At 40.4% G+C, this 144,179-nt stretch overlaps 3 protein-coding genes and 1 non-coding gene across 10 annotated transcripts; 1 reads left to right on the top strand and 3 right to left on the bottom strand.

The window, feature by feature from the left end:
- Nucleotides 1–11,595: 11,595 nt before the first annotated feature.
- On the bottom strand, nt 11,596–16,811 carry HNRNPDL (heterogeneous nuclear ribonucleoprotein D like). 3 transcript variants are annotated; one of them, XR_009519514.1, is made up of 9 exons: nt 16,238–16,811; nt 15,277–15,445; nt 15,016–15,177; nt 14,395–14,526; nt 14,134–14,248; nt 13,438–13,608; nt 13,006–13,098; nt 12,529–12,633; nt 11,596–11,851 (listed from the first exon to the last, which is right to left on the bottom strand). XR_009519514.1 is itself a non-coding variant. In XM_060012275.1 (8 exons), the coding sequence occupies exons 1-7, from the start codon at nt 16,678–16,680 to the stop codon at nt 13,028–13,030; spliced, it is 1,263 nt and encodes a 420-aa protein (XP_059868258.1). In that variant the 5' UTR covers nt 16,681–16,811; the 3' UTR covers nt 11,596–11,851; nt 13,006–13,027. The 3 variants fall into 3 exon arrangements, 2 of the variants coding, with proteins under 2 accessions (XP_059868258.1, XP_059868259.1); XM_060012275.1 differs by lacking the exon at nt 12,529–12,633; XM_060012276.1 differs by lacking the exons at nt 12,529–12,633; nt 14,395–14,526.
- Nucleotides 16,812–17,528: 717 nt separating this feature from the next.
- ENOPH1 (enolase-phosphatase 1) lies at nt 17,529–53,324 on the top strand. Of its 2 annotated transcripts, none has more exons than XM_060012278.1 (6): nt 17,529–17,876; nt 40,870–40,971; nt 42,412–42,614; nt 44,664–44,796; nt 46,742–46,865; nt 52,214–53,324. In XM_060012278.1, the coding sequence occupies exons 3-6, from the start codon at nt 42,490–42,492 to the stop codon at nt 52,351–52,353; spliced, it is 522 nt and encodes a 173-aa protein (XP_059868261.1). In that variant the 5' UTR covers nt 17,529–17,876; nt 40,870–40,971; nt 42,412–42,489; the 3' UTR covers nt 52,354–53,324. The 2 variants fall into 2 exon arrangements, with proteins under 2 accessions (XP_059868261.1, XP_059868260.1); XM_060012277.1 differs by having other exon boundaries at nt 17,529–17,905.
- Nucleotides 53,325–67,863: 14,539 nt separating this feature from the next.
- On the bottom strand, nt 67,864–143,935 carry TMEM150C (transmembrane protein 150C). 4 transcript variants are annotated; one of them, XM_060011672.1, is made up of 9 exons: nt 143,582–143,935; nt 85,501–85,590; nt 83,967–84,020; nt 83,805–83,837; nt 83,272–83,339; nt 76,521–76,648; nt 73,180–73,357; nt 69,934–70,168; nt 67,864–69,663 (listed from the first exon to the last, which is right to left on the bottom strand). In XM_060011672.1, exons 2-8 carry the CDS (start codon nt 85,578–85,580, stop codon nt 69,960–69,962), a joined length of 750 nt encoding a protein of 249 aa, XP_059867655.1. In that variant the 5' UTR covers nt 85,581–85,590; nt 143,582–143,935; the 3' UTR covers nt 67,864–69,663; nt 69,934–69,959. The 4 variants fall into 4 exon arrangements, with proteins under 4 accessions (XP_059867655.1, XP_059867656.1, XP_059867654.1 ...); XM_060011673.1 differs by having other exon boundaries at nt 69,939–70,168; XM_060011671.1 differs by having other exon boundaries at nt 67,864–70,168.
- LOC132426371 (U4 spliceosomal RNA) lies at nt 89,034–89,177 on the bottom strand. The gene has a single exon (XR_009519667.1). It is a non-coding gene; the product is annotated as a U4 spliceosomal RNA (small nuclear RNA).
- Nucleotides 143,936–144,179: the final 244 nt, after the last annotated feature.

Below are 144,179 nucleotides of genomic sequence, written 5' to 3'. Positions count from 1 at the left end.
AAAGTTTTAGTGGTCTCAATAGAAGATCAAACCAGCCACAACATTCTCTCAAGCCAAAGCCTAATCCAGAGCAAGGCCCTAACTTCCTTCAATTCTGTGAAGGCTGAGGGAGGTGAGGAAGCCACAGCAGAAAAGTTTGAAGCTAGCAGAGGCTGGTTCTTGAGGTTTAAGAAAAGAAGCCCTCTCCAAAACATAAAAGTGCAAGGTGAAGCAGCAAGTGCTGATGTAGAAGCTGCAGCAAGTTATCCAGAAGATCTAGCTAAGGTAATTAATGGAGGTGGCTACAGTAAACAACAGATTTTCAGTGTGGATGAAACAGCCTTCTATTGGAAGATGCCATCTAGGCTTTCATAACTAGAGAGAAGTTAATGCCTGGGTTCAAAGCTACAAAGGACAGGCTGACTCTCTTGTTAGGGGCTAATGCAGCTGGTGACTTGAAGTTGAAGCCAATGCTCATTTACCATTCCAAAAATTCTAGGGCCCTTAAAAATTATGCTAAATCTACTCCACTTGTGCTCTATAAGTGGCACAAAGCCTGGATGACAGCACATCTGTTTACAACGTGGTTTGCTGAATATTTTAAGCCCACTTTGAGAACTACTCCTCAGAAAAAAAGATTCCTTTCAAAATATTACTGCTCATTGAAAATGTGCCTGGCCACCCAAGAGCTCTGATGGAGATATACAATGAGTTTTATTTTATTTTCATGCCTGCTAACACAATGCCCATTCTGCAGCCCATGGATCAAGGAATAATTTTGACTGTCAAGTCTTATCAAAGAAGTACATTTCGTAAGGCTATAGCTGCCATACATTGTGATTCCTTTGATGGATCTGGGCAAAGTCAATTGAAAACATTCTGGAAAGGATCCACCATTCTAGATGCCATTAGGAACGTTTGTGATTTGTGAGAAGAGGTCAAAATATCAAATACCAGTTTGGAAGAAGTTGATTCCAACTCTCATGGATGACTTTGAGGGGTTCAAGACTTCAGTTGGGAGACGTGGTGGAAATGGCAAGAGATTTAGAATTAGAAGTGAAGTCTGTTATTTGTTTCTATGTGTCTGAATTGCTGCAATCTCATGATAAAACTTTAACGGATGAGGAATTGCTTCTTATGGATGAGCAAAGCGGTTTCTTGAGATGGAACCTACTCCTGTTGAAGATTCTGTGAAGATTGCCAAAATGACAACAAAGAATTTATTTTTAAAATTTTATTATTTTATTACTATTTTTTATTGGAGTATAGTTGTTTTACAATGTTGTGTTAGTTTCTGCTGTACAACGAAGTGAATCAGCTATATGTATACATACATCCCCTCCCTCTTGGACCTCCCTCCCACCCCCACCCCCATCCCATCCATCTAAGTCATCATAGAGCACTGAGCTGAGCTCCCTGTGCTATACAGCAGGTTCCCACTAGCTAGCTATTTTAACATGGCAGTGTATAAATGTTAATCCTAATCTCCCAGTTAGTTCCACCCTTCCCTTCCCCCACTGTATCCACATGTCTTTTCTCTAGGTCTGTGTCTCTATTCCTGCCCTGCAAATAGGTTCATCTGTACCATTTTTCTAGATTCCACATATATGCATTAATATACGGTATTTGTTTTTCTCTTTCTGACTTACTTCACTCTGTATGACAGACTCTAGGTCCATCCACATCTCTACAAATGACCCAATTTTGTTCCTTTTTATGGCTGAGCAATATTCCATTGAATATATGTACCACATCTTCTTTATCCATTCATCTGTAGATGGACATTTAGGTTGTTTCCATGTCCTGGCTATTGTAAATAGTGCTGCAGTGAACACTGGGGTACATGTGTCTTTTTGAATTATGGTTTTCTCAGGGTATATACCCAGTAGTGGGACTGCTGTGTCATATGGTAGTTCTATTTTTAGTTTTTGAAGGAACCTCCATACTGTTCTCCATAGTGGCTGTATCAATTCACATTCTCACCAACAGTGCAAGAGGGTTCCCTTTTCTCCATACCCTCTCCAGCATTTATTGTTTGTAGATTTTTTTGTTGATGGCCATTCTGACTGGTGTGAGGTGATACTTCAGTGTAGTCTTGATTTGCATTTCTCTAGTAATTAGTGATGTTGAGCATCTTTTCATATTACTTGTGATTGGTCTGTTTATATTTTCTAATTCTTCCTCATTCAGTCTTGGAAAGTTGTATCTTTCTAAGAATCTGTCCATTTCTTCCAGGTTGTCTATTTTATTGGCATATGATTGCTTGTAGTATTCTCTTATGATCCTTTATATTGCTGCAATGTCAATTGTAATTTCTCCTTTTTCATTTATAATTTTATTGATTTGAATCCTCTCCCTTTTTTCTTGATGAGTCTGGCTAAAGGTTTATCAATTTTGTTTATCTTCTCAAAGAACCAACTTTTTTTTTTTTTAACATCTTTATTGGAGTATAATTGCTTTACAATGGTATGTTAGTTTCAGCTTCACAACAAAATGAATCAGTTATATATATACATATATTCCCATATCTCTTCCCGCTAGAACCAACTTTTAGTTTTATTGATCTTTGCTATTGTTTTCTTCATTTCTATTTCATTTATTTCTGCTCTCCTCTTTATGATTTCTTTCCTTCTACTAACTTTTTTGTTTTTTGTTCTTCTTTCTCTAGTTGCTTTAGGTGTAAGGTTAAATTGTTCATTTGAGATTTTTCTTGTTTCTTGAGGGGAGATAGAATTGCTATAAACTTCCCTCTTAGAACTGCTTTTGCTACATCCCATTAGGTTTTGGGTTGTCATGTTTTCGTTGTTATTTGTTCCTATGTATTTTTAAAATTTCCTCTTTGATTTCTTCAGTGATCTCTTGGTTATTTAGTAGCATATTGTTTAGCCTCCATGTGTTTTTGTATTTTTCCTGTAATTGACTCCTAATCTCATATCATTGTGGTTGGAAAATACGCTGGATACAATTTTAATTTTCTTAAATTTTCCAAGGCTTGATTTGTGACCCAAGATGTGATTTATCCTGGAGAATGTTCTGTGTGCACTTGAGAAGAAAATGTATTCTGCTGCTTTTGGGCAGAATGTCTTATGAATATCAATTAAATCTATCTGGTTTATTGTGTCATTTAGAGCTTGTGTTTCTTTATTTTATGTCTGGATGATCTGTCCATTGGTGTAAGTGGGGTGTTAAAGTCCCCCCACTATTATTATGTTACTGTTGATTTCCCCTTTTATGGCTGTTAGCATTTGCTTAATGTTTTGAGGTGCTCCTATGTTGGGTGCATAAATATTTATAATTGTTGTATCTTCTTCTTGGATTGATCCCTTGATCATTATGTAGTGTCCTTCCTTATCTCTTATAACAGTATTTTTATTTTTTTTATTAATTTTTTTTTGCAGTATGCAGGCCTCTCACTGTTGTGGCCTCTCCCGTTGCGGAGCACAGGCTCTGAACGTGCAGGCTCAGTGGCCATGGCTCATGGGCCCAGCTGCTCCACGGCATGTGGGATCTTCCCGGACCGGGGCATGAACCCGTGTCCCCTGCATCGGCAGGCGGACTCTCAACTGCTGCTCCACCAGGGAAGCCCAACAGTCTTTATTTTAAAGTTTATTTTATCAGATATGAGTATTGCTACTCCAGCTTTCTTTTGATTTCCATTTGCGTGGTATATCTTTTCCCATCCACTCACTTTCAGTCTGTATATGTCCCTAGGTCTGAAATGGGTCTCTTGTAGACAGCACATATACGGGTCTTGCTTTTGTATCCATTTATCCAGTCTTTTGGTTGGAGCATTTAATCTATTTACATTCAAGGTAATTATCAATATGTATGTTCCTATTACCATTTTCTCAATTGTTTTGGGTTTGTTTTTGTGGGTCTTTTTCCTCTCTTGTGTTTCCCGCCTAGAGAAGTTCCTTTAGCATTTGCTGTAAAGCTGGTTTGGTGGAGCTGAATTCTTAGCTTTTGCCTGTCAGTAAAGCTTTTGATTTCTCCATTGAATCTGAATGAGATCCTTGCTGGGTAAAGTAATCTTGGTTGTAGGTTTTTCCCTTTCATCACTTTAAATATACCATGCCATTCCCTTCTGGCCTGCAGAGTTTCTGCTGAAAAATCAGCTGTTAACCTTATGGGGATTCTTTTGTATGTTATTTGTTGCTTTTCCCTTGCTGCTTTTAACATTTTTTCTTTGAATTTAATTTTTGTTAGTTTGATTAACGTGTGTCTTGGTGTGTTTCTCCTTGGGTTTATCCTGCCTGGGACTCTCTGCGCTTCCTGGACTTGGGTGGCTATTTTCTTTCCCACGTTAGGGAAGTTCTCAACTATAATCTCTTCAACTATTTTCTCAGACCTTTTCTCTTTCTCTTCTTCTTCTGGGACCCCTATATTTCTAATGTTGGTGTGTTTAATGTTGTCCCAGAAATCTCTGAGCCTGTCCTGTCAGTTCTTTTCATTCTGTCTTCTTTATTCTGCTCCTCAGCAGTTATTCCCACCATTCTGTCTTCCAGCTCACTTACCTGTTCTTCTGCCTCAGTTATTCGGCTATTGATTCCTTCTAGTGTGTTCTTCATTTCAGTTATTGTTTTGTTCATCACTGTTTGTTTGTTCTTTAGTTCTTCTGGGTCTTTGTTAAACATTCCTTGTATTTTCTCAATCCTTGCCTCCATTCTATTTCTGAGATTTTGGATCATCTTTACTATCATTACTCTGAATTCTTTTTTAGGTAGGTTTCCTATTTCCTCCTCATTTGTTTGGTCTTGCAGGTTTTTACCTTGCCCTTCTGTCTGTAATGTATTTTTTTGTCATCTCATTTGTTTTGATGGGTGGGGCTGTGTTCCTGTCTTACTGGCTGTTTGGCCTGAGGCATCCAGTACTGGAGTTTACAGGCACTTGGGTACAGCTGGGTCTTGGTGCTGAGATTAGGACCTTGGGAGACCTCACTCCATTTGATATTCCCTGGGGTCTGAGGTTCTGTTAGTCCAGTGGTTTGGACCCAGTGCTCCCACCACAGGAGCTCAGGCCTGACCCCCAGCCTGGGAACCAAGGTCCTGCAAGCCATGCGGTGTAGAAAAAAAAAAAAAAAATGAGAGCATAACAATAACAAAGAATAAAAAATAAAACTAGAAAAATAAAAAATATATTAGAAAAAAATAAAAATACGAATGAAATGACAAGGCAAAACAGAACCACTACAGAAAAAAAAAAAAAAGGCCAGAAGAAGCCTTGGGGGTGGGGCCTAGGCACAGGACCCTCATGGCCAGAAAAGGCCTTGTGGGGTTGGGGTCATGGCTTAGGCTCAGCCTAGACAGTGGGGGCCCCGGAGAGTGGAGGTAGAGGCCTGGGACCCCAGCAGGCTTGCCGGACCCAAGCAGTCAGGGGAGATGCTAGCTGCGTTCCCCTCTGATCCCCCAATCCCCCAGAGGTCTCTCTCTGTCCCCACTGATCCCTGCACCATGGGTGGGCTCCCCCTCTGGTCATGGAACCCCTCTCCTTCCCCAGCCACCCCTCACGGGTGCCAGTCCCCTGCTCCCTCCACTTTCTCTCCCCCCTCCTTCCCTGCCACGTCCTACCTGGTTGTGTGGGTACTTTTCCTGTCCCTTTAGGGGTCCGACGTCCCCCACCAGAGCCTGGGAGTTGCCCTAGTTGTGTCAAGAATTTAGAATATTACATAAACGTAGTTGGTAAAGCAGTTGCAGAGTTTGAGGGGTTGACTCCAATTCTGAAAGAAGTTCTACTGAGCAGGGTAAAGTGCCGTCAAACAGCCTTGCATGCTACAGAGAAATCCTTCATGAAAGACAGACCTCCTTGGTGTCTTATTCAAGAGACTGCCTCAGCCACCCACCTTCAGCAACCACCACCCTGATCAGTCAGCAGCATCAACATCTGGGTAAGACCCCCACTGGCAAAAAGATTATGACTCACTAAAGGCTCAGATGATGGTTAGCATTATTTAGCAATAAAGTATTTTTAAATTAAGGTGTATACATTGTTTTTTTAGACATAACACTATTGCACACTTAATAGACTACAGTTATAGTGTAAGCATAACCTATATGTACCGGGAAACAAAAACAATTTGTGTGACTCACCGTATTGCTTTATTGCGATCGTCTGGAACTTTACCTGCAATATTTTTAAAGTATATGTATGCCTGTATGGCCTGTATGCCTTTTATCTTATTAGGTATATATGTACACCTGAATACTCTTACACTATATGTAGGACTGCACTAATGCATGGAAATGTAAATATGTAATGCAAATTTAAAAAACAGGGCATGATCTTAGCAGTGATTTATCGAGTAATTCTGAAAACCTTTGACATCTTCATGTAATGCTTTTTTTACTTTCTTACGCAATAAATGCAGTTAATCAACTGTGACCGTTGTTCTTAATCAAGTTATACTAAGAGTCTGCATACCTTTCCCAGGAGAATTGTCAAGAGAGCAGTAGTTAATGCCTGTATATTTCCTGGTTAAGAGTGTCTGCTTGATTTTTTCTACTAAAGGCAGAGAGAGAAATTTGCTCCTTGGTCTTTAATGAAGAGAAGAATGATTTTATTTCACCAAGTGGCAAATATTTAACACCAGTAGAATTTTAAAAGATTCACGTTCAAGAAAATACAAAACCAAAACCCTACAATGGTAGTACCATGAATCTTGGCTATGGGTTGGTGAAAAATCCCTGTACCTGCCACCAACACAAGACCCTTCTCTCCTGGGGTCTGGGATACGTGGGAAAAACAAACATAAACAAAAAAACCAAACTCCACAATCAGTGAATTGGTAATGGAATGTTATGTCTGAATTTGTTACTGTCTTGGATGGAGAATCAAGGGAAAATAAAAACCCTTTTGCCACGTCTATATCTTGGTGTTCTAAAGCATCATGTTAATAGCAATTAAAATAACTTTAATTAAATGAAAAAGGGAAGAAAACTTCCTGGCGGTCCAGTAGTTAGGACTCCTCGCTTTCACTGCAGAGGGCCCCGGTTCAATCCCTGGTGGTCGGGGAATTAAGATCCCACAAGCTGGGCGAGTGGTGACGATAGGTCAAAGTGGAGATATTCTTAGTTATGACAGGCTCTAAGTCCTATTTTTACATGGATTGTAACTAAAGAATAAATACATGAAAAAATAGACATATTTTAAATGAGATCAAAGGTGTAATTTGGGGGTCTCTTTATTTCTGAAGTCATTCAAATGCATAATTAAAAAATTATAATTATATCCATAAAAATATTTTAAAAATCACTTTTTTCCAGATTATGAAAGTAACACACACTCAAAAATGCCTTTTGTTTGTCCTTATCTCCAAATGATGTGCTAGGTATAGTTCTAAACTCCTAGGAAGTAATAAAAATTCTTGGACTTTTTTTCTGTATTTTGTCTGATAGAAATCACACATTAAAAAAAATCTGTACAAGCTAATGAAAATATTGTTTCTTAGATTTTAACTGGCATTATTAAGTTGATGGTACAACGCTGATTATCACTGTAGACGTTCTGATTGACAGCTATATGCCTTTGATTAATAGAAATGTCACTAACTAATGAGAGCAATATATGTGACATGTACAGCCATTCAAAACATAGTTTATGGGGAGAAAATACCTAGTGTTTCTTGGTAGTGAAAAATATTGGAAGTACCCTAAAATATTTTAGTCCTCACTGTCACACCCTCCCTTCACCCTTCTGCCTGTATGGTGGTCTAAAGAACTTTCATGTCCCATACGTCTCATGGTTCAAGGGTAACCAAAGTAATCACTCAATTCCATAGGACAGGGACTTCCCTGGTGGTCCAGTGGCGGAGACTCCACGCTCCCAATGCAGGTGGCCCGGGTTCCATCCCTGGTCAGGGAACTAGATCTCACATGCCGCAACTAAAAGATCCTGCAAGCTGCAACTAAAACAAAGAAACCCGCATGCTGCAACTAAGACCCGGCACAGCCAAATAAAATAAATACCATAGAAAAGCTCTCTCATGAGAATGAATAGTTGCTTCAGATTATCTAGGCTCCAGTTTCATCAGAGGAACAAGAATGAATCAATTGTTTTAAAAAATACTTATTTGGTTGCACTGGGTCTTAGCTGTGGCAGGCGGACTCCTCAGTTGTGGCAGGCATGTGGGATCCAGTTCAGGGACTGAACCCGGGCCCCCTGCATTGGGAACTCGGTCTTAACCACTGCACCACCAGGGAAGTCCCAAGAATGAATGAATTATAATCAAATGCTACTTTCCTACAAAAGACTTCAGCACTCACAAATGAGACTGCTGACCAATCTTAATGCTTAGAGATCCCTCCCAGAAGTGGCAAACACTGAATCTAGTCCTCAAGAGATGCTTGATAGACTCCAAAATGTAATGAGTTACTTTCAATTAGCCAACTTCCTCAATTTGAAAAATCAGGGGATTAATTATGGTTTTCCATAAGTCCTTTTATGGGGTTGGCCCTTCCTGTCTCATCAATAAAACAATCACCCTGTATTTGTTCACCAGCCAGCACACAAACTTCTGAGAACATTTGAAGAAACTTCCTTTGGGTAACCACATCAATGATAGCAAATTCAATAAATTTTGGAAATTCCCTGACAGTCCAGTGGTTAAGACTTGGTGCTTCTTACTGCTGTGGGGCCCGGTTTGATTCTTGGTGGGGGAACTAAGATCCTACAAACTGCATGGTGTGTGACCTAAATGAATGAATTCTAGTCAATCTGTCACCATAAGAGCCAACTTCGAGTCTTTTAAAACTAGATAGCTTTCAAAGTAGTTTATCATTTCCTTGAGACATTTATATATAGCCATGATTTTTTTTTGTCTTAAGAAAACTCATTTTAGTCAGATTCTCAAAAGAAGATAAGCATTGGAACAGTATGAGAAAACCTGTCTGCAGTACAGTGCTTCTCACATATTTATAACACATGCTAGTCTTTGACAAAGCAAACTCTTAAGCATTGTTACTTGAAATTTTTAGATTTTAAGTAACAAATCAGAGACTGTTGAATATCCCTTCCCCCACACTGAGATCATGATATACCTCCTCAAATGGGGGTACTCCTCTTGAATGAGTAGACCAAAGAATAAGGTCAGGAATTAAACTGCCACTTAAAGCAACAATCTTTAGGATGTTCAGCATTACCCTCTAATCCATAGAATACCACTGTATTCTTTCTTACAGTTTATAAAACACAGTGGTTAAGTCAAAGTTTCCACTTTTTTCTATTCAACCCAAACTCACTGAAATCCCACATCTGACTATTTCAAGACAAATATAAAACCTCAACCAATCCTAAAGGAACAGCCTACATTTTTATGGCAATACACTTTTGAATGACTACATGAAAACAAAGTTGTATTGCTTTTGCTCAGAAAGTTGAGACCACAGTAGATGGCAATTCTATTAAGTTGGAAAGTTTGAGAGAGATTTTTACAGAATGACATTTTCTGACTTCGCTTAACACTAGGAGCAATTCAAATGGCAGAAACGCGCGCGCGCGCACGCACACACACACACACACACACACACACACCTGTAACTAAAAATTGCAGTTTATATAAAATTACATTTAAAAGTGCAATTATAATTGCAGTGTCCTTGAATCACCTTTTTCATCAGTGAAACATAGTATCCTGTGGTGGATATTCTATCAAATACTTGCAACCTATAGCAATTAATTTCTCAGGTTTTTTTGTATTGAAATTTGTAAGATTAGCAAAGGGTCCAGTTACTGTCACCATTATGAAAAAGATGCATGGAAGAGAATGAAATAAATGCTCTGCTCATCCATGTTAGTATCCCAATGACAGTTTAACTCTTAAATCCCTAATCTTGTAAATGTAGCCATCAGACTACAGAATACTAACATGTTAATCAACAAAACTGCTAATTAGGTTTCTTTCAGGGTAAGTAGCAACACATAGAACTTGCTCAAAACAACTCAGGAAGCATATTTAAGAATATACAGGTTAATTATGTTTGTCATAGGTACTTCAGTTTTTCTAAAAGACCTCAGTAATCTCTAGATGTATTTCTTCAAAGTCATATATATCAAGACTTGACTGAAGAGTTTGGATTTTGTTTAAAAAGCCTTTATTCATTTTTGATCAGGGAAAGGACAATCTCAATGTCAACTTGTCACCTAATCATAAATTTGAACTTACAGGATTCACTGCCCTAAAGACACTGCACCTACTGACTTTGACAAGATAACTTAAAATGAAAATCTCCTTTCTGTTCCCTAAGGTTGCATGTTGAACAAATCAAACAATCCCTTGCAACAGCCAACATTGGTACTTGGCCTAGGTGTACGGTCAAATAGCGAAACAGGAGCAAAAGGCCAAAAGCATTGTAACTTGATAGCCCAGCAAGTACAAACATCATCAGAACAAAGAAAGTTGCAGGCACCAAATAAAACAAGGCAGGTTCATTAGCATAAAAAAATTTACACTTGGTTGAAGGTGAGGTCAACTATTCCACATATGAACTTGTATGCCAATCCTAATGGCTAACATGGAACCACAGAAACAAAAACAAAAACCTTAAATTCAATAACTACACTGAATGTAAAATTCAAAACTTGAGTTTACCCAGGACATCCTCCAAAATCTACAGCTAAAACTTTTAATGCACCAGAAGATCTGTTGTAATGACATGACTTGGTCACACTTAGATTTGCATTTACATAAGATTTAAGGGATACCTTTCCCCACTATTCCTTTTACGTTTGAATATGGATATGCTTAACTATTCAGCTCATGCACTAACTGCGCTAAAAATGATGAAACTTACTACCATGATTTTTTCTAAGAACTCACACCACGTAACAGTTAACACCCAATACAGCTTCCTAAAAATGCCCCAACAGAAAACATTTTGTTCAGTTTGGTGCTTGCTGTGACATAATACCAACAGAATAGTATACAATTAATTTAGTTACTCATCCACTACGTCATATATTTTAATCTAACTTTTGTTCAAATTTTAGTAACTTCATACCTATTTGCCAAAATCCTTGTGTTAAATGTAACTACATCTGATATTCTTAAACTGTGGCTCCTATAACACAGTTCAAGTGTTTTTTTCCCCTGGGTATATTCAGACAGTTTAATCAAGAAAACAAAGTTATGGTATTATGATTAGCCAAAGCTCTTCCTAGCAGACCACTGAATACAGCAAGTCGTAACAAATGCCTTTCCAGAGACAAGAGCAAAGCAAAATATTTTCTATTCATAAAAGGAGCTACCAGCATGCTTTGTGCCATTAAAAAGTTACTTTTCAAAATATAACCAGAAGATTTATGGTCTACTAGAAAGCTTCCACTCATCACAACACTATAACTACGCCACAGAAACTTTCATGACAAAGTCTCCAGATACACAAAGAGAAAACAACATTACTTAAAGGTATGTGGAAGCCTCAGTTAACAGGGAAATGAAGCCTTAGAACACAGAATACATCTAACAAAAAGAGAACAGAGTAGACACTGTAGCTGGCTATTTGTAAAGGACCACAGTTTCTCCCTATGGATCAACACTCCCTACAAAATAAACTGTGCCTTAATTATTGCTTATTTAAAATTACACTTTTACAGGGCTATTTAGTACCTGACGCAGAAAAACAATCACATAAGGAAGCATTTATTTGAGGTTTAACATGAAATCATACAAATAAAATTTGTATAAACACAAATCCACGTCGAGTCATAACACAGATAGCAAAAGACAAAGTAAAAACAAAAACTAATTGGCGGCTATATACAGTTGGACACAGTTGTGTCTTGTACACTAGAAAGTCTTTTACAAAATAATCATCTTAGATCAACAGAAGACCAATCTTCAATGTCGTCCTGCAAGATGGGTTACTTTAGCAATCTCTTCCTAAAAACAAAAACAAAATGGCAATTAGATTTGTGCAACTCTGACAAGCTTTCAAAGGTCCACTTTCATGAATTGTTTTAAGTTCTCACTTTATTCTTTTCTTCAATAATTAAAGATCACATGCAAATTCATTGGCAAAACGCAGTTCGGGTAATTAATAAATTCACCCTGAAGTTCCCAAATGATATTAAAATAAATTTACTTAGAAAATCTGGGAATGCAGTCTTCCCACATTCACAGGTTGAACTGTGCTAGGTTCAAGGTCTACTAGAAACATCTCTAGTAAGCCACGCACAATGCTATTACAAACATGAATTTCTAATAGGCTTGTATTACAAGAAAACAAATTTCTGTGTGCATATGATCTTTAATTTATATCCCAGATTTTAAAGTTCTTGTTTTGGTTTGTAGATTTCACTATTAGCTATAAAAAGAAAAAGCAAGCATTAAATCTTAAATGAACACTTAAAATGAGGCTCCACAATTGAAATACAACACTAAACAGAAGACCAAAATGATTAAGCTGTAAAAAGGCATTTATGTACTTTAACTCCTGTAAAAAACCATTTAAGTTAAGTTTAGACACTTAATCTTCAAAAAGATTAAAAAAGAAGCCAAAGTCTGAAGTTTTCCACTTTAATCTTTACGCTGGTACATGAAGTTGGAAGAGACCATACCACAGGACAGCGTTTTCTGGTGTATGCCTTGCGCTCTGCCCGCAACGTGCGACCCCCAGAGATAGACGTGGTCAGGGTGACACACGGCCTGCAATGAAGTTCCCGCTGGCGGGTACAAACAAGGTATAATGTCAGAGTTAGAAGACAACATTCCTGTTTTCCTTAAGTTGTACCCATTTCAGTACTTTACCTGTTAATAGTTCTAAAAAAGTTTAATTATTCCTCTAGACCACCTGGTACACAAAGCAAACAGAAAAACTCTTAAGTTTTTCTGTAATACTAAAGAAAGTGAGATAAAACTTTAAAGTTAAAGATCTATAGACACTTTAGGCAAAACAGGTTCATAAAGCAAGTAAAAAATTAACAATTTAGTAAAAACAGGCTACATGATATTTTGTTTTCACTTATTTTTCATTTGTCTATTGATCTTTAAATTAAATTAGAATTTCCACTGGTGTCTTGAACTCTTATACACACCTGTTTTCTCCAACGTCCCCTTTTAGTATGGCTGGTAATTATTTTGGTGATTGCCACCCCCTCGAGATGCCTTGCCATAAGTGCTCTGTTGGCCTATTTTGAAAAAACAGAAGATTATGCTTAGCTTTTAATGAAATGGTTTCACTGTATATTTAAAAAACTATTAAATATGCAAAATCCTCCATGGCAATTAAAATAACCAGATATTTTAAAAGTCATTATAAACTAGTCACATATCACATTCTAGAATGTTTGTAATGACTGAAGTCTATCAGTATAAGCTCCCATGACTATTAAATGTCTCAAAAATTTAACTCCAAACACTTCAAGAAATAGAAAACACCCACACACACAGAGTCTCAGAATGGGATTGTACTTTAAACACCGAATTTTAGTACCATTGGTTTATGAAATTAAGTTAAATATTCTTACCACTGTAGTCTGTATATCCCTGTCCATATCCATAGTTCCCATAGTTATACCCAGTATAATCATAGCCGCCATAGCCACTATAGTTTTGATCACCACCATAGGCACTATTGTAATTTCCATATCCTTGATCATAATAGTTATTAAATCCTTGGTTCCAGTTTTGGCCCTGACCTGAAACAATGCACAATGATTGTTAGGAAACAACTTCTGACCCCCAATCCTAACATAAAATGATGCGTTCCTGTCCCTCACTCTGCAAATCTTAAAAAGGCAGAATGGATACCTATATTGCTAACTGACCAAGAAAGTATTATTACAGTTGGCATAAAAAAGGGGGCAGAAAGTCCAATTGTGCCAGTATCAGGCTTCCGAAATTCAATGAAAAATCAGGACAAAGGAGAAGACAGAGTGTTTATCTTTAAAACAAGGACTCCTGCCCTAGAAAACCTATCAGGCCAAAGTGTTCCATGTAATCTTAATTACGTTTAATGGTGTTATTTTCCCATCAGTAATGACACTGTCAGAGTGGCCATTGTTTGAAGAGGTGAAACCAGTAAATACAAAAGCCCACCCACTAAGCTGAGCAGTTTCCATGTTGTAACAGTTTAAATTTGGCTTCACTTTCCTATGGGCTTATTCATATTCCGCAGTTTATAGCTTACAGCATTGAGTCATTGCCCAGGAATTAAGTCTCACCTCGGCCACGACCCCTAGTACCACCTCGTCCACCAGCTGCAGCACCTCTTCCTCCTTTTTGTTGTTGCTGTTGCTGCCTATATACCTCTTTGGGTTGTGCAACTTTGATTTCACACTAAAAACAAAATTTAAAAAGCAAACAGAATTATTACCAATATTCTAATGTCAAGCCATTGTTTTTCTTCTCAAAACAGGTTGAGAAATTTCACTTTAAGAAAAGAAAAGGATATTGTTTATTTACTATAATCAAAATGGCTTTACCTTCCCAGAACCAATTTGATGATATCTGCTTTCTAACAATTTCTTTACTGGCTCTTCGTCTGTATATGTAATAAAACAAAATCCTCTTCTTTCATTTGTTTTTGTATCCATGGGAAGTTCAATATTTTCAATCTGAAATCAGGATACACACTCAAGGTCACCCACTAATGGTAAAAAGCTACCAAGATGTTTTAGAATGCCACAAGTCCTTTTCAAGCTTCAACATAACATGTCATTCTAACGAAATAACTTCTGTATAAACCACTGCTTTATTATCCACATGAAACTAGAGTGATCTGTTTCATCTATGGAGCATTGAAAAGGGAGAGTAAAACCTTATTTAATACCATTTCTTACTCCACAGATGCCACTAGTTAATAAATCCAAACCCTAACCACACCAAAGCATCCTTCTTTTTGCTGAATTAGTTTCCATTAGACACTAGTTTCCATTATAACACGGAAAGCACTGATTAAGGTACGGTGACTGGAAGGGACTTGAGCAATAATTTAATCCCACCCTCATCCAACACTGAGTTTGCTCTGTAAGAACTGGATCAGGGATAAACATTATATAAACATATCAAATGAAAATACACGTAAACGTAAAAGCAGAGCGCACCTCTCCAAAGGCTCCAAAATATTCTTTAATTTGTTCTTCTGAAGTATCTGGGCTCAATCCACCCACAAAAACCTTTTTAGGGGGTTCCTTCCCTTTTAAAGCTTTGGCTCTTTTAGGGTCTATCAATTTGCCATCCAGCTTGTGTTCTTTCATTTCCAAAACCTAAAAGACAGATTTATTTAATCTGACAACATACAAGCAACCCTCTGAACAATTTGCAAGAAACACACAAAAGCACCACAATGCGAAACATGTTCCTACCTTATCAACACTAGCAGCATCTTTGAAAAGCACAAATCCAAATCCTCTTGATCTTCCAGTGACTGGATCTGTTTTAATTGTGCAGTCTACAACTTCCCCAAATCGAGACAAATATTCAGTCAGATCTTTCTTGCTTGTATCCCAGCTCAAGCCTCCAATAAACATTTTACTAGAAATAAAAGTTGTTTTTTAAGGTTAGCAGCAACTACAACGATTACTTACATTCTGAAATTACGTTTACGAAATAAAAGTATAAAATAAGCATGGGGAAATACATCCTGATGTACAAATAATTTAACCCGTTTACAGACACACACGAAGACCACAAAGATCCCCAAGTTCCTCACTTATTCAAAACGGTGGACACCTTGCTCTCCTCACTGCACAATGCCAAGTTTAAACGAGGCCAACAATACATGGTAAAGATTGTTCCCGACTAGAAAATCCAACTTTCTATACTGATCCCACACAACTTAGGCTCACCGTCTTCCTCAACTATCAAGCCAACGTTCCACCTAAAAGAACTCATCATCAGACGTACTGGGAATCTGGGTACCAGTCGCCTACAGGTTCCCAAACCAGAAGTTCCCTAAATCCTCCCCCTGAAAACTGCGCGGAACCGTAACACAGACACAATGAAGAGGCGGCTGCAGCTGCAGCATGGGGCACAGCGCGGCCGGCCCCTCCCCCTCGGGCCCCACGCGCGCCTGCGCACTCGGGACACAAACGCCGCCGCCCTCCGCCTCCAACCCCTCTGCCCTTCCCCCACCTCCCGCGGGCCTCTCGAGTCACCGCCCCACCTCCGTTTCCTACTTTCCTGTTCCCTCCAACCTAGTGAGGCCCAATGGGCACGCGGGGAATCGACTTGGGGAAAGAACAGGGGCAGCACGCGGCCCCCGAGGGACGAAGGGGTGCATGCGGAGCGCTGGGGGAGGGGGGAAAGAGGAGAAGCGTGCGGTACCCGTCATCCTGCTGATTCTTGCTCGCGTTGATCTTAGATCCCTCTGCAAATTCCTCTATGTTGCTGTACTCGTTCATGTCTTCCATAGCGGCTGAGTTATCGGCCGGGAAGCGCTGGCGTGCAATCCGTGTCGCGGCAGCAGCGGCGGCAGAACGTTGTATGGAGCTGGATTTAAAATGGCGGCGGAAGAGATCCGGGCGCCGCCTGCGCCCTCCCTTTATAGCCGCCCCACCCGCCAATCGGGAGGGCTGCTGGGCGGTGACGTGGCGCTGGGCCCGGCGCGCCCCCTGCCGGGCGGAGCTGGGAGCGAGCGAAGGGAGGAGTGGGGCGAGCTGCCGCGGCGCCCTCGGCCGCCAATGGGAGAGGCTGCGGGAGGCTAAAGTAGCGGGAGCGGAGGGGAACAATGGCGGCGGCACATGGGAAAGCCGGGGCGGGACCTCCATCGCGGCCCTTCCGCTGAGGAACGAGGTCGCAGGTGAAGGGACGCGGGCTTGGGAAAAGAGCGTCAGAAGAGAAAAACGAAGGGGCGAAAAGTCCTGGGTCAAAAATCCCGAGCAGCGTCACAGCCCCTCTTGCCTTGAGAGCCTTTGTCTCTGGCGTCCGGTCCAGCCCACTCCCAGCAAAGAGCCGTCAACCCCGCCTTTTTCCGCCCTCGGTCCCCCAGTGCGGAGCTGCTGCTATCGATTGGCACCGGGGCCGCGCTGCTCCGGAAAAAGGCGGACTGCGCCCAGCGCCGGTGGCTGAGGCGGCGAGCGCGCCCTGCCGTCCGCCGCGCGCACGCGTGTTTTGTCCTCGAGCTGGCTGGAAGCAGCCGAACAGGAAGCGGGCGCGCGTTGGCCCCTCCGGACAGCGGCGCGGCGCGGGGGCCTCTTCCGCTGCCGCTACAGGCGCGCGGGCCGAGGGGGAGCGGCGGGCCTCCCTAGCCGCTCGGCCGGAACCGAGGCCAACGCAGTCAGGCTGACCGGGATGCAAACGGCCTCTTTCGCTGGCTGACGGGAGGAGGGGCGCGGGCCCAGTCGGATTACTGTAAAAATGCAAAAGCGGAGGCCGTGGGCAGGGAGGGGGCTAGGTGCCGTAGAGGGCAAGGGGCACTCACATCCCCGGCGCGCCACTCGCGGGGCTCCCGTCTGCACGTGCCCCGGGCCTCTCCCGCTCGCTCAACCAGTCTGCGGAGAGCGCGCGCCCGCGCACCGGGCTCCCGCGTTCGCTTCTTTGTTCCCGCCCACGCGAGGCCCATTTTGACTGATCGGGTTAGAGGCCCTCTAGCGGCCAATCGACGTCGGTGCCATTACCTCTCCCCGCCCCATCGGAACCTCGCGAGGACCGCCCCATTTCCCTGCCCACGTGGTCTAGGCCTCCAGGCCCGGGCAGCTTGCGAGTTCAAGGTCCCTGTGCTGCGGGTTTTTCTATTTTCAGGGGCGCCGACGTGTCCTCTCCGCCTCGTGCGTCAGGCCGCGCGCGGTTGTGCGCTCCGGGACTCTTTTCGGGGCTGTCGGAAGCCCAGCAGTTTGCTGGGCGCAGCCGGCACGGCCCTCCGCCCTCCCTACCAGTAGGCCGATTCTCGTAGTAGCAGCCGGTGGGGAAATGGTTGTGCTTTCGGTGCCTGCCGAAGTCACTGTGATCCTGTTAGATATCGAAGGTACCACAACCCCGATTGCTTTCGTGAAGGTGAGGGGCGGAAGGGAGCGGGGAAGTTACTTGTGCTTTAAAACAAAAATTTTAAACTATTGCAGACCTTGCACTAGAGACACGAGGCGTGGGAGAAACGATGTGGCTTTGCAGCGGCTCTGGGATGGGAGGAGGTAGTCTGCGGCGGATTGCGGGGATGCTTTTCCTCACCGTCTTCACCTTCCCGCGTCCCTGCCCTCGGTTATTTGCAGGTGGGAAGGGATGGAGGTGGTGGTGAAGAAGGGCCGAGGAGGGCAGGTACGCCGCAGCAAGGTGAAGCGTTGTGGGCGCCGCCCGCCGGGCAGGTGTGCGCCGCGTCGACTCGCTGGTGAGCTTCCGCCTTGTGGCGGGTTGGACCTGGCGTGGCGGCGGCCGCGATCTAGTGGTCCTTGAGGCTTCTAGTCTAGTAAAATGGGAAGGCTGAAGGATGAAGATGACTTTTCAGGTACCCCTGGTGATAGGCGGTAATGGTTGCTCTTGGCCCTTTCCCACTCCTGCTCTTAGTGGCCGAAATGCACACTGTATGTTACTGGACTAGGCTAGCAAACGTCTAGATTCCGTTCATTTTCTTCGAAAAACCATGGAAGCTTAAAGTTCTTACCAAAAGCCTTCCTCCTAGGATGTCAGTGCTAACCAACACTTGTCTATACCTAGTTCACAAACTTACAACTTTGCATTAGAGCAGGTTCTTTTTATATATATATTGTATTTGCCAGGATAAGTAAATATCAAATATTAATATAATTTTTTAAAGAATTCCTCGGGCCTGGTCTTCTCTTATTTGACTTCTAGAGGTTTAAGATAAAAGTATTCACTAGAAGTGCTTGCGTGCAGTAATAACCGAGAAAGGAGGGAAAGTACAAAGTAGGAAAAATAATAACTGCTTTCTTGTAGTTTTCAAAGATAAAAAGGATTCCTCATCTTTGTGGTTTATAGTCTACAAGTCACTATCTCCATTCTGGCTTTCTCTTGCTTGCCACTGTTATCAGGAGACCAGGGATAATGACAGGACAGGTAGTTGTTATATGGTATATGTAGCGTTCTTCGAAAGTTGATTTAGGGAGTAAGATACCTCATGCAAATCAATTTTGTAACAAAACATTATGTGTCTCTTTCACCTTTTTTACCCACTATGTCTTCTGTAAGATGACACGAGCCACTTCTTGGAATCTTTGTTTATGAAAGACTTATCCTGAGATTTTTCTGAGAATAAAAATGCCTTGATGATCTAAATAGATTTTTTTTGTTTTTGATTTGTTTCTTTGGTTTTGTTTGGCTTGCGGAATCTTAGTTCCCCGACCAGGGATCGAACCCAGGCCCCTGCAGTGGAAGTGTGGAGCCCTAACCACTGGACCGCCAGGGAATTCCCAAATAGATTTTTTTTTTGGATTTGACACCAGACTGCCAAAAAATGATTCGGGGTCTTGTTTAAAGGGTAGTTTCTTGTGCCTTGTTCTATAATCTGTTATTATTTTTATTAATATTAATCTATTACAATATAATTGTCTGTTAGTTTGTTATACATTAATTTACCAAAACCAGTGTTTCTAAAAGTATGTTCAGAAGAACATTATGTTTGTGTGGCTGTTTTTAGTAATTATGCAGAAAAGGTTTCCATTATTAAATCCACTTTGGGGGAATGTTCTATATGTATTCAACCAGGTTTCTTTATTGCACGCCTTCTCAGAGCCTTTATATCATGTACACACTTGCACACACACACACACACACACACACACACACTGTGAGCCTTAAAGAGACTAGCATGTCACAAATTTACTTGAACCAGAAAAACTTTTACCAGAGTATCTCTATCTTTTTGAACACTTTTTAAAGAGATGCTAAGTTATATGCTTCTTGGACCTCTGAGCATGGAGCTGGGAATTGGGCGATGTTTGTTCTACTTGGGCTTTATTAGTCACATTAGGTGTGTGAACTTGTAGCCCTCCTTCCTGTGGAATGGTGTAAGGAAACATTGAGTAATGTATACCTACAGCTTGTATACTTGACTCATCCTCAAAAACTTGGTGAGGTGTGTGTACTCTTTGCATTTTACTGATAGGAAACTAAGGCTCTGAAAAATTGAACAGTATGCCTGGGATTTGAAACCAAATTGTCTGACTCAACTCTTACTCTTTCCATTATTGCACTCGATCTCTGAAATGGGAACCACAGTGCTCGTTCCATTTTCTTTGCCTGGCCTTGTGGGTGTTAAATGACACAGCTGGTATGAGAACACTTTAATCAGTAAGAAGTACCATAAAAGTATATGGCAGCAAATTTCAATATACACCACCTCTAGGTGGTAGGTATAAGAGTGAGCCCTTGGAACAGAATAACTATAGTTGAGTCTCACTTTATCTGGGGGGTTGCTTCTACAGTCAGCGTACACTGTGAAAGTTGAGTATTTTCAAAAATTGCCCTTGAACTACCCTTAGGAAATCAGTTCTCTTTGGAGATTGATTCCGTCTTTCAGTAAGTCATATGCAGCCATTTTTCCTTCAGGGTTGAAACGTATCCCTGCTTCTTCCTTTGAGTATCAGAGGAAGTTGGTTTGGGATTAGGTGATGTAGATGAAAAATATATTGTGTCAAACTTTAGCCTCACAATGAACCATTCATGCTGTAAGAGACACTGAGGAACTGAGAGACTGTCCAAGGGAACAGAACACCTTCATTGAGTAGAATGGCAGACAGATTGCCAGCTCTGGTTATGTGTTTTTTTTTCCCTTTCTCTCTCTCTCTCTCTCTCTTTTTGCTGAGCACTTAGAGTTGAATGTGTATATGATGCAACTTAACTATATAAGATGACACTAACAGTGCTGGATATCTTATGGGATACCATAGAATCCTCCCAGTTTGGGTGCTCTGAGGACAGGCTGTTGCTCTATCAGGGCATGCCTTCAGCCTTTGGGCTCCGGGCAACAATAAACAATGTTTTTACTTCCTGCTATTATGTCTTATTTTCTTTGGTCAAATTTCTAGAAAGCGAAGGGTTCCCAGCTTGGATCATCTAATCAGTGTCACAACCAGCTAATTAATTTCTCATATGAATCAACTGATGCCTGGAGGGATATCTTTGTGAGGATCCTCACAATGTGTTGGGGACAGAGCAGCAATAGTTGGTTCCCAGTGCATGCGAGTCCTCAAAGCCACCAGCCCACTGCAGGACGTGTGCCTCTGGAGTTTTTCTTTTCTTTTCAAGCGCTAACTTTGATTCTCTACAGTGGTGATCTCCCAACATTTTTTGGTCATGTACATCATCAGCAGAATTGGAGCAGGCAGGCACTACCAATAGAATTTATTGTGTACACATATTACTGTACTATTAAGTTGTAAAGTAAATTGGAATTTAAAGATGAGATTTAAATAAGTGTAAATGAATGTTATTGTATTCACTTCCCTTCTCCCCTTGAATCATCTTGCATGCACCTCACAGAGCCACTGCTTGATCTTTGTCTGTGTGATGTAATATTCATTTTCTGACTTTGTGCATTGTATTATTCCGGTGTTTTTAGTCTGTAAGCTATGAAATAACACCATTACCAGTCCTTGGGGTTATCCTGTCAAGAACCTTCAACTATTGTTTTTGAGTTGGAGAAAATGGTGTCTTGTTTCTGAAAACGCTCTATAATTTGGTGCCTTTCCTGCCATTACATGTCAAGTTAGTACATGTAACAACAGTTGCGGCAGTTATGTTCTGTGAAGTTACCGTGAACGCCATCTTAGCAAACACTGAATCATTGCCCCTAGAGAAAATGCAGGGTTTGGTTCCTGTGAGCCTCTGGTCACAGCATATTTGTCAGCTGATCAGTACATAACCTTGTTTTATGTGTGTTTCTGTTTGCCTTATCTAATATATATCGTTGATCCATTAACATTGAACTCACTGCCAGTAGCGCTATAGCTTATGCTTTAGCGAAGCTTATGTAACACATGTGTTTTCTCTGTAAGGCAGCTTTCTTGCCTTTAGGAACACTAGACAGCACTTTGCTTGGGGACCATTTTAAACTGCACACTCACCAACAAAAAGCACAAAATGCGAAAAATGTGGTGCTAAGTAGACCTTGAAAAGGGTACTTGTTTAAAATATGAGAGGTGAAATAAGAAGGCAAAGCATCACATACTGGGAACATGTGCATCTGGTTTTTCACAATTTTAGCTGTTCTGCTCATGTATGTACCTGTCCTCAAAAAATTGGGAAAGTGCAGTGAGTAATGATTTTGGGGTTATAAATAAGTTTTAGTGAGTAGGAGAATTTGCAAATACAGAATCTTTAAATAATGAGGATTGGCTTCGTAGAGTAGTAGTTATAAGGATGGGCTTGGAGACTGCAAGTCTTGATTAGCATTCCGGCTCTTCCCTAAATGATCTATGGCAAGTTAGTTAATGTCTCTGAGTCTAGGTACATATTCCCTCAACTGTACTTTGGGGATATCCACCTCATAAGGCTACTGTGAATATTTAATGAATGTTTAGCCCTTGAAAAAACTTTATAAAAATAAATATATTTCCATCACTAAATGATCTATGGCAAGTTAGTTAATGTCTCTGAGTCTAGGTACATATTCCCTCAACTGTACTTTGGGGATATCCACCTCATAAGGCTACTGTGAATATTTAATGAATGTTTAGCCCTTGAAAAAACTTTATAAAAATAAATATATTTCCATCACTGTAAGGTCGGATCTTAACAAACGGCACCGCGAAACAGAGGAAAGCTTCAAGTGAACTTTATTAGGGAGCGCTCCCGGGCGAGGTTCGCTGGTCCGAGAGAAAGGGGCCAGAGAAGTCGCACCCGGGCGAGGGTTGGGCAAGATTTTATAGGGGAAGAAGGGAAAGGGGTGTGGTGAATCTGGGAGGGCGCAGGGTATTCCTTATTTGGTGGTCTTTTCGGGTATCCTGGGGGACCGTTAGTCCCGCCCCTCAAAAGGCGGGAAGGCTGGGCTGGTTTCAAAGTCCCCAGAACTGGGTGGTCCGGAATGTCTCCAGGGCAGTTTCTGGAACTGGGTGGTCCAGAGAATTTCGGTCTGATGCAACCTGTGAATCTGATTGTGTTCCCCTGCCTCGGGCCAGTTGGCCTTACAATCACTATTTCATCCACCATCTCAACAAATCTTGTCAGGAGTAGTGGGCAGGGGTACTAGCAGGGGCGGGGGCATGTTTTTCACTTATGCCTTAGGAAAACTTTTTGTGCTTGGAAATAAAATCTTTGTAATAATTAAGAACCTCTCATTAACTGAAAGTATGAATCTGATTAGAATATTTGTCCCTAAAATATAGTAAGTGGGTCATGGTGAGTACCCTTGCCAATGGCTCTTTGTGCTTCTCAGACTTGAATGTGTTTACAAATCATCTAGAGATCTGTCTAAAATGTAATTTCTGATTCAGAAGATCTGGAAAGGAACTTTTTTTTCATTTTTAATGACATTTATTGTTTTCTTTCTAATTTTACAAGCAATATGTGTTCATTGCAGACAATTAGAAATACATAAAAGCATAAAGTAAAAATTAACAATCACCCATAATCTCCACCCCCCAGAGATAACCATTGTTTGCATTTTGATGCATTTCCTCCCAGTGTCTACATATTTTTTTAATGGAAGTATAATTGACCTACAATATTATGTTCCAGGTGCACAACATAGTGATTAGATATTTCTATACATTACAAAATGATCACCGTGATATGTCTAGTTACCATCTGTCACCATACAAAGATATTACAATATAATTGACTATATTCCTCATGCTAAACATTTCATCCTCATTTATTTTGTAACTGGAAGTTTGTACCTCTTAATCTCCCTCACCTATTTCACTAATCCCCCAACCCCCTCCCCTCTGGCAACCACCTATTTCTTCTCTGTATCTATGACTCTGTTGTTTTGTTATGTTTGTTCATTTGTTTTTTAGATATGTGAAATCAGATGGGATTTGTCTTTCTCTGCCTGACTTACTTCATTTAGCAAAATACCCTCTAGGTCCATCCACTTCACAAATGGCAAGATTTCATTCTTTTTTATTGCTGAATAATGTGGAACTTAACTTGATGCTGAATTTCGTACAGGTTCCCAGGTGATACTATGGTCCATGGACTGAACTCTGTAGTTAGGCTTTTTTTTTTGCTCTTAATAAATCTATTTTATTTATTTATGTATTGGCTGTGTTGGGTCTTCGTTGCTGCACATGGACTTTCTCTAGTTGTGGCGAGCGGGGGCTACTCTTTGTTGCAGTGCACAGGCAGTGCAGTGCACATTGTGGTGGCTTCTCGTGGCAGAACATGGGCTCTAGGCACATGGTCTTCAGTAGTTGTGGCACATGGGCTCAGTAGTTGTGGCTCTCGGGCTCTGGAGTGCAGGCTCAGTAGTTGTGGCACACGGGCTTAGTTGCTCCGCGGCATGTGGGATCTTCCCAGACGAGGGATTGAGCCTGTGTCCACTGCATTGGCAGGCGGATTCTTAACCACTGTGCCACCAGGGAAGTCCCTGTAGTTAGGCTTTATACAAATTCGTAAGTTCTACCTGTGCCGAGGTCTGTTAGCACTCCTCTTTTCCAGTGGCTCAGAGGAGGTGATAGAGCAGCCCAAGGGTGTAGGTGAATTAGGGGAGGTCTATCATTAACAGAACCAAAACCTCTCAAAAGTCAAGTAAATTGATAAAGGAGAGCAAGATGATGAAATAAACTGGTAGACAACAAACCATTAAGCAAGTGGCCACTTCCCCAGCTTTTGCAAGTTGTCTTCCAGAAATTGAACTGTAAAAACAACTTTCTTAATAATAGAAATAGAAAGGAGTTATGTGTACTTATAGGGAAGTAAGATAATAGGCCTGAAAATTCCTGACAGATCTCCAAAATTCCTCTGCGGCTCCCTCTTCTCCCTCACTACCACCATCTTATGTCATTTTCTAGATAATTTGTTAGTAGAAACATTTCACTGAATGTCTGTACAACAGGGACCTGAAGAATAAGGCTCTAAGTGTCCTGGCAGATGGGCAGGTGAGTAGTGCCTTGCTTTAACCTGCTGTATTAGTTCCTGTGGCTGCTGTAACTAATTGCCATAAGTTTAGTGGTTTAAAACAGTACAGATTTATCATCTTACAGTTCTGGAGGGTCACAACTCTGAAATAGGTCTCAGTGAGCTAAAAGGAAGGTGTTGGCGTGGTGTGTCCCTTCTGGAGACTAGGGGAAAACTCTTCCTTGCTTTTCCAGCTTCTAGAGGCTACCCACATTCCCTGGTTCTTGGGCCCTTCCTCTGTCTTTAAAGCCAGCAGAGTAGTATCTTCAGATTGGTCCTTCACTCTCTGACTTTGACACTCCTACTTCCCTCTTTCACTTGCAAGGACTTTGATTATATCAGGCCCAACCAGATAATCCAGGGTAATCTCCCCATCCTGAGATCCTTAATTTAAATCATGTCTTTAAAAACAGCCCCCTTTGCTGAGTAAAGTAACATAGTTATAGGTTTTGGGGATTAGGAACATGTACATTTGAGGGTAGGGGGCAGTTTCCTCTCTGCCACACTTGGCTAGCACCAACATTTCTGACTAATAGATCCCTTTACAGGTTTTTGGCTACATCAGAGTTCGGCTTTATAGTAGCTCCAGTTTTGTCTTGAAATTTATTATTTATGGTACTGGATAGGATCTATAAATTTTTTTAAAAATTGACAGCTTTTTTTTTTTTTTAATGATTGTGTTTCTCTTAAGGATTGTGGTGGTGTGGAGGTTGGTAAAGACAGTGTTTAAGGGACTGGAGTTTTACCTTAAAGAAAAAGATATTTGGCAAGGTTCGAACAAGACTAAGGGAAAAGAAGAGATCACAAACTGAACGTTCTGTGTTAGAAAATATGAATTAAGCAGACAAATCCTTGATCCTACAAATAATATTTATTTGAAGTAATTGAAAATCAAAATGATAAAGATATTGATTCAATTAACAGCAGAATCATGTTTGTATGCTTTTCTGACATTTGTTTAATGAATTTCTTTGGAATATCTTGATATTTTATGTTAAAGCACTTTTAGAAATAGCTAATACATTCTTGATTGTTGAACAATACTTGTAATTTACTCTTTTATGTCCTTTTATATTCTAACGATATATTTTGGAAGATAATAATCAAGAAATGTTGAAATTGACATTTTTTTTCTCATGAAAACGGTTATGTTAATTTTATGGTCTTTCTAAGAAGAGAGCTTGTGTTGTCTGATAGTATCTCCCAACTTTAGTTAAATATCCATTTGGTAAGTTTTATCATTCTGCTTTCAATATGAAACTGCTAGAAGACTACCCACAAGGGACAGCAACCACAAGCTTGCTTCCACTTGTGCTGTTTATTATTGATGCTAGTAACTGTAATTGTGTCATCTTCCCTGGCTTCATTCAGTCTAGGGATTTAGGCTTTTTCATCTTCAAGAATGGGGTAGTAGGATCTGTCATGCTTATAAGGTAGTGATGAAGATTGAGATAGAGTGCAAAAACCTTTGAAAAATATAAAGCCCTGTAGAAACACTGATTATAATGCAGGAAATATCAGACTGTTTGGTGGAGACAGAAAGTGCTTGTGAAGGGTCATTGTGGAAAAGGGGGAACTAACATTTACTGAAACCCGCTGTGATTACCTCCGCCTCTGTTCCTTATGGCCCTGGCCAGATATAAGTTAAGAACGAGATGCAGAACTTGGCTAACCTCAGAGAACTTGAGGAGGCACTGGAATGGCAGGACTGCCTTGATAAGTAGCTGTTGATGGGTTGATCAACATTCCCCAAACCTTCCCAGTTGCTCAGGATTCCTAAAGGGAGATATACCCATGGTGGTATGTGAGAGGAATTTTGTTGATTCAACTTGAGACAAGGGGAGGAGCCTTTGGAGAATCACTGTATTGGGTCTGAGTATATCATGAGGTAGATTAGAAAACACCTCCGGCCTTAATTTCTGGTCTCTTATTCGTCTACCGCCTTCCGTATCATGGCACTTGCATAATCTTTCCAGCCTAATCAATCTTCCCTTCTTTTCCCTCACATTTATTTGAATACCTATCATGTGCCAGGCTCTGCTAGGCAACCAAAATCCTTAAAGATGCTGCTGCCATCCTTAAGGAACCTAGTAAGGAAGACGGGAACATTAACAGGTTGTCTTTGCACCATCAGAATCCTTTGTGGTTTCCTGTTGGCTCAAAGATAGTTTCAACTCCTCAACTTCAGTGAATTGGGTTTTCCAACTTTCTATTCCTCTCTTTCTTTACACTTTTTTTTTTAATAGCTGAACATGCCCATTTGGGTCATGCCACACTTTCGTGCCACCACCATTCCTCCAGCTTGGGATGTCATACTTTTTCCTCTCCAAGTGCAAGTTGGTTCCATGTACTTATTAATTTAAAACATATTTATTGCGTTAGGTTATGGGAATACACAGGTAAGACCTGCTTCTGCTTTCACAGGACTTCTGTTTAAGCAGGAATTTCAAAATCCTCTCTCTCCCTCCTTTGCAGGGCCATGTATTTGCCACTGTAGCAGATGCTGCCTTGTGGTGGTGTCTGTGTGTGCTGTCTTCCAGCGATGCTGAGAGAGCTCCTTAAGGGCAGAAAGCAGAGCCTGGCATAGTACTTGCACATAAGGCATTCAGCAAATGCTTGTTGATGGTGATATGATGCATTCCAGAATGGGTCTGGGAATGGCTGGTATTGCTTCTCCCACTTCTGCTATCCCTGCTATTTCAGATTTCCTCAAGGTGATACTTTTATCTTATTTGCACAGTATGCAATTTAACTGATGTATTTCTAGAGTCTCATTAGAATATTCATTGACCCAAGATTTCTAAAACCTCTTAGTTTTAGAGAAAGAAGTCAGTTAACAATGGAAATTAAAAACCATAAAAAAATTTTGATTAACAATTAAATTTAAGTATTTAAAGAGCTAAATATGTTATTCTGTGGAAACTTGTATCTGTTAATGTGAGCATAGAGGGAAGTGTTTTTTCCCCAAAATTTTTCCTCAAAAATTAATTCACACTTGTTATGAATTGCAAACATTACAGAAGATTTTAGTGTAGAGAATGAATGCCCTTTCTGCTCCTACCACCCAGCAATAGTCATTAAGAGTTTGGTGAACATTCCTCCTGATTTTTTTCCCTATGCATACAGTAAAGTCACTTAGATCCTTGAAAGAAATGTAGTCACATTGACCCCCAAAAAGGTACCAATTCTAATAAATAACCCCTGTTTTGAAAATACATAGATAAGCCTTTATCTTGCTCAGATAAACTTTTAAAGGATATCCTGTGTTTAGCTCTGAAAAGTCCTACCTTGTCTGATGGTTCTTAAAATTTTCCATCCTTACAGCTCACCCCATGTCACCCCTTCACTAAAAAAAAAAAAAAAAGTATTCTTTTTACAGTAAAAGCTTATTTTTGTATAAAACTTTAGATTTTCACATTTATTAACTCACTTAATTTTCAAAATTGGTTTTGGTTCAGGTAGGGGTCATAAGAGGGGTGGAAGCCAAGCCACCCTGACCCTCTTGCACCTGGTTCTCCATCACCTTTCTGCATTGTGTGGAAAGTTGGTAGCTCTGTCCTTAGAGGCCCTACTGGAAACTCATTGGACCCTTCCCAGGGGACTCCATTTCAGAAGCATGGATTTCTTTTCAAACACAGTATTCTTTAATACAGAAAAGGGTTCTTTGTCTTCTGGGTATGTACGTGAGCGGTTCATTTCTTAACTTGATTTTCTTTTCAATGATTCATTATGTGACCTTCTAACAAGTTCCTTTTCTTAAGTCTAAAAAGTGTGGAGCTGATACCCTTTACTGAGTAGAGAGAGACTAGCACATGTGGTTTGGAAACTAGTGGTAATCCTGGCAGTGGGGCCTGGGTGGGACTTGAGAGAGGAGCTCATGGTTAGATCGGTGCTTGGCAGCTAACGTGGTGTGCTCCGAGAGGCTGGCTGACTCCTGCCCCGGACCTTGTGTGGGTCCAGTAAGCTAATTAGATCCCTTTTCCTGGGATGATCGGGTTCTGGGGATCTGACTCTTCAAACTAAAAAAAAAGACCTGTTTGATAAACTATAACCATAGTTTCTTAATTTATGCTTAACTTTTATGTGCCTTTGTGAAATGGAGGAAATAAGGGCACTTGTTTCATAGAGCTATTATGAGGATTGAAATGACATAATTCAGGCCATTCATTAATCAATTCATTGAGTAAATTTGGAGTGCCTTGGGAACAGTGGCAGATGGTGAGAAGTGATAAGATTCTGGATGTATTTTGTAGGTGGGGCTAACTCATTTGCTGATGAATTGGTTGGATGTGGCATGTGAGAGAAAAAGGAGTCAAGCACGACTCTAAGGCTTTTGGCCTGAGCATCTTGGCAGGATGGAGCTGCCACTTACTGAGATGGGGGAGATGTGGGAGGAGTAGGGTTAAGGGCTAGAAGCAAAAGTTGAGTTTCAGACATCCAAGTGGAGATCTGGGGTAGGCAGCTGGAAAAAATCAGTCTGGAGTTCAGGGAAGAGGTCCAGGCTAAAGCTATGGATTTGAGGGTCATCAGCAACAGATGGTATTTAAAATCATGGATTAGATGAGATCACTAAGGATTGACTGTAGAACGAGTGCCTGGAATAGTGAGGGCTTAGTCAATGTTGGCAGTTATTCCCACTATTACTACGATTACTCATATTATTCCTACTTATTAGAACTGTTACAGAACTGCCAGGTGAACCAAAATCTCTCATTCTTTTTAGTACAAATCTCTTCGAGAAAAATGGTATTAGAAGTTTCTGTAGAGAATATATTATCAGTATCCAGGGATTTGGATGATCCTAATGAGTTGTGCTCCCCGAAGTCATTCACCCCCAGAGCTGGATAGGCTCAGGCATTAGAATTCAGTAGACCTGGGGTTGAGTCTAGGCTTTACTTTGTACCAGCAGTGAAACCTTTTTTTTTTTTTTTTGGACAATAAAATGATTTTCTTTTATCAAGCAATATTCTGTTAAAATAAAACAGCATTCAAGGAATTTAATGTAACCCAGTAACATACTTCATATTAGCATTCACCCTCAATATTAAAACATGTGGCATTATTATACAGTCTTCAAATGTACATCATAGTCATTTAGTCTGTCATGTCTTATTAGAATCTGCTTTCAAAAACGGTGATGTTCCTAATTGGAAATACAATATTGATTATACGATGATAAAATAAGCCAGCTGTAGTGGGCTGAATGATAGCCCCCCAAAAGATATCCATTTCCTAATCCCTGGAACCTATGAATGTTAACTTACTGGAAAAAAGGAGTATTGACAGAGATGGAGAAATCACCCTTGATTATCTGGTGAGCCCTAAGTTCAATGCCAAGTGTCCTATAAGAGACACAGGGAAGATAGATGCGCAGAGAAGGAGGAGGCAGTGTGAGCACAAAGTCAGAGATTGGAGCGATGCAGCTACAAGACCAGAAAACGGAAGCGGCGAGGAATGGAACCTCTCCTGGAGTCTTTGAAGGGAATCAGGCCCTGTCAACATTATGATTTCAGATTTTTGGCCCCCAGAACTGCAAGAGAATGTTTATCTGTTTATGTTTATCTGTTTATCTGTGATGTTTATCTTGTTTTCAGCCTCACAGTTTGAAGTCATTTGTTACAGCAGCCATAAGAAACTAATACAACACTATTTAAGAGGTGCTTTTGGGCTTCCCTGGTGGCGCAGTGGTTGAGAGTCCGCCTGCCGATGTAGGGGACACGGGTTCGTGCCCCGGTCCGGGAAGATCCCACGTGCCGCGGAGCGGCTGGGCCCGTGAGCCATGGCCGCTAAGCCTGCAGGTCCGGAGCCTGTGCTCCGCAACGGGAGAGGCCACAACAGTGAGAGGCCACAACAGTGAGAGGCCCGCGTGCCAAAAAAGAGGTGCTTTTTTCAAGTTTAATTATTTTTAAACAATATGAATGATAAATAAGAACTTTAAAGAGATCTCCTTTTTTTTTCCATGGGCAAACCACATACATTTATTTGATTGGATTTTAGATTTTTGATTTTTCAGATCAGCCTCTTCTATTAAATAGCATCATGATTAAAAAAGTACAATAGACTAAGATGCAGTCTGGAAGACGAACATATAAAAAGGAAAATAGAGATCACCATATCTTAACCATTCGGTAATTGCTCAGCAGTTTAGTGTATTTTGTCCCAGTATATGAGTTCTACATATATATTTTCTGAAGTTGACCCTATTCAGTATAGAGTGAAACCTTTTTGAGCCTCAACTTCTTCATCTATTCAAAGGGGTCACCTTGCAGAGATGACAGGTGGATTCAAGGAAGTAAATGTCAGTTTCTTCCCTGTCTTCTCTGCTCATAGGGACTTGGACTCCATCCTAGAGCCAGTCAGGGTTCCCTCTCTGCAGCTCATGAGATACTGATATTCTTTCTGTCTCTGTGCTTCTTTTTAAAACCTTATGCCAACTACTAGCCCCTTGTAATGATAACCTTCCTTTGTGAGATGTGATTCATTGCAATTAATTAGATTATAGTTTATCTTTCTTGAATTACAGTTTAATCTTTTTTTTTTTTTTATTGTGGTACGCGGGCCTCTCACTGTTGTGGCCTCTCCCGTTGCGGAGCACAGGCTCCGGACGCGCAGGCTCAGCGGCCATGGCTCACGGTCCCAGCCTCTCCGCGGCATGTGGGATCTTACCAGACCGGGGCACGAACCCGTGTTCCCTGCATCGGCAGGCGGACTCTCAACCACTGCGCCACCAGGGAAGCCCGAATTACAGTTTAATCTTCTTAATGTGATTTAGAAGACACTTGTCTTATGAGCAACACATTTTATTCTTTTTGAATGCAGATGATGAAATCTAATGTTCATTCCTTAAACGCTTCAGCTTTCAAAGGGGAACGGCTATGTCTCTGCTTACTCCTTGAAAATAGGGACAGCAAAGTTATAATTTCTGAGCCCCTGTGGCCCTTTGTAGCAGCCAGAGCACCGAAACTTCTTTTTGGTAGCTCCTAGTATGGTCTTCAGGAAGGATATTTAAGGAGTAATTCTAATACCACAACTGCTGAAGCACTCTGATGGATGGCATGAGCCACTCCAAGAAGTAGTAAATTTTCCATTGTTAGAAGTGTTCAAGCAGGTACAGATTTCCGGTTATGAAACAAATAAGTCACGGAGATGTAATATATGACGCAGTGACTAGAGTTAATGATACTGTATTGTATATCTGAAGGTTGCGAAGAGAGTTAATCTTAAAAGTTCTCATCACAAGAGAAAAACTTTGTTTTAACTGTGTCGTGATTGATGTCAACTAGACTTATTGTGATCATTTCACAATACATACAAATATTGAACCAATATGTTGTACACCTGAGACTAATATAGTGTTATATGTCAGTTATATCTCAATTTAAGAAAAGACTATACTGATTAAACGTAAAAGCTTCTGCACAGCAAAGGAAACCATAAACAAAATGAAAAAACAACCCACAGAATGGGAGAAAATATTTGCAAATGAAGCTACCAACAGGGGATTAATCTCCAAAATATACAAACAGCTCATGCAGCTCTATGTCAAAAAAAGAAGAAACAAAAAACAACCCAATCAAAAAATGGGCAGAAGATCTAAATGGACATTTCTCCAAAGAAGACATATAGATGGCCAAAAAAAGCACATGAAAAGATGCTCAGCATCACTAATTATCAGAGAAATGCAAATCAGAGCTACAATGAGGTATCACCTCACACCAGTCAGAATGGCCATCATCAAAAAGTCTACAGGGCATTCCCTGGCAGTCCAGTGGTTAGGACCCTGCGCTTCCACTGCAGGGGGGATGGGTTCGATCCCTGGTTGGGGAACTAAGACCCCACGTGCTGTGTGGCACAGCCAAGAAAAAGAAAAAAAAAGAAGTCTACAAACAATAAATGTTAGAGAGGGTGTGGAGAAAAGGGAACCCTCCTTACACTGATGGTGGGAATGTAAATTGGTATAACCATTATAGAGAACAGTATGGAGGTTCCTTAAAAAACTAAAAATAGAACTACCATATGATCCAGTAATCCCACTCCTGGGCATATATCCGGAGGAAGCTCTATTTCGAAAAGATACATGCACCCCAGTGTTCATAGCAGCACTGTTTACAATAGCCAAGACATGGAAGCAACCTAAATGTCCAGCAACAGGTGAATGGATGAAGAAGATGTGGTATATATATGCAATAGAATATTACCCAGCCATAAAAAAGAAGAAATAATGCCATTTGCAGCAACATGGATGGACCTGGAGATGATTATACTAAGTGAAGTAAGTCAGAAAGAGAAAGACATCATATAATTATCACTTATATGTGGAATCTAAAAAATGATACAAATGAACTTATTTACAAAACAGAAATAGAGTTACAGATGTAGAAAACAAACTTATGGTTACCAGCGGGGGAAGGTGGGGAAGGGATAAATTACGAGATTGAGATTGACATATACACACTACTATACATAAAGTAGATAACTAATAAGGACCTATTGTATAACACAGGGGACTCTACTCAATACTCTGTAATGACCTATATGGGAAAAGAATCTAAAAAAAAGTGGTTATATGTATACGTATAACTGATTCACTTTGCTGTACAGGAGAAACTAACACAACACTGTAAATCAACTACACTCCAATAAAAATTTTTTAAAAATCTTAAAAAAAAAAGACTATACACTTTCATTGTAGAAATAAATATGTCAAAAAAAAAAGGGGGGAGGGGGTTTTCCCCTAGGTATCTCATGACCCAGAGAAAACCTTTGTAAACTTTTATGTCCATATTCTCTTAGATTTTATCTGTTAGACATTTCCGAAAATACGATTATGCTCTATTTTTTATTTAGAGAATGTGATTTGTTTTTTTTTTAAATTAATTAATTAATTAATTTTGGCTGCGCTGGGTCTTCGTTGCGGCGTGTGGGCTTAGTTGTGGTACGTGGGATCTTAGTTCCCCAACCTGGGATCGAACCTGGATGCCCTGAATCAGGAGCATGGAGTCTTAACCACTGCACCACCAGGGAAGTCCCAAGAATTGTGATTTGTTCTTAAGATCCATCAAGCTACTTGATTTTCCTTTGCTTTTTAAAAAAAATAATTTTTGGCTGTGTTGGGTCTTCGCTCCTGCGTGCGGGCTTTCTCTAGTTGCGGCGAGCACGGGCCATTGCGGTGGCTTCTCTTGTTGTGGAGCACAGGCTCTAGGCACACGGGCTTCAGTAGTTGTGGTGCGTGGGCTCAGTAGTTGGCGGCTCACCGGCTTTGTTGCTCCATGGCATGTGGAATCTTTCCGGACCAGGGATTGAACCCATGTCCCCTGCATTGGCAGGCGGATTCTTAACTACTGTGCCACCAGGGAAGTCTGTTCCTTTGCTTTTTATCCTCTGAGATTAATACAGAAATAATAGCCCACCAATATTGCCTTTGTGTTGTTTAATTTTCTGGCTGGAAAAATATTAAGTTCTCAAATACTATAAATCATTTGCACTGTGTGGTTCCTTTGGAAGCCTTTTAAAATAGTTTCTTTAAATAGCAGTAGTATTACCCATTACTTTTTTATTACCCATTTTCTTCAAAGGAGACTTGAGTAAATATTATAGCAACAATTTTATTTTTATTGATTCTATGACATTTTCATTAAAACAGCCACTTGACCATAAAGCAACTCCATATTTGGACTTCTGAACATTTATGAGGCAACTTCTTTAATTAGATCGTCAGAAATATTGTAGCCCTAATGGAGCTTTTTCAGAATGCTGTCGTTGAGCTGTGTAGAATAATAAATTTCTGCTTGCAGAGTATCCCATCTAACATTTAGTGGAATTTAATCATAGTCCCCTGAAAGACAAGTACTCTCATTTAGTTCTGTAGCCTTTTGTTATATGTACAACTGTAACAACCCCATAGGTGACTGGTGAACTAAAAATATTTACATGCTTATAGAATCCTGGGTTTATTGTAGCATTTTTACATACTATAGAATTCTGAAATTATCTATAAATGGATTATAACTATAACTGAAGTTAAAGTATTTATCATCACAGTTATTTCTGGAATTAATTTTAAAGCCTGAAAATTTTCAATGGGCAGGTTTGGGCAATAAGTACTAACTTTAAAAAGTCTATTTTTAGAGCATTCTTACCTGGTATCGTAGTACATATCAGGCTATGATATAATTATTGGCTTTTAAAAATAAGCAACTTGAAGGCATTTTTTTTTTGCATGATAGATCCTCAATAAGTATGTTTAAAGGATGGATAAAATCTTCAGAATTTAGTTATTTGCCCCATGTACTTTTATGTTATGCAGTAACACTTTTGCACTAAAATAGACTGTTCGATCTGCTAGCATGCCAATTCCAGTTATACTAAGTTCAAGCTTCATTGCCTGCCTTTGTGTATTAGTGCAGAGGGGAGTTTTATGGATAGAGGAAAGAGGCAAATTGGATGACCAGGAGTTCTAAAGTAATTTCTAATTTCTAAAGCTTTTCCTAAAAGTTTGAATTGTTTGAAATCTTGACCTTTTATTTTGTGTGAGTTCTCTGAGGAGAGGGTCTCTGGTTTATAACTCTGTTATCAGAAATGTCTGGCACTCAATAGGTCCTCAGTAAATGCTGAATGAATGAGTTGGTTGTCTTTGTGATTTATCTCTGGGGACTTCTCTGCAATTATTTATCATCAAATTGGGGTAAAGGTGATCCTTGCCCAGTTTAAATGTTTGTGCTGGAGTATATAATTAGTGGTAAGGTACTGGGTGCTTTCATCTGATTATCTCTAATGACTGCAGTGACTTTGCTTGGTATTGTCATTGCTGTTTAGCAGATGAGAAAACAGGCTCAAAGAGGATAAGTTACTTGAACACAGCTAGTAAAAGCCAGAGGTAGGACCCCAGCCTGGCATGCTGCCTGTAGTCTGTACTCTTTATCTGCTCTCCCACAGAGATTAAGGACCTGGGCTCTCAGGATTAACAGGTTCTTCATGAATTGTTCTTGGTACCAGTAAAGCTGGATATAGGAAATTCAACTTTGTGAAGCACAAAGTAAATAATACAGCACTGCATGCGTTTAGAAATTTTTTGAGTACTTCAGCTCTTCAGTTACTGGGTGGCCCTGAATCTGACCAAAAGTTTTCCCTGGGGAATATTCCAGTTGCTTAGGAGTTGGGGAGTAATGGAGGCTGGGCGCTGGAGAAGGACCAAATGAGAAAGGTGTAGGACGAGGGATCAAAGGTGGCTTGTTTGTTTTTTAATTGTAACCCATTTAAAACAAGCAAGGATAAAGATTAATGTAATGACTATGCACTGACCACAAAGCTAATTAAACCTTCATATTATGTTTGTTTCAGATCTTAAAGAAATAGAACATTACAGCTATAACCGAGTCCCTTAGCACATCCCATTTTGTATTAGACTTTTATTCATATGTTAGAGTTTATATTCATGTTGATAAATACAATTTTAGTACATTCATTTTTAACTGCTATGTAATGTTTTAGAGTATGAATATACCCGTTTATTCTCTAGCTGATGACGATTTAGGTTGTTTCCGGTTATTTTGCAGCATACCCAGTGGGACAGTAAACTTTTTTTTTACTTTCTTCTCTGCACATGTGTGTCTGCCTAGGAGAAGAAGTGCTGTGTATGTGCGCCTTCGGTTCTGCTGCATCTTCTCAGATAGCACTCTCAAGTGGGGGTGGGTTTGCCACAGTGCATGAGTGCAGGAGAGATGCTAAGTGGGAGAAAGCAAGGAATGAGGAGGGGCATGCTGAGAAAACCGAGTATTTCAAGAAAATCAGAAGTATATCAGCCCAGTAAAAGGAATCTCTTGCAGAAAAGGAAAGCTGTCAATCTTGGCTCTTCATTTTCCTTCTTTAAGATCAAAAATGAGATTTTATGGAGCTTAAACAAAGCTTTTGTGTCAAGTATGCTGAAAATTTTGTCTGATCACACTGTTCTGAATCTGCTGAGTGATCCATTACTTACTGGAATGCACCATGAGAACAAGCAAAATTGAATGGCTTCTTTTTTTTTTTTTTTTTTGCGGTACGTGGGCCTCTCACTGTTGTGGCCTCTCCCGTTGCGGAGCACAGGCTCCGGACACGCAGGCTCAGCGGCCATGGCCCACGGGCCCAGCCTCCCCGCGGCATGTGGGATCTTCCCAGACCGGGGCACGAATCGGTGTCCCCTGCATTAGCAGGCGGGCTCTCAACCACTGCGACACCAGGGAATCCCGAATGGCTTCTTTATTTTTACTGGGGCAGGTGAAATTTGAAAAACGTATTGTGAAGAGAGGTAAACACTTCAGTCCTACCATTTAAAAAAAATCCCAAATAACTTTCTTGTGTTGTATATTTTCCTTTGGGAGTGCAATTTAAGTTGAACTTAGAATTGGGTCTTCTGAAGTGTTAAAAAAATTCTAATTATGGAGCCAAGCCTTTGTTCCAGTCAGGGAAATTCTATGCACACTAAAAAACATGGTTTTATTCATAATGATCTATTAACTATGTCCTAACCATGTCATCCCCCAGGCCTGTTAGCAGGAAATAAAATAAAAAGTTTTCTGCCAGCTTCCTCTTTTTTTTTTTTAATTGAAGAATCGCTGACTTACAATATTAAATTAGTTTCAGGTATACAACATAGTGATTTGATATTTTTATACACTACAAAATAAGGATAAGTCTAGATTCCATCTGTCACCATACAAAGTTATTACAGTATTATTGACTATATTCCCTATGCTGTACATTGCATCCCTATGCCTTATTTATTTTATAACTGGAAGTTTGTACCTCTTCACCTACTTTGCCCTTCCCCCCACCCCCTCTCCTCTGCCAGCTTCTTTCTTTTTTTGCCCTTGTTCACTCTATTGTAGCAGTAGTTAAGAAAATCTCATGGTGCAGAAGCTTGTAATAAGGAGGAAGTGGAAAGGGAAGAGAGTGAGAAGACACAGATCAGTGGTTTTCAGCACAAAGCTGGGTGGTGGGCTGCTACTGGTTAGTACTAATCAGAAGAAACTGGGTGTGCCGTTTGGCACAAATGACCCTGCAGTAGCACATGCTGGCGCTTAGTGAATTGGAGCCCATTCTTATTTTTACATTTAGTGAGCCCTCTCTGCAGGGAAGAGGATTGCTTGTCTCCAGGGCCTTTTGCACACTACGGGAGTCTTTCCCTACCCACACTGTTCTCTGTGTGTAACATTCTCTCCTCTAGTCTTCTCCAGGTTAGTCCTATCCACCTTTGGTGGTTCTCAGACTTCTTATTCTCAGGATTCCTTTACATGCTTAAAAATTTCTGAGGACCCAAAGAACTTTTGTTTATGTGGGTTTTATATATATATATATATATATATATATATATATATATACACACACACACACACGCACACATATACATATATGTGTATATATATATTTTTTAAAATAAATTTATTTATTTATTTATGGCTGTGTTGGGTCTTCGTCGCTGCACACAGGCTTTCTCTAATTGCGGTGAGCGGGGGCTACTCTTCGTTGCAGTGTGCAGGCTTCTCATTTCAGTGGCTTCTCTTGTTGCGGAGCTCAGGCTCTAGGCATGAGGGCTTCAGTAATTGTGGCACGTGAGCTCAGTAGTTGTGGCTCGTGGGCCCTAGAGTGCAGGCTCAGTAGTCGTGGCGCGCAGGCTTAGTTGCTCCACCGCATGTGGTATCTTCCTGGACCAGGGCTCGAACCCGTGTCCCCTGCATTGGCAGGCAGGTTGTTAACCACTGTGCTACCAGGAAAGCCCTGTGTGGGTTATATTGATCAACATTTACCATGTTAGCAATTAAAACTGAGAAATTTAAAAATATTTATTCATTTTAAACAATAAACCCTATTAATTTGTTAACTTTAATAAATAATATATTTTTATGAAGAATATTTTGTTTGTTTTGGAAAACATGGTTAGAAGACTGTTTTAGACATTGTTTTACATTTTATAAACGGGCTAGGAAGATGGCTGCATTCTCATATCTGCATTGGGTCTGTTGTGATATCACACCTGTGTAGCCTCTGGAAAACTATTGTACACTCCTGAAAGAATGAAAGTGAAAAAGGCAAATAACATCTTAGTATTTTTTTGAAAATAGTTTGACCTCGTGGAGCCTTCTAAAAGGGTCTCAGGACCTCAGGGGTCCTGAATCTCACTTTCAGAATCATTGCTTTAGATCTCAGTTCTGTTGTCACTTCTCCAGCGAAGGCTTCCCTGACCTCCCTCACTAGGTCAAACTTTCCTATTATGCCCTAGTAGTACTGTGTACCTCTCGTCTGTACCATTTATTAAAGTACCACCTTAACTTTAATGTCTGTTTCTGCTACTTGGCTCCTTGAGATTAGGGATCACGTATGGGTTTTGCGCACAATTATATCCTCAGCCCTTGCCACAAAGGCCTGCCTTGTACTGGGCGCTTGGTGCATATTTAAATAAATAAATGAGTGAATCAATTTAAATAAACAGACTTCTTGGATTCCACTTGATTATAGACTTTCCCTTAAAATGTAAGTCCTTCTCTGAATTGTGTACCTGTTGTCTCTATTCAGAGCATATATTTATTTTCTGTTTTTTCAGACTGACTATTGCTAAGACTGTTGCAGGGCCATTACACCCTGGATCTGTGCAGCATTCTGCTCATACTTTGTCTCACCCATTGCACCATGTTACAATTCTCTGTTTACCTTCCATCCCCCCACTAGATTCTTCAGAAGCTTATTGAGAAAAGGGATTGTGACTTGTTTATCTTTTCAATCCCCTTCTCCATGCTGCAGTAGCATATCTTAGTATATAGTAGACACTAATATTTTCCTGAATGTGTCAAATTGGATTTGAAAAGATACATACACTACAATTGCAAGTAGATGTAAAAATTTTGACCTAAGAAAAATCATGTTCCCAATGCATGGATTACTGACAGGTTATTTATTTCTGAATTGTTTTGCACATCAGAATACATAGGGTAATTCTGTAGGTATTCTGATTTCCAAGAAAGAATCATCATGATCAGGTGTTTTTTTAAAACATTTGTGGACTTCCCTGGTGGCTCAGTGGTTAAGAATCCACCTGCCAATGCAGGGGACACGGGTTTGAGCCCTGGTCCAGGAAGATCCCACATGCCGCTAAGCAACGAAGCCCATGTGCTACAACTACTGAGCCTGTGCTCTAGATCCTGTGAGCCACAACTACTGAGCCCGCATGCCACAACTACTGAAGCCTGTGTACCTAGAGCCCGTGCTCCGCAGCAAGAGAAACCACCAGAATGAGAAGCCTGCACACTGCAACGAAGAGTAGCCCCCGGTCACCTCAACTAGAGAAAGCCCACACGCAGCAGCGAAGACCCAACACAGCCAAAAATAAAGAAATTAATTAATTAAAACAACAACAACAACAAAAACATTTGTCATACGTGGACATCATTCTGTCACAAGATATTTGAGTTATGTGCATGTCCCAAGTACTGTGGTGTGCAATGGGGATGTAGCTGTGAGCAGGGTATACTTGATCCCTACCCTCAAGGATGTATAGTCTAGCCATCTGGTTTGAGTCAGCAAACTTTTTCTGTAAAGGACTGAAAACTACATGTTGAGACTTTGAGGGCTATATGGTCTTGGTTACAAGTACTCAGCTCTGCATTGTGGCCCCAAAGTGGCCATAGACACCCTGTAAACAAATGAGTGTGGACACATTCCAATAAAACTTCATTTACAAAAATGGGAGAAGATTGGATTTAGCCCACAGGCTGTAGGTGCTGACTCTCGATCTAGTTCATTTGTTTCTCAGTCTCCGTCTGACTCCTATATCCGGAGCACCAATTTTCATATTTTCAATGAAATTTTCATTGTCTTATTTGCTAGAATTAGCTAAGGTGAGATTGTTGAAGAACTTGATCTCATGCAAACCACTAAAGCTAATTCTTGTTGTTTTCTTTTGCACTTTTATCCAGGACATTTTATTTCCTTACATCAAAGAAAATGTTAAAGAGTATCTGCAGACACATTGGGAAGAAGAGGAGTGCCAGCAGGATATCAATCTTTTGAGGAAACAGGTTGGGATATTTCTATTCCATTGCTTCTACATTCCCAAGGGTGTTAGAACTGAGGATGCCTAAAGACTTAGAATATTCTCTGAGCATATTTTAAAATAAGTGCTCTGGATTCACAGGGCACGGACGTTGTAGTGACTTGCCTGCTTAGGAATTCACAGTACCTAATTAAAACGCCAGATATAATGACATCAGTGGCAGTTTGTTGTCTCTACAATTGCCTCTTTCTGGAGCTATTTCAGTTGCATAAAATATCATGTATTTATAAAACTAAGTCATTTCTGGGTGGAATGCAAAAGGGTCTTGTGCCATCTGATCACATTTTTCATTAATGTCTCCAAGTGATAACACCTCATCACCTCATTCTCCACTCTTTTCTCCTCATGGCATGAGCCCCTGCTGCCCCTCCACAGAGTTCCTGGGCCCTCACATACCTCTCTCCCCAGCTCACATTCAGCCCAGCCTTCATACCTGCCTTTGCCTTCGTTACATGTACTTTGTTCTACTTTGATCCCTCCCCAGTTTTCAGTCTTTCTCCTTCCACATCGTGTGCTGTGGAACTCCCGATCTGTTGTTTTTCTTATTAAAATTGCTTCATTGGCAAAGGTCTTACATGCTATGCAGAGCTAACTCTCTGGCTTTTCTGAGTTAATTTTCTACATTGGACAATGTGGAAGGCTTTCTGTAAATTCTATAATGTTAGAAGTTAGGATTGGAAAGAGAGTCACATCCTTTGAGGCATGGGGCATTTGGGTTTGTTGAATTTTCTAGATAACTCAGGGTTAGTCTGAAACACTCCCTTCTTTACCTTTTTTTGTTGTCTCAACTCTTGTTGTTGAAACATACATAATCCCTCATTGTAGCATATAAATAAATCATTGAGTCTTTAGGGATTGTACATATGCATTGTCATAGGCTAAACAGCTTCTAAATAGCTATTAAGGTTTTGCAAGATGTGGGAGATGGCAAGAGACTGAATGTAAACCAACCCCAGACATTGTTTCACTAGTTTCTTTTCATTGAATTCCAGGCATAAACTAATTTCACTGAGATTTTCTTTATTTCTTCCTCAGTTAGTTATAGTGCAGAGAAAATGATCTGATTTAATTAAAGTTCTGGTTTGTTGATCCTAGTAAGTGAGTCAACAAACCAGGTCTTATTATAACATTTTATCATTTTGTGCTATCTCTTTTCTCACACACAACATACCTCTTGGTTTAAGTTTCAGCTTTAGTGATACAGGAAAGGTAAGTTTATTAATTATAATCCAGTTTTTTTTAGGAATCATTTATATCAGTCCCAAAGCGTAGGATACTTTAATTTTAACATGGCTCGGTGCTAATGGTGGTTGGAGAAAGTTGGTCTGCTAGTTTTCAGGTATCATTTAAGGCATCTTTTTAAAAATGAGTAAGAAACAAATTTTGTGTTGTTTATGATTTAAAGGCTGAAGAGGACTCCCACCTGGATGGGGCGGTTCCGATCCCAGCAGCATCCGGGAATGGGGCGGATGACCTGCAGCGGATGATCCAGGCCGTGGTAGATAACGTGTGCTGGCAGATGTCTCTGGACCGGAAGACCACGGCGCTGAAACAGCTGCAGGGCCACATGTGGAGGGCGGCATTCAAAGCTGGGAGCATGAAAGCAGAGTATGTAACTCCTCAAGTGACTCTAAACACTTCACTAGCCACCAAAGCAAATACATTTTCCACTAGTCCTTTCTCCAGTGTAAGTTGCATGATTTGCCAAGTAGATAAAATCAACATTCTTTTTATTCCAACAAGTGAGTGAGTTATTTTGTTTTGTTTTTTCAAAGCTGGGATAAAGCATTTCACCCAGATAAATCCCCCAGGCCCATGCCTGGCTTTGTGTGATGGTTGGAGACTTTTAACTCAAGTCTAAAACAGCTTCCTAGATGTAAATCAACTATACTCCAATTAAAAAAGGAAAAAAAAAACCCACACACAAAAAAAACAGCTTTTTAGAAAATGGCAACTTCCTTGAACTAAGTCATATCTGATCCTTAGTGTATGAGTGACAGCACTGTTGGGCTGCTTCCCAGGATTGAAAGTTAGATTACCTGCTTTCTGCTCTGTTAGAGAAGTAAGAATGCTATAAAATTATGCACCCCGTCACTGTGGGATTACTCAGTGTCAGCAGTGCCACTCTGTTCTGTGCTCTTACAGCAACTTCCAGACCTCGGAGTCTTGATTGTGGGGTTCCTAAGAGCACTCCTGCCGAAGGAGACCCGTGAGTCCTATGTTGCTATATTAAGAAATCTTAATAAGTTGCTGCCACTAAGGATTTCAGGGCATTGCCTGATGTAAACCCTAAGATCCAAGACTGTTACTAGCTGCCTATATTTCTTTTGTTTTTCTGTCAACTGAGATGCCATTCCTTACGTACTTTACAAGGGGCTTCCACCTTTTAAGGATGCTTTAGAATTTCAGGATAAGCCAGTGATGTGGAAATAAATATCAGTTAGTTCACTTGGTAAAACACTCAAAGTATTGGAGTCAGGAGATGATGCTCACAGGAGTTAGCCCGTCCTTCTCCTGGTTTTAGTTCCTTAATTATAAAACCAAGGACTTGAAATAAATCATCTTTGACTTCTAAGCCCTGCTTTGGAGCAATAACAATCTGCAAATTCAACATGGACTAATCCTGTCTCTGAGTGCAAAGTAACATACAAAGTAACAGTTACTGCTTGTTTTGAACTAGTAGCTAATCCCTTTTCTTCATTTTGTTCAATGTTGTTTCATCCAGTAGAAGACTTCTCTGACATTTTCCAGTTAATCTTTTATAGATGACTGGTTCCACATCCCAAGTTGCTTGTACTTCTCTTTTCACCCATCTCCTGTGATGTTGTCCACTGTAGAGTTGGTGAACAAGACTGTCAGGAATCTTGCTGATTAGCTAATGTGAAATGGTACATGTCTGTTAACTGCTTTGTTACATAATTTTTTTCCTGTATAGTAAAACCTAAGGTTTTCTTAGTTCTCAAGAAACGTAGTTCTGTTTTCTAGCTAATCAAAGATTAATAGCTTTGAGCCTCCAAACATTTTTTTAATTGTTTGGGTGTAGATCTTTCTAAAAGCATTTCCATGCTCTCTTAAGGCACGCTGGACATAATTGAACCTTTTCTCGTCATGAATTATATCAAAGGCACACAATAGTACACTACTATTGTTGTTTGCTTTTTTGAATTTCTTGGCAATTCAAAAAATCCCTTTCTCAGGGAACTGTATTCAGTATCTTGTGATAAACTATAATGGAAAAGAATCTGAAAAAGTATATATATATATATATATATATATATATATATATATATATATATGACTGAATCACTTTCCTGTATACCAGAAACTAACACAACATTGTAAATTAACTATACTTCAATTAAAAAAAATTCCTTTCTTATTTTATCTCTTTTTCTGTAATCACTTTTTACTGTCCTTAGTGTGGCTGTCTGTCAAAAACTCTTCTCCCCTCGACCTAAATTACTGCTTCTAATCTACTGTGACCCTGGAACTCTGGGGAAACGCTTATTAGATCTGCAGGAGTTCACAGTCTCATGGAGGTGCTTTTCCTGGCCACCATTTGGACACAAATAGAGAAACTTGTGGCAGCTATTTGACTGGTTTCCATTTGGCTGGAAAACATGTTCCTTCATTTCAACTTGGTGGTCTTCCCTCTAGGTTCTTTGAAGATGTGGTTCCAGCAGTCAGGAAATGGAGAGAGGCTGGAATGAAGGTGTATATCTATTCTTCAGGGAGTGTAGAGGCACAGAAACTGTTATTTGGGCATTCTACAGAGGGAGATATTCTTGAGGTAGGTTACCCGATTACTTTGTTTTTTTGACACCATCAAAGCATAAAACAGTGAATGTGAGTGCTAAAGTTATAAGCTAAGCAGCATTCAGATAATTGCATTTACATATGCTATGCAGGTTGTAAAAAAGAAGTGGAAAAACTGGGGAATACATTGTGGAAGGGTGAAGTGTAGCTGTGGTACCAATCTTTGCATCAGGGGTTCTTAAACTTTGCTGTGCATAAGGATCACCTGGGGAGTTTGTTAAAAATGTAGATCCCTGGGCCCTGTTTCCTGGCAAATCTATATCAGAAGGTCTGGGCTACGGTTGGGAATCTGCATTTTCAAATATCTACCCTAAGTGATTCTGATGACAGTAGTATTAGAACTATATATATATATATATATATATATATATATATATATCTCACAGATAAATAAGACCTAAGCTAGCTTGTAAATCAGCTATCTTGTCAGTATTAGAAAATCATCAACCCAAAGCAAAGGAAACTAATGGCTTCTTTTGGTTGTTTAAAGTATTAGGTAAGATGTAAAAGAGTGGCACATGCCACTATCCCTCACAAAAGGGCACACAGACTTCTTGAATGCAGGAGACTACATGGTGGATTCATTTGTTTCTGGTACTTTGGAGAGAGACAGATTTTATTTTAGCAGATTCAGCATTCTTCTGTAAGAGAACTGGGCATGTTATTACACAGTGATTACTTAAGGCCTCCTATTAACATTCCTTGTACCTGAGAAAAGTCTTGCTAGCTTTTCTGTCCCACAGTCCCTACGTCCCCTGGAAGACAGGGTAGTCATTGGAAAAAGGGACTACATTTAGGACTTTAAAAAGAAATGCTGACTAACTGAATACAGGCTGAAATTAGTGATTCACAGTAGTTTACTCAGCCAACTATTTTTTTTAAATAAATATTTATTGACCCTCTACCATGTGCAGAGAACACTTTGACTTTGGAGATTGTCATAGTCTCATCTTACTTTCCTGCTTTTCATCTTAGTTCTAAGTCAAATATTAAATCAGTAGTAAAACCCTTTAATTGCTTGTTAACTATTCTCCTCTGAATACAGATATAAGCTTCTTTTCTGCTCTCTCTGATGAAATAGACAATAAGGTGATAGTAGACAGGACACAGTAATTACCCTCCGAGTTCAGTAATAAAACTTTATTCTACACTTGCTTAGTGTGAGGCAGACTTCAGAGAGAAAGAAAATATGCAAAACAATTATTAACTTTAAAAATCACAATATTAATATTACCTTAATTTATCTTTGTTAGGCTTATTTTTAGTTTGTGAAAAGTTCTGAAAATATTCGAAAGATCACATCATAATAGCTGATCCTAAATGTGAACTTATTTTAATGACTGTTGGTTAAATTAGTAAGTTATATATTTGACCCCAATTATTTCTAAGATGTCAAGGGTATATATGAGCTCTTGGGTAGAATTTAAAAATGTTTTAATTAGAAAATGAAGGTTTCTTGAAAGTAAAGTAATAGCTTACTAATTAGGCAGGTTAGAGAAATCTGGTCATTCTGGGATCAAAAGGACAATGTTGAGAACCTTTCATCGGGTGAAACCCAGTCTAACAAGTAGTTTGAGTGAATATAGTGTTTTAAGGATAGGAAGTAGGGCATATATATTTTAAAAGATTTTGGATACAAAATTAATGCTAATGGAAGAAGGCCAAGATTATAAAATGATCTTATATACATTGAATTGGTAGTTTTCTTTTTCCAAATGTTTATTTCTATAAAACCTTAGTTTATATTTACTTTTTGTAGCTTCCATAAAATTCTCTATGAAGTAGACTTACAGGGAATATTTGTTGAGTGGATGAAGTCACTATGATTGTCGAGTAGTTCAGAGAAAAGGGATGAGAGACAGAGGGGCTGGGTTGCATGTGTGTTAGTAGCATCGTTCTTTCCCCTTCTCTGTGTCCAGCTTGTGGATGGTCACTTTGATACCAAGATTGGACACAAAGTGGAGAGTGAGAGTTATCGAAAGATTGCCAGCAGCATTGGGTGCTCAACCAACAACATCTTGTTTCTGACGGACGTTACCCGAGGTGAGTAATCTGACTTCTTGCACTGTACACTCCAGGGTGGGAGCCGAGCCTGGCACTGCACACGCTTTGCCTTCGTAAAGAAAGTTTATGTGGGTAGCCCTGGAAAATGAAGCAGGTTTATAAAAGAAAACAGTGAAACAGCCAACCCACCTCCCTCTCCATCTACCCATCCTTGGGGGAAGTGGCATTGGAAAGATGAATTTTTCTCCTTTTAACATGAAATGGGGAGATAACAGGCACCCAGCGGTAAGGGTGGGAAGGAGCATGCAGCCAGGAGTATGAGGGTGGGTGTGTGGCCAGTCCAGCACAGTCAAGTCACAGGGGACCTGCATCAAATGTACTTAACAGCAGTGAGATCAGCTATACACCCTCAGCAAAAAAAAGTGAGAGAGAGAGAGAGAGAAGTCTGTAGTTGGAGCGATTTTGCCTCATTTTCCTGCTGGCTGATGAGCACTGCCCCTCAGCGAGGAGGAACCTCATTTCTCCCTTCCCTCAGATGGGCTCAGGCCCTGGGCGCCCCTCATGTTGTAACCTCAGCCTCACTGCACACGGATCTCATGTTTAAAAATTGGCATCTTTTTTACCCAGCATGGCCCTCTTTATATGATATACAGTGCATTAGCACATGCATTATCACTGTAAGGAGTGAATGTATGAAACAGCACATACTGTACAGTATCGGCAATTTAAGTGATTTCAAGAGCAGGTTTTTTTGCGGTACGCGGGCCTCTCACTGTTGTGGCCTCTCCCGTTGCGGAGCACAGGCTCCGGATGCGCAGGCTCAGCGGCCATGGCTCACGGGCCCAGCCGCTCCGCGGCATGTGGGATCTTCCCGGACCGGGGCACGAACTGGTGTCCCCTGCATCGGCAGGCAGGCTCTCAACCACTGCGCCACCAGGGAAGCCCTCAAGAGCAGTTTTGACCAAACGTAAAGCATACGCTCAAGCATCTATCTGTATGAGAATATGAGTCCTCCAGAGAGTTACAGAAGGAACCGGTAGTGAAGACGGAAGCAAGCAGCAGCAGGCGAAGAGGTCGGGGGGTGCTGGGGGAGGTGGGGGGTCCCTGCCCCTGGCTGGCGAGGCTTTCCCAGACTCCCCCTGCTGGCTGCAGCCTTTGATCTTGTGGTCATTTTCCTTAGAGTCTGTGCATCTCTCGGAGTCCTACTTTGGTGTATTTGTAATTGCACTTGTGTTGGAGGATAATTTTACATTTTTGTGTTTCTTCCATTCATCTTGGATCATAAGTTTTACCCTTCGTTTACCCATAGTACAGGGCTTTATGTACAGTGCAGCTGCTCTGATACACTACATCTATTTCACCAGGCTCAAGAAGGGAAGTAGGGAAAAGGAGCGGAGGGCAGGGGCGCTCTCCTATCTGGTGGCTCCGAGGGACTCCTGGGCCCCGTGGAAGCAGCTTCGGCAGTCTGTAGTTGACATTCCTCCCTCCAGCCCTTCTGTTAGTTGTCGCAGAACTAGAGTCACTCCCACTCACTGGGACTTTTCAGAGATATCGCCCAAAGGCAAACCCAGGCTGCTGGCAAAGGCATCTTATCTCTGCTAGCGTGGGTGAATATATTCTTTGTCTGCTGCTTTGGTTTATCATGTTAGGTACAATCTGTAGGCATATAAACAAATATATACTAATTTGTGAAGCAGTTTAAAAAAAATATCTTAACCAGCATAGGTCATCTAATGTCTTCAAGAAGTCATAATGTGTGTTCCAGAGAAAGAGTGGTAGACAGGCTTAATTTTACCTGACGTACAGTTGACATTCAGTAACTGCTAACATCTTTGTTAAATTTCAATCCTTGGTGAATCTAGACTGGAATTTTTGATCTAGGGAGATGGTAGCAAATCACAGCCATTTGTTGTTTGGAATTTTGAAAGCTCAGTAGATTTAGCGGAGACCTGCCCCTGCTACACGTCCTGGTTTGGGTCAGCCTCAAAGTGCAAGGTTCTACAAACTGTCATCTTATTTTTCTGCATCCTGGAAGGCTTTGCATTTGCGTGTCTTAACTGCACTGAAGGTGAGAGACAGACGCGTGGACACACAGCTTCAAGGTTCACTGTGTAACCAGCTGGCCAGGCTACACCTATGTACCAATAGCCATTTCACCTGGCCTCTGCTTTGAACTGTCAGCGTACTGTAAATGTTTGCCTGTCATATTTCTGTGTATAAACCATTTACTGATTCAAAGCTACATTTTACCCTCTTCCTTGAATGGCTTTTTGGGGCTTTGAGTGGTGGGCTGGGGAGGTCACTTTACTATCTGTGTAGATAAAGGTGTGAGGAATGATAATTTAAAGACCTCTTGCTTTGTTTTGCTCCTTATGCAAAGGAAATAGGTCTCTTTCTGGTGAGTTTAGCTGGTTTAACCTGTGAATTGCTTTTCTTTAGTCATTCACGTAAACAGGGCTGTTGGAGATGAAAATCCATGGTTTGCCCTATATTTAATTCCGCTAGGATTTTGATCGGTGAGTGTCTGCAGGCTTAGAATTAGAGATCTGCTTTGTGGCTGGAGCTCCCCACAAAGTCAGCCTGTCCCAAGCATTCTGGGATTGAATGCATGATTCAACCTGTGATCCCCAGACTCTCGCCTTATTCCCTGCTTTTTGGTTACCGCTAATAATTGTAACCCCTGCCCGAAGACCACTTATAGTTTCTTCATATTCTTGTCTTTAGCCACATTTTTTTTCTAGTTGCCATCAAAGTACATCATAATTTCAAGTCTTTCTCTTTTCACTTAAGCCATATCCTTAGGTTGCAGTCCCAGAAATTATTCCTATTCTCTTTAGAGACTAGAGATAATCTCCAAGTTGTCTCTCCCTTGAGTCCTCTGCAAGGAGGTTTTATTCCTGCCGTTCATCTCCTGCCAGCCCCGCTCCTGCTTAGGCAGTAGGGCCAGACCTGGGCTCACCTGTAGCTGGGACAGGGCCAGGCACCTGGCTACCTGCCTTGCTCTTTTCTATTGTCTCTGATCCTGTGTTTTAGTAGCACGTGTCCAGACTTCCACTGCCAAGGCAGAGTGGAAGACTAAGTTGATATCCCAAATAATACTCAAATATAGAAGAGAGAACTGAAAGACTTTTCCCTTTGGAGGGAAAGAAAAAAGAGGTCCAGGGTTTGAAGTCAACAAGTATTATTAGATAAGTGTCTCAATAATATATGAAAAGAGCAAATAGATGCTTAAGGACGAAAACTTGCCCCACGGTGATCTTGGTAAGAGGCTGAATGTGGAACGGCCACTAGTAAGTCCCACATGGATCGTGATGACTCAACGTGGTTGAGATCCTGGGTTGCTGGTCCAGAGGACTGTGCTTGAGGCAGCCAGGCTGGGAACTTGGGGTGCATGGAAGGCAATGCCTTTGCTGCTGGAGTGAATGGCATCTGCAGAATTTGCCAGAGGTGGGGATTTTGGAGCACTATTTTTGCTCTGGGAGGTGACAGTCCTTTCATAGGAGGTGGGTAGGTGGAAGAGACAGCTCTGCCCCATTTACTCTTTCTTGGTACTGCTGCCCTTTAATTAATGCATTCCGTTGCTCTGGCTGTTTTCCACAGATTGAGAAACTACTGGGGTTTCTTATTACACCAGATCTGAATTGCAAAGAATGTGTTTCAGATTCTTCCCCAGTTTTGCTCTATCTGCCCAAGTATGCCCCATCTCTGTGACCACAGACCTGTGTCCTGTGCCCATTCTCCTACTGTTTGCACATGTACTTTATGTCTGCCTACAATTCCTCCTCTCTTGCCAGTTTTCCTTCCTTGAAATTTCTGATCAAAACTTACTATCTGTGCAGAGGAGTCATTTGTTAAATTGCAGGTCCTAATTCAGTAGTTGCACATTGGGGAACCTGACATTCTGTATTTGTAACAAGCTTCCACGTGATTTCCACACTGCTGGTCCAGGGACTACACTCAGAGCAGCAATGCTCTAGAGCAGGAGTTGGCAAAATTGTTCGGTAAAGCAGGGGATCCCCAATCCCCTGTTAGGATGCGGGCCGCACAGCAGGAGGTGAGTGGCGGGCAAGCGAGGGAAGCTTCATCTGCCGCTCCCCGTCGCTCGCATTACCGCCTGAACCGTCCCCCACCACTACCCCGGTCCGTGGAAAAATTGTCGTCCATGAAATCAGTCCCTGGTGCCAAAAAGGTTGGGGACCACTGCTGTAAAGGGCCAGGTAGTAGCTGTTCAACTCTGGTCCTTGTAATGCAGAAGAAGCCACAGATAGTACATAAGTGAGTGGGTGTGACTGTGTTCCAATAAGACCATGTTTACAAAAACAGGCGGTGGGCCATAATTTGCTGACCCTTGTTCTAGAGCACAGACCACAGAGTCTGACACATGATTTCAAATTTCACCTCTACCACTTGCTAGCTCTCAGTTTCTGCATCTGTAGAATGGAGACCTCAGGGTTGTTGTGAAGATGTAGATGGGAATGGAAGTTCCAGGAAAGCAGGAACTTTGTTTTGTTCGCATATCTCTGGTCCTAGAATAGTACCTGGCACATAGTAGGTGCTAAATTAATACAAGGTATTAGCTATTATCTTTCAGATGGACACAAAATGAGGAGGGGTACATAACCCAAGACATATTAGAGATATCCCCTCAAATACATAGCTTACTTAGTTTCATTTGACTAGTCCTGTTTTTACTTCCACGCAGTCACTGATCTTAAAACACGCTTAGTCCAATGAGGAGAGAGACAACAGGTAATAACATGTCAAATCATATTGTCTTGATAGGACTAAATACAGGGTGTTAATGGAGCACATAGGATGTTCTAATACAGATGGTAGTAGCTCTAGAAGATAGAATATTTGAGCTGAATTTTGAAGAGTAGGAATTTGCCAGACAAAAAAGATGGGCAGTCTAGCCAAGGGTTGTGACATGTTTGGGCTCCAGGTGTGAGAGTAGGTATTTCAGCCTGATTAGATCCTGGGATTCCATTTGCCCCATATCTGTTTAATTGGTATTATTCCTGACAGCCTGTCCTTTGGGAAACAGCTCAGTTCTCTGTAGGACTGATGGGAGGGAATGGAAGAAAGCTGTGGACATGGCTCTGTCTTTGTGCATTCATAAGTACTTAATAAAGCTTAGAAGTCTAGGACACACTGCCCTCCTTGTCTGTCAGTACAGTTAGTTATGCATTTGAAAAAAAATTTTATGGAAAAATTAAAAATTATATAAAAGTATAATAAGTCCACCCCCTGTGCTTGTCTTTTAGCTTCAACAGTTACCAAATCTGGACCAGACTTATTTGTTACATTCCCACATCCCTCTGATTATTTTGAAGCAAATCCCAAACATCATATTCTGCCATTTCTGACACATATTTGGATTTTCGCAGAGGCCAGCGCTGCTGAGGAAGCTGACGTGCACGTAGCTGTGGTGGTGAGACCTGGCAATGCGGGGTTAACAGATGATGAGAAGACTTACTTCAGCCTCATCACGTCCTTCAGTGAACTGTACCTGCCTTCCTCAACCTAGAGGAGGAGTTCTAAGGAAGACCAAACTGTCTTCACAGAGTTGTCCCTGTAGTCTAGTTTTATTCTAATGGTAAAAGTAACTTACTTAAAAAATACATACATACACATACATAAGGTATGTGTGTGTATGTTCAAATTACCTTTCACAAGCACGTAAGTGGGAAAAAGAATCTCAGTTCATTGAAAAGGAAACTTATTTAAAGATGATGCTTTATATGTAGAAATTGTTTGAAACCACAGCTCTAACCATTATTGAGGGCGAAATATAGTTGATAGAAGAAATTACTACTATACAGGTCAAATGTGTTATGTTTATCAAGTCATGTACCAAAATAGAAAGGTAGGTTTGAGAAGTTACTCAGAAGCCTGGTTATTTTAAAAACTAGAAGTATTTTGAAGACATTCCTAGTAATAATCTACTCCTCTTTTAAATTGTGAGTTAGAAGATTACAGCAACTGAATTTCAAGCTATTAACCTTCCCTATTGACAAATGAGAAAGCTATTTGTTTCTGCTCCAAAAGAGAGCAAAGTTGGGAAAGGAAACTCATTTGAGTCTTGATTAATCATATATCTGTTACTTAAGAAACTTGCTAATCGTTGTGGTACCCACAGCAAGCAGTTGCCTTACCAGTGAAAAAGATGCACTAATGTAACAGCTAAAATAGAAATGTGCTTCCTAATGTTTAACAAAACAGTCCTAACCCTGCCACTTATCACAGATTTCAGAGTTAACCTTGCTAACTACTTCTTAGCACAGTTTGAGAACATATGTTAACTGCTGTTTACTATTAAAAAACAAAAGGTTTGCTGAAATTTGTCCATAAGACCTAGAAGAGCCCTAATATCTAATGTTTTCTCTGAAATGGATATGAGAAATGTAAATTTTATAACAGCATTATTTATCCTAGTTCAGCCTAATAGGATGTCATGTCAATTTCATGTGGTAATTAATAAAAACATTTTCTTCTTTGCTCAGTTGTTGTTTTTTTTAAATAAATTTATTTATTGTATTTATTTATTTTTGGCTGCGTTGGGTCTTCGTTGCTGCGCGCGGGCTTTCTCTAGTTGTGGTGAGTGGGGTCTACTCTTTGTTGCGGTGTGCAGGCTTCACATTGCTGTGGCCTCTCTTGTTGCAGCACGTGGGCTTCAGTAGTTGTGGCTTGCGGGCTCAGTAGTTGTGGCTCGAGGGCTCTAGAACGCAGGCTCAGTAGTTGTGGCTCATGGGCTTAGTTGCTCTGCGGCATGTGGGATCTTCCTGGGCCAGGGATTGAACCCGTGTCCCCTGTGTTGGCAGGTGGATTCTTAACCACTGCGCCACCAGGGAAGTTCCTTCACTCAGTTTTATGTAGGTTTGCTTACTGCCATAAGCAGAAGAGAAACTGAAGAGAGATTGGACAAATAAGAATTTTAGTTTAGTTTTTTGCCTTAATCTTGTGTGTGTTTGTGATATGTGTGAATATGCATGTGTGTGTTTTAATGGAATGCCAGTAGAAAATCACTGACTATCATTTGAGTTATATATATATATATATATGGCTAACCTTAGTGGTTATTATTTCATTTGGATAGTAAACATTCAAGATATGAGTAGATTTCTTAGATTTTTGAGAATCTTATATTTGAGGTATATAAGATAATGCTTGAAGGAGGCAATTATTCTCCTAATTAATCAAGAAAAACTAATGAATCCTGGAGGAATAATTTTGGGGATGCTTTGAATAAGGAAAAGGAAGTAGCCTTGCAAATATGAGAGGACAGGGAATGTAAAAGATTTTATGTTGACAGTTATTATCTTCTAGTAGCTAATGAAGAAATCTAAGGACTATGAAGATACAGAAGAGTAGTGAAAGGGGAATGAATATACGTAAATCTTAGAAATGGGAGTAATTTGTAAGTGATGGTAAAGCCCAAATGGTAATTAAAGGATGAACTTCATATAGTTTCTGAAAAAGTTTATGAGAAGGCGAAAGAAAAGGGGTCTCTTAATGATAGTAAATGAACAATTGGAAAATTAAGGAAGGAAAGAAAGAAAATTATGCACCAGGGACTAGATTAGAAAGGAATTAAAGGAAAAGGAGGATGCTCAGTATCTAGCCAGCAGAGAATTGAGCTGGAGAAGTATCTTAGTCCATCTAGGTTGCTGTAACAGGATTCCAGACACTGGGTGGCTTATAAACAACAAAACTTTATTTTTCACAGTTCTGGAGGCTGGGAAGTCCAAGATCAAGGTGCTGGCAAGTTCAGTGTCTGGTGAGAGCCTGTCTCCTCACACGTGGCTGTCTTTTTCACAGTAAGCTCACGTAGCAGAAGGGGTAAAGCAGCTTTCTTGGGCCTCTTTTATATGGACACTAATCCCATTCATGGCCCCAAAGGCCTCCCAAAGGCCCCACCATCAATACATCACCTTGGGGGGACACTAACATTGTCTACAGCAGGAGACATTTACTATCCATGATAAAAAAGGTACCAGAAAAACTGTAGTTTATACTGAGTAGCTGAAGATGGAAATAGATTAAAAAATTAAGAGAAAGTTGCAATATCAGATTCAGTTCCTCAGAGTGGGCTGTGAAGGAAGGGAAAAAGAAGGTGAGTGGAATATTTCTGAGGTCTTAGGAAACGCATTCATAATTAACGTGATGGAAAAGGATCTTAGGAAGAACTTGAGTCATAAAGTAGGCTGGTCATGAGGAAGGGAAAAATGCCTAGAGAGTGGGTAGTGAGCTAGGAGGTGAGTCCAGTTCAAATCATGATCCTTAGTAAGGGAAAGGGGAAAAAATTCTCACCTCTGCAATTTCCGGAAACAGACAAAGTTACTAAATTTTCTCAGCATCTTGTCTGCAGAGAATGCAGGGGACAAAGGTCTCTTAAAGTTGTGGCTCTTGTTATTTCTATTTGTTAATCCAGATCTGCCTTAGTTGTGCTCTTTCCCTCGGGGGCACTGATTTCCAATCTTGGGTCAAAACCCAAGTTGGTTTCTTAGAAGAGAAGCCTCAGGCGTCTCTAATCTTATCAGCACTTCTGTGGTAGCAGGGCTTTCTGTTTGGCCTTCTGCAAGGCAGGCTTTAGTTGCTAAGCCCAACTGGTGTCCAGTTCATGGTGGCGCAAGAAGTTGAGAGCCCAACGTTTTTCACCAAGACAGGTGCACAGCAGGCTTTGCCCAGCAGATGGTGCTGTTTCTCTAGAGACTAGCAAGTGTGAGGCCTCCCCAGACACAGCAGATGGGAGTTAGGAGGTAGCATTAAGAGAGGAAAATGAGTATATTTATTCTTAAAAACCATAACATGGGGCTTCCCTGGTGGCGTGATGGTTAAGAATCTTCCTGCCAATGCAGGGGACACGGGTTCGAGCCCTGGTCCAGGAAGATCCCACATGCTGCGGAGCAACTAAGCCCGTGCGCCACAACTACTGAGCCCCCATGCCACAACTACCGAAGCCTGCATGCCTAGAGCCCGTGCTCCACAACAAGAGAAGCCACCGCAATGAGAAGCCCACGCACTGCAACGAAGAGTAGCTCCACTCGCTGCAACTAGAGAAAGCCCACACGCAGCAACAAAGACCCAATGCAGCCAAAAAAAAAACACCAAAAAATCATAACATGATATTGCAAAAGTCAGAGTAGTTTTGAAAAAATGGCAGTAATCCTGAATGAAATCTACCCACTAATATTTCTCTTCCCCCCTTGTTCCCTAAGTCACATTTTAAAAAAATCAGTGATTTTTGGATAGCTGGTTTTTCCAGCTGCAGTGTTAAAATGGACTTGTTTTGGGGTTTAAAAAAAAACCCATTGGAGTACAAAGTTGAATGTAATGTATGCCAAAAGAATTTGTAATTCCCAGCACCCAAGCCTAGATGGTAAACTGCTGTTATCCTCAACTTAATACTTAAGAATAATTTGTAGTTTTTGTTGAAACATTGGAGTAACTCTAACAGAAGTAAAATTCACTCTGCTTGCAGATTTTACCTAAGTTATTCATGCAAATATTTATTGAGCATCTACAGTATGCTATAAGGGTACAAAGTCCCTCCCTACTCTCATGGTACATCCATTTTTGGAGGGAGCAGTCAATAATAAACAGCAACAGAAAATTAGACACCAGTAAGTGCTCTGCAGAGAAACTAGGGTAGAGTGGCTTTTTACAAAGGGGATGTAAAGAACGTGACATCTAATCTAAACATAAAAGAATAGATATTTGAGAAACTAGAAGGAAGAGCATTCCATGAAGATGGAACAGCATGTAGTAAAGATCTAGGGCAAAGCTTGGCCTATTCTAGGAATTGAGAGAAGGCCAGTGGCTGGATGCCATCAGAGAAGTGGGCAGAGCCAGATCATTAGGGCTTGGTACCACGGTAAGGAGTTTGGGTTGTTTTCTAGGTGTGGTGGGAAGCCACTGGAGAATTTTAAATGGAAGATGGCATGATGTGATTTACATTTTTCAGGGAATTCTCTGTTGGATGGAGAATGGATTATAGGTGGGCAAGAGTGGATGCAGGAAAACCAGTTAGATATATCAGAGTTGAATGCCAAGGCAGAAACTGCTTTAGGTATTTTATTCAGAGAGGGGTTTTAAAGAAAGAGCGAGACATTTACAAAATTGATGGGAAGGACTAGAGTAGTAGTAGTGGGGGGCTACTGCTGGGCTACGGAGCTGAAGGATTCCCACAGTAGTTGAATCCAGAGCTCAGGAATCCTGCCATCACTGACACTGTGCCTCATATCCACAAAGCTGGCCAGATACTGGAATACCAAATTAACCCTTACAACTTCCTCCAAGCACTGGTACTCTGTGACCTCGCTTACCAACAGCAATACCAATAGGAAGATTGCCTCTGTCTTCCTTCTCTTTACAAGTATTGTGCTAGTGCTTTTAACTGGCAGTAGCTGATTCTAACCCAGAACTCTACATGTTAGGGTGTCTGGGACATGTTTTTAGGTTTATAACCTCCAGTCCATGAATAAAATGGTGCTTCAGAGAGACAGTTTGCTACATCTAAGATAGAAGGCTATTGCAGTAATAAAGGTAAAGGATGGTGGTGGCTTGGCTTAGGGTGGCAGAAGTGGAAATATATGGAAGTGGACACATTCAGAGTATGTTTTAGAGGTGACAATGATAGCACTTGTTTATTGATTGGATTTGGTAGGATAACTTCTAGACTTTTAGCTTGAGCAGTTGGATAGGTGGTGCCACTGACATAGCACGTAAAGTGTGAAATGCCAGGGTAAACGTGACCAACAAGCAGTTGAATTTAAGTCTAGAGCTGAGGGTCTTGCCCTGGCTGGAGATCAGATTTGTGAGCTCATTGGCCTGGAGATGCTATTAGAAGCTATGGGATGTGGGCACATAAGAAGAGACTGTTGATAGAAGGCCTAGACAGAGCCCTTAGTCTCCAACGTTAGAGATCAAGCTAAGGAGAGAAACCAGCAAAGGAGATGGAAAAGGATTGGGCCTGGAGGAAGGAAAATCAGGAGAGAAGCATGAGGGCCAAATGAAGAAGGGGGTGCTCAAATGTGTCAGTGCTGGTAAGAATTCAAGTCATTTGAGAATAGCAGTGGCCCTTGGATTGGACAAATGCAGTCTCGGTGGAGTGGTGGGAACAAAAGTATGATTAGTTTAAGTTGAGATAATATGAGGTCTAGCTAAAGATTTATCAATTTTGTGGATCTTTTCAAAGAAGCAACATTTGGGTTTTTTGCTTCTCTATTTTATTTGTCTCTAATCTTCATTATTTCCTTCCTTCAGCTTGTGTTGGGTTTAGTTTGCTCTTCTTTTTCTAGTTCCTTAAGGTTCTCTATTTTATTTGTCTCTAATCTTCATTATTTCCTTCCTTCTGCTTGTGTTGGGTTTAGTTTGCTCTTCTTTTTCCAGTTCCTTAAGGTGGGTGGTTAGGTTATTGCTTTGAGATCTTTCTTATTTTTTTAAATATGGTCATTTATAGCTGTGAATTTCCCTCTGAGTACTGCTTTCACTGCATCCTGTAGATTTTGGTATCTTGTGTTTTCATTTTTGTTCATCTTGAAGTATTTTCTAGTTTCTTTGTGATTTCTTCTTTGAACAATTGGTTGTTTAAGAGTGTGTTGTTGAGTTTCCACATATTTGTGAATTTTCTAAATTTCCTTCTGTTATTGGTTTCTAATTTCATTCCATTGTACTTGGAGAACATACTTTGTATGATTTTGATCTTTAAAAATTTTTTTGAGACCTGTTTTGTGGCCTAACATATGGTCTGTCCTGGAGAATGTCCTCTATGCCATGGAGAAGAGCATTGTATTCTGTTGTTAGGTGGAGTGCTCTGTAGATGTTCACTAGGTGTAGTTGGTTTATAGTATTGAGTCTTCTGTCTAGTTGTTTTTTCCATTGTTAAATGTAAATGTGGAGTATTGAATTCTCAATCTATTATTGTTGGACTATTTCTCCCTTTAATTCTTGTCTGTTTTTGCTTCATTTACTTTGGTGCTTTGTTTTAGGTGTATATATGTCTATAATTGTCATATCTTCTTGATGGATTGGCCCTTTAACATTATCATGAATAAACTTTTTTGTGTCTTGTAACAGTTTTTTGTCTTAAAAGTCTATTTTGCCTAATGTTACTCTGACCACTCCAGCCCTGTTTTGGTTACTGTTTACATGGCATATCTTTTTTCATTTTTTAATTTTCAACCTATTTTTACCTTTATTTTTATTTTATTTTTTTTTGCGGTACGCGGGCCTCTCACTGTTGTGGCCTCTCCCGTTGCGGAGCACAGGCTCCGGACACACAGGCTCAGCGGCCATGGCTCACGGGTCCAGCCGCTCCACGGCATGTGGGATCTTCCCGGACCGGGGCACGAACCCACGTCCCCTGAATCGGCAGGTGGCCTCTCAACCACTGCACCACCAGGGAAGCCCTATTTTTACCTTTAAATTGAAAATGTGTTTCATGGAGACAGAGTATAGCGGATTATGTTTTAAAAATCCATTCTGTCAGTCTCTGCCTTTTAATTGAAGATTAATCCACCACATTTCATGTAATTACTGATAAGGACCTACTTCTGTCATTTTGCTATTGGGTACAAACTTGTAACTAGAAGATGAATAAGTTCTGGAGATCTAACATGCAACATTGTGATGATAGTCAACAATACTGCATTATATACTTCAAAATTGATTTCTATATTTCTTATATCTTTTTTGGTCCTCAGTCTTCCATTACTGACTTCTTTTGTGTTAAAGAGGTATTTTTTAGTACACCATTTTAGTTTGCTTGTCGTTTCTTTTACACTATATTCTTGAGTTATTTTCCTAGTGGTTTCTCTGGGGGTTATAATTAACATCTTAGTTTATACCAATCCAGTTCTAATTACTACTACCTTAATGTTAATAGGATATAAAACTTGGTTCATATGTAACTCCATCCCCCCCACACTTATGTTGTTGTCACAAATTACATCTTTATTGTGTGCCTATCAACATAGATTTATAATTATTTCTTTATGCAGTTGTCTTCTAAACCAGATAGGAGAAAAAAAAGGAGTTACAAACAACAAACATATTTATATTTTCTTTTAATATTTACCTGTTGTATTAGTTTTCTAGGGCTGCAAAATACCACAAATTGGGTGGCTTAAAGCAATAGAAATTTATTCTCTCACAGTTCTGGATGCCAAAAATCTGAAGTGAAGGTGTCAGCAGAGTTGGTTCCTTCTGGAAGCACCGAAGCACTGAAGGAGAATCTGTCCCTTGCCTCCTAGCTTCTCATGACAGCTGACAACCCTTAGCAGTGCTTGGCATGCAGATGTATTACTCTAATCTCCATCTCCATCTCACATGGCATTCTCCCTGTGTGTCTGTGTCTTCACATGCTGTCTTACAAGTAGTATTGGATTAGGGGCCTACCCTACTCCAGCATGACCTCATCTTAACCAACTGCATCTACAACAATTCTATTTCCAGATAAGGTCACATTCTGAGCTATTGGGGATTAGGACTTCAACAAATCTTTTTGGGGAGACACAATTCAACCCACAACACCAGGAATATGTCAGAGCTTTTCAAAGCCCTTATTTGCCGAAGCACCTCATTCTCCACTCTTTCCTCTCAAGCTTTTTGGTTAGTCTGTCTTTTGTCCCATTTGTTATCCAGTGCTCCCGGTAACTGTGACTAATACATTGCCTTTAAACGTTTTTTGACAAATGCCCCTGGGCAGCTGCCTCAACACTGGCAGAATTCTTAGCTCGGCAAGATAAAGGTAAACTCTTTGAGCCAGTCCTCCAAGGAGCCACCAGGCAGATGGTTATGCACTGAATTGTGATTCTAGGGCTCGCCCCCTCCCCCCACCGGCCGCTCTCAGATTCATATGTTGAAGTCCTGACCTCCAGTGTGACTCTACTTGGAGATAGGACCTTCAAGAGATAGTTAGGGTTAAAGCAAGTCATCAGGGTGGGGCCCTAGTCTGACGGGATTGATGTCTTCACAGCAGGAGGAAGAGACGCCAGACAGCCCTCACCAAAAACTGAATCGGCCAGAGCCTTGATCTTGGACTTGCCAGCCTCCAGAACTGTGAGAAAGTAAACTTCTGCTGTTTCAAACAACCAGCCTGTGGTATTTTGTGATTGCAGCTTGAGCTAATACACAGCTCAAAACAAACAACCACAGTTCTTGGCAAATGAGGTCCATTTTTCTGCTCCCTTTGGTTCTCTTACCCGTTCCAGAAATACAGGCTGTTATTGTCTAGGCTACCCCTGAGCTGGGGAGCAGGGATGGGACCAAGGTGAGTTAAAACACCACCAAGCTCTCTGTCTTTACTGAGATTCAGCTGTTTTTGCCTTGATTAAGCATTCCCCCGGGCTGCTGTAAGCTTTTACTAACTTTCCAGAATTTTGAAAAAGTTGATTGTGACAGTTTTTGCCAGTCTATTTGTTGCTTTTTTGGAGGGAAGCACTTTTGATGTTCCTTATTCCTCCATTTTCACTGATGTCACCCGACGTGCTCTTTTAACAGTGTGACACTGACACTCCTCCCACTAGGAGGTGGGGGCCTTTTTTCCCTTCCCTTGAATCTAGGTGGGAGCTTATGACTGCTCCAACCAAAAGAGGCCCACGGAAGTAATGCTCTGTGACTTTCCAGGGTAGGTTATGAAAAGGATACAGCTTCTATATCCTTTTTTTCAGGAGCTAGGCCTCGGACACTTGCCCTGAGGAAGCCAGCTACCATGCTGTGAGGGCCTAAATTAGCCCATAGGGAGAGACCAGGTGGAGAGGCCCCTGGGGAGAGGAAAGGAGGCCCCAAGCTGACGCTGGCCTCCATCTACAGACATAGGAATAAACTAGCCTTCAGATGCTTCCAGCCTCCAGCCCTCAAGTCTTCCAGCTGAGACCTCAGACATCGTAGAGCAGGAATAAGTTGTCCCTGCTGTGCCCTGTCTGAATTCCTGACTCACAGAATCTGTGAGCATAATGCATAGTTATTTTTATGCCGCTATATTTTGTGGTAATTTGCTAGGCAGCCACAGTAACTGGAAAGTCACCAAGTGTGTCATATGGTACCAAGCAGTGGACAGACTTCTCATCCCTTTCAGCACAGATGGATTTAAAGGGCCTGTGCTGCAAAGTGCAAGTGAGGAGCATCAAGATTGCCTCATGTGCTCCCTTTTCCTCCCTCCAAACAGTGGCATCTCTTATCTTCCTAGATTTTGTGAGTGTCCCACCTTCCCAATCATCCAGGCTTGAAACCTCAGAATGTCTCTGATTTTTCCTTCCCCTTCACCCTCCTCACGTGGGTAGCAAGTGACACCCACTGTCTTTTTCACAGCCTCACAAATTTGTTCTTTACTTCCCATTCCTAACAGCCTGTGCTTGAAATTCCAGGAGTTCATTATTACTTACAGAATACAGAGCAATGGGGTAGAAAAAGACTGCCAGTAATAATAGGCATCATGCTCTCAGGTTTCATACTAGCGAAAGGTAGCATTTAAAGCTTTCCAAGGGCAAGAAATGATAATGCTTATAGATATATGACATGGAAGTCGGCTGTATTTTGAGAAGGTGCCTCCAGGGCCATTCAAGAAGCAAATCACTGGGTAGTCTCTGGAGTACTTCTTTATTTTTTTGTTGTTTTTTTAAAAATTTTATTATTATTATTTTTTTGGCCGCACTGCACAGCTTGTGGGATTTTAGCTTCCCGACCAGGGATCAAACCCAGACCCCCTGCAGTGGAAGTGCGGTGTCCTAACCACTGGACCGCCAGGGAAGTCCCTGGAGTACTTCTAGTCCCTGGATCCACTTTGTTCCTGTGTTTAGTCAAAGCTCTTTTGCTCCAGCCCCTCTGAACAATCCCGGGCTACAAATCTAAACTTGGTTTAACAAAAATCTAGAGGTGTTAGATATTATTCCAATATTGACTGTTAAATCCCTTAGTTCTACTTTCTACAAAAATATTCATTCAATAACTTACACCATTTTCTTTATCCTAATCCAAACAGTATTTGTAAGGAGAGTTTTTGACGATTTAAATTTAAAAAATCTGAGTATGACCTGCAGAGTCATCTCAGCTTCCTGTCTTAAAACCATGAAATAGATGCAATTTTCCTCAGGTAAGGACCCAGTTATCCAAAAATAACTATTTTATTTTTGAAGCTCCATGAGAGAAAATCAGGTACTGACACAGAGTTTGCATAAGGATTATTTTAGGTCCTATTTAGAACTTGGGTATTTAACGTGTACTAGTTGCTGCAGACATCATAAGAAAAACCCTTTTTTTAATCTAGAATTTCCTCCTTAAGACCCATAAAGCTGTTTGCTATGAGAAGCATGGGGACAGTTGCATCCTCTGAAATCTGACCCTATTACTATTGTTTCCTAAGTGCCTTGAACACTGAGCAGCTCATATTTAAGAGACTAAATTAAAAAAAAAAAAAAAAAAGAAAAGAAAAAGAAGGGGATAGTAGCTACCAGTCATTCATTTATTTTAAAAAATATTTACCAAAGTCAGAAAGAGAAAAACAAATACTGTATGCTAACACATATATATGGAATCTAAAAAAAAAAAAAAAAAAAAGGTTCTGAAGAACCCAGGGGCAGGGGCAGGACAGGAATAAAGACGCAGATGTAGAGAATGGACTTGAGGACACGGGGAGGGGGGAGGGTAAGCTGTGACAAAGTGAGAGAGTGGCATGGACATATATACACTACCAAATGTAAGGTAGATAGCTAGTGGGAAGCAGCCACATAGCACAGGGAGATCAGCTCGGTGCTTTGTGACCACCTAGAGGGGTGGGATAGGGAGAGTGGGAGGGAGACGCAAGAGGGAGGAGATATGGGGATATATGTATATGTATAGCTGATTCAATTTGTTATAAAGCAGAAACTAACACACCATTGTAAAGCAATTATATTCCAATAAAGGTGTTAAAAAAATTTACTAAGCACTTAACTATGTGCTGGGCACTGTTCTAGGTGCCAGGTATATGGCAGACAAAAATCCCCGCCCTCGTGGAGCTTGCACTTTAGGGGTAGAGAAGATGAGATAATAAAATAAGTAAAAGGTATTAGAGAGTGTTACGTATGTCAGACTTTTAAGTAATCACAGGACCATGTTTTTTTTTTTTAATTAATTTATTTTTGGCTGTGTTGGGTCTTTGTTGCTGTGCGCAGACTCTCTAGTTGTGGCGAGTGGGGGCTACTCTTTGTTGCGGTGCTCGGGCTTCTCACTGCAGTGGTTTCTCTTGTTGTGGAGCACGGGCTCTAGGCGCATGGGCTTCAGTAGTTGTGGCAGGAGGGCTCAGTAGTTGTGGCTCGTGGGCTCTACAGCGCAGGCTCAGTAGTTGTGGCGCATGGGCTTAGTTGCTCTGCGTGGGATCTTCCCAGACCAGGGCTCGAACCCGTGTCCCCTGCATTGGCAGGTGGATTCTTAACCATTGCGCCACCAGGGAAGCCCAGGACCATGTTTTTAAAAATGCTATGGGGCAAAATAAAGCTGGAAAGAGTGACAGTGTTGGGATGGGCTTGAGGGGGGTGAATTTTAGAGGCCAAGGAGGCCTTAGTGAGAAGGTAACACTTAAGTAGGTGAAGAAGGTGAGAGACGGGGGAAGATTGTCCAAGCCAGAGGTTTTAGCAAGTGCAAAAGTCCTGAGGTCAGAGCATGGCTGGCTGTTGGAGGAACACAAGGAGGCAGAGGGAGTGGACCAGGCGAAATGAAAGATGGAGAGGCAGGTCCTGTTGGGGCTTGTAGGGCATTTTAGTGAACGGGGTTTTTTAGTAGGAATACAAGAGAAGCCACTGGAGGATTTTAAGCAGAGGAGTGATGATCTGAGATCATTGTGACTGCTGTGTTGAGGACAGTCTGAAGGGAGCAAATGAAAAAGCAGAGAAAGTAGTTTTTGTAGGCTATTCTAAAAGTCCAGGAGAGATGGAAGTGGCTTGGATTAGATGGTAGCAGTGGACGAATTCTATTATAATTTGAAGATAGAGCAAACCAAATTTGCTGACAGATGTGGGTGGGGTGTGAGAGAAAGAAGAGATAAGGATTACTTCAAGGTTTCTGTCTGGTAACTGAAAGATGAGTTGTCCCTAACTTAGATGGGAAGACTCCTGGAGGAGTGAGTTTAAAGAGATCAGATCAGGACTGTTAAACTTTAGGTGCCCTTCAAGGGGAGATGTCACAATGGTAGTTGTATATACACGTCTGGCATTTAGGATAGAGGTCTGGGCTGGAGAAGTTGGGAGAGGTCAGCATATGGCAATTGTTCAAACTAGAAGACTGTATGAGGTCACCAAGAGAGTGAGTGTAGATGGGAAGGAAGAGTTCCAAGGCCTGAGCCATGGGGGACTTCAACATTCAAAGATGTCAGGGAGGAGAAGGCCCAGCAAAGGAGACTGAGGAGGGGACAGAAGCAGGAGGAAAACTAAAAGAGCATGGTGTTCTGGAAGCCATGTGAAGAAAATGTTTATGCAGGTAGGTGATCCAGTTGTGAAGTGTTGCTAGGTAAGGTATGAAAAGAATGAACTGTGTATATAACATGACAAGGTCTTTGGAGAACTTGAGCAGAGCAGGTCCAGTGAAGTGGTAACAAGCAAGACTGGAGTGTGTTCAGGAAAGAATTGGTCCTACTGTATAGCACAAGGAACATATTCAATATCCTGTGATAAACCATAATGGAAAAGAATATGAAAAATATATATATGTATAACTGAGTCACTTTGCTGTACAGCAGAAATTAACACAACATTGTAAATCAACTATACTTCAACAAAATTTTAAAAAATTTTTTGAAAGAATTGGGGGCTTCCCTGATGACGCAGTGGTTGAGAATCCACCTGCCAATGCAGGGGATACAGGTTTGAGCCCTGGTCTGGGAAGATCCCACATGCCGCGGACCAATTAAGCCCATGCACCATGACTGCTGAGCCTGCTCTCTGGAGCCTGCGAGCCACAACTACTGAGCCCGCGCGCCTAGAGCCCATGCTCCAGAACAAGAGAAGCCACTGCAATGAGAAGCCCGCGCACCACAACGAAGAGTAGCCCCCCGCTCGCCGCAACTAGAGAAAGTCTGTGCGCAGCAACAAAGACCCAATGCTACCAAAAAAATAAATAATAAATAAATAAATAAATTTTAAAAAAGAAGAAGAAAGAATTGGGAGAGAGGGGCTGGAGAGAGCAAATATGGACTTTTTTTTTTTTTTTAAGATAGGAGAAATAAAACAATAGTTATGCTAATGGAAAGATCTTTGCTTTTCCAGTGAGGCACCTAGCTTTCTCACCCACCCTCCCTTCCTTGGACTTCAGATTTGGATATTTGCTGTTTCTTGGAACCCTCACTTTGAGGAATGTTAATAGGGAATCTGAGCTGATATGGAACTGAGGATTGTGAAAATCAACTTATTTCATATGTGGAATTCTCTTTCCCCAACTTCCCACTACTTTGAGGGACAAAACACATGTGGCCAGGAGTCCACTTACTGTGGCCAGTAAGCTACTAGGCTGTTCATAAATGTTTCTCCCATTCTGAGCCCATGGCAGGACAGCCACTCTAGGGTATGGCCATGTGGTTTTGTTTGTCACTTCATAGCAGCTTTAAGACCAGTGAGCAGTCTCCCACATTGCCTTGGCTGACAGCCACTGTGGAAGCAGTGTTAAGACGAAGCATCTACCAGCCAGGGTCTGAGTCATAGTGATGAGCAGAGCCCCTTTGATAACCCGGGTTAGACACCTAGCATGAGTAATAAACTTTAGTTGCGTTAGTTTTATTTTGGGCTAGCAAAACCCGATCCATCCTGACACAATGCCTAAGGACCAAAATAAACAGTGATGTACCAGTCTCCACAATAACCAGCAGAATGCAAATTTCAGGGTACGCAAGTTTTACTTTCCCATACCAGGGGCAAAGAAAACCCAATAAATAACACAGGTAATAAAACTTGACCTCACTGTCAGTTCTCCATTAAATCAAAAACTATTGAACCTTGAAAATGTTAACATTGTTCGTAAAATATTTCTCTCCTAACCAGGAAGGCAACTTTTCTTCAAGAGACTTAGCTGGACTACCAGAAACATAGTGTAGTATATTTACTATTTTGTTCTCTGGGTCATCTGCGTTAGCTCCTCCAGGAATGCTCACTCCAAATGCAGATTCCCTGGCCTTGTCCTTCTGGATGAATGCTGTGGTCCTTAACTCCTAGGAGGTTCTGTAAATTTGATCTTTATGTGTCTGTGTGGTCTAATACAAAAATTTATTTGGTCTTTGTCTTCCGGTTCCTGCCAAGAGCTGCTAAAGCTCTTGGCATTTTCTGAGTGATAGGAATGGCTTTTGTTTTTTGTAATGATCCCCTTTGATCATTGAGTTTAAACACTTGAGTTTATGCTAATGAGATCACTAAGGGTGAGGCCACTAGATGGCCTCAGGTTGGAGCTGGTCACCAGAAAGACCGAGTGGCTAGACCTACTGACTGACCTCCAGGCAGGGGTGGCAGAGGGGGCTGGAGAGGAAGCTCTATAAACTCAGCAATAGTGAGATTCAGAGAGCTTCTGGGTTGGTGAGCACACTGAACCCTGGGAGGATGCTGTGCCCCTGCATCCCTCCCCTTCCTTGCCCCATGCATCTCTTCCATTTGGCTGCTCTCAAGTTATATCTTTTATAATAAACCAGAAAATGGAAGTAAAGTGTTTTCCCAAGTTCTGCGAGCTGTTCCAGGAAATTATTGAATCCAGAAGGGAAGGGAATTGTGGGAACCCTCCAATTTTATGACCAGGTTGGACCGAAGTGTGGGTTATCTGGGGACATGATACTTGCAACCGGCATTTGAAGCGAGGGAGGTCTTGCGGAACCAAGCCTTTAAACCCGTGGGGTCTGAGGATAACTTTGGGTAGTGTCAGAATTGAACTGAATTGTAGGACACCCAGTTGGTGTCCAGAGAATCAGAGAATTGGTTGTTAGTGTTGGAAAACACCCTAGAAATATGCTGCCAATGTCACACTGAAGTTTTCAACATAATGTCTGAGTCAGTTTACACATGCTTTAATATTAGAGAAGAAATGTTCTTGTAAGAGACAAAAGAAAAATCACAATTCTGCACAAAAGAATTTTATTTAGTGGTCAGATCCCGATGAATAATGCCAGTCATTGCTTGATTCTGTTAAAATGCGCTATTAGATCTACTCTTAAGAAAGTGTACGGTGCATCACCAAAAGCTATTTAATTTGGATTGTGTAGAGTAAAAGAAAACTTCATAAATCTTTGTTCTCTGATAAAATTTTTAAAATATAAAAATGAAAAAAACCCCCAAAAGCAGTATTCAAAAATAATAAATGTCACCTTGGACTATTTACAATAAGATGACTTTCTAATAGGAGAACACTCTCTGCTTGTCTCTTTTTCTCACATTTTACTTGTCCCTTAGAGGTATGCCTTAGAGATGCCTCCTCCATCTAACCCTCGTGATTTCTTCCATTCCTGTCTTGCATGAAACAGTCATCTTCCATTCTCTCACACATCTTTGAGTCTTTCTCTGATACTCCTTTTTCGTGCTGTAAATTACCAGTAATTCTATTCAACAGATGTTTGTTGAGCACCTCATATGTGCCAGGCACTGTGCTAAGAGGTGGGGATAAATACAGAGATGAAAAGTCATTGAACCCCCTCCTCAAGAAGCTCAGCGTTTGGGTTGGATTAAAAAAACATTTTTTCACATTATATTCCATGAAATCCCAAGCCCCTATGGAGTAAGTTTGGGGATTTCTTGAAACAAAGTGCACTCACGGAGGGTCCATCAGCTTGGCCCACTCCACGGCATTTTGATTTAGAATTCTGCCCTTTTTTATGAACCACATCCTCTAAAGCCCAGGAACAGAGTTTGAGTTCTAAACTCTTCGCAGGTGGGAACTACATGATGTGTTGTAGGGGACGAACTGAACCAATTTGTTTTTCGGGGAGGGTAACCTTTTAATTGGCTTCTACAAATTCTGAGTATGAAAAGCCCTTAACCCCCCGCCCCCCAAAATACTAAATTTGAGCAACAGATACATATTAAGAAACTCCTCCTTGATTTGGATTTACAACACGATCCTCTGAAACTCCTCCCTTTTACAAATGTCCAGCAGGAGCTCTTTTTATTACCTCCACACGTATTTCTTTGTGCTTTTCTGTGAACATTTTCTTAGCTTCAAACATAAAAGCAGCAAATTAAGCCTGCAGGTGACCTTTTTTCTTTTTCTTTTATCATGTTGAACCCCAAACAAGCTCAGTTCTTGCGTTTGGCCTACATCTTCTCTGTCCGTGAGGCCCCAAGAGAACCATGGTAGTTACTTCAAAAAAAAAAAAAAGAAAACAAAGCAAACTATGAAATAGAAAATAAAAACTGAACATAGCATACTATGGAAGCAAAACTGAAACCACACCCTCGCTACCCCCATCTCTCCATGGCAGACCATGGCCTACAAATATTCACATTTGGAAATATTTTCTCAGTCACAGTAAAGTCCAAATCGTGGCGGTGGGCTTCCCCCTCACAGCTCGTAGCGTATTCCTTTTGTCGAATCTGCTCAGACAGCCACTGAACGATGATGAAGGGAGTTTTTGTGGGAAAGTTCTATCCTTGATCCAACATCATCCACAGGTTACACGGGGTCACATCTCTGTACAGTTTCCATCCAACCAAATGACACTCTGTCCATTCAAGAGCCCTAGTGCCAGATTCAGAATGTCCTCGTGAGCTGGTTCCAAGCCCTCTGGATCTGAAGGCAGTTGGGAGTTGGCATTATTCCCATGTTACATTTGGCCTGCCCAAGGTAGGGTGATCAGGATGTCTGGAATACGTGAAGAGGACAAGAAGAGCAGGGGGTGCTGGGAGAGAGGGGAAAAGAGAGGTGATCATGCACAAGCTTCTTGCTCTGTCGTGCATTATATTTTCAGTGCTAACAGCGTGTATTTCGACACATAGGGCTTGTGCTTTTTTGTTAAATAACTCGCCCCGAAACGCTCGTTTGGCAAACGTGGCCATGAATGTGTGTGTGAGTGTGTGCGTGTGCACGTGCCTGTGTTTACGATGTGTCATGAGGTTGTGTGTCAAGTCCTGTGGGTGTGCCTTGGCCCCTCCCCTGATGCTACACCCACCTCACCAGCAAGGAAAAACTGATGGGTTACACCTGGTCGGTTTGATATTCAGAAGCTTCAGACAGGCTTTCTGAGAAGCTTAGGAAAGTCTCCTGGTATTCAGAACATACAATCTCATAACGATAATGCCGGAACTCCACAGCAAAGGTGCCAAAGTAAGACAGGAAGCACATGACCAGGCCCCACTGGACCCTGGCTGCGTACAGGTGGATGCCTTGGGCCATGAGGATGAAGTCTGGGGAGAAGTAGTCAAGGCAAGTTCCTCCATCGGCCACATTAAGACAGGGCTCTTTTCTGGGCAGAGACAGGTTACGGGAAAAGCCTGGCTCTCCCCCTGACTAGCAGAAGAGCTTCACAGAGCCAGCTGAACACCATCTACATAAATAATACAAGGTAACATTATTGAGCCCTTACTTTGTGCCAGACATGCTTCTAGGTGCTTTCATGGAAAACCTAACTTATTCATCACAACATCCTGTTATCAGCAGTTCGCTTAAAATAGGGAAACGGAGGCCAAATGGGTAACACGGGTATTAACTGGTGGAACTGGGATTCAAACACAAGCACTCTGACTCCCTGGCCATGCATTCGACCACTATACTCTACGGCTGCCTAATAAACTGTGAGACTAGCTAAAGAATTACAATTCCAAAGTAACTAGTTGGCCAGAAAAATAACGCTGTATTTTTAAAAGACACTGCAGGGCTTCCCTGGTGGTGCAGTGGTTGAGAGTCCACCTGCCGATGGAGGGGACACGGGTTCGTGCCTCGGTCCGGGAGGATCCCACATGCCGCGGAGCGGCTGGGCCCGTGAGCCATGGCCGCTGAGCCTGCGCGTCCGGAGCCTGTGCTCCACAACGGGAGAAGCCACAACAGTGAGAGGCTCGCGTACCACAAAAAAAAAAAAAAAAAAAAGACACTGCAAATGACGATGGAACAATGTGAACGTATCAAACAGCTAACTACCTCCATATAGGCTGTGTTTGTCTCTGCAGTGATACTAATAAGGTCTAAGTGGCCCCTCTTCTTCTCTCTAGTTTTCACTATTGCCTTTCAGACAATATTCTATAGGCTGGTTTCATTCCTGGTGTTGCATTTAAACTTAAATGAAAGCAGGCAATTAAAAAACCAAAGAACAGATGATTCATCTATGCCTGACTATACACAGAGTGTATGTATATGTACACACACACACACATCAGTATATATGAAGGTAGGAGCTGGGGAGGAGAGAGGTTCATAACGTTCTATAGTGAAAAGCTAAGAGGCCAAGGACTAAATAAAGTTATTTAGAAAAATCAGAATTGTTCCCTTAGAATTAGTTCTACCTTCAGAACTTAGCCTTAAAATCTTGGGAAATTTTCAGAGAGTGAAAAATTCTGTGACAACTACCTCAGCCAAACTTCGCTCTCCTGACTAGGCCTGGATTCATTCACCTGGGAACCACGAAATGGTTCCAAGTCTTCGGAAATATCATGGATCAGAATTGTTTGGTATAAGCTCAAAACTCAGAATGATTTAAAATCTGTACATACTCTTCTGACTGAGGGTTCAAAATGTTGCCAAAGCAATATTAACTTACAGGGGAGGAATATATCTTCAAATCTCGCACTGGCAGAATTCTGACCCGTTTACTCATAAAATATTTTATCAGGTTGCTAGTAATAAGCAAGTTTTTTGGCTTGAATTTCAAGTCCTTAAGTGTTCTCAATCTAATGAGACTTAAGAAAACCGCTAAAATGACTGAATGGCAGTTTGTGAGGGAAGAATAAAGAAATGGCTCCAAATACTCCACTAATGAACATCTCCAAACGCTAAACATTTTCGGTTTTTTTTTTGTTTTGTTTTGTTTTGTTTTTTGCGGTACGCGGGCCTCTCACTGTTGTGGCCTCTCCCGTTGCTGAGCACAGGCTCCGGACGCGCAGGCTTAGCGGCCATGGCTCACGGGCCCAACCGCTCCGCGGCATGTGGGATCTTCCCGGACCGGGGCACGAACCCGCATCCCCTGTATCGGCAGGTGGACTCTCAACCACTGCACCACCAGGGAAGCCCAACATTTTCGTATTTTAAAGCCACTCTAAGGAGGGATGGCATAGTGGTTAAGAGTATAAGAACTGAGCCTGAGTTTAGAACAAATCGACACATACCATGTGTGATCTTGGGTAATTAACCTTCGTTTTTCACTATTCCTACTTGTTAAGTGAGGATTAAAAGGGTTGACACATTTAAAGTGCTTAGAATACTGCCTAGCACATTATAAGTACCCAATAAATATTGGCTATTATATTGATGATTGTAACTGTGTTAGCTATACAGTTTGCCGTCTAGGAACTCCCTTCTTCTCCAGTTTCCAGAGGACCTAATGGAGTAAACACTTAGGATTGAGTGACTGATCTGATTGGTGGGGTGGTTACTGGCCGACTTCCACTGGGCCCTGCTATAGTAGGTGGGGTCACTGTGCTCCACCCTAGACCAGTCCCTCTGCGATCTGTTTGGGCTCCAGCTGAGTGTAGTGCTCTCCTCTGCCTTTCCCTGATTTCTCTGCTTCTTACTGGGTGGATAGATTGAATTCCAGGGTGTAAGATAAGAGGCCTGCACAATTTTCCTTTCCAAGTTTACTAGGAATAAAGGCTGATTTCTTCATCCCCATCTGGCTCCGTGTGACTGTTCTCCATTGGTTCAAACTCCGAGGGATGAAGGGAAATAAATAGCACCTCAAAATTATTTGTTTAGGACAACAGTACATGCAGTGGTAATCTAGTTCTTGAATTTTTCCAGAAAAGCTTACTTGTTTTCCTGAAAGGTATAAATGTATTTTTGTCCCTAGAAATTCATTTTAGAGTTAATAGATTAAATGAAATAACAGAGCCACTAATAAAGTCGAAAATGAAAAGAATTTTTCAAGATGGAAGGAAAAAAACCCTACAATTCTCTTTTGGTTAAGCATTCTATGTTTTTCACAAAAGGAAACTTTACATCAAAAGGAGAATGCATGGCACCATTCCTACAGATTGAAACCGTTTTGAGAAGGCAGAGCTTGGTTCTCCATTTCCTCTTTGGCATGAAAAATAGGTCTGAAAGTTTTCGTTTTTATACCTATTTATTTTTCTTTTTTGTCTAATATTCTGAGTTGATACGACAGTATATCCTAACCAACTGAGAATGGCACTCTTCTCATCTTCTACATGCACAACTTATCTGTGTTTTAATCTCACTGGCAAAGAACGTTTTCACATTCAAAGGATACAGAGGACCACGCAGAGAGTGACAGATGCTGAGAGAATAACTCGTGGAATTCCAACTTTCCGTCCTTCATTCTTGATGTTTACTTTGAGTGTCAATGCAGCCTGGATCCAGCAGGTCAGTGTGCCAAATCCAAAAGTCAAGGAAGTTCCGACATTATGGATTTCTTCATCATTTGTGAGCTAAGGGATGAACAGATAATGACCTGTGGAGGCCCATTTAGAAAATACATACAAGCCAATGGAATACGTGAAGGAGAAAAAAATAGGTAAAGAGATGTCCCAATAATGGGATGATAGGTTGTAGAAAGAGTAAAACCCTTCATCTCCACTGGCTCTTTGTGTCTATTCTCCATTGGTTCCAACTCTGAGGGGAAGAAGAGAAATGAATAGTATGCCCACACCTCAAAACGTTTGTTTGGAAGAATCATACAGGCAGTGGTAATTTATTCTTTGAATTTATTTTCCAGAAAAGCTTTGTAGAAAAGTAAAAGAAAAAAGCAGGAGAGTTACACAAAAAAAGAGAAATGTCAAAGTTTCTACAGACATAAACCCCAAACTCTGTTTTCTACACTAAGAAATGAGACCAGAATCCGGCTGTGTATTTACTGATTGAGGATGGCCAATTCTAAGCAGGTCAAGATTTCACTGGCTGGGACAACTAATAACACTTGAGCTGTTCTTTACTCTTACAAAACTGGCCAGTCTATGTAATGTGGCCAATTCATTGTTAATGGGCTTTTGTTTTGTTTCCTATTATAATAAGAAAACTGCACTTATGAGCTTTTGCCATATCTGGAGACCCATTAGGGCAACAGTGTTCGAAGATTCCTGGTCAAGGCTTTTATACAGTTAATAGGTTAAAGGAGACCCATCTGGGTTATTTCAATTGGGGGTTAGAGATGTAAACTGCCCAAATCATTACCCACTGATTTAAAAAATATATCTGTCACTTAAAACACCTTTATTAATTGCATATATTTTTAACTACACATGTACCCCACATATATAGGAAACACAGGTAATAAAATCTACTGTTGAAAGATGGCTTTAAAAACATGGTGAAAATATCTTTTTGAATCGCCATTGCCTTCAGGTGTTTTATTGTTTAGCGTTGCTATGAATAATGGTTGTATCAAATCAATATTACTTTCCCTTTACAATTTTTTTCTATTGTTTTGGCTGTAGGATTTTTTCTTCTTTGAAGAAGCCATTCCCCCCCCCCCCACAGTTCAAAACACATATTTTTGAAACATTTTATTTTATTTTATTGTTATTTATTTATTTTTTGGCTGCGCAGCATGTGGGATCTTAGTTCCCTGACCAGGGATCGAACCCACACCCCCTGCATTGGAAGCGTGGAGTCCAAACAACTGGACCGCCAGGAAAGTCCTGAAACACTTCAAGTAATGATTCCCCAAGTCAAATTTTACTATTAGGAAATTGGTTTTCCATGGTCTACATAGTCTGTTCATTTATTTTTTAATTCTAATTTTAAAAATAGATGATACAGTTACATGGGCCAAACTTTAAAAAATTGTAAAAAGAGTATAGATTGAAAAGTCTGTCTCTTATCTCATATACTAGCCACCTGGTTTCTCCACAGGCAACTAATGTGTTATTTGTTTCCTGTGTAATCTCTGTAGATATTCCAGAAAATGTTCTTCATATATAGCATCATCATTTACAGTTTTGAATATCTGTGGTTCACCCAAACAACCCAATCACTGGGATTCTTCGGGGAACTTTAGTGAAAAACAAAATGTCTATTCAGTAACTTCCATCTAAGACCTGGTTGAGAGAAATGATAGTTACTGAGCATTTTACAACATGCCAGTCCCTGTAGCACAGATGGATAAGTGGAGGAAAGACTACCACCAAAATCTCAATAAAAAATGCTCTGTGTCCTAACATTTTGGAGCTTAACAGATAAACTCTCAAATATTCTCCTGATAATTCATCCTCCTAGCCAATATGTTCTAAGAATGCAGCTTTCTCATTATCTAGGTTGATACGGAATGAGACCTAGAATAGTTAGAGGAATGGGTGGGATTGCCTGCCTATCTGTCAGACAGCCCATTAAGTAAAAAATACTTATTAAGGGCTTCCCTGGTGGCACAGTGGTTAAGAATCCATCTGCCAATGCAGGGGTCACAGGTTCAAGCCCTGGTCTGGGAAGATCCCACATGCCGTGGGGCAACTAAGCCCACGTGCCACAACTACTGAAGCCCGTGCACCTAGAGCCCATGCTCCGCAACAAGAGACGACACCGCAATGAGAAGTCCGCGCACTGCAACAAAGAACAGCCCCTACTCGCCGCAACTAGAGAAAGCCCGCGTGCAGCAACGAAGACCCAGTGCAGCCACAAAAATAAAAATAAATAAATAAATTTATTTATTAAAAAGAATACTTATTGAGTTGCTACTGTGTGCCAGGGGACATCTTGGGGAATGAGTTATCCTAATTTAATGAATTATCAGCACTGAGGGTCAAGGACGAGAGACAGTCTTAGAAAATCCACTACCATATTTTCAGTAAGAACATTCCTAAACACTCACTAGAATGCTGAGTGTCTGGAATGCCTGCACCATTTGGATTTCACTCAACAGACAGCGGAGAAGTGTCAGGATTGGTGTTTGACAGTAAGGAGGAAGTTTCTAGCAGTAGTATATCACAGAGGCCGGAGGATGCTGGGGAGGGAATGGAGGCAGGGAAAACAGAAAACTACTGTAACTGGGCAGGGTCTCCATGTCTATTTTACAAATGAAGTCATTTAGGTCAAGAGTTGTGTGAGGGTATTGGCAAGGGAAATTATACTTAAGTGACCTTGGGTTTCTACATCTCTGGGAAGAAGAGTGAGGGTTAGTACCTCCTTATTCAAGTCACAGGCGTTCTAGAGAAATTCTGGGTTTTCAAACTGACTCCCATGTGAGCTTGCTAATCTAAAATGCAAGGTTTCATCCAATAAGAATGTTCAATGTTTAATTACAGAAAGGCAATGATCCTATTAATTTTCTAGAAACGTACATTAGAATACAATTTGTTATGAAAAAAAGTATATAGCGGTTTGAAAGCCCTATTTTAGTAGATACGTTTCCCAATAGCTGTGCTGTATTTCCAATGCATAGGGAGGAATTTCTCATGTTTAATTCAGACTTACGTAGGCGAGGCTCAAAGAACAGATGGGCTGACTGCTGGAGAAACTGTGCATATCAGGAACCACTGTTAGCATTTTTTTAAAGATTCATGGAGAATTCTATGGGCCACATAGTGACTATAACTCAGTGGCTGTGATCATGATATAGGTGAAGTGTGAGATGGAGGTGAAAAAGGCCAAATGAAGTACCTGAAAATTACCAAGTAAGGTCATTCCAAAGGAAGCCAGACAGAGCGCCACCAATCCACTAATATTCAGCCATGGATTTAAAACTTTTGGTTTCAGTTGTATGAAGCGCAGAACAGCTACCACCAGAGCTGGGAATAAAACAAAATGTTATAATTGAAAAAGTTAAATCACACAGTCAGACTAGGAAGCAGCGTTCTAAAGCCACAATGTGCAGAAGTAAACTTTTTGCCACAGTACACCTTTAAATCTCTAAAATGACCAATGCATTTTTAAAAGAAATTTTCCATGTGATGTTTCTGATTACTGAGATGTTTTATTCTAGCTAACCTGGGGAAAGCAGAGAGGAACTGAAGCAGCGTGCTATATGTTATTTGGGTGACGCAAAATGATAGACTGGTAACAACTAGCGTTGTTCTCAGAGTTTTCAAAAACAAGGTCAGCACAAGACAGACTGGCTTAGGAGAACATCACAGAGGCTTGGCACACAACAGATCAGACACAGAGAGACAGCCCGTGGCACGGGAATTCACTGATTCAATCAGCCTTTAGTTTAGAACCGTGTTAGAACAGATAGGGCAAGAAAACACGGGGAAGAAGACAAGGTTACCAATCTAGACAAACCTGCTGGCCCCTGTGCCAGAAATCATTCCCGGGGATAGGAAGGAAGATAAAGGCACATGTACAAATCCCTTTATTACTGGTTTATTCCCTCTCCCTTCTGATTCTACCTGCAGGTGTTCATTGTCAAAGGACAAAGACAGCTCACCCAAATTAGAGCAGTTACAGCAATAAAATCATGGAATCTGTATTTTAACATAGCAGATTTGGGGGTTTGGTATGTACTGAAAATCATATTGATTATATTAAGAAAGCTCAATTCTTCACATGATGTTAATTACTTATTTTAAAATCCCACTCTTTTGAATCAAATTGTCATTGGAGAATCTGCAGAGAGAAAAAGGAAGTTACTTAGATTTCAAATCTGACTTCTAATAGTAACCTTGAGGCCAGTCCATACTCAAGTCACTAATCTAAGAATCTCCTTTTATTAATTGCTTGGTGCAGGGATATTTTCATATTTATACAAAAAGCTGGGAGAGGTCAGTCTACAAATGATTTTTAAAAAGCACTTGCAATTAATATGTTATATCTAATATGAAGAAATGCACTTACTACTTCCTAAGGCAATTTATTTTGACATTAAGGTTTAGCAGGGAAGACAATTAGGAATTCAAGAATCATTCTATTTATACAACAATTAGTAGGTAATTATTTGCTGTAAGTCTGCCTTGATTTCAGGCCATTATTAGTAGCCATTAACAAAGAAACCCATTCACAAGTTTGCATTTCCCAAGTATGACGAATTTCATAGTTTCAAGCTACAAAGTTGGTTCAGTGAGTTGACTTTCAGTTCCAAGTACCTCTGGTCAAAGAGTGGTATACAACTTGGTTAATAGTTGGATTCTGGAAACAAAATAGAAATAAACTGCAATCTATGAAATCTTAAATTGTTTGGATCTGATTTAGCTTTTAGTATATTTATGTTAAAGCTAATGCCCATGATTCATCCTCAAATTAATAGATTATACTTGAGTTGATAATAGCTTTTTAACATCTTTATTGGAGTATAATTGCTTTACAGTGGTGTGTTAGTTTCTGCTTTATAACAAAGTGAATCAGTTATACATATACATATGTTCCCATATCTCTTCCCTCTTGCGTCTCCCTCCCTCCCACTCTCCCTATCCCACCCCTCCAGGCGGTCACAAAGCACTGAGCTGATCTCCCTGTGCTATGCGGCTGCTTCCCACTAGCTATCTATCTTACATTTGGTAGTGTATATATGTCCATGCCACTCTCTCACTTCAACCCAGCTTACCCTTCCCCCTCCCCGTATCCTCAAGTCCCTTCTCTATGTCTGTGTCTTTATTCCTGTCCTGCCCCTAGGTTCTTCAGAACCATTTTTTTGATAATAGTTTTTCAACCTAATGGTTTGAGGGATCAAGTTAGGAGTTATCATATTATCAGAAGTCTATTAATGTTGACAATACCTATCCTAGAGGATGAAAAAATAAGCACAATTTCTAATACTTTTGGGGATACGAATAGGAGGAAGAAGTGGGGAGACGAGAAATTCAACATAAGCGCCCTGACACAAAGTGATCTTCAGATAAAGAAGTCATTAGATTTAGACCAGAAATCTCCACACAAGGCACCAGGGGAGACATTTGCTAATTAATTGTGTGTGGATATTAGTCAGCACATAATGACAGAATACTGAGGCGGCACATTTAATTTCTTTTAAAAACGACTAGTGGAGAGTATGGCTCTGGGAACTTTCTGGTTGTCATCTAGTTTGGAGGGCTAGGATGGTGTCGGAACTCTCGCCGAAGCCCTAACCCACTGCCAAAGCAGACACCGAAATGGCTCTTCACGTTGACCATCCAGGTAGTTTGTGCCACTCTACCCAAAGGGACACAGTCAGTGCCACTGTCTGTGTTACTCATTTCTCTCCAGTGAACTCTGGATGTGTACTATTCTCCTGGCTCCAGCATTGCTAGCCTTCTCATTTGTAATACGGATGGTAAGTCATTTCATCAAGAACAGATGATGACATTAACCAGGAAACAGAAACTTTCCTGAAGACAGGAATCATCCCAACATTCCCAACTTCCAGAACAGCATTCCAAACACCACACTTGGCCCTTTTAACCTATTAACTCCATTATTAATCAGCTGAGGCTAGGCCTAATTTCTTTCCATAATAGGGTCTAGTTGAAATTTTATGGTTGTGGAAATAATAAAGCTTCTGATCCATTAACAGTTTTATTAACAGGTTTAAATGCAGACAGATTCAGACTATCTGTTATGAAGTCTATTTACAACCAAGTAATGATTTAATTATACCTTATTGAAAAAGCTTTCTTGGGCAGTAGGGCAATTTCAAAACCATCTTTATATATGTCAACCAATTTTTACCACATTAACATTCTGCTCAATAGATATATTTTTTGTTTCATTTAAAAATTTAAAATTTTACTTACAGTTTTAGAAAAGATTTTTAAAACCCACCCTTTTGTTGTTTTTGATATTCCCAACAGTCCTTTGCTATACAAGTGTCCCTTATTTAATTTATCTGCCTGTTAAAAAATATAAATATTAGAGTAATTCCTTATTTTCTTTGTTAAATTCTTTTATTTTGAAGCTGATCGGGTTTTTAAAGTTCAAACTCAAAACAGCAGCTCTTCACTGCAGTTCTAGACTGGTGTCTGGCCAAATTCTTTTTCATTTTGTTTAGTTTTACTGTTTATGCATCAATAATTCTTATTTATGACAGCAGTAGAACATGACAATCAATATGTTTTGGCTGAAGGAGGGAAAGACGCCGCTATTAGGTGACCAAAATCATTCAGCTATTAGTTTATCCTCACAACCTCTCCAGAGCAGAAAATAATATTCCTTTTAAGAAATTTTTCTTGGTCTCCAAAGAAGACATACAGATGGCCGTGGCACGTGAAAAGCTGCTCAACATCATTAATTATTAGAGAAATGCAAATCAAAACTACAATGAGGTATCACCTCACACCAGTTAGAATGGGCATCATCAGAAAATCTACAAACAATAAATGCTGGAGAGGGTGTGCAGAAAAGGGAACCCTCTTGCACTGTTGGTGGGAATGTAAATTGATACAGCCTCTATGGAGAACAGTATGGAGGTTCCTTAAAAAACTAAAGACAGAATTACCATATGACCCAGCAATTCCACTACTGGGCATATACCCTGAGAAAACCATAATTCAAAAAGACACACGCACCCCAATGTGCATTGCAGCACTATTTACAATGGCCAGGTCACGTAAGCAACCTAAATGCCCATCGACAGATGAATGGATAAAGAAGATGTGGTACATGTATACAATGGAATAGTACTCAACCATAAAAAGCAACAAAATTGGGTCATTTGTAGAGACGTGGATAGATCTGGAGACTGTCATACAGAGTGAAGTAAGTCAGAAAGGGAAAAACAAATATTGTATATTAACGCATATATGTGGAATCTGGAAAAATGGTACAGATGAACCAGTTTGCAAGGCAGAAATAGAGACACAGATGTAGAGAACAAACGTATGGACACCAAGGGGGGAAAGTGGGGTGGTGGTGGTGGTGGGATGAATTGGGAGATTGGGATTGACATGTATACATTAATATGTATCAAATGGATAGCTAATAACAACCTGCTGTATAAAAAGAAATAAACAAACAAACAAATAAATAAAATTTAGGAAGTTAAAAAAAAAAAAGAAATTACCCAGCCCATAAAAACTAACCACCCTGTAACCTGGGGCCTTTTGACTTCTGAGATGGCCCACACTCTGTCTGTGGAGTGTGTTTCTCTCTAAATAAATCCACTTCTTACCTAAAAAAAAAAACAAATTTGTCTTAGGTCTTTACACCCCACCCCCCAGGAGAAATGGAAGTGTGGATTCAGGACAAAAAGCATAACTAATTCTATAAGGAAATCACTGAGCATTTGATCTTTGATTAGTCCATCAAAAAGATATAAGATCTTTGCTACACCAACTCATTTGTAGGTTATAAATTATCATCTATACAGCTGCCAACAAGCAGTGATTTACAGGTGGTCTATGTTGTTTCTTATAGTCAGTGATGTCGTCTAAAGTAACAGCCTGAGGTCTAAGAGGGATAGGCCTGGGGAGACAAAAGCAACCACAGTTTAGAGCAAGAATCATTAGTAAACTGATTCTTTTTCATTCCCAGATAAATAATTGTTGGTTCACTCCCACTGAACACTAATCTTAATCAGTTCTGTGTCTACCAGATGGCACTAAAAATGATGAAAGATAATAAAGTATAAATATTGGATGCTGTAATACCTTAGAGCAAAAGCTAGTAAAAACTTAATTGCTTCTTGGTGGAGCAGGGGAGGACTGGAGAGTCAGATGATGACGAATGTCATCTGCAAGAGGGGAACTTGTTTTCATGACTGTGTTTTTGGAAATGCTTTTATAATGAGTTAATCATCAGCTTTATAACTGGATAAATTTGTGAGCTGTGCAAACTGGCATATTTTAGATTTTACACTAAAGACTATTGGGACATATCAATTTGTCTTAAGAATATAAAGGATAATATATTGTTTCCAACATGTTCATTGGTTTCTTTAAAGCCCAGTGGAGGACAGACAGCCTGTGATAGCTTCCTCATAAAGGCAGCCTCCTTCCTCATAAAGGCAGTCTCCTGTGTATCATGATTAGAAGAGGTAGTATTTGCAAAGCACTCAGCATTGTGCCTGGAATATTAAGTGACTGCCATTAATTATTGTTATTATTGTGCTCCGTGGGGATGATCATATGAATCTGTAACAACCTGCAGGCCTATGTGGTGTGATTGCAGAGGGGCTGGGAAGGGTCCCTGACCCTGCAAGTCCAGATTCACCCTTGGGACTTTGTGTTCTATTAAATGCAAATATCTCCTTAGAGGTCATTTATGCCTTAGCATGAATATGTTTATTAGAGCTCTTCAGAAGAGTAGTGTCAAGGCTAGGAAAAAAGAGTGAGTCTACAGCTCCTGGCAACTTCGAGGCTAAAGGCAGTGACACAAAACCGGACCCACTAGCACTTCCCCTGGTGCCTCACAGGGAACATTCTCCATGTTTCTCACATTATCAGCCTTCTGAACCAACTAAGATTCTGCCTGTGTTGCATGTTGGACCAACAGTCTCCCTGGATTTTCCAGGGAATTCTACAGGTCTTCCCTTTTCCTACAGCAAACATTAAAAAGGAACATGTAAGAGTGAATAGAAATTTCTTTGTGGGGTGTTTATAAATAGATGAAATAACAGGGCACCTCTCTGGGGGACAGGTGCCAATACTCCCTTGGTAATAACATCATCATTCTCTCTTACTTGGAGTGAAAGTCTTACTATGCAAAATAAACACTTCCAGAAAACCACTGTTGAAAAATTTAGCTGTCACTGGCTGACCCAACAATATGCCAGTGGTGGTAGCTGGTTGACCCTTTGAAAGACACCGAGAGTCCTGGCCTGGAGGAAATGGGCTATAAGGTCAATTTGGAGGAAGACAGAGAGCATGGCTGGTTCCCACGATCCCCAGGGAACAGTACAAAGGGGACAGGATATTAAATGAGGGCCTTGGTCCCTAAAGGAAAAGTGGGGAATTGGGGCCAGACATGAGTACAAAAGGTTTCTTTCTTTTTTTTTTTAACCTACATTTCCATTTGCCAGCTTGATATGTGTATAGGCACAGGGGAGAGCATCACCCTAATGTTAAGGCTGACCTTTAGATTTAAAGACAATATCTACACCCATCAATATTTATCACAGAGCCTAAGCATTTTTTCATCCTTGCCAGTGAAAGAAAAAATAAGGCATTCTTTTTAAAGCAAACATATTGCACAATATTACATTCTCATGCAGGATTTTATGGCCCATGAAATATATTATCTCATGCAGCAAAAGAAATAAAGTCAAGAATTGGCTGAAATGATTAAAGATGGTAAAGGGAAAAGAAAACGTAAGGTAAGCAGGTGAATGTAAAAGGATTCATGAGAAAAAAAACCCTCAAAACAAAAAGCCCTCTTCAGCATATTGACATGATATGATACCGAATTATCAACTAAGTCCACCATGATTTTGATATGGGTTTGGGAGAATTTAAAATAAAAAAGAAACATACCAAAGCACATAAAGCATTCTTTATGCTCTTCTTACCTAGGAATGCTGCCATGTTCATAACTTGACTAAACACACAGCTTGCAGGAGGTTCATCACCTGCAATACTTGAAAAACAGGAAGTGTTTTATTATTACTGTAGTAAAATTGATAACTCTCTGCCATCGACTGAATGTCTGTGTCCCCTAAAAATTCATATGCTGAAATCCTAACCCCCAATGTGATGGCATTAGGAGGTGGGGCCTTTGGGAGGTGATTAGATCATGAGGGTGGAGCCCTGGTGAATGGGATTAGTGCCCTTATAAAGGGGACCCTAAAGAGTTCTCTTGCCCTCTTTCTGCCATGTGAGGACACAATGAGAGGATGGCAGTCTGCAACCTGGAAGAAGGCTCTCATCAGAACCTGACCATGCTAGCACCCTGATCTTGGACTTCCTGCCTCTAGAGATGTGAGAAATAAGTTTCTCATGTTTATAAGCCATCCAGTCTATGCTACTTTGCCTTAGTAGCCAGAACTAATACACCCTAAACTTTCCTAAGATCCAACAGATCAGAAGAGAATTATCAAGTTACCTTATATACGGTGCATGCTTCACACCAGGTTTCCTGGATAACAAAAGAAAACCCAGAAGCTCAGGTTAAAGCATGGTCACTTGCGCATAGCTTAACTTCATCAGTGGCAAAGTTTTTGTTAAATCTACTGATGAACAAAGAATTACCCAGAGATAAATTTACCTTTCAGCTGAGTTTAATGGGAAAATTTTGTCATCCTCCACAGCTATAAAGTATCTATGAAGAAAAAACAAAAAAATTTATAAAACAAAGAAATGTAAAAAAACCCAAGAATCGGGCTTCCCTGGTGGCGCAGTGGTTGAGAGTCCGCCTGCCGATGCAGGGGACGCAGGATCGTGCCCCGGTGCGGGAAGATCCCACATGCCGCGGAGCGGCTGGGCCCGTGAGCCATGGCCGCTGAGCCTGCGCGTCCGGAGCCTGTGCTCCGCAACGGGAGAGGCCACAGCAGTGAGAGGCCTGCGTACCGCAACAAAAAAAAACAAAACAAAAAACCCAAGAATCATTTGTTTCCCAGTTTTATTGGACTAACCACATTAAATCATATTCATTTTTTTCTAACTGGGATAATGTTGTTTTACTACAATGCTTTACCTATAGCTCACCTAGCCCTCTGAACCATAAATGTCATTAATAGTATTTCTGTAATTTTCAAAAGAAAATTAATGGCAATTAATTAATGGCAATCATTATAATCTGGAAACCGGGAAGCAAAGAAGTAAGACCATACAACTTTGGGCAAACTAAAATTAGGATTCAAAGTTTCTAATTTCTCAGGAATACGTGTCCACCTTTCTTAATGAACTGCAAGGAACTAAAATAATTTTCTAGAAGTAAACAGTACTTGAAATAAGCAAGTGTGGGAATGTTTTGTGATAAGCAAGACTTCTAATGTAATGATACCCATTTTATAAACATACCAGACCCAGTCACACACACCAAAAAACTGGACTATCAACGGGACTGTGAATGGAATCTTTATAGCATGTTAATGTCAAATTAGCAAATCTTGCAAATAATGAGTCCACATCACCAGTATTCTTCACCACCTGCTTTGCATAATTTGTTACTTGCTCTTATTATCTACTTTGGGTGAAACAAGAAGGGAAGAGAAATGGGGAATTTAGCATGATTGAATTAGTAAACATTATTTTAAAGTATTTACAAATACATTCATATGAATATGAACAGTTGTCCCTCGGTATATGTGGGGGATTGGTCCCAGGACCAGCAGTGGACACCAGATGCTGTGGATAATCAAGTCCCATAGTCAGCTCCACATCCAAGGGTCCATATCCTCGAACTCAACCAACCATGGACCATACAGTACTGTAGTATTTATTGAAAAAAATCCACATATAAGTGGGCCCTCGCAGTTCAAACTCCTGTTGTTCAAGGGTCAACTGTAACCTACGCACATCCTCCTGTATACTTTCATCTCTAAGTTATTTATGATACCTAATAAAATATAAATAGTTGTAAATACAATGTAAATGCTATGTAAATAGTTGCCAGTGAGCAGCAAATTCAAGTTTTGCCTTTTGGAACTTTCTGGAATTTTTTTTCCTGAATAATTTTGATCTGCAGTTGGTTGACTCCAAGGATGTGCAGTCTGCAGATACGAAGGGGCAACCATACTATCAACACTTGACATTTTTATCTACATTGCACCTGAGTCCTTAAATAAGAGAATACTCACACTATCCACAATCCAGCTGAAGTAAATAAGGTAAATACAAGGGGTAAAAACATCCATATGCTGCATTTCTTCCCATCCATGCCTGTACCCCTGAAATAAAATGAACAGGTATTAATAACTAAGGCAAAAATTGATCTCACTCTTTCAAGATGGAAAAAAACCTGTTTCAAGAAAATAAAGTGCCCTAGTGACTTCCGCAGGTGACCTAACAAAGAGAAGGGTAAAGTGATTAAGTGGCACCTCTAAGGAAATATCACTGCTCATTATTTGGGGTTTTACAATTAACTTCAAAAAGTCACTTACTGGGTTTGAACCAGCGCTGCCACATTTCTGAGCACCTCTGCAATATCTGCTATCATGTGTTGAGACTCCCTGGCCCTTCCCAGTGCTGAGAACAGAGAGAGAACACAGCCTTCCCTTCCAGGCTGGTAATCTGCGAGGTCTCAGGAAGGTCTTAGTTCCCAGAACTGACCTACCTGATTAGGTAGATCTTTCAGATCAGAGGACAGACAACTTGACCTAATAATGTGTCTTTGAACAGACATGCTGTAGTGTAAACACCTACTTGGGTAGGGGTGTTAAATAAATTACAGAATCTAGGAGTCGAAACACATTAGAGCCACTTTCAATCAATTTGATTCAGTCTAATCCAATCTGATCCAGTTCACAGGTACTGACAACCTACTTGTGCCAGGTACTATACCAGGCAGTGGAAATACTGAGGTCTAATGAGTATAACTCTATATGTAATAGTCTATGCAATATATAAAAGCTATTATCTGAGCCAGTGGTGCATGGCTGCCCAGTTTATACGATGTCGAAACGATGAACATTTTAAACAAATACAATATGACTTTTCAGTGTCTATTCATTTATTTATGTCCAGAAAATTGAGCTCATAATAAAGCTATCAATAATGCTAACAAAAATAATTCCACCAGTAGCCAAGATGCAGAGGGAGTACAGAAAATAGGGATGTTAACTGAGCATGTAAACCAATTTTTCTGGATCTGCCCCTTGAAATAGGGTGCTCTGAAAAGATGAGTACAGCCAAAAGGGTTACACTGGAGTAAGAGTTAGGGGACCTAGTTCTCAACTTCTTCTTTGCCTGTAACTGACTCCGTAAGCCTGAGCCATTTACTTAAATCAGCAACACCATTTCCCCATCTTGCCGCACGAAGACTGAATTCTAAGAGAGGGAGAAGGGCATCAAAGACTGAAGCCTCACAGGGTGGTGGTACCTTGGAAATTAACCCAAGTTCAGTATCTTATATTTTTACAGTAACAGAATGCTCCCGTATACCCAGAATAATCAGCTGCAGAAGAACTCATGCCTATGAACCATTTTCACACTAGGCTGGTGAGTAAATCACAGTGTCAACTTAACTGATATACAGTGAAAACAGAACTGCCAAAAGGTTAAATATTCACATGGGCTTTCCTTTTAGGAATGTCTATATGGAAAATCAAAATTTTGAAGCAGGAAGTTAGAGTGAAGAGAGTTAATGAGATAATTCTAAGACCAAGGCATCAAGCACAATAGCCACTCACTAGTTGTGTGATCTAGTAAGTTATTTCACTAGCAAGTTATTTCATCTCTTAAGCCTTAGTTTAATGATGGAGATAACTTCTATTTTGTAGAGTTGTGCTGAGGATTAATGACAAGGCAGGTAAAGTACCTCACACATAAATACATGTTCTGTAAGTGGCATCCCTGCCAACTCTTAACTGCCAAGCAGATCAATACACCTGTTAGGACAAGGGCAGGGCCTCACGACAGCTTAACACTTTCTTCTCTGGGCTCCCGCTTTTCTAGAACAGGGCAGACTCCCTTCCTGATAGTATTAATAATAGTTTCTTTCTTCAGATGACGCTCCAAAAAATTAATTAATACCTTTTTCTTACACATATATTGAAGGCCCACCTTCTTAATTTTCTACCCTCTGGTTATCATTAAGTATGCATTGCTTTTCTTACTTTGTTTTGGAAGCAGCTAAGGTGGCTAATGGCTACTCTCCTAAATTGTTTTATTTTATTTCATTTTTTATTTTTTATTTTTTTTGCGGTACACGGGCCTCTCACTGTTGTGGCCTCTCCCGTTGCAGAGCACAGGCTCCGGACGCACAGGCTCAGCGGCCATGGCTCACGGGCCTAGCTGTTCCGCGGCATGTGGGATCTTCCCGGACCGGGGCACGAACCCGTGTCCCCTGCATCGGCAGGCGGACTCTCAACCACTGCGCCACCAGGGAAGCCCTAAATTGTTTTATTTTTACTAGTTTAATTCTCATAGGGAAACCTTGTATACAAATTATGAGAAAACCATACTGTATCCCTTGCCTAATGATAGATGAAATTTCCCTTTTTTAACCTAAAAGGATGCCTTGGAAGTTTACATTGGTTATGCTTTTTTTTTTTTTTCCACTTAGAGAAAACTGCAAATTCATGGGCAGTTGTAAGAAAGAAAACAGAGAGATCCTGTACATCCTTCACTCTGTCTTCCCATCTTGTATAACCACAGTACAATATCAACACCAAGATACTGACATTGATATAATCCTTTCACTTTATTCAGATTCCACCAGCTTTACACGCTCTCCTTTCTGTGTGTGTGTGTGTGTGTGTGTGTGTGTGTGTGTGTGTGTGTGCACGTGTATTTAGTTTATGCAATTTTACTACCTTTGTAGATTCATGTGGCCACCACTACAGTCAAGGTACAGGACAGTTCCAACACCTCAAAGATCCCTAATGTTGCCCTTTTATAACCACACCCACTTCCCTCCCCTGCACCCTCCTTAATGATCTCTAGCACCCATTAATCTGTTCTCCATTCCTATAATTTTACCATTTCAAGAATGATATACAAATGGAATCATATAGTATGCAACCTTTAGGATTGACTTTTTTTCACTCATCATAATTCCCTGGAGACCATCTAAGGTTTGTGTTGATCAACAGTTTGGTAGCTTTCATTGTTGTGTAGTATTCCATGGTATGGATGGACCAATTGTGTTGATTTACCTCTTACAAGGTATCTGGTTTGTTTCAAGATTTTGGCCATTGCAAATCAAGAAGCTATGAACATTAGTGTACAGGTTTTTCTGGGAACATAAGTTTTTTTAAATTGATTATTACTATTTTAAAAATATTTATTTATTTATTTAGGCTGCATTGGGTCTCCGCTGCTGCGTGCAGGCTTTCTCTAGTTGTGCCGAGCAGAGGCTTCTCTTGTTGTGGAGCACAGGCTCTAGGCGCGTGGGCTTCAATAGTTGCTGCGCATGGGCTCAGTAGTTGTGGCTTGCAGGCTCTAGAGCGCAGGCTCAGTAGTTGTGGCGCACGGGCCTCATTTCTCCATGGCATGTGGGATCTTCCTGGACCAGGGATCGAACCTGTGTCCCCTGCACTGGCAGGCGGATTCTTAACCACTGCGCCACCAGGGAAGTCTCAGAACATAAGTTTTTATTTCTCTGGAATAAACACCCAAGATTGCAATTGCTGGGTCATTTGCTAATACATGTTTAGTTTTTTTCTTTCAATCTCCATAGAGACTGTCAAAAATTGCCATTGCGGACTATATTTCAAGTCGTTATGGTGGTGGGGTACTGGGAAAAGTTTTCAGTTAGCAATAAGCACGCCTTGGATAAACCTCATTGGCTACAATACTGCCACTGCGCAAAGCTAATACATGTTTAGTTTTTAAAGACTTGGTCAAACTGTTTCCAGAGCAGCTGTACCATTTTATTTTCCTACCAGCAATGTATGATTGATGCGGTTTCTTCACATCATTATCACTATCGATGATATCACTATTTGGTGTTATCATTAAATAATCAGTGTTAATTGGTGCTATCACAATTTTTTATGTTAGCCATTCTGAGAGTCATATAGTGATATCTCATTGTGGTTTTAATTTGCATTTCCCTGGTGGCTAGTGATATTAAACATCTTTTCCTGTGCTTATTTGCCATCTGTATGCTCTCTTCAGTGAAATGTCTATTATTGTCTTTTACCCATTTTCAACTTGGATTTCTTTCTTTTTTTTTTTTACAGTTGAGAATAAAAAAACAGTTTGAGATTTCTTCATATATTCTAGATACTAGTCTGTTTTTGGACATGTAGTTTGCAATTTATTTTCTTCAAGTCTGTAGCATCTCTATCCTCTTATACAGGGTCTTTTTAAAAATTATTTTTGTGTATGTGTGATAAAATATACATAATGTAAAAATTTTACCATTTTAACCATCGTAAGTGTCCAATTCAGTGGCATTAAGTACCTTCATATTGTTGTGCAACCATCACCACTATTCATCTCCAGAACCTTTTCATCTTCTCAAACTGAAACTCTATAACCGTTAAACAATAACTCTATTCCCTCCTCCCCCAGCCCCTGGTATCCACCATTCTACTCTCTATTTCTATGATTTTGACTACTCTAGCTACCTCATGTAAGTGGAATCCTACAGTATTTGTCTTTCTGTGTCTGGCTTATTTCATTTATTATAAAGTTCTTGAGGTTCAACCATGATGTAGCATGTATCAGAACTTCATTTCTTTTCCTTTATTAAAATTTTATTTATTTATTTAATTTATTTTTGGCTGTGTTGGGTCTTAGCTGCGGCACGTGGGATATTTGTTGAGGCATGCGGGATCTTTCTTTGCAGCACGTGGGCTTCTCTCTAGTTGTGGCCTGCAGGTTTTCTCTTCTGTAGTTGAGGTGCGCAAGCTCAGTAGTTGTGGTGTGCAGGCTTAGTTGCCCCGCAGCATGTGGGATCTTAGTTCCCTAACCAGGGATCAAACCCGTGTCCCCTGCATTGGAAGGCAGATTCTTTATCACTGGACCACAAGGGAAGTCCCAGAACTTCATTTCTTTTTGTTTTTAAATTAATTAATTTTACTTATTTATTTTTGGCTGCTTTGGTTCTTTGTTGCTGTGCACGGCTTTCTCTAGTTGCAGCGAGCGTGGGCTACTCTTCGTTGTGGTGCGCGGGCTTCTCATTGCGGTAGCTTCTCTTGTTGCGGAGCCCGGGCTCTAGGCACATGGGCTTCAGTAGTTGTGGCACACAGGCTCAGTAGTTGTGGCTCGTGGGCTCTAGAGCACAGGCTCAGTAATTGTGACGCATGGGCTTAGTTGCTCCACGGCATGTGGGATCTTCCCGGGCCAGGGCTCAAACCTGTGTCCCCTGCATTGGCAGGCAGATTCTTAACCACTGTGCCACCAGGGAAGCCCTTCATTTCTTTTTAAGGCTGAATAATATACCACTGTATGTCTACGCCATATTTTGTTTACCCATTCATCTGTAAATGGACACTTGGCTTGTTTCCACCTTTTGGTTATTGTGAATAATGCTGCTATAAACATATGTATGACATACACAAATATCTATTCATGTCCCTGCTTTCAGTTCTTTTGAGTATATACCTAGGAATTAAATTGCTGGTACTTGGTGGTCATGTGGTAATTTTATGTTTAAGTTTTTGAGGAACCCCCATGGTAGCTGCGCCATTTTACATTCCCACCAGTGATGTACAAGGGTTCCAGTTTCTCCACATCCTCACCAACACGTGTTATTTTCTGGTTTCTTTTTCTTCTTTTTTATTTAAACAGGGATTGTGTCAGATTTTATTTATTTATTTATTTGGCCACACTGTGCAGCTTGTGGAATGTTAGTTCCCTGACCAGGGATTGAACCCGGGCCTTTGGCAGTGAAAGCGTGGGGTCCTAACCACTGGCCCACCAGGGAATTCCCTATTTTCTGGTTTCTTGATAGTATCCAGAACTATTTATTTAAAAGACTGTCTTTTTAAATTTTGATGAGTTCTAACTTACCAAGTTTTCCTTTTGTGGATCATGATTTTGATGTCAAGCCTAAGAACTCTTTGCCTAGCCCTTAATATCAAAGATTTCCTCCTGTATTTTTTTCCTAAAGGATGTATAATTTTACATTTAAATCTGTGATCTGGTTATGTCTTTTTAAACAATAGATTTCTATTGTCTTATTCAATTGTATTAGACCCTAGACCATTTATAAATCACTTTAACAAGGATCAGGAAATAGGTGATGAGTTAAGTCAGTCTTCTGACTTAGTAATAAGTAGTAAAGAAGATTCTTATAGTGAAGAACATATATTTAAGCCATAATACACCCTACCATGCCAGGTTCTTTTGTCAACTGACGAGTATGAGGTTAAGAACAGAACAGTGAGGTGTATGTGTGTAGATGGGGGAAGTTCCCTTACTTACTTCACCTCCTTACCCACCTTTGAGTTATCATGGAGACCAGAAAATCAAAGTAAAATGCTCTTTCAGGACCAGCTTCTGGTTTTGTTAACCTACCAATACCCCATCTGACATATCTTGATGCTTTTATTTCCTTCTCCCTCCCTGGTGGGACTGTGTTAACCAAAGAAGGGGACTCTGTTACACATACTTTTCTTGTCCAAAATAATCTATTTGTCTTTCCTTAGCGCATACCCAGCTGATAATGTAACCAAAGAACCTGCAATAGAAAAAACACTGATATACTCTCTACTTTCTGTGCTGGAGGAGGATTTCTGGAGATGCCAGGAGATGAATGTTTGATTTGGTTTGGTTCATAAGGTGTTCTGGCTTGACAAGTTCAGATGTTTGACTGGAAGTACTTCTAAAAGAAAAAAATGAATAGATCTATTCAATCAACTCTCTTCATTGCCTCAATGTTATCTAAGAATTAAAAGTTAAAACTGAGAGGTGGTTCTCTTTCTCCCATCCTTCCAGACACCATTAAAATAAACTGGCCCAATGCTTCCTATCACAGTAGAAAGTGTCACACAAACTTTACTTATATTTCCAAGCAAGGACAAGTTCCACTCTTCCCCTGAGCTGCATCAACATGGTACCTACCAGCTATGAGGATACATTTTTCCTTGCCTTTTTAAAGAAAGAGGGGAAGAAGGAAGGACTACTCCATACTCTTAAGATAGTTTTATCTGTGCATTCTGAATTATACTTTTTAAAATTTTTGTGTAATATTTACTCCATTGATATTAATCTTCCAATAATACCTCATAGGAAAAAACTTAGGATAATTGCTTCCATGTCCCAAATGGTAAACTATATCTGGAACAAGGTCACCTAATGCGTTTCTGACAAAAGGAGGAAAAGAGCCAGAATTGCATAAACCTTCTCGAAAGGGTTCTGGCATTTAGACTCAGTTTGGAAGACTCCCCTCCAAATGGTGTCATTTACCCAAATGATTTGCAAAGCTGTTATCCAGATGGTCAAATCCTCCTCGAATGCCAGTACTGCTAATCCCCTGTTCATTTCTCTTGCATGTTCTTTTCTTCCAATAAATAGCATTCTCAAAGTTTGAGAGATCTTCAGTCTCTTTCATGGAATCTGTGGTAGGAGTGGGACTGCACAGTGCGGACTGCTGAGCACTCAGAGTCAAAGGCTGAAAATGTCAATCTGCTCCCTGCTTCCCTGAGCGCTCCTTCTTCCTCAGAAAGAAAAATGAACTGTCAAACGTTTGCAGTGGCTCTGCTGTCGACACTTTTGTTCCTCTGTAAGTCTTCTAGCTTTAATGCTCAAGAGAACACTTGATAATTTGAAAATTTACCATCTCATGGAAAGAAACAAAGTGTTACTTAAGCCCACATTTGCTCAGCACCCAAGACTCCAACTACATGAACGTGATTTGAAAAACGTGATTTGACTCCAACTACATGAACGGGTCTTGATAAAATTGATGTCATATATTCATAATTTTATCACCAAATTCCAAACAGATGATTCTTATAGTATAATCTAATGAAGCTACTCAAGTCAAAGAATATAGCATACTGTTACCAATAATAATCCTTGAAGACAAACTTTCCGTTCTTTCAGGTGGTGGTAAAACTCCTCCAAGCAACAAATGGAAAAAGAAAGCCCATTGGATCATCTTGATTTACAGATTTTAAAACTTTATTAATAAGAAACTACTTATGACAGTGAAATGTCTCAAAAGTTAAGATAATATCTTTTGGGGCTGGAAACGATTTGCTTGTTATGAATTGGAAGGATTTTGTATAACCTAGGGTAGTGGTGAGAGGCAGCTAGAGTTCATGGACTCAGAAGCCAGCTTACCAGGGCTTGGAATCCCAGCTCTGCCACTTATTATAGTGGTTGTGTGATCTCGGTTTTTCAGTCCTCTCTGTGCCTCAGTTTCTTCATCAGTAAAGTGGGAACAATAATAGTACCTACTCATCGGGTTTTTATGAGGGTTGAAAATACATTTAAGGCTCTGATAACAGTGCCTAACATTTGATGGCTTTTCAATAAGTCTTAACTATATGCCACTGCAAGTGATCTTCGGGGTCTTCAGTTATCTTTCTTAAAATTTTGTAATTTATCAGGAAATAAGCTCTCTACCAAAGCAATTTTTCATTCTGCTCCCAGGGCCAGCTGGCATGGAGCAGGAAAGATTAACGAGTTACCCACTAATGACCAGGATTGTTGCAGTGTCTATGGACCAAGAGCACCCTTGATTTTTTTTTAACCTTCTGGGAATCTCGAGTTATTTTCCACGTGTATCATAGACAAGTGTGGAGAGCGTGAGTTATTTTGTAATTCATTTACAATTACAGATGGTAAAGACAAGGACTATTTGTTTTGTTTTGTTTCAGCCCTAAAATGTTTACAGGGTCTCAGATGTAAGTCAGCATAGAGATCTTCAATACAGCAAACTCAATATGCTGATGGTTAAAATTTTGCTTTCAAAATCCTAAGTTTGGGAAAGCATGATAGCTTGAGTGACTTGGTGTCATATAAAAATATATGACTTCCTTTAATCATACAGATATAAACAATACTATTCAAGCTATGAGGTCAATTTTGAGCCAAAATAATTTCCACAAGCACTGGAAAGAAACAATATACTAATTAATAACGGAATTCTTTAAAATATTACCATCTCCAAAGGAATATGATAGTTTCTATGTAGAACGAATGGTGACTGGTTTTTCTTCAATGGGCACTTGATTTCTAAAATCAATCGCTTTCATTCAGTCGACAAATGACTTATAGGGATCCATTCACGCTAGTGGCCCAAATGATTCTTTTTCTCAGAAATAGATGGAACATACTGTCCTCACACCATTCACGGAATAATCCCAGAAGGAAGTCCCTTCTTCCAGTATTTCAATTCAATATTAACCTCTTAGAATTTCTATGCCAAGATCCTCCTCAGAGTCCATTTATACCTTCAATAATAAAAATATTTCCCACATATGACAAATATAATTGCCAACTCAAAAATCATTTCTCCTCTTTTTCTTAGCTAACAGAATCTAGTTTTACCCAGCACAGCAATGTGTTCGGCCCAAGAGTATAAGTCATGGCCAGTATAAGTCAATTATAGCTATCTCATTTTCCTTAGACAAATATCTTTCCAGACTCCCTTGCACCTGGCCAATGAGATGAAACGGAAAGCCTCTTTTCTGCCCACTCTTCTCCTTTCCCCCTTGGGATGCTGTTGTGAAAATATGATACCTAGTGCTATGGCAGCCATCATGTAACCATGAGACAACAAACACAAGGACCCAAAGCCAAAATACTAAGGATGGCAGAGTAGCAGATGGAAAGAACTGACTCCTTGATAATATCATTCATTAGACACTGTACTAAATTCCCGATATCACCAGCTCCCAAACTTCTTGTAATGTGAACCAATTAAGTCTTCATTGCTTTATTACTGTAGGTTGGTATAGCATCAAAATCTGCTCTCCCTTCTTCCATTATAACTGGGCAAGTGGCTGCTCAACTACACTATAATTAGCAGCCTCCCTTTCAAGTGAGTGTGGCCCTGTGTGTAAGTTCTGTCCAATGGAATGTAAGTGAAGGCTCTTACAATAAAAATATTGTATTATATAGGAAAAGGTATCTATTTTCTAGAGATGCACACTGAAGTATTTGGGGATTAACTGTCATAGTGTCTAAAATTCACTTTTAAAAACTTCATCCATGGGGCGATGAAAGAATTTTAGAAATAGAGTGGTGATGGTTATAAAACATTGTCAATGTAATCACTGCCTCTGAATTATATACTTAAAAATGGTTAAAATGGTACATTTTACGTTATATATATTTTACCATAATAGAAAAATAATTTTAGAAACTTACATCATCAAAAAAAGATGTACCACATGACACTGATTAGGATGTCTATTATCAAAATCAAAACCAAAACCAAAAAAACCCCAGAAAATAACAAATGTTGGTGAGGATGGAGAGAAACTGGAACCTTTGTGTAGTATTGGCAGGAATGTAAAATAGGGCAGCTGCTATGGAAAACAGTGTGGTAGTTCCTCAAAAAATTAAACATAGAATTACCATACGGGCCAGTAACACATTTCTGGATACACATCCATAAGGACTGAAAGCAGAGACTCAGAGATATTTGCACACCCATGTTCACAGCAGCATTTTTCAAGGTAGCTAAAAGGTGGAAGCAATCAGTGTCCATCAATGGATGGCTAAACAAAATGTGGTGTAAACATACAATGGAGTATTATTCAGCCTAAAGAGGAAGGAAATTCTGACATACTATACAACATGGACATTTTGAGGACATAATGCTAGGTGAAATAAGCCAGTCACAGAAGGACAAATACTGTGTGATTCCACTTATATGAGGTACCTAGAGTAATCAACTTTATTGAGTTGGAAAGTAGAATGGTGGTTGTTAGGGGCTGGGGGAAAAAGGGGATAGGGAGTTAGTGTTTAATGGCTACAGAGTTTGCAAGATGAGAAGAGTTCTGGAGATGGATGAAGGTGATGGTTGCAAAACAATGTGAATGTACTTAATGCCACTAAATTATACACTTAAAATGGTAACTTTTATATGATATTTTACCACAATTTTAAAAAAAGCAGACACAAGAAAAATGTCACAGAAGATCTAAACAGACATTTCTCCAAAGAAGACATACAGGCCAAAAGACACATGAAAACATACTTAAAAATCTAGAAGAACTAAAGAACAAACAAACAGAGATGAACAACACAATAACTGAAATGAAAAATCACTAGAAGGGATCAATAACAGAATAACTGAAGCAGAAGAATGAATAAGTGAGCTCGAAGACAAAATGATGGAAATAACTGCCAAGGAACAGGATAAAGAAAAAAGAATGAAAAGAATTGAAGAAAATCTCAGAGACCTCTGGATAACACTAAACACACCAACATTCAAACTATAGGTGTCCCAGAAGAAGAAGAGAGAAAGAAAGGGTCTGAGAAAACATTTGAAGAGATTACAGTTGAAAACTTTCCTAACATGGGAAAGGAAATAGTCACCCAAGTCCAGGAAGCACAGAGAGTCCCATACAGGATAAACCCTAGGAAAAAAACACCAAGACACATATTAATCAAACTAACAAAAATTAAATTCAAAGAAAAAATATTAAAAGCAGCAAGGGAAAAACCAAAAAGAACATACAAAGGAATCCCCATAAGGTTATCAGCTGATTTTTCAGCAGAAACTCTGCAGGCCAGGAGGGAGTGGCAGGATATACTTAAAGTGATGAAAGAGAAAAATCTACAGCCAAGCTTACTCTACCCAACAAGGATCTCATTCAGATCTGATGGAGAAGTCAAAAGCTTTTCAGACAAACAAAAGCTAAGAGAAATTCAGCACAACCAAACCAGCTTTACAAGAAAGCTAAAGAAGTTCTCTAGGTGGGAAACAAAAGAGAAGAAAAAGACCCCAAAAAACAAACACAAAATAATTAAGAAAATGGTAATAGGAACATATATACGATAATAACCTTGAATGTAAATGGATTAAATGCCCCAACCAAAAGACACAGACTGGCTGAATGGATACAAAAACAAGACCCACATATATGCTACCTACAAGAGACCCACTTCAGACCTAGGGACACGTACAGACTGAAAGTGAAGGGATGGAAAAAGATATTCCATGCAAATGGAAATCAAAAGAAAGCTGGAGTAGCAAGACTTGTATCAGATAAAACAGACTTTAAAATAAAGAATATTACAAGAGACAAAGAAGGACACTACATAATGATCAAAGGATCAATCCAAGAAGAAGATACAACAATTATAAATGTTTATGCATCCAACATAGGAGCACCTTAATACATAAGGCAACTGCTAACAACCATGAAAGGAGAAATCGACAGTAACACAATAATAGTAGGGGACTTTAACACCCCACTTACACCAATGGACAGATCATCCAAACAGAAAATAAATAAGGAAACACAAGCTTTAAATGACACAACAGACCAGATAGATCTAATTGATATTTATAGAACATTCCACCCAAAAGTGGCAGAATACACTTTCTTCTCAAGTGCACATGGAACATTCTCCAGGATAGATCACATCTTGGGTCACAAATCAAGCCTCAGAAAAATTAAGAAAATTGAAATTGTATCAAGCATCTTTTCTGACCACAATGCTATGAGACTAGAAATCAATTACAGGAAAAAATACTGTAGAAAACACAAATACATGGAGGCTAAACAGTGCGCTACTAAATAACCAAGAGATCACTGAAGAAATCAAAGAAGGAATTAAAAAATACATAGAAACAAATGACAATGAAAACATGACGACCCAAAACCTATGGGATGCAGCAAAAGCAGTTCTAAGAGGGAAGTATATAGCAATACAATCTCACCTCAAGAAACAAGAAAAATCTCAAATAAACAATCTAACCCTACACTTAAAACAACTAGAGAAAGAAGAACAAAGAAAACCCGAAGTAGAAGGAAAGAAATCATAAAGATCAGAGCAGAAGTAAATGAAATAGAAATGAAGAAAACAGTAGCAAAGATCAATAAAACTAAAAGCTGGTTCTTTGAGAGGATAAACAAAATTGATAAACCTTTAGCCAGACTCATCAAGAAAAAAAGGGAGAGGACGCAAAGCAATAAAACTAGAAATGAAAAAGGAGAAGTAACAACTGACACAGCAGAAATACAAAGGATTGTAAGCGACTACTACAAATAACTATACGCCAATAAAATGGGCAACCATGAAGAAATGGATAAATTCTTGGAAAGGTACAATTTTCTAAGACTGAACCAGGAAGAATTAGAAAATATAAACAGACTTATCACAAGTAATGAAATTGAAACCATGATTAAAAAGCTCCCAACAAAGAAAAGCCCAGGACAAGATGGCTTCACAGGCAAACTCTATCAAACATTTAGAGAAGAGCTAACACCAATCCTTCTCAAACTCTTGTAAAAAACTGCAGAGGGAGAAACACTCTCAAATTCATTCTGTGAAGCCATCATCACCCTGATACCAAAACGAGAAAAAGATATCACAAAATAGAAAATCATAGACCAATATCACTGATGAACATAGATGCAAAAATCCTGAACAAAATACTAGCAAACAGAACCCAACAGCACATTAAAAGGATCGTACACCATGATCAAGTGGGATTTATCCTAGGGATGCAAGGATTCTTCAATATATGCAAATCAACCAATGTGATACACCACATTAACAAATTAAGTAATAAAAACCATATGATCATCTCAACAGATGCAGAAAAAGCTTTTGACAAAATGCAACACCCATTTATGATAAAAACTCTCCAGAAAATGGGCATAGAGGGAACCTACGTCAACATAATAAAGGCCATATATGACAAACTCACAGCACGCATCATACACAATGGTGAAAAACTGAAAGCATTTCCACTAAGATCAGGAACAAGACAAGGATGTCCATCCTCACCACTCTTATTCAACATAGTTTCGGAAGTCCTAGCCACAGCAATCAGAGAAGAAAAAGAAATAAAAGGAATACAAATTGGAAAAGAAGTAAAACTGTCACTGTTTGCTGATGATATGATACTATACATAGTATAGAAAATACTAAAGATGTCACCAGAAAACTACTAGAACTAATCAATGAATTTGGTAAGGTTTCAGGATACAAAATTAATGCACAGAAATCTCTGGCATTCCTATACACCAACAACAAAAAATCAGAAAGAGAAATTAAGGAAACACTCCCATTTACCACTGCAACAAAAAGAATAAAATACCTTGGAATAAACCTGCTTAAGGAGGCAAAAGACTTGTACTCAGAAAACTATAAAACACTGATGAAAGAAATCAAAGATGACACATACAGATGGAGAAATATACCATGTTCTTGGATTGGAAGAATCAATATTGTGAAAATGACTATACTACCCAAAGCAATCTACAGATTCAGTGCAATCCCTATCAAACTACCAATGGCATTCTTCACAGAATTAGAACAAAAATTTTTACAATTCGTATGGAAACACAAAAGACCCCGAATAGTAAAAGCAATCTTGAGAAAGAAAAATGGAGTTGGAGAAATCAGGCTCCCCAACTCCAAACTATACCACAAAGCTACAGTAATCAAGACAGTATGGTACTGGCACAAAAACAGAAATATAGTCAATGGTATAAGATAGAATGCCCAGAGATAAACCCACACACATATGGGAACCTAATTTATAACAAAGGAGGCAAGAACATACAATGGAGAAAAGACAGCCTCTTCAATAAGTGGTGTTGGAAAAACTGGACAGCTACATGTAAAAGAATGAAATTAGAACACTACCTAACACTATACACAAAAATAAACTCCAAATGGAGTAAAGACTTAAATGTAAGACAAGACACTATAAAACTCTTAGAGGAAAACATAGGAAAAACCACTCTTTGACATAAACCACAGCAAGATCTTTTTTGACCCACCTCCTAGAGTAATGGAAATAAAAACAAAAATAAACAAATGGGACTTAATTAAACTTAAAAGCTTTTGCACAGCAAAGGAAACCATAAATAAGACAAAAAGACAACCCTCAGAATAGGAGAAAATATTTGCAAATGAAACAACAGACAAAGGATTAATCTCCAAAATATACAAACAGCTCATGGAGCTCAATATCAAAAAAACAAACAATCCAGTTAAAAAATGGGCAGATGACCTAAATAGACATTTCTCCAAGGAAGACATACAGATGGCCAAGAGGCACATGAAAAGATGCTCAACATCACTAATCATTAGAGAAATGCAAATCAAAACTACAATGAGGTATCACCTCACGCCAGTCAGAATGGCCATTATCAAAATGTCTAGAAACAATAAATGCTGGAAAGGGTGTGGTGAAAAAGGAACCCTCCTGCATTGTTGGTGGGAATGTAAATTGATACAACCACTATGGAAAACAGTATGGAGGTTCCTTAAAAAACTAAAAATAGAACTACCATATGACCCAGCAATCCCACTACTGGGCACATACCCTGAGAAAACCATAATTGAAAAAGAGACATGTACCACAATGTTCATTGCAGCACTATTTACAATAGCCAGGACACAGAAGCAACCTAAATGTCCATCAACAGATGAATGGATAAAAAAGATGTGGCACATATATACAATGGAATATTACTCAGCCATAAAAAGAAATGAAATTGAGTTATTTGTAGTGAGGTGGATCGACCTAGAGACTGTGATACAGAATGAAGTAAGTCAGAAAGAGAAAAACAAATACCGTATGCTAATACATAAATATGGAACCTAAAAAAAAAAAAAAAAACGGTTCTGAAGAACGTAGGGTCAGGACAGGAATAAAGACGCAGACGTAGAGAATGGACTTGAGGACACGGGGAGGGGGAAGGGTAAGCTGGGACGAAGTGAGAGAGTGGCATGGACATATATACACTACCAAATGTAAAACAGATAGCTAGTGGGAAGCAGCCGCATAGCACAGGGAGATCAGCTCGGTGCTTTGTGTCCATCTAGAGGGGTAGGATAGGGAGGGTGGGAGGGAGACGCAAGAGGGAGGGGATATGGGGATATATGTATACATATAGCTGACTCACTTTGTTATAAAGCAGAAACAAACACACCATTGTAAAGTAATTATACTCCAATAAAGCTGTTATAAAATATAAAAACAAATACCATATGCTAATGCATATATATGGAATCTTAAAAAAAAAAGGTACTGATGAACTAGTTGCAGGGCAGGAATAAATCTGCCCTGAATGGACTTGAGGACATGGGGTGGGAGGGGGAAGCTGGGGTGAAGTGAGAGTAGCATCGACACGTATACACTACCGAATATAAAATAGTTGGCTGGTGGGAAGCAGCAGCATAGCACAGTGAGATCGGCTCAGTGCTTTGCAGTGCCCTAGAGGGGTGGGGTAGGAAGGATGTGACGGAGGCTCAAGAGGAAGAGGATATGGGGACTCACGTGTGCATATGGCTGATTCGCTTTGTTGTGCAACAGAAACTAACACAGTATTGTGAAGCAATTATACTCTAATAAAGATCTATTAAAAATAAAATAAATTTTTAAAAAGCACACACAAAAAAAGATACTTAACATTGCTAATTATTAGAGAAATTGAAATCAAAACTACAGTGAGGTATCACCTCACTCTGGTCAAAATGGCCATCATTAATAAGTCTACAAATAATAACTGCTGGAGAGGGTATGGAGAAAAGTGAATGCTCTTACACTGTTGGTGGGAGTGTAAACTGGTGCAGCCACTATGGAAAACAGTATGGAGGTTCCTTAAAAAAGTAAAAATAGAGTTACCACATGATCTTGCAATCCCACTCCTGGGCATATATTCAGAGGAAACCATAATTCAAAAAGATACATGCACCCCAATGTTCACTGCAGTAATATTTACAATAGTCAAGACATGAAGCAACCTAAATGTCCATCAACAGAGGAATGGATAAAGAAGATGTGGTATGTATATATATATAATGAAATATTACTCAGCCATAAAAAAGAATGAAATAATGCCATTGCAGCAACATGGAGGGACCTAGAGATTATCATACTAAGTGAAGTATGCCAGACAGAGACAAAATCATATGACTGTTAGCTGTCAACCTAAGTGTCCATCAACAGATGAATGGATAAAGAAGATGTGGTATATATATATACAATGGAAAATTAATTCATCCATAAAAAAGAATGAAACAGTGCCATTTGCAGCAACATGAATGAACCTAGAGATTATTATACTAAGTGAAGTATAAGACAGAGAAAGACAAATACCATATGATATCACTTATATGTGGAATCTAAATAAATGATACAAATGAACTTATTTACAAAACAGAGACTCACAGACATAGAAAACAAACTTATGGTTACCAAAGGGGAAGGGGGGGAGGCAAAAATTAGGAGTTTGGGATTAACATGTACACACTACTGTATATAAAATAAATAACCTATTGTATAGCTCAGGGAACTATATTCAATATCTTATAATAACCTATAGTGGAAAAGAATCTATATATATATCTGAGTCACTTTGCTGTACACCTGAAACTAACACAACATTATAAATCAACTATATTTCAATAAAAATTTAAAAAGATTGTTAGCTAGCTGTCTATGAAAATCCACTTTCCCCTTTTTCCCCTGTGTTAAAAGAATAGCTAGGCATCATTTGGCTGCCCAGCCTCCTCTGCATGTGAAGTAGCACTGGGACTGAATTCCTGCCAATGGAATGTGAGTAGAAGAGATGGGTGCCACTTCCTGTCCCGGCACACACGTCTCTCAAACACTCATTTCCTACGGGCTGAGACAGTGGTGACCAGAAGAAAGAAGTTACGTTGAGCACGGCCTGTCATGAATCTCTCCTCTCCCGCTGATATGGGACACCCGCCTGGGACTGATACTTAAGAAAACAAACTTCATTTTTAAGCCACACTGTTGTTGGGTTTCTTTTTACAGCAGCTGAACATTTTACCACAGCGAATACATTCAGATACTCTGTTCACCGCAGCCCAAATATCTTATCTGATACCTGCCATCATTTCCCATAAAAATGATGAAGTCACTCTGTCCACGAGCTATTGGAGAAGTACATGGATTCTTAGGTGACAACAATTTAAGAGAATCCTGCCCTGATGATCAGATGATACCCAAGCATTCCAAGTGATTAGGTGTTTTCTCTAAGTACATGAAATAATTAAGGCCAGGGGACATCTTCCTCACTTAGCAGTGACCAATATTTTACACATAATTTTCAAAAAGCCTTTACAAATACACAAACATATGTTTTTCCTAAAGAGCTAGTTGTATTTTATAGATCTGGAATCAAATGAATCCTCAGGGCATCCTGGGAGGTATAAAAAAGTTGAGTAATATTATTAATTTTATTTTATAGATGACAATGACATCATTGCTTTTAACATGCTCGATTCACCAGTTCTAAAGAATCTTGTCTAGACTCTTTGCCACATGCAATTATTTCATGTGCCTTCCTATCCCTAAGGCAAAAAACAAACACAAAAAAGACTATAAAGCCATCTGACCACAGGCTAACTGGAAGTGAAATCCTTGTGCCCGGGAGTCCCTGATCCAGAGCTTTGAAACAGCATCACAACAACCCCTTCTGACCCACAGTCACAGCTCCAAGTGCCAAAACAAACGACGACTCCTCGTGATGCTGGCGCTCTCTTGCTGGGCTCTGACACCAACTCCACAGGCCTGAAACAAACATGAAGCAAACAAAAGCAAAAAAGAAATCCCCAAAGGATAGGTAAGTTCAGTAAGTTCAAGACATGGGGATCTGAGATCAGGTAGAATCTTATGTGGCTGAAAAATGCTAGGCTACTACTGCACATGACCATCAAGCCCCAAGCACTGAACTTGTATCTCCTCATCCAACAAACTGGCAGCTGCTCAGTGGATGTGATATATCAAAAGTGAGAGTCAAAATGATAATTCTTCCACTCTCCATTACAGTGGGAACACAGAATAGAGCTGGATCCCTAAGCATGTGTCCTGGATCCAGAGTCTGCCACAGAGTTGCTGGGTGATGCTGTGCAAATCGCTTAACCTCTCTAAGCCTCAATTTTCTCATCTATAGAATGGGATCATAATAATACCTACTTCTTAGGGCTGCCATGAGGATTAAGGAAGTTAAAACACATAAGGCTCTTTGATAAGTATATGGCAAGAGCTCAATAATTGGAAGCCTATTATTATAAATTGCTGTCTTAATATCACTAGTGCCCACCCATTTGTGGTCCAGAAAAAGAAAGTAGAAATGTGCAAATTTATTCTAGCTTAACAGTGACTGCTCAGGAATTCAGTGAGGAACGTGAAAGAGAAAGTAAGGTAAGCTTTTAATGTTCTCTTGGTGGAGCAGGGTATGACCTTGTACAAAAATCCTTCAAACTGTCTCCTAGAAATTACGCTGATGACGTCTTTGGAAGGACCAAAAAACCACATGAAATATATGAGACCAGAGGTTGCTTTGTGGAGCTCAGATGTGCACTGAAGAAGGTTGTACATCATCCTGCATCTTTCTCAAGGCCAGAGGAACTAATCAGCAACTCAGAACCTGAACTCCCCCGAACACTCAGAACCACTACATCACCAGAATAAAAATCAGTGAAACCAGGGATTTATAAAATGTAGTTTACTGCCTGATGCCTAGTCTTCCACACCCAGCTGGCGTTCCACACACCTTGTGAAAGGTGACCTAATGCAGTTTCTCATTTCATACAGTTCCCTTGCACAAAAAACAACCTGGAATAGACCTCATAAATCATCAACCTCTTCTGTCTTCCTCAAATCCTCATTCCCACAGATGATGTCACTGCATGTTAATTTTAAGCACTTAGAAGGCTACAGGGTATACATAAGGGTGTGCCTGCAGAATTAAGAGCAAAATTAGCAAAATCACCAACAAAAGTGGCTCCATAGTGAACCAATGAAATTAAGCACTTTGAGCAGTAACACATCTGAACAACGACTTACAAGCATCCTGCTAAGAGACTGGCATGCTTCCCAACTCTCAGAAAGTAGTGACTGGCGTGAAACTGGAACTCTGAACCACTCAGTGTGCTGGGCCCAGCCGTTGTGCCCCTTGGTGGTTCTCCAAAGGCTCGAGCGTCCTTCACCAGACCCAGGATGCTTTGGCCTTGGTCCTGGGTTACTTCTTTAGGTCAATGCTCTCCCAATTGCCCCTTTCACAGCTTAGATGCCAGCTCCCTTCTGCGGCCCATCTCTGTTTCCCTGTGAAGATGGATCATATGTGATCATACATGATACCCAGTTCCTGAGAGTGGAAGGGAGGGGCAGGGTGGAGGCAGAGGAATCATCCCCTAGGACACACATGCCGTCTCTCCCAAGTGTCTCTTTTTTGTTTCATTAAAATCAAACACAAATGGAGACCAGACTTGAAAACTCCCTGAGCAAAATCAGTTTAGTTATACAAGCAAAACTTAATTCGGCTTATTTTGCAAGACAAGCAAGGCCAATCTGGGTCACTTCTTGCTTCTGCCTCTGGGAAAGTCAAAAGTGAAACTTAATCATTCCCCCAAATTGATAATGAGGCATCGCTAACCAATTCCCTTTCATTTAAGAAAATTCTAATATTGTAACCAATCGCTGTGAAGAATAAACAACCAATGCCTCCATACTATATAAGCTGTTTTAGAGCAATACAGCAATACACATCTGAGCCTCATTCCATGTTTTGGTTTGAATGCTCCTGTCTTGCGAACTGTCTTTTTTGGTGTGTGCACAATAAACTTAAACTAGTACGATGACTTCGGTGATTCATTGGTTTTACTTTTGCTTTTTTCTGAACTTTTGACAGTTCATAGCATCAGAAGTGGGATCCAAAGAAGACTCCCCCAATGACTCCAAGGCTGGTGAGCAATCAGGAGTCAGGACCCACAGCCCACTGCGCTCACTGCTTTCTCGCGGACCCTGGAGTTTGGGGGTTAAGTCTCTCTTGGGTCTGAGCTTTCCTCTCTTTGCATTCTGAGTTCTCCAACCTTATTGTGCACACTTGCTCTCTGTTTCTGTTTGTTGAAGCTTCTTGCTAAGTCACGCTTCTGTCTGTGAGGGGAGAAACCCATGATTCCCTGGGGTTTAGGCAGCCGTTGGATAACTGGGCTCCCCATAGATTGTTTCGGGGAATCTAAAGGCAGAGAGGGGGTCTACCTGATCTAAAGTTCCTCCTTCTCCCTTAAAAGACTCCTGCTTCTTATATGTATACCCACTAGGGACCAGGATCTTGTGCCTTTCTGGAAAAATGGGTGAACTTTTGAATAATTTGTAATTGCAGTGGCCACTTTGGGGAAATTTTAACTGAGGTAAGTCCACCTAAAGGGAGACCCTGGAAAAGAGAGGATCCCAAACCTCTCAGAGATAATGGAATGCATTCTTTGATTGGCATGCAGAAGCTTCTAAAAGACAAAATGACTCCAAAAATATTTTCTCTAAAAGAATCCTTACAGAATGCAAAAAAAAATCTTTTGTAAATAACTTTGTCTAACTGAGCAGGTTATCTTAACTGAGTCCACCGGCCCAAAACACAATTTGGATCCAGTTATTTTTTTGTCTTGTACCTAAGACATGGCTAAAATTTTTATTTATTTATTTTTGGCCGCGCCGTGTGGCTTGCGGAATCTTAGTTCCCCAACCAGGGATTGCACCTGGGCCCTCAGCAGTGAAAACTTGGAGTCCTAAACACTGGACTGCCAGGGAATTCCCAACGTGGCTAAAATTTTTAAATGAAGGCCACAAGATCTCTCTTTGTGTCTGTCTATATGTTTACGTGTATGTATGTATGTATATTATGTACATGTGATATTTTTAAGAGTTCTATTCAATTGACTTAAAGAAAAATAAATGCTCATATAAATTGATTCCTAAAACTCTCAGAAATGTAAAATCTAATCCAAATGTTTTTCAAGTTCACATGATCTGGGATAATCTTTGATAAATAAAAACTAATTTAACTCCTAGAGGTAAACATTGGCAGAAGACTCTTTGATATAAATCACAGCAATATGTTTTTGGATCCATCTCTTAAAGGAAATAAAAGAAAAAATAAATAAATGGGACTTAATAAAACTTAAAAGCTTTTGCATAGCAAAGGAAGCATTGACGAAACGAAAAAAGCAATCTACTGAATGGGAAAAAATATTCGCAAATGATACGACTGTTAAGGGATTAATATCCAACATGTATAAACAGCTCACACAACTCTACAACAAAAAAAGAAACAACCAGATTAAAAAATGGGCATAAGAACTGAATAGACATTTTTCCAAAGAGGAAAGGCAGACACATGAAAAGATGCTCAACATCACTAATTATTAGGAAAATGCAAATCAAAACCACAATGAGATATCACCTCACACCTGTCAGAATGACTATCATCAAAAAGAACACAAATAACAAATGCTGGCAAGGATGTGGAAAAAAGGGAACCCTCATACATTTGTGGGTGGGAATGTAAATTATTGCAGCAACTGTAGAAAACAGTATGGAGGTTTCTCAAAACACTAAAAATAGAACTACCATATGACCCAGCATTTCCACTCCTGGGTATATATCCAAAAAAATCCATAAACACTAACTTGAAAAGATACATGCACCCCAATGTTCATAGCAGCATGATTTACAATTGCCAAGATATGGAAGCAACCTAAGTGTCTGTCAACAGATGAATGGATAAAAAAGATGTGGTATACATATACAATGCAATACTACTCACCTATAAAAAATGAAATACTACCATCTGCAGCAACATGGATGGACTTGGAGGGCATTATGCTAAGTGAAATAAGTCAGACAGAATAAGACAAATGCTGTATGATATCACTTATATGTGGAATCTAAAAAACACAACAAATTAGTGAATATAATAAAAAAAAGGAGATGCAGTTAGAGAGAACAAACTAGTGGTTACCAGTGGGCAGGGGAGGGGCAACACAGGGGTGGGGAAATGGGAGGTACAAACTATTAGGTGTAAGATGGATTCAAGGATGTATTGTACAACTTGGGGACTATAGTCAATATTTTGTAATAACTGTAAACGGAAAGTAACTTTGAAAAATTGTATAAAAACTTAAAAGAATTTTTAAATAAAAGAACAACTAATTTGGAAAAAAAAAACTAGTTTAAGTTTGTTGGTTTAATAAAAACAGACATGTCTTCAGGATTGTCAACATTAAATGTAATACAAACATACAACTTTTCCTACCTGGATTTGCTTGTCACATAAGCTCATACTATCTCTATGTTACAAAATTTGTCAACAAGAAAAATAACTTAAGATAATGTTTAGCTGTTTGACGTATAATCTAAGCATGATTGTTAAAAGTAAATTTAAAAAGTAATTTAAATAAACAAATGAGATAAAAGTTTATACTAAGTTAAACTAAATAATGGATATTCACTGATATCTAGATATTCAAATATTTAGATATCCAAATAAGATAATATACTGAGACTGATTGCTAAACATAAGTTTATCTACTTTTGGTTTTTTAATTTTTACAGAGAGACAAAATATGTTTAGGTTTATTAATAAATATCTTTTACATTAAAAATTATACTATGAAAAACATGTCTCTAAAAAGAATGTTTTCATAATTATATATTATTATATATTATATAATATAATAATATATATTATATATAATAATATATATATTATTAAATTATATAAATTTGCTAATCTACTACTGGATGCTAATATGTGATAGACAGTTCACAATTGCCTGCTTCCCAGTTTTCACTGGAAGGTAAAATTTACTAATGGTTAAAATTTATAATCAATACATAAAAACAAAACTATAAGAAACAATAAGAGTGAAGGGAAACAACTTTGCATACAAAATATGGAAAGAAAATGGGATGTAATTTTATATGCAGAGTATGCAAGGAATATAGAATGAGTTTGTCAGGGAAAAAGAGAGAAATGCTGTCTAAAATAAAATAACTAGTTGTTCCAGATTAAGAAAGGAAAAGAATAAGACAAAACCTAAATGGATATAGAAAGTTACACGTTTGTGGAAAAGAAATTTTATGTTGTGAAGTCAAAGCGGGCTAAAATTGAATGGTTTTGTTATAAGGATTTTAAAAAATAAGCTTTAATAAGTAGTGTCCTTATGTAAAACTAAAACTTATTGGACCATTGGCCTGCTCTTGATAAGCTTCTGCAAGCTTTTTCTTTACCCTTAAAGTAAGCTGCCTAGAAAACAAAGACTCTGTGTTTTATCAAAATAATTTCTGGGGCTTCACGTTGTCTTTATCATGTCTTTGATTAAGAAAACTGAGTTTTCCATATTAAAAGAGCTAAGGTTTTTTACAACTATATAACTTTCTCTATTAGCCTTTGAAATCTTCTAATTGTCACTTTGGTTGAATGTATAACTAGGTATTGTTTCACAGTGACCTGTGATCCTATTTGATCAAGTGTTTTAAACTGTTTGACATTTTGGACAAACTTCCCCAAATAAAATTCTGAATGAAGTCTTTTTGACCTCAAACTAAATTTGGGATTTTCCAGAGGGCCCAGGGAAGATCTCAAAAGATTTGTTCTCTCTCCTTATAAAAGAAAAATGTTAATTTATTTAGGCTTATTTGATATGTTAAATTACATGGGAAACAAGGTCAAATAAAAAGTAATGTTTAACCTTTTTAGATTATATTTACATGGTTTACATGGTTATATTTACATGGTTATATTATATATTTACATGGTTATATAATCTATATAAATATAGATTATATTTACATGGTTATATATATTTACATGGTTATATTTACATGGTTATATACAAAATTCCTAAAAATCTGATGTGTCCTGGTATAATACTATCAGTCATGATTCCAGTTATTATTTTACAATCTTGTGTATCACAAAAATAACAATTTGCTTCTCAGTTGCATCATTTTAGGTGAACTTTCTCTCACCAGATCTTTAACGATGGCTATTTAAGTCTTTGTCACTCACAGATAGTTATTGTTTTACTCTCCATTCTTCTCTGAAAGCATTTACAATCAACTACAGGCAAAAATCTCTTTATCTTCAAAGAGATTCAAGGCCAAGACGCTGGCAACTTTAACATCATACTACTGAACTGAGTAAGAATTTCTAAATGCTAATGGAAAACTGATAGATTCATAAAGTTTCAAACCCAAGATGAAGCAAAACAAAAATTAATTACAGGAGACTGAATGAACTGATGAAGATGACTACAATTTTTATGACTTCATTGAAAACATTGCTGCTTCTTTAATGATTTGTTTTACAGATTTAAAGAGCCTCTTTCCTCCTCTCTTTTAAAAAAACGATTTATACCTTACAGCAATTTGATAAAGTATACTTTTGTAAACAAAAGTTGAAACATTTCTCTTTTTCTCACTATTCGATTCCCCCAGAATTCAGAAACCCTTATTAAATATTTTTATTTTTCATGACAATATATGTATTTGTATAAGCTCAATAAGAATCTGTTCTCCTTTTAACAGGACACAACTAGACAAGTCCTTAGCTTGGCTTCTTATCCTAAATAGACTTTAAAGATCTAATCTGAGATTCCTTATTACCAGACAACGTTAAAGACCTAAGGTTGACTTTATCAGTAAAGCCCCTTGAATATTACCAAAACTTCGGCTGAAATGTCATATTTGAGAATTGCATAGAATTATTATTGTTACTACATTTATGTAAATAATAAGACTAGACTTATTATTTTGTTTTACAAACAAATTAGTTTCAATGTAAATTTTTTTTTTTTTTTTTTTTTTTTGTGGTACGCAGGCCTCTCACTGTTGTAGCCTCTCCCGTTGCAGAGCACAGGCTCCGGATGCGCAGGCTCAGTGGCCATGGCTCACGGGCCCAGCCGCTCCACGGCATGTGGGATCCTCCCGGGCCGGGGCACGAACGCACGTGCCCTGCATCGGCAGGCGGACTCCCAGCCACTGTGCCACCAGGGAAGCCCCACTGTAAATTTTTTTTTTTTTTTTTTTTTTTTTTGCGGTACGCGGGCCTCTCACTGCTGTGGCCTCACCCCTTGCAGAGCACAGGTTCCGGACGCTCAGGCTCAGCGGCCATGGCTCACGGGCCCAGCCGCTCCGTGGCATGTGGGATCCTCCCAGACCGGGGCACGAACCCGTGTCCCCTGCATCGGCAGGCGGACTCTCAACCACTGCGCCACCAGGGAAGCCCTGTAAATATTTTTGATAAAAATGGGTTACTATAAAAATTGTATCTCAATAGAAAACTGTAGCATACCTATTCTCAGATTCTGGTCCAGTTCATTGTCTTTGAGGTTTTGTTATCTACTTTAAACTTCAGAGAAATTACTACAGTAAATCACATATGGAACCTTCATGCCTGTTGCTATATGGGCCACTCAAGAAAGTTCAATAGAATACCTGATGACTTCATCAAAGACAGTCAAACTGCAAACCAGGGAAATCCATCAGACTGAGACTGCCATCCTCATTCCATCTGCATCTCTATGCTCCAAACTCAAAACTAGAAATTTTCTCAACTAGCTGTTCTCCAAATTCAGAAACTGAATGTATAATCTGCTGAAACTATTACCCTTTGTTTTCCTTTTCTTTCCATAGAAATGTCTCTTATTAAATTACCCGATTGCCCACAGCATGTAGAGGCCTAACTTAGGTGAAAACTCACCTGCAGCACCACCTCCTGAAATAAAACATCCTCACATTCATCCTGTCCTAAGTAATCATGAGAATATGTGATTGTCAATACATCATGTTGTGCTACATAAATCATTCAAAATAGAAATGTAGATTGACTTAGAAAGGTAAAGTCTGAATCTGATTATAATCCATTTGAGTTGTTTGGTTGGTTAAATCTTGGCCTCTGGAAATCTCTGCTGGGGGAATTTTTCAGTCCTTGACTAACTTTTTCAGCGTGCTGTTTCCTCTTAAGTGTTTTAAATACCTTTGGGCAGCCACACACACATCAGTGATAACACCATCAGGATTAGACAACTTGAGGAACTCAATGATCTGACCTCCCAGGTCTATGATGACGATGCAACTGTTGGTAACAGCAATTGCATGACCCTCTGTCCTGACAAATATTGGATACAGCGAATATGTGATTCTTCAGCCTGGCTACAGCAACAACGGTAACCAAGAGTAATGCTATACAAGTTGTTCACACTCTGAGCTTGCTGAGAGAATGACCAAAGCAGGGGACTGCTAAAATCAAACACAAATGGAGACTAGACTTGAAAATTCCTTGAGCAGACAAAACCAGTTTAGTTATAAAAGCAAAGCTTAATTTAGCTTATTTTGCAAGCCAAACGATGCTAATGTGACCTGGGTCACTTCTTGCTTATGCCTCTGAAAATCATAAGTGAAACTAAAATTGTTCTCTTGAATTGATATGAGGTCATCACGAACCAATTCCTTTCATTTAAGAAAATTCTAATATCGTAACCAATCACTGTGAAGAATAAACAACCAATGCCTCCGTACTATATCAGCTGCTTTACAGCAATACACCTCTGAGCCTCATTCCATGTTTTGGTTTGAGTGTTCCTGTCTTGCAAACTATCTTTTTCGTGTGTTCACAATAAACGTAAACTAGTATAATTACTTCAGTGACTCAATGGTTTTACTTCTGTTGTTTTTTCCTAAACTTTTGGCAGTTCCCTCTACCATACCTAGACCAAGTCTCTTTCTGACTGTGATTTGGCTGCCCAGTTTCTGGACTAGTACTGTTCTACTTTTCAAGACTTGCCACCCGCCCGTGTTACTTTTCCTTCCAGCTATGGTATCTGCAAAATTCTCCTTTAATGGCTCTGCAGTAATTGGTCCCCTTACAAAAAACAGATTGAGACAATAGTTTTCTTTTAGAAATAGCTCATCAGCAAATAGATAACCTGTTCTCTCTCTGTAGATAACTAATTTCTAGCATATTATTCAGATTCTCAAATTAGTTACACTCCCCTTAATATCTTGAATTGTACCTTGCCTGGTGTGAATTAAGGGCAGATTCGTGAACTGAGCAAGTTGATCCATTAGAATTTTTAGTGTGTCTGAATAGTGTTGGACCGGGGAAAAGTTTCTTTGATTCTGAGGATGATTAGTTTTCTGGAAAGAAACAACTCGACAGAAAAGAATAGCAATTTGCCAAAGTAGCCTTGCTTGGTAGAAATATCCTCACTTCTATTGTTCTAAATCTATATTTACCAAGTCACATTTTGGCTTATAATATGGTTTTCTGAATGGAGTTACTCACAAGAAAGGATTTTCCTAAGCAAACAATTAATATTACTTTAAACCTATTGTGAATACATTTCTATTCTGGTTTAGAAATGTCTTATGAATTTGTTGGTGTGAGTTGGCCTTCAGAGTTTGAGCACCTTCTGGAGAATGATGAAGGAAACCTGCAAAGCTGAGAGCTTAGACCTTGGACCTGGGTAGACTCACCGGGTCTGATCGCCCTACCTTATCCAGTTCTGCTCTTTGCCTTCTCACATGCACTGCAGTCAGGGCCATGTCTTATGCATTTTTGTACCCCTCATATCACCTGGACTTGTGCATTGTATACACATGAAAAATAGAAGGTGAAGTCTCCAGTAATGCCACACCCTAAACAGTTAACTGCTAGCACTTAAACATGCTTCTTCCCAGGCTTTCCCCACCATATGTATAAGTGTGAAATTTTTTTTTTTTTTTGCAGTACGCGGACCTCTCACTGTTGTGGCCTCTCCCGTTGCGGAGCACAGGCTCTGGACGCACAGGCTCAGCGGCCATGGCTCACGGGCCCAGCCGCTCCGTGGCACATGGGATCTTCCCAGACCAGGGCACGAACCCGCGTCCCCTGCATTGGCAGGCGGACTCCCAACCACTGCGCCACCAGGGAAGCCCTGAAATTTTTTACTTAACACACCACGGGCAGCTTTATACATCACTAGACACAGATGTCCTCTTGACCTTGTTGCCCCAAACCTGGAGTCTCCACTCCTCATTAATGGTGGCTCCACCCTTCCTGTTTCTCAAGCTGAAATCTCAGGGTCGCCTTAAATGGCTCAATTTCTCACACACCCTACCTTCAGTGTGCCAGGAAATCCTGTTCCAAAAGAGATCCTAAGCCTAGCCACTTCTCACCACAGTGGTCTGATCATTTTAAAACACAGGTCAGATCAGACCACTCTTTAGCCCAACTCCTGCTAAGGGTAAACACCAACCCCTACCTCCGAAGGCTAACTCCTCTCTGACTTTGTCCATGTCTTTCCCCTAGCTCCGGCCACTCTGGCCTCCAGGCGGACCTTGGATACCCCCAGCACCTCCCTGCGCTGCCCCCCAGAAATGCACATGACTGCCCCCTCACCCCTGCAAATCTTCACCCAAATGGGACCTCCTTGAGGAGGCCCTCCCTGAAAACCCAATTTAAATCACCATCACTTTTCACCTCCAGAATTCCCTGAACCTCCTTGCTCTATTTTCCTCCACAGTACCCAGCACTATATTTTATCCATTTTATTAGCAGTCTTTCTTCTTTGGCTACATGTAAGCTCCATGAGGGTATGGATTTTTTTTTTTTCGCCTGCCATTTCCATGTTCTAATCACACGTCTCTGCCTTGGGAGTTCTCTGGTTAAGAATGGTGAGCTAGCCTGGGCATCCCCTGTCCTTGTTACCAAAATCCACAACTGAACAAATGAAACAATGTGGAGAAACCAAAACGTTGACTATTCTTGAAATGGTTTTGACATGATGGAAGTAAGCTGTAACAAAACATCACAGAACATAATCTGAAAATCAGTTAGGGGTCAGTAGCATGCAAAATTTTATTTCCAGTTCAGTTAAATGGTGGATTTACAAAGATAAAGAAACGCTTCTAGGTTTATTTGGGGTGCAAAGAAAATTTGGCACCTTAATGCATGAAATCAAAAAGTGTACTGCTCTGAGAGGCATCAGATAGCCAACTGTAGGGTCCTGAAGCACTCTATATGATAATAAAGTGAGAAGAAAGACGAGGTAGGGTCAAAATAATCTACTTCATTAAAACACAACAACTAAAAACATTACCATACTTCAAAATTGGGGGACTTCCCTGGTGGCGCAGTGGTTAAGAATCCGCCTGCCAATGCAGGGGACACGGGTTTGAGCCCTGGTCCTGGAATATCCCACATGCCGCGGAGCAACGAAGCCAGTGCGCCACAACTACTGAACCTGTGCTCTAGAGCCCGTGAGCCGCAACTACTGAAGTCTGTGAGCCACAACTACTGAGCCCGCATGCCACAACTACTGAAGCCTGTGAGCCTAGAGCCCCTGCTCTGCAACAAGAGAAGCTACCGCAATGAGAAGCCCATGCACCGCAACAAAGAGCAGTCCCCGCTCGCTGCAACTAGAGAAAGCTTGCATGCAGCAGCGAAGACCCAACGCAGCCAAAAATAAAAATAAATTAATTAAAATAACAAAAACAAAATTGGGCTGCAGAGACTAAGATTATCTCAGATGTACCATTTTATTCTTTGATCTTTTTTGAACAAAAAAAATTGTTTTTTCCTTTCTACAAAGACATTCATTGTACATTTAGGTAGATATTATACATTTCTAAAAAGAGAGAAGAGTATCTTGGGAACCCTGCCTTTTATCCTCTGGCTGTGAAGGAATAGCCCATTTCTTTTAAACTACAAACAAATTACTTGTGGCTTTCTCTAGTTTCTTCAGAAAAATATCTAAGTAATTGTCTTCTTTATTATGTTTTTTCTTCTTCTTTATATACCAACCTTAAAAAAGGAGATTGCATTTTCATTCTCTCAACAAGTATTTACCAAGTGCCTTCCCTGGATCAGGTATTGTATTAGGTAGTGGGGAAGTTACAATTATGAAGAAGGCAAGGATTCTGCCCTCAAGGTGTCTAGAGGAGGAGATGGAAACAAATAATTACAAACGCAAATGTAATGACTTTCATAATACAAAGAAGCTCTACCAAGCCCAAAGTAAGGCATGCATGATCCCACTGAGGAAGCTGGGGAGAGATGAATAGAGAGGTGACATTTCAGATGGTCTTGAAGGAATTCACCAGGCAGACAAAGCTAAAAGGCATCCTGGGCAGGGGGACAGCTTGAACAAAGCCATGGAAACACGATTCGATTATGAACCTGTTTTACCAATGAACAGGATTTCAGTATGGCTGAGGTACTGGGGGAGTTCTTGCACTGTCCTGCAGAGACACTGATATCCTGAACCAAAGCAGTAGCAGTTGAGACCTCATGAAAGAGAAGAATTCAAGAAATACTTTGAAGGTGGGACGTGAAAGCAGAAAGAATGCTTGAGGCATTTCATTCTTGGAAATATAGCTGAGACAGGGCCTGCAAAATACACATCTCAATGACTAGGAACCCTTTAATTTATTCTGCTGTAGGAATTTTTGTGATTGGAGTAAAGTCAGTTTGGGCTTAGTAAAGAAGAAAAGAAGTATTGCTTTGATAGGATCCATAGATTTTGTTTTAAAAGAGAAGTATGTAAATGAAAGTACATTCTGGGGATCCAACCAATACTGAAAATGAGTAATAAAACCAGAAGGGACTGTATTATTTTCAAATTGTACTTCAGTGATTTTTCTCCAGTTAAAGTGGCCAAAACCCAGAAAATCTAATTAAAGATGAGGAGGGGTGGGGGGAGAGGATGAGACTGAAGATTTACAGATAGAGAAAGAGATTTATGAAAACTCAAAAATGATCAAGATTTAAAAAAAGAGGTTAGGATAGCTCTTTAATTAAAGGATAACATTCCATTCATTGTTTTTTATTGTTTAACAAAGATAAAGAGATATGCAGGACTTTCCCTTAGGCAGAAAAAGGCTTAACAGCTTCTGATTATGGTTATAAATTGATACCCATGGCTGTGGGCGGACTCAGTCTGTTTCTCCCTGTCCCTACAAAACAAGTCTCTGTACTCTGCTACAGGGAGACCATAAAATTGCTTTAACCACATCCCATTCTTTCCTGTTAGCACCTGAGGGTGGGTCAGGTGACCAACCATGGGTGGTGTGCACACAGCCACACCCCTCGTGAACAGGCAGGCAGGCTGGGGCTCCAGCCATTGTACCCCGGGCTCTCAAACCATCCTTGCCCAAGGCCTGGTAGCACAGGTAGTGGAGAAAAGCTGCAAAGCCCATTACTTAGGCAAAGGAAAGAGAACTTTTACAGGAAAGTGGAGGGATACATTTTGGAGTTGAGGCTGAGGAGATAAGGGCAACTATATTTGAATCCAAAGAAAAGATAAATAGAAGGAGAGCAAATTTCTTCCGATAACAATGCTGGGTCCTGTCTGCTAAATGGGCTTCATAGTTAGAGTGGTAAAGGTATGACTGAACCTTTGGAACCAACCTGCCTGCGAAGTATTTCCTAGAGAAATAATAGCATTATCAGTAACAACATCAACAGCACCGATGATGAGACATTGGCAGCAGTTAACATACTATGTCCCTAGTATTCTGCCAAGTACTTTACATGGATTCTCTCATTAAGTCCTCACAATAATTTATGAGGTAGAGACTATTATTAGTGCTCATTTACAAACGAGAATACAAAGGCTTGCAGAAGTATTGTATAATATATTGCTCTGGGTCACAGAGCTAGTAAGTGGGGAGTCCAGGCTCTCGCCCACTACATTCTACTAAACTCTATTATCCTTTATTACACTCACTAATACAAAAGACCTCAATAAACTATAATGCATGAAGGATATTCTAATTAATTAAATTTAGAGGGCTTTGCTTTTAATTCTTACTGATAATCTTTCTAAAATCTATCTTACCTCAGTAAAGATAATGTCCTCAGCATAATTATGCCTTTCACTGGTGACTGAGGGTCTTTTGTTGAGAATCATGATTTGTCTCCCCTGGGATGTCCTAGTCTTCCCCCATGTAATTCTTATCTATCTTTCTGGAACCAATTCCACTGCCAGCCAATCTAAGAAGAGTTTTCCTCCACCACCCAGCCCATAGTGGGGTTTTCTTGCAAAATATTGCCCGTATCTCAGATTTTTCAGTTCAGAGAGTAAATCTCAGGTATTTCAGAATCAGACTCATGGATATTGTGGTGGCTATGTAAGGTGTCAACTTGATAGCCTGAACTAAGTTTTCCAGAATTTCCTTCCCGATATGTTCCTGGTGAGAATGGGGCACAGGGAATTTTTTTTTTTTTGGCGGTACGCGGGCCTCTCACTGTTGTGGCCTCTCCCGTTGCGGAGCACAGGCTCTGGACGCACAGGCTCAGCAGCCATGGCTCACGGGCCCAGCCGCTCTGCAGCATGTGGGATCCTCCCGGATCGGGGTACGAACCCGTGTCCCCTGCATCGGCAGGCGGACTCTCAACCACTGCGCCACCAGGGAAGCCCAACACAGGGATATTTTCACATGAGATTTGGAGGTAAAAGTGAAGCAGCAGCCATTTTTTAAAAAAAGTTTATTTTGGAGTACTTTTAGGTGCACAGAAGCATGTGTTTTCACACTCAGAAGGTTGGGGCAGGCGCTTTTGTGGCTCCCACACGCAGTTGTTTATCTGCTGGCTCCCTCTTCAGTGAGGGGCAGCCGCTGGGCCTGAAGCTGCTCCCCTTTCCCGGATTCTCCGTCAGTGCCTCTAACTGCTGGGTGGGGAGTGTGTTTAGCTCTGTGACACAGGCACTCGCTACACTGATGGGACATCCATGTCACCAAGATTGGTTCCAGTCTGTCCTTGGGTACTAGTTCATGCTCATGAACTCCACTAGGTGCTGTGGGACCCAGTTTTCCTTTGCTCTCCCCACACACCACTTTTTCATCTATCTTTCCCTTCCCAAATGTGTGACCAAGTGGACTCAAGCTCCAACTTAGAAGCACAGACATTTTAACTAGTTTATAATCGTGTAAGTTCAAATCCCTGTAACCAATCATCCAATCACATACACACACACACACACACCCCTAAATATCTCTACTTGTGGTTCTGTTTCTCTCTTTGAACCCTGATTGATAGATATGAAAGGGTTGAGTGCTTGAACCCAATGAAAACATTGCCTTTAAATGGTAAGATCTCACTGTGATGATTTATTCATACCCAAAAGGCAGGTTCAAGGAAAGGAAGAAAAAGAACAGGTAAGAAGGGAGTGACAAGGGGTCATGGGAGCAGAAAAAATAAAAGTAATTTGTGATAATGTAACGTGTCTACTTCATACCAGGCACCATGTCTGGTGCTAGAAATATAAAGATCAATAATAACCCCAGACCTTATAATCTGTGGGGGAGGAAGGATTCTTAAAGAGCTAACTACAATAGAATAAGTGCTATATAGTTGGCATGGATAAAGTACAATGGAAAACAGAGGAGGAAGTCATTAATTTTGTATGAGAGGATTGGGGAGGGCTCTGCACATGAGGTAACACTGACGCTGGGCCATGAAGAATGAATAGGGAATTCACTAGTGCAGGCATAAGAATCACCTGGAGAGCTCATTAAAACACAGATTTCTGGGCCTCACCTCTGAGTGTCTGATTCAGTAGGCCTGGGGAGGGGCCTGAGAATCTGTATTTCTAACAAGTTTCCAAGTGATGCTGCCACTACTGGCCTGGGGACCACACTCTGAAAACTACGGCTCTAGTGTGGAAAAGTGGGGATAGGGTGGCGAGCATCCTTGACACAGCAGAAGCATAGTGGGAGAAACATAAAAATTCACTGACAATTTATTTCCCCTTCCCATGACCCTCCCTCTTGTTCTCCCTCCTCTCTTACTATTTCTATAATACTTGCTTTGCCCTCTTGGCCCACTATTCTGGATGAGTCAAGTTTTACGGTGTCTTTGAGGCATGACGGCAAGAGATGATCCAGGGCTGGAGTTCAGGAAAGCAGTCAGGTTGTACATATTGATTTGGGAGTTAAACGTCCTGTGATAGGGGAAGCCATGAAGTGCAGGGGAGATACCACTTAAGGAGGGTGCGCAAAGGGCAGGAGATGAGCGAGTGAAGAGGGAAGGGGAAGAGAGCAGAGCAGAGCTCAGCAGGGCCAAGGACAGAGGGCCCAGGCACACCACGAGTGGGAGGACAAAGGAAAGTGAGTGGGAATAATCAACCAGACAGAAGAACAAGAGTGAGTTTTGTTATGGAAGCCAGGGAAAGGTTTTGAGAAGAAGAGAATGGTCACCTCTCTCAAAGGCAAGGAGGTCAAGTCGCTGGATGAAGAAAGGCCAAGGGATTTGCCAATTAGTAGATCAGTGATGGTCTTTATCTGAGCAGTTTCAGCAGAATTGTGGCAGGAGAAGTCGCATTGCAACAATGTAGAATGAAAGGAAAGTGAAGAAGTAGATAAAGTGATGTGGACTACCTTCCAGAGAAGCTTGGCTAGGAAAGCAAAGGTATGCGACCATAAGTAAAGGAGATCGAGATAAAGGTCAAGAGAGAAGCTTGTTTTTCAAAAAACAGAGATTCAAGCATATTTTACGGCCAATGGGGAATAAAAGCAGAAGGTTGAAAACGTTAGTAGGTAGAGACGCAGTATACAGTCGCTCCAGATCCTGCAGGGCGGGACTGGCTCAACAGTGCGGTGAGGATTATCCGCCACAGGAGGGAGGCGGTAAAAGACAGGAGGGTGAAAATCTCCGTTAGTTCATGCCTGATAATTTCCACTATTTTTCCTGTGAAAGTAGAAAGCCAAAGCAAAGTACATCTGTTGAGAGAGACAGAAAGAGAAGGCAGTGGGCAGGACTTCCCTGGTGGTCCAGTGGTTAAGACTTCGCCTTCCAGTTCGATCCCTAGTTGGGGAACTAAGATCCCACAGGCCTCGCGGCCAAAAACAAAAACAAAAAAAAAACCAACACATAAAACAGAAGCAATACTGTAACAAATTCAATAAAGACTTAAAAAAAATTAAAGGCAGTGGGATATAAGGGGCCTGGAGAGGGTAATCACTTTGAGGTTTTGGGAGAGTGAGCAGACTTATAAAAACCATCCAGCTCCACACCTGAAGGCCTACATTAGGCTGGAGATCCTGAATTTGTCTTGCTGCACAGCAGGAGGTAAGCGGCGGGTGAGCTAGTGAAGCTTCACCTGCTGCTCCCCGTCGCTCGCGGGCATTTCCGCCTGCGCAATCGCTCACATTACTGCCTGAACCACCCTCCACCCCTGTACATGAAAAAACTGTCTTCCATGAAAGCAGTTCCTGGTGCCAAAAAGGTTGGAGACCTCTGCCTAGAGTTTTCTTCATCAGTGATCAACAGCCAATATATAAAAGCATAAAAGCCGGATAGCTGATGGATCCAAGGCAGGGCAGCTGCAGCAGAACCCAAGGGAGCACAGGCAAAGACTGAGTGACAAGTAAGGTTTTATTAACTAAGATAGGAGTAGCAAAAGGAGAATCAAGATGCCCAAGGAAGCAAACAAATTTGATAGTCTGGACAAGCTGCATCTGAGATGCCTTCGGGACATTCAGAAAAGAAGTACATCTCTCAGAAGTGAGGGTGAAGTTAAAGACAGAGGTTTGGGAGTCAGATGCATAGAGGTTCAAGCCAAGATTCAAAATTCAAGCCAAGGTAGCCACTGCAATAACTCAGACATACTGTGTAGGGTGAGAAGAGTTGACGGAAAATTAAGAAAGAAATCTAAGAAAGAAATGAAAATTTTTATTTGAGGATTATAACCTGGGGACAGCATCCCAGAAAGCTCCAAGAACTGCTCTGCCCCTTGGAAGTCAAAACACAGTTATATAAGTTTTCTGAGACCAAGGGCTCTACATTAGATGACATATTATTGACATTTTACACAATCCAGACCTAACCGTCATTGTGGTCTCTTACAAGATCAAGGAGGAATGTTATCTTTTAAGAAGTTGTCTTGTTGATGCTGGGAGAATGTTGCTGTTTATGGTTGAGCAGGTATTTCTGCTGATGTGGGAGGTTTGGTCCATACATAATGCAGATACACAATGCATGGTAGAGGGAAGAGAGGAGGCCAAACGGCAGAGAAAATTTCTTGTCTTGGGGGATTTCCCTGGTGGTGCAGTGGTTAAGAATACGCCTGCCAATGCAGGGAACATGGGTTCGAGCCCTGATCTGGGAAGATCCCACATGCTGCGGAGCAACTAAGCCCATGTGCAACAACTACTGAGCCTGCGTTCCAGAGCCCACAAGCCACAACTACTGAAGCCCACGCACCTAAAGCCCATGCTCTGCAACAAGAGAAGCCACCCAATGAGAAGCCTGTGCACCGCAACGAAGAGCAGCCCCCACTGGCTGCAACTAGAGAAAGCCTGTGTGCAGCAATAAAGACCCAATGCAGCCAAAAATAAATAAATAAATTTATTAAAAAAATTTTTTTCTTCTCTTGCCATAAAATATGAAATTTATTTTACAGAAGAAAGGGTGCAGAACACTCATGTTTAGAGGGCAATGAAGAGAGGCTGAAAAAGTGGTCATGGAGGTTGAGCAAAAGGAGAGAATATATTGTTAGAAAAGAGATGGTCAACAACACCAAATATTTTGAGAGCTCAGCAAAGACCAGAAACAACATGGAATCATTGGATCTGACAACTCAGAAACCGTTGGTGACACTGGCATGAATGGTATTCATAAAGTATGGCTCAGAAGCTAGAGTACAACTGGGTTGAGAAAGCAGTGAGGCAGTGGGTACTCTTTCAAGGGCTTTGGCTATAAACAGACAGATGGAGCAATAGTTCAAAGAAGAGCCAGGATCAAAGATCTTTGGGGATGGGAACTATGGCAAGACTGAGCACAATGGTTTATATAGGCTGAGAATAAGAAGCCAGTGGAGAACCTATGAAAGAGTATGAGTAAGACAATGAGATAACATGTTTGCTTATGAAGTCAGCAAAATTTTAATAAAAATGACAAGAATTAGTGCTGGTGATAATGCATACCAGCAAAATCTTTCTGAATTTGTCAAATATTATATGTAGGAAGATGCAGCCCAGGTTATACTCAGGAATAAATGGGTGACCTTAAATATTTTCATTATAATAAAAAAAGGAAGGAAGAATAAAAGAAGAATTCTCTTCATGAATTTAGGGGAAAAAAGGACAAATGTAAGGAAACTAAGAGGGAGAACATAATAAAGTTAAGAGCAACAATCAATGAATTATAAAAAAGAGCAAATTAACATAAAGAAAAATCCAAGAGCTGGTTCTTAAACCTCCACCACAGAAAATTTTATAAATCAAATATCTTAAAAATAAAAATATGCAAAAATACTGTTAGAAAATATCTACAATGTGTATTTATTTGTTGGTTTTTTTGGTTTTTTTTTTGCGGTACGCGGGCCTCTCACTGTTGTGGCCTCTCCCATTGTGGAGCACAGGCTCCGGACACACACGCTCAGTGGCCATGGCTCACGGGCCCAGCCGCTCCGCGGCATGTGGGATCTTCCCAGATCAGGGCACGAACCCATGTCCCCTGCATTGGCAGGCGGACTCTCAACCACTGCACCACCAGGGAAGCCCTACAATGTGTATTTACATTCATTGGTGCTGCCAGCTAAAGAGCGATGCTTCCCATCTGGCTCTACAAGGATTAGGTCATTAACCACTGCAGGCTCTGACCTCCAACACACCCTGAAAGGAATTCAGGGCGGAGATGAGGAATGAGGCACTCTGTGTTCTGGCAAAAAGTGGCAGAACGGGCCTTCTGATAGTTAGATATTTTCAGGAGGAAATTTTATGAACACAAATTCTTTCACCTTCTCACACGTAGAAAAGCACTAAAATCATTAACGGAGGCGTCTGCTCCTTGTGACCAGCAGCAAGCCTCTGCCAAAACGTGTGCTTGACGCACGTGCCCCCTTCACCAAAATCGCGTGCATACTGATCTCCCCCCACCTGCACCTCTTCAGAGCAGTTGCTTGGAGCTATCAAAGGGGCTGTCTCCCAGGCACAGTCCTCAGCCAGCCCCCAGTAAAACTGAACTCACAGCTCTCATGTTGTGTGGGGTTTTTTTTTCAGTCTACTACATATATATACACATATATATGTATATATATGCACATATGTGTACGGCTTTATATACACACACACCTGTAAAACAAATAGTAGTTACTTGTTGGGAGGAGTGGGAATTAGACAGATAGGGGGAAAGATAGGAAAGATATACTTCACCATATAACAATAATTTTTGATATTTGAATCATAGGAATTCAAAAATAATTTAAAAGAAAGTTCTAGAAAATACAGATATTTTTAATCATAAGAGAATATTATAAGCAATTGAATGCTAATACATTTGAAAATCGCAATGAAATAGACTATATTCTGGAAATATTCGAATTTCCAAAACTGAATCTAAACGTAGGCAATCCAAACAGATCAAATTCAGAAAGAAATTGACACTGGATAGAAATTCAAACTTTTGTTGAATAAATGTATTATTTCTTTAGCTTTACTAATGTGTCATTTTTTGTAGGAAAAAAGTTGTGTGTAGTGGAAAACCGTATCATCTAGAGGACAACTTTCCAGGTTATCTGATTCTATGGAAGCTATTTTACAATTGTAAATTATAGGTAACTGAGAGCAGTGCAAAATAATTCTTATCAATTGACATGCAAATTCTGTTCTGTCTGGTAGAAGTTCAACTGATTCTCCTCTTCCCTGTGAAAGCTTTTGTTTTCATTTGCACATTTATTAATTCATTTCAATACTGCTTATCTATAATTCAGTATTGTGGATCTGTAAGTGCGTCCATTTAAAAAAATTCTCTTTGAACTAGTTATAACATGTGCCTGGTTTCCTCACTGACTACTGAGTACAATAAAGTCTGTAACGCATGTTTATTTTTATATCTGTGTGAGAGTCATGAATTTTCCTTTTTCTGAATATTATTTTTTTAACAGTTTCAAAATTTTAAGGAAAAGCTAATTTTAAAGCTAAATATATTAGAACATGAAATAGATGGGAAACTACCCAAAGTTTTTTGAAAACAGGATATTTCTGATACCAAAAACTGAAAAGCATTATCTCCAAAAAAAAACCCTATAGACCAATTTCATTTGTGATTAAAAACAAAAGACATCAACTCTCAGTTTTGATTTGATGAAATTTTATAATTCTTTATCAAAAATTATAAATTCTTGGGTTTCCCTGGTGGCGCGGTGGTTGAGAGTCCACCTGCCTATGCAGGGAACACGGGTTCATGCCCCGGTCCGGGAGGATCCCACATGCCGCGGAGCGGCTGGGCCTGTGAGCCATGGCTGCTGAGCCTGCGCGTCCGGAGCCTGTGCTCTGCAACGGGAGAGGCCACAACAGTGAGAGGCCCTCATACTGAAAAAAAAAAAAAAAAATATATATATATATATATATATAAATTCTTGATTTTTTCCACATATCCACAGTTTATGCCCTTATACAAAAAAAAAAAAAAAAAAAGGACAGCAATCATTTCTGTCCCTGGATCTTGTGGGTGAGTCTCCTGAGTGGATCAGAAAGATCTCTTTGACTCCCTGATGGATTGACAATTAGGGAACCTCCCCGAACATTCCAGTAAGTACTCTAATAATCCCCTCAAATGACCATAGTTTAAAGAGAATTTAGCCAAATTTGTAAAGACAAAAAGGGAGACTTCAAGTCCAAAGCATATTCAGTCTCTCAATGAATTAGAAAACCACAGAAATGTTTTCTGATCAACTAAAGAATGTGAATCAGGAAAAAAGTTACCTATCAACACAGGTTTTAGTATCAACAAATTTGGTTTGTATTGGAAGAGGTTACCACGTAAAACTTTCCCTTTACTGAATTCAGTTCCATATTCAAAACTGAAGTTGGTTCCTTACCTCAGTCTCCTTTAAAACCTTGGTTTTGACAACTGTAGTTTTGCCAGGCAAGCTACTTTTTAGAACTAAAATTCTCACAGTTGGAGAGATTGCTTTTGTAAGGAATAAAATTCAGAGTGTACGAAAAGAATAAGCTACAACTAGGTATATGAATTATTTCAGAAGTGTGAGGATGGGTTGGGAATTTTATTAACATACATTTAAAAAAAAAAGGAGGAAAAAAATTATCACTTAAATAGACACTGAAAAGGCACTGTGTGAGATTTGAGGGGATCAGGACATGCTACCCCAAAACATGCCCCTTTGATACGGAACTATTTTGAAGTAAAGGTGTTGTAGTTCCTGAAATCCCTCATCTGCCTAAAAGAAGAGCTTCCCCAAAGGAACTCAGTTGTTCTAAATCCCTTCAGGAGCAACTCTAATCTCTTTGCACAGAAGAAAAGTCAGATATTGTCACACCGTCTGTTCTCCCAAGGAAGGGCCCATTCCCTAAGGATTTTTCCTTAGGAAAAATCATTTGCTTTTCCCTAAGTTCCCCTTCTCCCCTTCCCCTAGGAAGTCATGTATATATCCCAAATTCTTTTTATTATTTGAGGTATAATTGACATACAACAACATATTAGGCCCCAAATTCTAACCACCTTTTTTTTTTTAATTTATTTTATTTTATTTATTTATTTTTGGCTGTGTTGGGTCTTCGTTGCTGCATGCAGGCTTTCTCTAGTTATGGCGAGCGGGGGCTACTCTTCGTTGCAGTGTGCAGGCTTCTTATTGTGGCTGCTTCTCTTGTTGCGGAGCACGGTCTCTAGGCATGCGGGCTTCAGTAGTTGTGGCTTGTGGGCTCTAGAGCGCAGGCTCAGTAGTTGTGGCTCAGGAGCTTAGTTGCTCTGAGGCATGTGGGATCATCCCGGACCAGGGCTCAAACCCATGTCCCCTGCATTGGCACGCGGATTCTTAACCACTGCGCCACCAGGGAAGTCCATTATATCTTAAGTTTAATAAATTCTAATATTTTAGAGGATCTACTAAATTAGTACAGAAAAGTGAATTGACACGTACAAATCAGACTAAATCGCTGAGGAGCCAAAAATAAACCACAAACTAATCTGTCCACAACAGTTACTGAATTCTTACTATGTCCTTAAATGATATCAGGGTTCTGGCTCTTCATTCTATTGCCTATCCATGGTTTAATAGTGAAGAAATGTTGATATACGGAAACAGCCAAAGTCTCATGTATTATAAAAGTCAAGAAATAGAGACTTATGAGTCCCATACTAGCAATAGTAGCCCTGCCTTGCTCAACTATATTATTTTGTTTTACTGCATATGGTCTGGACTCCAGGGCTTTATTTATAGGCAGTGTGGTGTAATTACAGCTGCCAAGAGGAAAAAGTTAAATTTTTTAAAACTTACACCAGTAAGAAACCAGTACAATTTTCCTGAATGTGTAACTGGTAAGCTTATAATAATTTTAATATTATCAAGTTAACATCTGAGTCATTAATGAGAAGATACTAATTTTCAAAATGGTACCTAAGAAAGCTCTATATTAAATATAACCAAATGTAAAAATACAGGAGAAGCCAATTGTTATTCAGGGAAGATAGGGTTTATGAAAAGGGGGGGCCTTAAATCCATGGGCAAATGTAAATAAATAGAATGGACAGGGAGGTCATTTCAGTGTTGGGAATCATGAAAATGAAAGAAAGACAAGACTGCATCCCAGTGAGTGGGCAGTAAAAGTCTACATTAGAGAGGAATTGGAAGTAAAACATGGACAGATAAAATGGGCTCAGAGGGGACCTCCCTGGTGGTGCAGTGGTTAAGAATCCGCCTGCCAATGCAGGGGACACGGGTTTGAGCCCTGAGCCGGGAAGATCCCACATGCCACGGAGCAACTAAGCCTGTGCGCCACAACTACTGAGCCTGCGCTCTAGAGCCCGCGAGCCACAACTACTGAGCCCGTGTGCCTAGAGCCCGTGCTCTGCAACAAGAGAAGCCACAGCAATAAGCCCGCGCACCACAGCGAAGAATAGCCCCTGCTCGCCTCAACTAGAGAAAGCCCGTGCACAGCAACCAAGACCCAACACAACCAAAAATAAATAAATAAATAATTCTTTTTTAAAAAAAGGCTCAGATTATGCATAGCCTTGAAAGGCAACACCGGTAGCTTGGATTTGGTCCTATAATAAGATACTATCTCAAGAGGGTTCCTGGGCTGGGGAGACCTTACGAGAGTGAAATAACAGCAAGATGAGGCAGACAGCACACTGCGCACATGAGGCTCTAGTGGCCAGGAGGCAGGAGGCAGGGAAACCAGAGTGGAAACTACTACAGTGTCTGCACATATGAAATCAGAATTATTTAGCATAATCTTAACAATCTTTACTGCCTGGGAATTGACCAGAGTTATTTCTACATAGCAAACAGTGTAAAAAGAGAGCAGGCAGCAGTGCCAGGCCAGGGCAGCCAAGGTCAGGCCTTCTCTGAACTTATACTTTGCATTCAGGTGGTCATGGGTGTCACTAAAAGGGTCCAGGTGAAAGACACTGTAAGAGGGCTTTAGAAAATGTGAAACGGAACTGAATTACCTCTAGTTAAGATAAGAAAAGACCCAGTACTGGAAGTATTTCAGTGTGTCCAACACTTGGTAAGACATCATTGAAAAGTACTACCTTTATGTGAATAGCACTTTTTAAAACCCATTCACATGTTACATCAATAGCTGGTATGTATATAGCAATTACTATGCACAGGCACATCTAATACAACCCTAGGAGGTAGGTACCACCATCCACTTTCACAGATGCCCAGAGCATTGTTACTCACCCACCGTCACTTGCTGGAGCCAGGATTGGGACCCAGGGGCAGAGCTCTGAGCACTATACTCTACTGCTGCTCATCTTACCTGCTCTTTCAAACAACCTATAAAGTAAGTAAGATGAATCTCCTTTACCTGACAAATATTTATAGAGTTCTTACCTGCCAGGCCTCATCCCATGTATCGAGTTTCCAATGATGGATGAGCCACACCACCCCTACTCTGAAGAAGCTTACAGTCTAGTGAGCAAGACAGACCAACCCACATTTTACTGATGAACAACAGAAACTCTAGGCTTCCATAAATTAAATAATTTATTCAAGCACACAGCCAGCTAGAGGGTGGTCAGGCCAGGGCTTAAATGCTGACATTTACATCTCCAAGTCTAATTCTTATTCTGAGTAACGTTGCTACTTCCTTTTCTGGCCTACTGGGAAAAACAAAAGAAAACAAAACAGGGACCTGCACGCTGCCACTAAGAGTTCGCATGCCACAACTAAGGAGTCTGCAAGCTGCAACTAAGGAGCCCGCCTGCTGCAACTAAGACCCAGGGCAACCAAATAAATAAATGAATATTAAAAAAAAAAAAGAAAGAAAACAAAACAACAATATCATAACAAGGACTATCTAGTCTAACCAAACTTCTACAAAAAGAGTCTGATCTCGTTAAGTGGGAAACATTAAACTAAGCTATTGTGATTCTGATGCAAACAGCACAGACCACCTATGCCAATAAACTACATATCATTTCAACAGCTGAAAAACCTATCATTTCAAACATTAAATGTCCTGTCATCAATAATTTTTGCTAAAAATATTTCAGATGCTTTGGGTAAATCACTTACATTGGGCTACTGTTCTCAAGGAAAACCAAGATACATCCTTGTGGTCTGAGATGCTGAAGATGACCCCAAATGATTCAGTTCCACAGTAATTAAAACTATTTTTCATTTTTCCTTCTGCTCTTTTTAATGCTCCCTAAAGGAGGCCTAGAATCCTTTTTCTATATGTAAGAGAATTGTCCCAAACTACCTAACTGTACTGGCCTGCAAAACTTGTTTTACCACACTTGGCGCATTCCAGCTTTCAGAGTGAACTACTATTACTCCCCATACGCCTTTAAGCCCCTCTTGGCCCAGGCTTAACTGGCAACATCAAGTGCAGCAAGGATTCATTAGTTGCTTTTACCCACAAGATGCTTAAACACAGCACTCAAGCCATGCCAGCAGTAGATCTTTTTGCTTCTTTTTTATTTCTCAAAAGGGTCCTGATTGGGATCAACCATACATGTAGTGTAGGTAGCTAGTCACTATCACATGACTTGGAGGGTGACAGTAAAGGCCTCCCATGGCCCTAAATAACCCCTATCCCAGCCTGCCAAAGTAGCTAAATTTACGGAAGAGAGGTTTGATTACAGGGAACTACTAGGGTCATTAAGGAGGTTAACAGGTATTTACCAAATGTGTGTTATGAGCCCAACACAACAGGAGACCAGGCATGGCCCATGTGACCAAGGACAGGGGCCAGAGTTCACCAGTATCATTAAGATAGAAACGTAGTGCTTTAGATAATTTTAATATCTAATTTATTTTTAGTAAAATGTAAAGTATTTTCACATCTTCACACTGCTCACGCAAGGGGCAGCAGGGTGTAGTGGAATGAAGGGCCTTGGGGGAGGTCTTCCACTTCCCCTTCCAGCCTCATTTCTGAGCATCCAGTGAACCAGCCCCTCTGAACAACCAGTGGCTCCCCAAGCTGCCCAGCGCTATGGGCTGCAAATACAAGGATGACTACACAGTCCCCTGTCCCCAGGCCGCTCACTGACAATCAGGAAACAAGTGCAGCACCAGATTGGTACAGGGATTAGGAAGCTTTGAAGGGAGGAAGCTAACCCAGCACGGAGGGCAGGGGGAGGGCAAGCAAGGAGGAAATGACCCTGGGCTGAGTCTTCAGGGGCGTGAAGTCTTCCCACGCGGCTGTGGTGGCGTGCGTGGGGCAAGCAACCAAGGCATCCAAGCCCTGTGCGTGCAGGAACCAGAGTTTTGTGGTGCTCAGAGCACAATGGGTAAGGCAGTGAGTGGTGAAGGATGAGCTGAGGAGGAGGGCAGGTGCCTGGCACAGGGATGACTACACTGTAGCTGATGCAGAGCCGCTGAACGTCTGGTTCCTCATTTGGCATTTACGCCAGGGAAGTGTGCTCATTGCAAATACTGTAGAAGGTACACATCAGGAAAAAGAAGATGAAAAGTGTTCAAAATCCCACAGTTTAGAGATAACCACTGTTAACATTCTCATGTACAATCTTTTATATATATGTATGTGTGTTTATATATTACACATACGTACCTATACTAACAAATATAGTTTTCTTCAAAAATGAAATCATTTAAAATGTGACATATACCCACAATGGAATATTATTTAGCCTTAAAGAGAAAATTCTGACATGCTACAACATGGATAAACCATGAGGACATTGTGCTAAGTGAAATAAGCCAATCATAAAAAGACAAATACTGTATGAGTCCACTTGTATGATGTACCTAGAGTAGCCAAATTCATAGAGACATAAGTCAGTGGCAGTGGCGAAGGGCTGGGGGAGAAGGGGGAAACAGGGAGCTATTGTTTAATGGGTACAGAGTTTCAGTTTTGTAAGATGATAAGATTTTGGAGATTGGCTGTACAACAATGTAAATATACTTAACACCCCTGAACTGTATAGTTAAAAATAGCTAAGATGGTAAATTTTATGTTATGTGTTTTTTTTACCACACTTAAAATAAAATATATAAGTAAATAAAATATAAAAAAGAAAATAAAATATAAAAAAGAAATTCACTTGATAAAGCTATTTTAATACTTTTTCCACTTATTTTTGTGATCACCTTTCCATGCAAGATACATACTCCGCCATCAATATTTCAGATAACTGCATAATAGTCTATTGCAGAGATCTACCTTAATTTATTTAACCCAGGAGAATTACTTTTTAGGATGGAAGAAACCTGCAAACACTTGGCTGATAGGAAGCAGCCAGTGACACTTGGCTGATGGGAGGGAGCCAGTAAAGAGCAGAGAGAGATTCAAGACCACACAAGAGAGAGGAATATTAATAGAGCAAAGGTTCCAAAGAAGGCATGAGGAGATGGCATTCGGGGCTCAAGTAATGGGCTAACCTTAAACACGGGGAAAAATGGATACCACATCCTCTGAGGAAAGGCAATGAAGATGGGTATGAATAGATTTGCATGTATAAAGAAGACTTTGGGAAATTGAAGACGTCAAGAGATGACATCTTAATGAAGATAAAGTGGTAGAGAAGTAGGGTATGAAAGAGTTGGAAGGATACATAGCTACGTTCAGAGAATAAGGCACTGAGGCTAAAATTTCTGAGGTGAAAAGGTACCAGCTGGACGAGGATCTGGGTGGAGGGTTGAGAGTGAGTAGCTGTGGTTTAGTGCCAGAGAACTCACTGAGAAGGTATCTAATGATTTTGAGGCCAGATTCATGGTCAGATCATCTAGGATGCCACCTAGATGACTGGAGTAAATTGGAGTCTTTTTGTTTAAATAAGAGGGGTCCACTGTCTTTCATGTGCCCATTCCCCTGTCCATCTGATCCTGGGCATGCCTGTGATACTCTGGTAGTGCATCATCAAAGTGCATGGGTTGCCTTGCCCACCTGTGATGCTGTCCAGCTGACAGAGTATGATAGAACACCCGGTGAGCTTTGTGAAAATGTCTGATTTAACTGATCTGGGGTGCAGCCTGGATTTTTACAGATTTTCAGATGATTCTATTGCACAGCTAGGGTTGAGAACCTCTGCCCTCTGGCTCTTTGCCATTTTCCCCTGACTTGTGGCCAAGTCAGCAGCTCATTAAGCACTTCTTCACCCCAATGTCTGCCCAAGCCCTCCATGGGCAAAGGTCAGTGGTTGTTTGAACAACCCAAGGGGAGGGTGCTATCCCTTAGGACTTAATAAAAGCCAAATCATGCAGTTAGCTGTGAGAAAACCATAGCTGGGTGTTCAAGCAAAAGCCACGCTGTCCAACAACCAAACATGGCTATTTAAACTTAAACTAATCCAAATTTGAAATTGTTTTAATTAAAAGTCCAGTGCCCCAGCTGCACATTCAAGTGCTCAGTAGCTAGTGGCTGCTGTACTGAACAGTTCAGAGATAGAACCTTTCCATCACCATAGCAAGTTCTGTTGGACACTGCTAATACAAAAATATTCTTTTCTTCTGAAAATAATCTGGGTGCTTATATTCATTTTCTTCTCATCATGGGCAAAATGAGCCACATGGTATGCAGAGGGTGAACACACTGCATCTCTGGTCATTTTTTCTCAGATGACTGATGGTGACTCTTTACCCCTTTTCGGGAAAAAGAACAAAGAAAGGAATTCTATGCTATCACGAACGAAAGTTTTTCTGAACAGTCCCATCTATGTATTAGGGCAGCAGTGGCTTCCCGACTTTCTTGCCTGTGTGTGACAGTAAAAAATATATTTTCTATCACAACCTTGTATACAGATATACATGTATATAACAGAAATTTTTTTACACATCAATATTTATCCTTACTACATGTTTTGCACTTGGATATTTTATAATTCTATTATATTCTATTTTCTGTTTCATTAAAGAAAAATAAACCTACTTAACAGTTCTCATAGCTCTGGTGGCCTATAGCTTGAAAAACCACTACCTTAAGATAGAAGTTGCCCACACGAAACTGAGACTCAATTTCACACTGTAGAGTTAATAGCCAGCTAGATAATAATTAATAGCTAACATTTATTGGGCACTTACTATATGCCAGGCATTGTGTTAAATGTTTTACATTCATTGCCTTATTCAATTCTCATAGTAACTCCATAAAATAGTTATCCAAGAACTATGAAAGGGCTGAGATTTTATTTGCACAAGTTAGCCTACCACAGTTTCCTGGCTGCTGGCAGAAGACGCAAGACTTCTGGGTCAGAGACAAAGGACTTTATCACAGCAACAGCAGTAGCCAGAGTATCAGCATTTCCTTGCACTAGTTCCCCAACTCCAGTTCCTGTAGGGCATCAAAAGAGGGCCATGTAACTCCTGCACATGCAGTGAGTAGCATTAATGGAGAGGAACTCAGCTGCAAGAACTTAAATCTATTATATTGGATATAAGCATGCCTGCTCTCGGCTTCCGAGGGCAACACTATGTCTATCATCCAAGACCATTTACTACACAAACACCCTTAAAAAGACAGTTTAGACTGAAAGGGCAGTCAGTGCCTCTCTTTGAAAAACCTGTTGAAATGCATGGGGCGCATGGAGAACTGTCTCCCAACAGTAGGTGCCTTACTTATCCCCATTTTGTACACGAGGCGAGGAAACAACGACTTAAAGAGGATTAAGTAACTTATTTAAGGTTACACAGCTAGTGACCCAGGTCTACATGACACCTAAGCCTAGGCTGATACCACCTTCTTTCATAGCCAATGGACAGTGAAATAGGAAGAGGGAAGAGAGCTGTCATTCATTTAGTCATTCAGGTATGAAATTTGTCCCTACAGAAAGCAATTAGCCATAGATAAATTGTAATAGACCATTTTTTTTCACATTTTCTTCAAGAATTCCATAGGAAGAGTATCAAATGAACAGGGGTTGACAAGCTTTTTCTATAAAGGGCCAAAGAGTAGAGATTTTCAGCTTTATGGGCTACATGGATTCTGTTTTAATTGCTACTCAGCTCTGTGGTGGGAGTGGAGAAACAGTCACAGGTAATACATAACCAATGGGCATGGCTGTGTTCCAATAAAACTTTATTTTCAAAATAGTTTGCTAACTCCTGTTCTCAGATAGCCCAGTGGGCTACCCAAAAAAAAAAAAAAAAAAAAAGGCATAGTAATTTCTACACACAAAAACACCAATGATTTAATTGGAAAAACAAGGTAAACAGGCAACAAGCAAGCAAACCAGGAGCTATATGAAACTGAAGTGAACCTAGGTTCTATGTCAGAGTCCTGTTAAGTCAGCCTGGATAAACAGTATGTCAAGAACTAATGTAAAATATTCATGGACTAAAAGTAGAATGGAGTCTACACATCATCTCTCTGTGATGACTGTGGTCATGCCAAGACTCTAAGAAACAATGTGACTTCCAAAGGCTTTTTCTAGCCCGTAGATGCTCAGTAGGGGAGCAGTTATCCAAAACAATCCTCTTTAATCTTCCGTGTGATGACATGAGTTAAAACCTATGTTATGAATAAGGGGGAAGTAACAGTGAAAAAAATGTTACTCTGGGCCAGGGACCATTCTAGGGATTTCACAAATATTGACCAATAGCTAATAAAGAATACCATTTCTGAACTGCCAAATTTATGGCTCTGCAAGTGAACACTCACTTGGGTCAGTGGCCTGATCTTAAAAAAAACACAATGTGCCACTATTTGACCACAATGGTATCCGTCCCCCAAATCAGTTACTGGAAAATTTTTGTCTTTATTTTTACATGCATACATATATAATCAAAATTTTGTTTATTCTTCTTTTTCTAATTCCTTTAGGTGGTACGTTAGGCTGTTTACTTAAGATTTTTCTTATTTATACAATCAAAATTTTGGTACACAAATGGCGACCCACTCTTTTTCATATAATCAATTTTTATGTCACATATAAGCTCAGAGTAAAATGGAAAAACACCAATCAAAATGTCATAGAAAAGACAGCTTTCTCAAGAACAATTCTATTAGCTGCTAAAATTACAGGGAGATAAATATGGTTCTTGTAAACACTGTGCTGTCATTGACAAGACTGGCAAATTTTTCAAAAGGACATACTTTTGAAGTCTAGGCTACATGGGAACATAATACCACAAGGAAGAAAAACTGTCACCTGTAAATTAATATTCCTGCTACTGCATGTAGATATATTTTAGTTACTAGTGTTTCTATGTAAATACACTTTAAGTTTTAGTGAAAAGTAGAACTTAGAAATTCCAGGAGATATATTCCCATTGAAACTCCAGGACAATTACATTACAGAATTCTAATTCACAAACACTCCAAGTTAAGTAAAAAATTATATTTCTATTTGGATTGCTTTACAATGGTATCAATATCTCTTAATTAGCACCTTTTCACTCATGAATAAATAGAATAAAAAATAATTTGAAGACTATTTTATTAACCAGCCCAGTTAAAAAAATACACCACCTATTTTAGCTATGTACAGTCAGTTTTAATTTATGCTTTAAAACTTCCAATTATTGCCATTTAAAATATTTCTTTAGCAGCTAAGTCATCATAAGTGTAAAAAAACCCAGGAAGATATCTACTTTGTTAATAAATGAAATATTTGATGAATAATAAGGCTATGCTATTTTTGGAGACATTTATGTTTACATTCAGTTGAAAACCATTATAATTCATTATAATTACGTCATTGTTACATAACACCATTTAAACTACAGGCTAATTTCCACTACTGCCATAGTTAATCACAATTACTTCCTCTTTTTTTTTACTTCTTAAGCTTTGTCTACATTAGCCTAAAAGTATTACATGACTTTCAATGTTTTGTCAAAGACACTTCATCTCGCTCCTTTGCATTCCACAGATAGAGTCTGTATCACGGTCCTCGGATATGGATGGTTCTGAAGCCTTGAGCAAAATCTGCATATCTTATGAATTTTTAGTATGTTAGACACAGCCTCTGTACTTTTTAAAGAAGGAAAGTAACCATAATGACAAGCTGTTGCCTTTTTTATTCTAACTGACAAAGTCTATGGACAAGTGGTTGCTCACATTTAGTTTGACCTTTAAGAAAAACTGAACTCTACTTCCAAAATGAAATCAGTTTTACTTTCCAGATTGCACTGGGTCGGGGCAGGGAGATTCCCAGCCTCAATTTTAAGACATCTCCTTTTATATGAAATTCTTGAAGCAACATTGTTTTCCACTTATCATATTGAAAATAAATCATGAAGCACTAACAGGCAGAAAGTGATTTTGAAAAACAAATAATTTAGAATGAAGTAAAAAGTGGGGGATTTATGGGACAAACATATCTATTTAGAGTTTTGTGACTATTTGCTACAAACCAGTATGCAAAAGTTAGGAATTGGTCAGGAGGGAAGGAAGACTGAGCTCTTAGCCTCTGGGACATTTGGGTTTCTTTGGGCCCCAGGCTGCCTGTCCAAGGGCATTAGCCTTCAGAGGCCACAGGCTGGCAGCAGTGAGGTCTCTTCCAGCCTAAATGTGCAATGACTCCTCTCACTCATCAGGCCTCATCTTACACAGAAAACAACTGTCATCAGCTCACTTCCACACTTCTGCAATGCTGTACAATGTTTGAGTCTCACGGGTCTGCTGATGTCCATCTATGTATCACTGTTGCATTGCAATATGGGAGCTGAAATTGTTGAACTTGTGGGCTTGGTCAGCAGACTGCCCAGGTTCAGCATTTAGCATGGAGTTCTGTCTTAGATCAGTGTTTCCCAAAGTGATTCTCAAGCCTAGTTGCAGAGGTAGTATTTTACATCATGTTCCAGTATACACACACATTTATATAATAAAAAAACGAATAATGACCAAGTTTATATAGTGCTTACTGTATATGGAGAGTTAGAATTGGAACCCAGGGGTCCTGTTTCTGTCATGCTCTTGACCACCACTCGCCACTGCCTCGTGGCCTTGCACTTGCATGCATGGGGGAACCAAACTGTTTCATCAAACACTAGTAACCCTCACTAAGAGGGATTCACAGTGATAACTCCTATTCTATTATATATCCCATCTCATTAAAAAAAATGCTGATGCTAACCTGTTAAATTGATTTCATAACTCAGGACACATGCTTTGAAAAATATTATGATAAGTGTTGTATGAAAAATTTTTTGAAAAACATCAACAATAAAAAAGCGAATAAGTATACGTATCTCATCTTAGAGACTTTACTATGCTATAGTGCATCGTAAATCTCAAACAGAAGGCGGGGCGGGGGATGGGTGGTTAAACGGAATAGTTCCTAAATTTACTCAAGCATCTCCATCCCCTCGTGGAATGGACACTAATTTGGGAAATGTTATCCTATAGTGTTAACACCTTAAGGGCAGAGACAATTTGGGGGTTAATTTAATTTATATTTTAGTATGCACAAACACCTTTGACAAATTTCCAAATAACTGATTTAGGGAGACTCCTTCTCGGAGAAGGTGAACGCCCAGGACCGCGAGCTTTGGCCTGGGGAGAGGTATCCCAGGTACCTAGGCTGGGATACGTAGGTGAAGGAGGGTCACTCACCCAAGAAATATGAGAGACAGTGTCTTGAGAAAAAGTCTAATTAAAAATGTGTCCCTCTTACAAGCAGCCCATGCAGCTCAATATCAAAAAAACAAACAACCCAATCCAAAAATGGGCAGAAGACCTAAATAGACATTTCTCCAAAGAAGATATACAGATAGCCAACAAACATATGAAAGAATGCTCAACATCACTAATCATTAGAGAAATGCAAATCAAAACTACAATGAGGTATCACCTCACACCAGTCAGAATGGCCATCATCAAAAAATCTACAAACAATAAATGCTGGAGAGGGTATGGAGAAAAGGGAACCCTCTTGCACTGTTGGTGGGAATGCAAATTGATACAGCCACTATGGAGAACAGTATGGAGGTTCCTTAAAATACTATAGATGGGAATAAAGACACAGACCTACTAGAGCACGGACTTGAGGATATGGGGAGGGGGAAGGGTAAGCTGTGACAAAGTGAGAGAGTGGCATGGACATATATACACTACCAAACGTAAAATAGACAGCTAGTGGGAAGCAGCTGCATAGCACAGGGAGATCAGCTAGGTGGTTTGTGACCACCTAGAGGGGTGGGATAGGGAGGGTGGGAGGCAGGGAGACTCAAGAGGGAAGAGATATGGGAACATATGTATATGTATAACTGATTCACTTTATTATAAAGCAGAAACTAACACACCATTGTAAAGCAATTATATTCCAATAAAGGTGTTAAAAAAAAAGCAACTATAGAGCTACCATATGACCCAGCAATCCCACTACTGGGCATATACCCTGAGAAAACCATAATTCAAAAAGAGTCACATACCACAATGTTCATTGCAGCTCTATTTACAATAGCCAGGACATGGAAGCAACCTAAGTGTCCACTGACAGATGAATGCATAAAGAAGATGTGGCACATATATACAATGGAATATTACTCAGCCATAAAAAGAAACGAAATTCAGTTATTTGTAGTGAGGTGAATGGACCTAGAGTCTGTCATACGGAGTGAAGTAAGTCAGAAAGAGAAAAACAAATACCATATGCTAACACACATATATGGAATCTAAAAAAAAAATGGTTATGAAGAACCTAGGGGCAGGACAGGAATAAAGACGCAGACGTAGAGAATGGACTTGAGGACATGGGGAGGGGGAAGGGTAAGCTGGGACGAAGTAAGAGCGTGGCATGGACTTATATATACTACCAGATGTAAAATAGATAGCTAGTGGGAAGCAGCCGCATAGCACAGGGAGATCAGCTCAGTGCTTTTTGACCACCTAGAGGGGTGGGACAGGGAGGGTGGGAGATAGACCCAAGAGGGAGGAGATATGGGGATATATGTATATGTATAGCTGATTCACTTTGTTATAAAGCAGAAACTAACACACCATTATAAAGCAAGTATACGCCAATAAAGATGTTAAAAAAAAGTCTCCCTCTCAATGGTGAAAATGATGGCTTTAATGAAAGCCAACTTAATTAAAAAATTGAAACAACATAGTAGATGTTAAATAAAATCCCATTCTAATGGTTTTACTAAAATAAAGGTAGGTTATTTTTTAAGTGGATTTGTTCATCCCTAGGGGCTGGGCTAGGTGGGAGGGTCTGGGTTGAAGCCTAAGGGAAAGAAACCAGACAAGAAGGGCCCAAGGAAGACAGAGGCTTCAGCCACTCCTTGAGGGGCACTCACTTGTCAGACTTTTCATAGGGTCTCTGTGAGTGCAGGAGAGGTAGGGGGGCTGCTTGTACCTCATCATCAACTTCCTGCCCCTCTAAATCTCCCTCCCTTTGAAATACTGAAAAGTGCAGAAACTGACTCTAAGAATGAATGATTCTATAATGTGCAAAAGAGCAAATAATAAAACAAGTTCAAGAACACAGACACATGGGGCCAAGCATCTAAACAACTCTGGGTGATGCTTATTTTTGTGGCTAGCAGACATAAGGAAATTAAAAAGGGAAACTATTTTTAGAATAGAGTTGAACTTCAGCATAACACACCTTCTTCAGAGTAACTGCAACTATTTTTTCATAATAACAGGGTTACAAAGTGAAATCTTAATTCCTAGTTCTATCAATGCCAATCTCCACTTTCTTCTGATTAAGGATAATTGTCATTAAGTGCTATCTCTGCAGGAAATGCGTGGAGAGAATTTAAAGCTGCACAGTCCAGTATGGTAGCCACTAGCCCCATGTGGCTGTTTAAATTAATTAAAATTAAATAAAATTTCAAATTCAGTTCTTCAATTACGCTAGACATATTTCAAGGATTCAAGAGCCACATGTGGCTCATGGCTACCATGTTGTGCAGATTATAGAACATTTCCATCACTGTGCGAAGTTTCATTGGACAGCGCTGATCTAGAGAAAGGCCATTCACAGATGCTAAAAAGAAAATTGTTCATTTCTCCCTTCATCTAAGAGTTCCAAGTGCTACCTAGCAGAGCTGGTTTGACTTAGAATACCATGGGGTTGAATTTGAAGGCTACTGCCAAAGATTTCATTATTATTTCAAAATATCATTGCAGTTGGCCAGTGTAAAATCTCTTTGCATTAAGACTTTCCATAGCCACAAGTTATCTTTCAAAATCCAAACATGCTAGGAAATGATATTTGGTGATAATAATAACTTAAACAAGTTCCACTAATTTATGAGCTAGTGCTTAGAGCAAATTATGAAAAAAACAACATAAAGATATATGGCACCATCAGCTCCGGGAATTAAAGTTTATAGTTAAAATAAGTAGGGATGCACATCTGTTGTTGCCCTTAGGATTAAGAAAATATATATTACACACCTGGGTCTTTTCCTAGCTTTTTCATGAACTTAGATTCTGTAACATTTGGTCTTTGTATCACATTTTGAGAAATTTCGCATATATATCATTTGAGCCTCACAGCACCTAATCACTGTTATAGTGTGGATTCTGAATGCTGCAGATTCTTCTTCTGAAGGGGAAGATTGAGAGGTAATACATTATCTTGTCAGTGTCTGTTTGCTTAATTGTTTACTGAACTGATCCCAAGTGGCCGGATTACGTTGAAACCAAATGGCTAGGATTGCAGGGGCCAGCTAGCTTTTCATTCTTCATGACTCTAGGCTGCCCTCCTAATCTGGCCACTGTACTGCAGAGGTGTGTCTAGGTCACAGGGGAAACAAAGCAGGAGGACACACAGGAGTGTAAAGTCAAGTGCCGTCACTCTTGATGAACACAAAGCAGATAAACTGAGTACAAGAAAACCCTGCAAGGTCATAGTAAGCATGACTGTGGTATTTCTAGAACAAAGCCTAAACGTAAGGCATTACTATGTTCATGCAAAAAAAAAAAAAGAAAGAATTACTCCACAGAGTAAATTATCTCCCCGAAAGCAAGCAACCTGTAAAAGGCATTTGATGAGAAATACATGAGTTAAGTAATTGCTATAAGGACACTTGAAGGTCAATTTAAATAATACAAACAAATTTCCTTCAGCTAATGGCAGATTATAATAAACATGCGTTTCCCAAACACTTTAATATGTTTGTTCAGTGTCATAACATCTACCAACTGTCATTATTGTTAGCAAAACTTATTTATCATGTCCAGTTTTTGAACTTCCAACTTGGAGAGCTTGCAAAATATTTATTAAATACTGTATAAATAAAAGACACCATTAAAATTCTTATGCTTATGCCTTGAAGATTAAACTCACATTTCTAGCTCATTAAAAGATGGTAGCTATAGTTAATCATAGAAACATGGTGTGTCTGGGACGCACAGAAGAAAAAGTTTGGGATTATTTAATGCACGAGAGCTGAGAATGTAAAATTCTATGATCTGCAAATACCACACATATGAACCTAACAATTTTTCCTTGAAAACTTTAAGTAGGTCAACTTATTAACTGTTACCATGGAGTTTATACATCCACATTTGCCTATCTTTTTGATGAACTGCAGCCCTGAATGGAGTTACAACCCTGAATTATTAAAAATCTGCCTTTGATTCAAGCAGAGAAATGAAGAAGCAGAAACTAATATTACAGTTTAGGCTGTGTTATTGTAACAGATCCAAGAACTTTTTTTAAAAACCCATGTTATTAGTATATGTGGTTGCCTAACAGGACCTCTCCTGGTCTCCCACAGGAAGTGGGACCGGGTTCACTCCAGGAGAGGGGTTTCCATCCCAACTGGGCTGTGTTCTCACATTTGTAGTCACAGTCCTTGGCTCAGCCGTGAAAGACGGTCTGACCGGAATAAACCTGACCAAAACAATCAGGGAAGTGTTTGGGATATAATAAAGTGCCGTGGAGGTAGGGGTGGACGGAGGAGAGGCGTGAGTAGAGAAAAAAGGAATATGAATTTAGAATGGGAAAAACCCTCTCGTTCTTCATTTGATTCGTTTAAGGAGGAGAAAATCACTCGACAAGGGCTCTCTCCATAACCCAAAGCTAATCATGCTTTTATTGCAGTGGATGGTCAAACAGCCTCGGTCGGTCGCCCACTCACCGGCATCTCGCCGGAGAAACCGAAAATCCCATTTCTTCCCAAGTGTGCACCCAGGAGAGGAAAGCGAGATTGTTCATTTAGAGCGGAGAGCTGCGCACAGGGCAAGGCAAGTTAGTGCCTCTCTCCCGGCTCCCCTGCTGCCCCCGCCAGCCTGTCTCGGCTAACGGGAAAGTGAACGGCGAACGGCAGGGAGACCGGGAGGCCAAACTTGGGGTCTTTTCCGAGTCCCCCGACAACAAAAGGCCTGGGTATCGGATGGGGCGGCGGGGGGCGGAGGGCACACCTGTCAAAGACGGGATCCGAACCGTAGCGGGCGGGAGGCGCAGGGGTTCGGCTGACGGCACTGCGGCGGCGGCGGCGGCGGCGGGGAGTAGGCGCGCCGGCCGGGACTCCGAAACGCCGCCAGCCACCGCGCCTCGCTCCGGGAGTGCACCCGCGGGGGCTCGGGAGGCGGCGCCGAGCCCGCGGCGCTCCTGGGCGGGGGCCGCCGCCGAGCAGGGCTCCGCCGCCGGGAAGACCCTGCCGCCCGAGCCCCGCTGCGGCTCCCGCAGTCCCCTGTTCTCCGCCTCCGGGCTGGGCGCGGAGCCGAACCCCATGCCCCCTGGCTGCCCGGCGGCCCCGCGCGGAAGAGGGGGCGCCGCGCCTACCTGCTCCGGTGCGGCGGGGCCGCGGTCGCCTGGCGGGGCCGTGACCTGAGGCGGCGGCAGCGGCGGCGTCGGCGGCAGTCGCGGCGAGGAGGGCGCTTCCTTCAGGAAGGGGTGGGATCTGCCCGCCCGCCGCGCCGCGGCCCGCCCCCGGCTTATTCTGGGGTCCCGCTTCCAGGCCTCCCGGGGAGAGTGACCCCCCTCCACACCCCCGCGGGGCCTCCGGCTTCCACCACCCCTCGGGACCCCGCATAGTTACCCGGGGCTGGAGCCGAGCGGGGACGGTGGAACCGCTTCTTTCCAAAGCCTTTGTGAACGCGATTGCCTGGCGCTCGCTCCTCACTCAACAAAAGGAAGGACTGAATCTGGGATCCTCCGCCTGGTGGTTATTTATTCCTGACCTGTTGTAACCTGCTGGTCGGCTCCCTTCTGTCCCCACACCTAGGGTTTTTGCACAGAGCAGCTAAAACTCATTTTCGTGCCCACTGGCTGAATGCAGTTCTCCGCCGCTCAGCGCTCTCCCGCGGTTTTCTTTCATCGTGAAGAGCAAACACAGGGCCAACTTCTGACCCTGGCAATGAGCGGAGACTCCAAGGCCGCCCTCCCAGCGCCAGGTTGCTCTCTTCCTGCCAGTGTCTCGTCTGAGTCGGCTATAAAACTGTATTCATCGGCATCTGAATAGCTTTCCCCACCGCAGACCGCAGCCAATCAGTGGCACTATGTCAGTGACCTCTGGCAGCAGCGTGGATCAAGGCTATTTTTATCTCACGCTCACCGTTAACTTCTCTTCCAGACGCAGCCTTCCGGGGCTCCCACTGGAGGACCTCCTTTATCCACCTGCCTTAGGCTGACCTCCA

The sequence above is a fragment of the Delphinus delphis genome, chromosome 5 (assembly GCF_949987515.2).
Source record: "Delphinus delphis chromosome 5, mDelDel1.2, whole genome shotgun sequence".
In the NCBI taxonomy this organism is placed as follows: domain Eukaryota; kingdom Metazoa; phylum Chordata; class Mammalia; order Artiodactyla; family Delphinidae; genus Delphinus; species Delphinus delphis.
The sequence above is the reverse complement of the archived record's forward strand: the minus strand, read 5'-3'. Positions and strand labels throughout refer to the sequence as shown.

Excerpts from the sequence above, each read along its gene's own strand:
- HNRNPDL (XM_060012275.1), bottom strand. The coding sequence starts at position 16,680 with ATGGAGGTCCCGCCCCGGCTTTCCCATGTGCCGCCGCCATTGTTCCCC. Across the intron at positions 14,249-14,394 it reads ATCAAATTGGTTCTGGGAAG|TGTGAAATCAAAGTTGCACA; the intron begins GTAAAGCCATTT and ends TTTTGTTTTTAG. Across the intron at positions 13,609-14,133 it reads TACTAGGGGTCGTGGCCGAG|GTCAGGGCCAAAACTGGAAC; the intron begins GTGAGACTTAAT and ends GCATTGTTTCAG.
- ENOPH1 (XM_060012277.1), top strand. The coding sequence starts at position 17,822 with ATGGTTGTGCTTTCGGTGCCTGCCGAAGTCACTGTGATCCTGTTAGAT. Across the intron at positions 17,906-40,869 it reads CCCCGATTGCTTTCGTGAAG|GACATTTTATTTCCTTACAT; the intron begins GTGAGGGGCGGA and ends ACTTTTATCCAG. Across the intron at positions 42,615-44,663 it reads GCTGGGAGCATGAAAGCAGA|GTTCTTTGAAGATGTGGTTC; the intron begins GTATGTAACTCC and ends TCTTCCCTCTAG.
- TMEM150C (XM_060011671.1), bottom strand. The coding sequence starts at position 85,580 with ATGGATGGGAAGAAATGCAGCATATGGATGTTTTTACCCCTTGTATTT. Across the intron at positions 83,340-83,804 it reads AAGCATGCACCGTATATAAG|TATTGCAGGTGATGAACCTC; the intron begins GTAACTTGATAA and ends CTGTTTTTCAAG. Across the intron at positions 70,169-73,179 it reads CACTCTCTGCGTGGTCCTCT|ACTTCATCCTCATGGCCCAA; the intron begins GTATCCTTTGAA and ends ACTTCTCCCCAG.